The sequence below is a fragment of the Oncorhynchus nerka genome, linkage group LG14 (assembly GCF_034236695.1).
Source record: "Oncorhynchus nerka isolate Pitt River linkage group LG14, Oner_Uvic_2.0, whole genome shotgun sequence".
Taxonomy (NCBI): domain Eukaryota; kingdom Metazoa; phylum Chordata; class Actinopteri; order Salmoniformes; family Salmonidae; genus Oncorhynchus; species Oncorhynchus nerka.
Window position 1 is genome coordinate 55,115,872 of NC_088409.1, and position 144,179 is coordinate 55,260,050.

Here is a 144,179-nt window from a genome sequence, read left to right on the forward strand (position 1 = left end):
AGTTTTAGTGCCTTTGCATGATATACAGTATAGACCTTCTCAAATACCATACAAAGCTATTTTCTGTAATATTATTTTTCTGTTTAGATGCTAAGAAATTCAGAGTTGGGTATTTATTAATACTATACCATGACTTTGAGATAGGATCTGGGTCTCCTGTTCCTTGGGGCTTGGGAGGCCGAGGTAAGAAGCATAAGTCTAATCAAGCTCTTGTATGTCAGCAAACACATTTTCCTGGCATGGAATAGGTCCACTGAAGCAGAGGACAAGGGAAACACCAATAAATACACAGCCATTCTGAGTGATCACCTTCAACCTACACTGTATTGTGAATCATTTATATCCCGATGAGAGTGGTCTCCTCCAGGATGATAATGCCCCCATTCACAGGGCACGAGTGGTCACTGAATGGTTTGATGAGCATGAAGAGGATGTAAATCATATGCCCGGGTCGTCAGACCCCAACCCAATTGAACACTTAGTAGGAGATTCCGGAGCGGAGCCTGAGACAGTATTTCCACCACCATCAACAGAACACCAAATGATGGAACTTCTTGTCGAAGAATGGTGTCGCTTCCCTCCAATAGAGTTCCAGACACGTGTAGAATCTATGCCAAGGCGCATTGAAGCGGCTCGTGGCGGCCCAACGCCCTATTAAGACACTCTGTGTTGGTGTTTCCTTTATTGTGGTAGTTACCTGTACATACAGTATTGTCTGCTCTCCAGAGCACTCTTACCGTGTTGATGTGAAGCTCTCGTTGTTGCAGGTCTATTGGCAGGTCTCTGAGCAGTAGAAAAAGGCATGCAAGTAGATTCTATGACGGAACATCACTCCTCACAGACAACTCTGAAGCAATATACTGATAGAAGTTTTAGAAGCAAGCCACATAATCATACAAGCCTTATCCGGTTCCAGTTGGAATTCCGAAACTACACTGAACAAAAATATAAACGCAACATGCAACAATTTCAAAGTTACAGTTTCAATGAAACTTGAAAGTTTCAAGGAAATCACTCAATCACTCAGAAATACATTCACTAAGCCTTAATCTATGGATTTCACTTGACTGGGAATATAGATATGCATCTGTTGGTCAAAGATAGCTTTTTTTTTAAGGTAGGCGCGTGGATCAGAAAACCAGTCAGTATCTGCTGTGACCACCATTTGCCTCATGCAGCGCCACACATCGCCTTCGCATAGAGTTGATCAGGCTGTTAATTGTGGCCTGTGGAATGTTGTCCCACTCCTCCTCAATGGCTGTGCAAAGTTGCTGGATATTGGCGGGAACTGGAACGAGCAGTCGTACACGTCAATCCAGAGCATCCCGAACATGCTCAATGGGTGACATGTCTGGTGAGTATGCAGGCCATTAAATAACTGGGGCATATAAACTCAGCAAAAAAAGAAACATCCTCTCACTGTCAACTGTGTTTATTTTCAGCAAACTTAAAATGTGTAAATATTTGTATGAACATAACAAGATTCAACAACTGATGGGATTGAGATCCGGGCTCTCCGATGGCCATGACAGAACACTGACATTCCTGTCTTGCAGGAAATCATGCAACAGAACGAGCAGTATGGCTGGTTGCATTGTCATGCTGGAGGGTCATGTCAGGATGAGCCTTCAGGAAGGGTACCACATGAGGGAAGAGGATGTCTTCCCTGTAATGCACAGCGTTGCGATTGCCTGCAATGACAACAAGCTCAGTCCGATGATGCTGTGACACACCGCCCCAGACCATGACGGACCCTCCACCTCCAAATTGATCCCGCTCCAGGCCTCGGTGTAACGCTCATTCCTTCAATGATAAACGGAAATCCAACCATCACACCTGGTGAGATAAATCTCTTCAGTGAAGAGCACTTTTTGCCAGTCCTGTCTGGTCCAGCGACAGTGTGTTTGTGCACATAGGCGACGTTGTTGCCGGTGATGTCTGTAAAGGACCTGCCTACAACAGGCCTACAAGCCCTCAGTCCAGCCTCTCTCAGCCTATTGAGGACAGTCTGAGCACTGATGGAGGGATTGTGCGTTCCTGGTGTAACTTGGGCAGTTGTTGCCATCCTGTACCTGTCCCGCAGGTGTGATTTTTGGATGTACAGATCCTCCTGTGCAGGTGTTGGTACACGTGGTCTGCCACTGCGAGGATGATCAGCTGTCCATCCTGTCTCCCTGAAGCGCTGTCTTAGGCAATTTATTGCCCTGGGCACATCTGCAGCCCTCATGCCTTCTTGCAGCATGCCTATGTTCACGCAGATTAGCAGGGACCCTGGGCATCTTTCCTTTGGTGTTTTTCAGAGTCAGTAGAAAGGCCTCTTTAGTGTCCTAAGTTTTCATAACTGTGACATTAATTGCCTACCGTCTGTAAGCTGTTAGTGTCTTAACGACCGTTCCACAGGTGCATGTTCATTAATTGTTTATGGTTCATTGAACCAGCATGGGAAACAGTGTTTAAACCCTTTACAATGAAGATCTGTGTTATTTGGAGCTTAACGAATTATCTTTGAAAGAAATGGACCTGAAAAAGGGATGTTTCTTTTTTTGCTGAGTTTACGAGTCAGCATCAACAACTATTGAAGTCACTGAAACCCCTAACAAAGAGTTGGCACAGTTGAAACTGGGATTATTCAGTGAAGAGCGTGGCAATCGAAGGTGAGCATTTGCCCAATAAATTTGGTTACAAAGCCGAACAGCAGTTAAATCAAGACCCTGGTGAGGACGATGAGCATCTGACAGTTTTTGAAGAAATTCTTTGGTTGTAGAAACACACAGTTTTATCAGCTGGCTTGGTTACATGTGGTCTGTTCAATTCATTAAATTCTCTGGCAACAGCTCTGGTGGACATTCCTGCAGTCAGCGTGCAAATTGCAGGCTCCCTCAACTTGAGACATCTGTGGCATTGTGTTGTGTGACAAAACTGCACATTTTAGAGTGGCCTTTTAGAGTGGTCCTCAGCACAAGGTGCACCTGTGTAATGATCAGTCTGTAAACGTTCATGGTTGGTGAGTACTGACAGCTGCTTTCAAATATCCACAGTACCTGCACACAAGGACGGATTGTTAGACTAGTGCAACCACACCGAAAGTTGTGTTTGTGATCTAAAATACATTACTGATAAACTACTTTACATTCTTTAGAGATTCATTATTTCCAGTTCTGAGGATTGTTCCTCATCTATCAGACACGGACCTTTATTCAGCCACAGCAGTCAACTTCCTGGGCACGGAGCAGGTGTTCCAACCTCACTCTTCCCCGGCTATCAGGACTGAATACAGATAGTCCTGGCTTAAGACTAAGCTCTACCGCCTCAGTGAACTCTGTATCAACAACAAAATACGATGACAATGTGTCCAAACGTGAGAAACAAAAAGAGAGCCGCACATTCTAAGAGCTCATATGCAGAAATGTAATAATGGTTTGGCCAAGCTGTCTTCATGTGTGTCCAAACATGTCTTAGGCCGGTCTTCACGAACACGGGAACGTTACCTTTAAAAGGCACATTGTCGACAATACCCGATCGGATTGAATCCTGCCCTGAAGGTTTAGCTAAGCAGACACCTGAAGATGGACATTCAACAGAGAGATATTGCAGTTTTGAATTGACCTGTTTTCCTTATTCATATGCCTTAAATAATGAAACGCTAGTAGCCTAATTTCTGTGTTTTTCAATCTCATTGAGGAAACAGGACTGTGTCTTATTTCAGAACCCGCCTTCGGTACACTAGGACGTTGTCCCCGAGAGCATTAATGTGAGGGACAATGAAGTCTATATTCTTTAGTGACGAGGCCATGTAGTTTGACCTGCCAAATCAGCTCCACTACTCCTTTAACAGTACATACCAGTAGAAGTGCTATACTGTCAATTCTGTAAAAACATTACGAGAGATCCCGTGGAGTGATCAAATATGTTTTGAGGATTGTAAAGGCCACATTGGACCAGTGTTCAGTGCCGCTGACGTTGGGCCAAGTCTTTGAGGTTAGGTATTTGACTCCAGTGACAATCACTAAGTAGACACCGTCACGTCACCAAAGGAAACATACACATTCTACTGTTCCTTGACAGAGGGATGTGCATAGATGTCAGCAAAGGCATATCTGAGAACAGGATTTTTGTCGGTCAGAATGGCAAACAAATCGTGGTTCGCATCAACGGGATGGTGCTATTTGGCGATGACATACAATGTCCAGGGTTCAGTGACAGACTAAGTGGTAAAGAACATAAAGGGGGGTGCACACAATTTTATGGTCTAAACATATCCGAGAGAAAATAGAAATAGTTCCCTACTCATTCCCGTTTCTGAGTGGACGTGACCTGTCCTAGAGGTCATCTTATTCACACTGGAGACAGGCGTACGCACTTGGCCCAGGGCCTAGCTCTAAAAGGAAGTGTGAGTGTAGGCCTCTCTCTGCTTCAGTTTATCTTACCGTTATGCAGTACACACATTCCATAGTTCCTGAGCCAATGGGAACGATTGAAAAAGCTCTCTCAATGCCCACGCCGACACAGTAGGGCCATGGACTGCTCCAAACTCCAGTAGAAATCTTCACTTTGTGATGGATTAAAAGTAGAACCAGAAACAAGGAGAGGACACGTTGAATAAACATTTAATGAGAGGAGAGTTTATGGGCTGGAGCTGGGCCGGATGAGGGAAATGGTAGTGGACCATAAGTTGATATCTGTTTTATTAATTTAAACGTTTAGCTACTGTTGTGATAACCAGCAGGGCACTTTAACCCATAAAGACTGTTTGTACAGTTGTTATCTGTTATTATATTCTACCAAGATAAATTGGCTCACAAATTACATGTGAATTCTTATATTTGAGGCACTTGGTAACAGATGTTCCCTCCAGCGACCAAGGAATGGGCAAACATCGGTTTGAATGAGGCACTGGTGTGTTGTGGTGATACAACACTGCCATCTTGTGGACAAAGTGGCTCTCTTTCTCACCATATATATTTTTTTCTCACCCTTTTTAATGCGTTACTCTTACCACTCTCTATCATTAACCCCAGGCAGGCAATAGATTTAGCTTCATAAAGTTTAAGACACAAGATCTGAATGTGTTGTGATACAGTATCTTTGTATTTGAAATGCTCTTAAGACAGGGAGGAAACTCAGGCAAAGAGTTTCAAAGTCTGTTCCTTTGCTCATCATGTTCTCTGACTTCCCTCCTCTAGACACTCACCCATGCTTGCTATGTCAATGTCAATGAATGACATCACTGTCTCCTTCATCCCTGTTTGGCAGTCTTTCCGTCAGGGAGAGAGGGGGAGAGATTTACAGGGCCTGAACGAATAGAAAAGAGGGATGTGAATAGTGAGGGGAAGATTGATTAACTCTCCATCCCCTCATCTCTTCAGGGCAAAAACCATTCAAGTGTATTTTGGGAACATCATTTTGTCCAAGAGTTTGAGGCGAAGGGGAGAATGTGAGTTCCTTGTCTCAGAGTGAGAATGTTTAACAGTCAGAGAAGCACTTTGCTGGTTCTGTCAGTGCAAAGGTCAACTGTCTGTCTGTAGCTAAGAGTCTGTCAATGTACTTTGAAGTTTAGATCCCCAATGGTGAAACAGCCTCCTCCATTTACCATATAACAACAACAAAGAAGTTACTGAAATCAAAAGCACACTGTTTTTCCCCCCCGGACATCATTGCACCCCCCCCCCCCACCATTCTGCGCGACATCTCCTCGCCTTAAACAATGCTGGTGGGGTGGCTGTGGCACTAGTTCTGCCTACTGTGAGTTCTGCTTTAAGAGAGGAGCCCATGTTTGGTGATGTCATTAGACTGAATTCAACAAGGACCCCAGTGGAAAATACTCCACGCTTGATACTCTTTTCACTTTTGGGTGGTCTTCTTGGATAGTAAAAAATTAATCTTAGAAAGAGAAAAGAATATAGCTGTCAGCTTGTCATTAAATAATTAATCTAGCTATATCTAACGTGGAACCAGGCATATTGTCCTTGTTGAGCACCTAGTAACTGATGTCATCTCAGTTGTTGGTCCTTGTTTTTTTGTGTTGTCATAAATGTACTTACCTGGTCAGAGTATTAGGTATTAAAGCCAGTCATGAAAGTTAACATTTTTATTTGTGACATAAGTGAAGGTTGCACAGACATAAATTAAAAGATTGTGAAAAGTATTTTAGGGCTTCAGTTTGAATTCTTTTCAATTCATTTTTTTGCACAAAGTACTGGCTAAGTTTCATGACATCAAGTCAGTGATGTCGCGGTTGGAAGCCCTAAATAGCTCACAAACATGTTTGATGCCTTATTGAATCCTCGTTACACCTCCACCACAACGGAACATATAACCTTCTTATTTTCACAATTCCTGCCAACTGACGGCCACCGTCAGAAAGTCTGTAAAAACGATTCACCATTGCACAGCAGCAGTCAAATGGCTAACCTGAAGCACAACTGAAAGCACTACAGTTCACCTGATTCATCGTCACAACTCATCAGTATGGTATGTGCCATAGCCTACTGCTATTTCTGTAACCTTGCTTAATGTGTTTATGCAATAACCAGAGTTTTCTAATAACCTTCTAGAGAGGCCATGAATCATGTAGAAGGACAGTAAATTAGTTTAAAGTTTTCAAATATTTTCTGGGGGAGGATCCCCTCCAGCCACAACACCAGACTTGGTCCCAGCAATGTCTATACCACTTCGCCCTTGGCGAAGACAGCAGAGTTTTTCCAGTCCGAGTACACCAGGAAGCCAGTGAAAGTGCTGTCAGTCTTAGAGCTGGAGTAGAAACCACTGTACTCTCCCAATGCCATCTGCACCCACACCTGGTCGCCCGGGATGAGGTGCAGCAGCGAGCCTCCGGACAAAGATGCTGGCTTGGGCCAGTTCCCATAGAACTGGAAGTAGGACGCCATTGTGAGACCGTTCTTCATCAGGTCAAACTGCAGGCTGGCCCGGTAGACGGTGGCGTGGACCGCAAAGTAGTAGACGCCGGGCACTTTGCAGGTGAAGCGTCCTGTTTCCGCGTTGAAGTCGCCCTGCTCGTTTAGCGTTATCTTGTCAAAGCGCACAGCGTCTTCCGCCGCCACGGGCATGGTGCGGCCCTCGGACAACTTGGCGCTGAAGGCTGATTTGGGAGCAACGGCGCACTCCCCCGACTGCCCCCTGTCTCCTTTATCTCCAGGGTTCCCCTGATCTCCAGTGAGGCCTCTAAAGCCTGACTCGCCTTTAGGGAGAAGAGGGTAAAATCACAATGCTGTTACTACTGTTCATACAATAACAATTGAACCAATTGAACCAGGGGAAGACTCATGGATCTATATAGTAGAAAGTATGGTGCACTGTACCTGTCTCTCCCCTGCCTCCCTTCTCTCCCTTCTCCCCAGGGACAGAATCACGCCCATCCCTCCCATCTCTTCCTGGTTGGCCAGCACTACCGTGCACCCCAGGAGTACCTGGGATACCTGGTTGTCCCGTACACAGACTGGGCGGGATCTTGTTGTCGTCTAGTTGGCTGGAGAAGTTGACCAGTAGAACAGGGAGGAGGAGGAGGAGGAGGGGCCACAGCTGGAGTGATGTCATTTCAATGCTACTATGTAGAGGAGGGAAACATTCTCTGTCAACATGAAGGAATGAAAAATATATTTTCTGCTTGATATTCTATTCTCCAGAACTGACTTCTCCAGGGGATCCTCAGTGTTTCATCTGTGAGATTATAAATAGCTATGGTGTTCATTGATTTGTTCTGCAGATGTTATGAGATGCACAACAGTGCAAGGGTTACATAATCACAAGGAAACCTAATTACACAAACTATTGAACCCATAAATGCTATGTGCTGAAATCAATGGAAATATCCTTCAAAGAATTATGACATGAAATGATAGCAGAAAAATAACCTGTAATGTAGTGTAACGGCTGTCATATATTAAAGACTGAATCAGCTTTTCTTATTGACATACATTATTGACTACACTGACTTGTGTAGTGTGAATACAGACGTTCAACTCCTTTCCCATTGGTCACATGTGTAGAGAAAGGTCTTGGACTCTCACTCAACTGGACACAGCTAAGAGGAGGGGTCAGATGACCAGGGGAAATCATGCAACTGGAGAGAGGGAGTGACGGAACTGGAATAACCATCTAAAAAGAACATAAGACGCCTCATACCACGGCCACAAACCTTTGAGAGTATAGGCCCCCGGTACAGTTAACAAGAGCATACACAGTACCTACAGTGCATTCGGAAAGTATTCAGACCCCTTGACTTTCCACATTTTGTTACATTCCATCCGTATTTTAAAATGTATTAAATCTGTTTTTTTTTGTATCAGTCTACCTACACACAATACCCCATAATGCAAAAACAGGTTTTTAGAAATCTGGGCAACATCATTCAAAATAAACTGAAATATCACATTAGCATTGGTATTCAGACCCTTTACTCAGTACTTTGTTGAAGCACCTTTGGCAGCGATTACAGCCTCGAGTCTTCTTGTGTGACACTACAAGCTTGGCACATCTGTATTTGGGGAGTTTCTTACATTCTTCTCTGCAGATCCTCTCAAGCATTGTCAGGTTGGATGGGGAGTATTGCTGCACAGCTATTCTCAGGTCTCTCCGGAGATCAGGTTCAAGTCAGGGCTCTGGCTGAGCCACAAGGTCATTCAGAGACTTGTCATTCAGAGACTTGGCTGTGTGCTTAGGGTCATTGTGTGCTTAGAGTGAACCTTCACCCCAGTCTGAGCTCATGAGCGCTCTGGAGCATGTTTTCATCAAGTATCTCTCTATACTTTCCTCTGTTCACCTTTTCTTCTATCCTGACTAGTCTCCAAGTCCCTGCCACTGAAAAACATCCCCACAGCATGATGCGTCACCGTAGGGATGGTGCCAGTTTTCCTCCAGATGTGAGGCTTGGCATTCAGGCCAAAGAGTTCAAGCTTGGTTTCATCAGACAATCTTGTTTCTCATGGTCTGAGAGTCTTTAGATGCCTTTTGGCACACTCCAAGCGGGCTGTCGTGCAGTTTAATGAATAGCTTCCGTCTGGCCACTCTTCCATAAAGGCCTGATTGGTGGAGTGCTACAGAGATGGTTGTCCTTCTGGCAGGTTCTCCCATCTCCACAGAGGAACTCTGGAACTCTGTCAGAGTGACCATCAGGTTCTTGGTCACCTCCCTGACCAAGGCCTTTTTCCCTTGATTGCTCATCGATTGCTCGCTCGGGCGGCTAGCTCTAGGAAGTCTTGGTGGTTCCAAACTTCTTCCATTTAAAAATGATGGACGCCACTGTGTTCTTGGGGACCTTCAATGAAGCAGACATTTTTTGGTACCCTTCCCCAGATCTGTCCCTCGACACAATGCTGTCTCTGAGCTCTACGGACAATTCCTTCAACTTCATGGCTTGGTTTTTGCTCTGACTTGTACTGTCAACTGTGGGACCTTATATAGACCGGTGTGTGCCTTTCATGTGCAATCAATTGAATTTACAAAATTGCTCAATTTCAAAGTCTCATTTCAAAGGGTCTAAATTACTTATGTAAATAAGTTTTTTTATTTATTATTAGCAAATAATTCAAACATATGTTTCACTTTGTCATTACGGGGTATTGTGTGTAGATTGAGGATGTATTTTTATTTAATTCATTTTAGAAAAAGGCTGTAACGGAACAAAATGTTGAAAAAAGTGAAGGGGTCTGAATTTCTTCCGAATGCACTGCATGGCCGACAGGCATCATACTTTTAAAAGGCTATAAGGGCAATAAGATTATGACCATACCCTATATAAGTCCCGTGTGGCTCAGTTGGTAGTTGGTAGAGCATGGTGCTTGCATTGCCAGGGTTGTGGGTTTGATTCCCACGTGGGACCAGTATGGAAAAACAATAGGAAAATGTATTCACGCACTACTGGTCTGGATGAGAGCGTATGCTAAATTACTGAAATGTGATGCTGTTAAATATCTGTTGGCGTCAGTAGACTTCTTTTTAAAACAGCTGTTTCACATTAAATGTTAACGAGAGCAGCAGTGCCAGAATGGAAGCAATCATTATTTACACTGTTCAAAACAAAAGCTCAGTGTTAATCCCTGCTTTCCTTTGGTGTGAGTTCGGGATCGTGTCTGTGTCTCTCTGTGTCGTCTGTGTGTGAGTAAGCCTGAGGGTTTTGAAGTGAGGGACAGAGTGTCTCCGCCCCCTCTTTTAGCAGTGCTGGGAAAGAGAGGAGCCAGATGTGAGCAACTGACAGCATGTCTACAGACGGACACTGTTGGTTACCATGGGACTGCATCACAGGACGGGTCTCACAAGGCCTGAGAAAACAGACACGGGGAACGGCAGGGCATGTCTCCAGAGCACTTCACAATCCATTTCCTGATAGCAAGAGTGAACCATGTAGCAGAGAACTGTGCAACTTGATCACACAAAAGAATGCTCACGTTGAAAATGTAAAATTACTACCACAGAATATACCCATATTCAAACGTCCGTTTTAGACATCTAATAAAACTATCTTCGCGTAAGGACTTCCAGCCTGTAATGTGCTCACTACAAGCAAGTATTACTTTAAGGCCAGATAATATGAAATCCTGTCTTCCAGGTTATTTTCAGCTCAGTGCAGCCGTCGTGAGTCAGTGGTATATTTCAGCCACAGCTGCTGTATTCTTTATGACAGCATTTAAAGACCTGTTCCGAGCACAGAGGTCTGGCCTGTGGAGAAACTAGCCGAAAGACGTGTCAGCATTCTGAGGAAGAACAGACAGACAGGATAAACACTGGAATCTGAGAAGCTGCAGACCACTGTATCCCTATATTGACCACAAAGTCCCTTTATTTCGTGGGAATACAATATGCAAAATACAATAATACCTCAGTATGTATTGTTGCAACTTTCTGAGCTACTAATCATCCAATAACAGAGGGGATGTTGGCAGTATCACAAAGAATCACAGTATAGCACGTTTCTGATGAGGATAGCAGCAGCTCTACGACCGGTTAGAAAAAATGTATACTATTTGAATAGGATACTATGTTACTTCAATAAAACATGTACAGTGGGGAGAACAAGTATTTGATACACTGACGATTTTACAGTTTGTCCTACTTACAAAGCATGTAGAGGTCTGTAATGTTTTATCATAGGTACACTTCAACTGTGAGAGCCGGAATCTAAAACAAAAATCCAGAAAATCACATTGTATGATTTTTAAGTCATTCATTTGCATTTTATTGCATGACATAAGTATTTGATACATCAGAAAAGCAGAACTTAATATTTGGTACTGAAACCTTTGTTTGCAATGACAGAGATCATATGTTTCCTGTAGTTCTTGCACACACTGCAGCAGGGATTTTGGCCCACTCCTCCATACAGACCTTCTCCAGATCCTTCAGGTTTCGAGGCTGTCACTGGGCAATACGGACTTTCAGCTCCCTCCAAAGATTTTCTATTGTGTTCAGGTCTGGAGACTGGCTAGGCCACTCCAGGACGTTGAGATGCTTCTTGTGGAGCCACTCCTTAGTTGCCCTGGCTGTGTGTTTCGGGTTGTTGTCATGCTGGAAGACCCAGCCACGACCCATCTTCAATGCTCTTACTGAGGGAAGTAGGTTGTTGGCCAAGATCTCGTGATACATGGCCCCATCCATCTTTCCCTCAATTACGGTGCAGTCGTCCTGTCTCCTTTGCATAAAAGCATCCCCAAAGAATGATGTTTCCACCTCTATGCTTCACGGTTGGGATGGTGTTCTTGGGGTTGTACTCATCCTTCTTCTTCCTCCAAACACGGCAGGTGGAGTTTAGACCAAAAAGCTCTATTTTTGTCTCATCAGACCACATGACCTTCTCCCATTCCTCCTCTGGACAATCCAGATGGTCATTGGCAAACTTCAGACGGGCCTGGACATGCGCTGGCTTGAGCAGGGGGACCTTGCGTGCACTGCAGGATTTTAATTAATGACGGCGTAGTGTGTTACTAATGGTTTTCTTTGAGAGTGTGGTCCCAGCTCTCTTCAGGTCATTGACCAGGTCCTGTCGTGTAGTTCTGGGCTGATCCCTCACCTTTCTGATGATCATTTGATGCCCCACGAGGTGAGATCTTGCATGGAACCCCAGACCGAGGGTGATTGACCGTCATCTTGAACTTCTTCCATTTTCTAATAATTGCGCCAACAGTTGTTGCCTTCTCACCAAGCTGCTTGCCTATTGTCCTGTTGCCCATCCCAGCCTTGTGCAGGTCTACAATTCTATCCCTGATGTCCTTACACAGCTCTCTGGTCTTGGCCATTGTGGAGAGGTTGGAGTCTGTTTGAGTGAGTCTGTGGACAGGTGTCTTTTATACAGTTAACGAGTTCAAACAGGTGCAGTTAATAGAGGTAATGGGTGAAGAACAGGAGGGCTTCTTAAAGAAAAATTAACAGATCTATGAGAGACGGAATTATTACTGATTGGTAGGTGATCAAATACTTGTGTCATGCAATAAAATGCAAATTAATTACTTAAAAATCATACAATGTGATTTTCTGGATTTTTGTTTTAGATTCCGTCTCTCACAGTTGAAGTGTACCTATGATAAAAATGACAGACCTCTACATGCTTTGTAAGTAGGAAAACCTGCAAAATCAGCAGTGTATCAAATACTTGTTCTCCCCACTGTATATTCCAATTACACAGGAATTCATCAATGCATTTGCAAAACAAAATGAGTTGCCTGTGAAACATAAATTCCTCCATTCCTTTACTGACTGTTTGAGTAGCAGCAAAAGATTGTCAATGGAAAATAGATATTTTTCCTTATTGTAGAAAATGTGGAACCACACCTACTCACAGCAGACAGTGAATATATAAAACTATTTTCAATCAGGAATCATGTGAAAATAAAGTTTACCAGTTAACGTCCAAAAGTCCTCAGGAGCTGCAGTCTTTGCCTTGTGCTGAAGTGAAAACAGTCAAAGTTATGCTTTAGCCAAAGAGTCTGGGGGAAAAAAAGGAGAACTCTGACTTGAAAGGAAACGGTAATAAAAGCAAATTAGAAAGGGAGGGTGGGAGAGAGAGAGAGAGAGAGAGAGAGAGAAAGGAAAAGACAGTTCGAGTATGAGGGAAATATTTGAAGTCTCGCCAGCGCAAATAATAAAGGGGAAAATAAGTCTTCAATAAAAAAGTTCAGGATCAAACAAGAGTGAGGGAGAGGTTGAGAAATGAGGAACGAGAGTGAGTGGGGGAAAAGTAGGTGTAGCGAGGATAACAAAGGTTGGCAGATTACATCAGATTTTAAGATTCGACACTGGAGGAATTTCTTTCCCCAACATAAACAGTGGGAGAGATCAGACTGTTGTGGTTACTGGTCAGGGATATGTAGCCACGAAACACTGAGGCATAGTCCTGGAAAACTCGAGCAATGCCGTTAACTGCTGTTACAGCCTAAGCGTCATATTGTGAACTCCTCAAAAAGCAGTAAGGCCTTAGGATCAGAGAATTCTTCTTTATTAGCTTTAACGCGGAGATATTTGATCGGTTTCATGAGCGTAAAGATACAGGGAGATACTTGAAATGATGTTGTCTTAGAGTGGAAGCAATGTTGTTCTTTCCTCCGATTTTCTTCAGAAATTGAAGCAAAAGAGACTTTGGCTGGAATCCTCTCCTCGTGTCAGTTTTGAGCTGATTGAGGAATGTGAAAACATCCCACATTTCACTTAACCATTTGCAGCCCCTCTTAAAGAGGACGTGACTTATTTGACTGAACTATCACTCACTTTGATCGCTTTCTCTCCACGCAAAACAGCATGCGTGTGTCCCTAAAGTCTGCTACAGCATTTACAAAGACACCACCTTGAGTTAGTAGTACGTCACTGATGACACCGCTTCCAGGTACAGACTACGTTGATGGGACTGCTGAGGCTTGGTCACATGTCGGTGGGAACCTCCATGTTTCTACACATGGGTTTGGTTTGGTCTGTACACTTACTTCACTGTTTTATGGGACAAGGAGAGGTTGGCAATTGCTCTTTAAAATCCCAGACCTAGACTTTTCCCTTTTCACTCGAGGCAATTGAACTGTTTCACAGAGGACTTCACAAGCCTTGCGTTGAGGCCAGTAGCCATAACTGCACTGAGGTGGTGCAGATTTATATATGGTTTCAACTACCATTAGACAACCAGTCAATTTTTCCCCCTGCTCGTTTGGACACAAAAGACTGTAAAAACATTAGAAAAGTGATTTTTATTTTGGGAATCTGTTCCAAAGTATTCTCAAGCATAATAGAAAGATGTACAGTATGTGATCGTGTACAAATGTAAGCAAGGTTTGAAATGATTATGTTTTCGACAAATATTATATCTGTTTTGGGCTTCTTACGGTCAATTTTCAGTCCACAAATGATTTGTAATTCTCTTCAGGCCCCCTTACCATCTGCTCAAGAAGAAATCTTCCCCTGCCGAGTATACAGTAGCTGATGATCCCTGCCCTAGATGATCCTTTCATTTCTACAGCAAAAGTCATTATTAAAATAACCATGACAGACTGAACCAGTGTCCCCAGCCATTTGGAGGACCTGAGCGAGTGGCATGAATGACTCACAAATGTCACGGAACTATAACATTTCAAATTCTGCACTGAATATATTGTGCAGGTTGTCAATAGTGTAACTTATGCTGTCGTTATTTCACAAGACCACCTGGGTAGAATACACGTCAAATGAAGGTATAACATGTGTTGACGTACCATTGAGCAAGGCAGTAGATGCACTAGGTAAGAATGTCTGCTAAACGACAAAAATACATTAAAAAAGGCTTTTGAAAGCTAGCCGCAATTATGCCATACAACTTCCCCTCTGTTGAATTAGTGATAAAATATGACTTTGTCATGTTTATTTTAACTGGCTAGACCAGACGAGTCTGGACTAGACTGAATAGATCTTTGACATTGTTCATAGGAGAACAAAAAGCCCTTTACCAGTACCTAATCCAGCCCACACCATACACAGAGTGAGTCAGTGCCAGAGCAGCGTTGGTACTTAGTACTCCAAGGCACAACGACATGTGTCATTTGGATATATTCCTGACGGCAGCCCTCTGAGCACATCACATTTCACTAGATATTCTTCTCCCAGAACTGGGATTCCTCAAATCAACTAACCAGATCACCCCCGCCCCCCTGATACTAGCGTGCCTCTACCTTCAAAACTTCAGTCACATACTCATTCCTCAGATGGAGCGAGAGAGCCAGAGGAAAGAAAGGAGATGTACAGTTAAGAGTGTGGATGGATGGAGAGATGAAAGAAGACACGGAAGGTTCTCTGTGGACAGTTGGAGATGATCCAGAAGGAGTGAGAGAAGATTGAAATAAAAAAGGTATTAGAAAAAAAGGGATTGGAGAGCACAAAAGAGGAAATGGAGGAGGAGGCTGAGAGGAAGGAGAAGGAGGTGGCAATGCTGAGAGATGTCGTGGAGAAGGACAAAGAGAGAGTGAGGGAGTAGGACAATGAAGTGGAGATTAAGGAGGGGGAGGCCAGATGGGCAGAAAGAGAAACTGGAAATATTGGAAAGTTGGAGTTGGAAGAGGAGGAAGAGAAGTTTGAGAACAGGAATAAGGTCGTGGGAAAGGTTGAAGAGAAGAAAATGTACAAGAACAGGATAAATATTTCAAAAGAAAGAAAATAGATGAACAGAATGAAAGCAGATGTGGAAGAGAAGGCAAAGTAGGAGCTGAAGAAAGTGAAGTTTGAGAAAGGGAATGAGGTGGGTGGGGGGGGTGAAGTTGGATGTGGAGGAGAAGATGGAAGTAAAGAGGGGGAGGACAAGAAAGAGCTGGAGCTTGTGAAGGTGGAGACGTGAGAAGTGGAAGACCAAGGTGAAGAGAGTGAGAGAATTGATTGAAGTTGGGGGAAGAGAAGATAAATGTAAAAACAAAGAGAGAGTAGGGGATGTGGACAGACTTGTGGAAGGAGTGATGGAGAAGATGTGATGAGAAGATAAGAGCGGTGGAGAAAGTGAAGCTGGAGAATGAGGTCCAGAGAGAAGGGGGAAATGAAGGAGAAGAAAGAGTAGGAGGTGAAGCGGATTAAAAGGTGGAGTTGGAAGAGAAGTGGAAGACAGAGATGAAGAGTCAGAGAGTGGATTGAGAGAATGTAGGAGAAGACAACAGGGAGAAAGGAAATTGAGAGAAAAGGGGAGGGGTGAATGAGAAGACAGAGAGAATAGAAAAGGAAGAGAAGGACCGGGAGAGAGAGAGGGAGTCCATGGAGAAGAGGGCCAATGATGAAATGGAGCAGGTGAGAGATTATGGAAGGAGGAGATAAGGAAAGAATTACAAGGAGGCATTGATCGAGCTGGAAAGAAAAACCTGAAGAATGCAAGACAGAATCGGGATGATGTGAGAGTGTGTGGAGAGGACAAGAGATGTTCAAAGACAGAGCAGAGAGAGACAGAGCAGAGAGAGAGACAGAGCAGAGAGAGAGAGAGAGAGAGAGACTACGCGATGAAGATTAGCGAGTTGCAGGATGAGGAAGGACTTGGTCTGCAGACTTAAAGAAAAAGAAAAACAGACCGGATGGTATAGATACTTGACATAACCAGATAGTTCACTCAAATTACCAGATAGTTCACTCAAATTACCAGATAGTTCACTCAAATTACCTTCTGTAAGTATTCTGGTTTGTATAATCCACAGAGCCAGAGCTATAGGAATAGAATAATACTACTATAGAGACCCCTTGACTTTTTCTACATTTTGTTATGTTACAGCCTTATTCTAAAATTGAATAAATTGTTTTTTTCTCCCCAATCTACACAGACAATACCACACAATAACACAGAAAAACTGAAATAACACATTTACATAAGTATTCAGAACCTTTACTCAGTAATTTGTTGAAGCAACTTTGGCAGCAATTGCAGCCTCGAGTCTTCTTGGGTATGACGCTACAAGCTTGGCACACCTGCATTTGAGGGGTTTCCCTCCATTCTTCTCTGCAGATCCTCTCAAGCTCTGTCAGGTTGGATGGGGAGTGTGGCGGCACAGCTATTTTCAGTTTTCTCCAGAGATGTTCGATCGGGTTCAAGTGCAGGCTCTGGCTGGGCCACTCAAGGACATTCAGAGGCTTGTCACGAAGCCAGTCCTGCATTGTGTTGGCTGTGTGCTTAGGGTTGTTGTCCTGTTGGAAGGTGAACCTTGGCCCCAGTCTGATGTCCTGAGCTGGTTTTCATCAAGGATCTCTCTGTACTTTGCTCTTTTCATCTTTCCCGCAATCGTGACTAGTCTCCCAGTTTTTGCCGTTGAAAAACATCCCCACAGCGTGATACTGCCACCACCATGAGTCACCGTAGGGATGGTGCCAGGTTTCCTCTAGACATTACGCTTGGCATTCAGGCCAGAGAATCTTGTTTCTCATGGTCTGAGAGTCCTTTAGGTGCCTTTTGGCAAACTCCAAGCAGGCTGTCATGTGCCTTTTACTGAGGAGTAGCTTTCAGCTGGCCACTCTACCATAAAGGCCTGATTCGTGGAGTGCTGCAGAGATGGTTATCCTTCTGGAAGGTTCTTGCATCTCAACAGAGGAACTCTGGAGCTCTGTCAGTGACCATCGGGTTCTTAGTCATCTCCCTGACCAAGGCCCTTCTCCCCTGATGGCTCAGTTTTGCTGGGTGGCTAGCTCTAGGAAGAGTCTTGGTGGTTCCAAACTTCTTCCATTTAAGAATGATGGAGGCCACTGTGTTCTTGGGGACCTTCAACGCTGCAGACATTTTTTTGTACCCTTCACCAGATCTGTGCCTCGACACAATACTTTCTCTGAGCTCAACAGACAATTGCTTCGACCTCATGGCTTGGTTTTTGCTCTGACATGCACTGTCAACAGTGGGACCTTATATAGACAGGTGTGTGCCTTTCCAAATCATGTCCAATCAACTGGATTGACCACAGGTGGACTCCAATCAAGCTGTAGACACATCAAGGATGATGAATGGAAACAGGATGCACCTGAGCTCAATTTCAAGTCTCATTGCAAAGGGTCTGAATACTTATAAGGTATTTCTGTTTTTCTAAAATATTAAAAACCTGTATTTGCTTTGTCATTATGGGGTATTGTGTGTAGATTTATATATATTTTTTATTTAATCCATTTTAGAAGGCTGTAATGTGAAACATGTTTGGAAAAAGGGGTCTGAATACTTTCCGAATGCACTGCATGCCACAACACCAAATATTCTTATGAATAAAAATATACTGAACAAAAATATCAATGCAACATGTAAAGTGTTGGTCCCATGTTTCATACGCTGAAATAAAAGATCCCAGAAATTTTCCATATGCACAAAGTGAGCATTGCTCCTTTTCAGAAAAAAAATCTATCCCACCTGACATATCAAGAAGCTGATTAAACAGCATGATCATTACACAGGTGCATCTTGTGCTGGGGACAATAAAAGGCCACTCTAAAATGTGCAGTTGTGTCACAATGCCACAGATGTTTCAAGTTGAGGGAGTGTGCAATTGGCATACTGACTGCAGGAATGTCCACCAGAGCAGTTGCCAGAGAATATGTTAATTTATTTACCAACGTTGCTTTTGAGAATTTGGCAGTACATCCAACCAGCCACAGAACCGCAGACCACGTGTAAAAACACCAGCCCAGGACCTCCACATCTGGCTTCTTCACCTTCGCCAGATGTCTGAGACCAGCCACCCGGACAGCTGATGAAACTGTGGGTTTGCACAACAAAAGAATTTCTGCACTGTCAGAAAGCATCTCAGGGAAGCTCATATGCATGCTCGTCATCCTGACCAGGGGCTTGACCTGACTATAGTTTGGCTTCGTAACTGACTTCAGTGGGCAAATGCTCACCTTCAATGGTCACTTGCACACTGGAGAAGTGTGATCTTCACAGATGAATCCCTGTTTCAACTGTACTGTGCAGATAGCAGACAGTGTGTGCGGCAAACTGTTTGCTGATGTCAATGTTGTGAACAGAGTGCCCCATGGTGGCGGTGGAGTAGTGGTATCAGCAGGCATGAGCTACAGACAACACACACACAATGACTTTTTATCAATGGCATTTTAATGCAAAGAGATACTGTGACGAGATCCTGAAGCACATTGTTGTGCCATTCATCTTATGCCATCACATTTCGGCATGATAGTGCATGGCCCAATGTCCCAAGTATCTGTACGCAATTCCTGGAAGATGAAAATGTCCCAGTTCTTCCATGGCCTGTGTACTCACCCGACAGTTCCCGCCAATTTCCAGCAACTTCGCACAGGTATTGAAGAGGAGTGGGACAACATTCCACAATCAACAGCCTGATCAACTCTATGCAAAAGAAAACGTGTCAAGCTGCATGAGGCAAATGGTGGTCACACCAGCTACTGACTGGTTTTCTGATCCACACCCCCTACCTTAAGGTATCTGTGACCAACAGATGCATATCTGTTTTCCCAGTCATGTGAAATCCGTAGATTAGGGCCTAATGAATTTATTTCAATTGACTGATTTCCTTATATGAACTGTAACTCAGTAACATCTTTGAAATTCTTTGCATGTTGCGTTTATATTTTTGTTCAGTGTATAAAATAATTGGTGTCTACACTGCCTGAACCAGATTCGGCTATTACACAACCCACTTTCTCAATTTACCAAATATGGTTATCTGCTAGTACACATTTGTTCGGTATCGTTATAAACCATTCTAATTGTTTTTTCCAGGAGCGGGTGTCATCGTCACCACAACATTGAACATGTTTAGTATGCTTGTTTCATCAATACTATGACCACACTGATTGATACCTTACACAAATGTTAGCGGTTTCAACTTTAAAAAAGATGAGCTACCCAGCTGCCATAAAATGGTAAATTAAAGGAACTTGCATTTGACCTAGATTTCTATTCGGAGTTGACAACTTAATCTAGGCTTTGTTATACTTTGGCGTTACCCTGCTGCTTTAAAAAGAAGTCAATTGAGGAAATTAAGTTGTCTAAAAACTAGATTAAAAAAGTGCTAAGTTTGATCAAGTTTACGTCGGTGGGATACACTTATGGGGTTCATAAACATAGAAATGGAGACTTGAACAAGGAGAGTGACAGATCTGGGCCCGGTTTCCCAAAAGCATTGTAAGGCTAAGTTCATCATTAGAACCTTCTTAAGAGCATTGTTAAATCTCCGAGCTGTTTCCCAAAAGCATCATTACTAAAGTTGCACTTGAAAACAGTCGTTATTTTAACGACTGCCTCAGACAGCTAAGTGCGTCAGATGTTTTTTCCCCCCTTAACCGTGTCACTTTATACACATCCACTACACACAGAATCAAGCTGTTCATCTGCCTCTGTGACCACCAATAACTTCGGAGCGAAGTTACCTGCAAATTATCAAGCGAAAGTTAAGATGCTTCAAATTAAAACGGAGATGACTGCATTAAAAAGTATACAAAACATTTTGAACAGACGCTCTTTCCTTGACTGACCAGGTTGAAAGCTGTGATCCCTTATTGAGGTCACTCGTAAAATCCACTTCAGTGTAGATGAAGGGAGGAGACAGATTAAAAAGGAGGAATTTTAAATTTGAGACATGGACAAGACAAAATATTTATGCCTTTGAACAGGATATGTTAGGTGCCAGACGCACCGGTTTGTGTCAAGAACTGCAACGCTGCTGGGTTTTTCACTCAAGTTTCCCATGTATCAGTAACGGTCTATCACACAAAGGACATCCAGCCAACATGACAACTGTGGGAACCATTGGAGGCTTTTGAGGGCAAAAGGGGGTGGTGCAACCCAATATTAGGAAGATATTGAAATCAAATTCCATGTTCAGTCAATTGTTTTATTTGGTAGGCTACGCTGTGCAAATATTTTTTATATTGTGTAACGGGCGCAATAAGGTGCCAAATCAATGCAATTTAGTGCATCATTATAGGGCAAGTAATAGAATAAGCCACCTCAATTAATTGCAGTCATAAGCTGATCCGTCAGTGTTGTAGAATAATTATGTTAAAAGGTTAAGATTTGAATGTAGAAATCTGATCAGAGCAGCAGCTCAGTCTTTCTTTCGAACTCCGAGTATCGACACATGCGCACGGAACACACTTTTTGCGTGGTGTTTTGGGAAACGCGTGTTACATCTTCGGCGGTTGTAGGAACAATGCATATATATATATATATATATATATTTTTTTTTAGATACTCGTAAGCCTACGTTGTATCGCCATCAGGATACCGGGCCCCGCATGTTATCACTAACTAATATCAATATAAAAATGACTATTTTCTAGGTTGACAGAACAAGAAATGGAGAGCCTGAAGAGTCAACGAGACATGTTTATTATTTAAACTATCACTTAAATAAAAAAAGTGCATAGAAAATAAACATGATTAGAAACTTTTCTTTTTACAGTTATGTACAATTGTGTTTCCTAATTATACATTCAACCTTAAGTAGTTTGTGGTTTACTCATGTGGTTCAACTTTCCTTCATTTCTGTGACACATGAGAAAACACTGATGTACAACTAACAGGGGAAAAAAACAATTATTCTCATGAGGAAGTGTTAACAAGACAAAGGTATATTCAAGGCAGAGGAAGAGAGCCGTTTAACCATTTCCAAGTCCTACCGCCAACTCCCCTTGATGCCACTTCTCATCTCAGGCTGATAAGTTCTATACACAAGGAACAATTATAAAATTACAAATACAGTTCAGTATTTTTACCCCCCCCAACTTCTTTCAAGCAGGTTCCAGCAACTACCTTGACCTGTAAATAAATTCATGGGCGTTCCAATACAAAATAAATAAATAAAACTTATTTTCATCATCACTTTCTATAAAATAGTACATAAGTACAACCAAAGCTTCCGAAGAGGGGTGGTGAGGGAGACATGGAAGAAGGGTAAAATAACATTTGGGTGGGATTTGTTTTTTCCTGGTCTCCACAAACTCAAATCATACCACAATCAAGTAGGTAGTCTAAAATCCCTGTAAAAAAAATGTACAAAGAATAAAAACATTCACTACAACAATCAAAACACAAAATAAAATGGCTGACCTCAAGAAGTTCAGAACCACTTTATGCATCATTACATAAATACTGTTTATTTTTGAGAAGAAAAAAAGAAAACTGCAAAGCTCCTGCCAAAAGGAACATACACAGGCGCAGGACACCTGGTACTGGATATCAATATACAAAACCGTACATTAGTTATTCTAAACTGATACTGTAACACAAAACCATTAGAGTACATTGAACACTGCTATTAACCATTATAAACCTGCTGTTTGCTACTGTAACTAAGTTTGTCCATTCTGTATATTGTATAGATACTGAAGTACGTGTTAATATTTTGATATAGATCTATCATAATTACAAGTGAAGGACAAAGGGCCACTGGTGTGGCGCGGTATTATGAAGTCCAAGAAACAACAAGAGTCTTGCCATTTAAAAACACTTGACTAATGGGTTGTTGTAAAAACAATCAGACACGTCACTGCTGTGGATCTGTAGGAGTCAGAAGCCTTTGGGATTAAGTAAAAGGATTACCAAAGCCATCTTTGAAGTCTGAGTTTATTCAGTGTGACCTTTCGATGTTAATTTAGAAAGCTGTCCCTCAAATCATTTCCCCTCTGAAATGAAACAAACTCATGTGAGATCATCTTTCAGTCCGGTCTGTGTTTTGTTTTTTTAAACTAAAGAAAACAAGTGGTTGATATCAGAAATCACCACAATTCCGTTTTTTGTATATACATTCATTAAAAAGACAGCCCCAGAATTCAGCATGACCCTGTGCCTTACCCTAAGGCTAGCCAGGATAGGACAGCGAGAGCTGAACCAAAACTGTATCCCTGAATTAGCTGGCAAAACACAGGATGCAAGGAGGTGGAGGAGAGTGTTGGCCTCCAGAGTGGTCCCTGCACTCTGAACGTCCCTAAACACACTTTGGGGGAAGGTCGAGCAGAAGTGCACTTTGCTGGGGGGGGGGCCACAATTCCTAAGGGAGCTTAAACAGTATCTGTGCTTGTGGTTTTTACACATAGGAACCCATTGGGTTTACAAGGAGTAGAAAGTCGTTTCCCCATGTTAAGTCAGTGCCTCTATCACAGTTGAAGTGCAATGTGTTGGCAAAGTTATTGTTTCACTTCACAGCCCGGGCAGGGTAAGGGTTGGCGAGATTCTGCGACGGCCTTACAAGATAAAGTCAGAGTACGAGGAAAAATGGATTACAAACCAAAAACATAACAAATAAAGTTACTGGCCTGAAGTGGCTCACTATAGGACAACTCGAGCCAGAGTTGCACAAAGCAGCAATTTGGTGAGCTTTGTTCGAGGTATGCAAGGAAATACACGCCTGTCAACCTAGCCACTTTTTGTACACCGATGTCCCACCAAAACTGGGACTACTACTGTCAATTCACGAGTCAGAGTTCTCTAAACGAAGCATGCTCAGTTACAACAAAGGCAAAGCGAGAGATCAAGCGAGCGGACGAACTCCTACATAATAGGTTGCATTGTGGTCAATGGAAAAGCTTAGCCTCTAACCTTTCCTAACTTAATCAGCTTCTGCCCAGCTTCTAAAAAGCTTTCCATGTGTAGCCGGTCTCCTGTAAATGCCATAAAACATTGACAGTATTAATATGAAGGCAACACTGACAGAAAGACAATGGAGGTACAATGTGGCTACAGGCGTTAACTGTGTTTTATGTCCTTACAGTTAACAGATTTTGGAGCGCGTTTGATCCCGAAAGGGAGACGTTGAAATTTGTAGAGAAATTGATGTATTTTTTTAAAGCTGAAAGTGAACGAATTACACACAGCGAGCAGCCCCAAGTCTGAATGGACTGGCTGGAGCCTCCACGTAGTGTGGAATTAAGGCTGGGAAAAGGAGTTCAGACAGGTATTATAATAAACCAGCACTCAAATGGACTCCCTCAAGTGCATATAATAATGCAATGCTGCTAACAGGCAGTCATTAGAAATGTCCTTGATTAACAGATTGGCAAATAGAGCTACTGGTGGACTGGGCTCAGCAGGGAGCGACAGCTTCAGTCTTTGGAATCCAAAAAGAAACATTCAGGCTACAAAATACAATTAAAACGCCAACGAAAAAAACAGCTTGGAAAAAAAGGCAGCTCAACAAAAATAGAGCACAAGCGTTAGTGTTTGAAAAACCTCTATTTCCTACAAAAAAATGGCAATAAAATAAATACGATTTCTTAAAAATATAAATACAATTTCATAACATTAGGTGCTATTCACTATTGAGTGCTTTTTAGTCGTTTGTATAGAAAAATATACATATTATTTACATTCTCAAAGCAAGCGTGATATTTTTCTGGCCATAAAAAAAAGGGACAGAGACAAGACTTCAAACAAATTGGTTCGACACAAATAAAAAGACAATTCCTTTGCTAAAGTAATTCATGAAATAGGCCATAATAAGAATCATTTCGATCTTAAAATGGGATTAAAGGGAAATCAGATTGGGGGGGGTGACATTTGGTTCTCATTGCTGTAATTCCGGACTCTGTCCTAACCTAATTTCAAAAGACAATGTGTGCATACCTGCGATACAAAATCGACGGCTCTGCCTTTATCATTTTCCTATACAAAACCAACAATAACATTTACTAAAGCAAAAAAAAACTAAATATAAGTTCACCCCTCAGCTGTCAGTCCACCAGAATCTCAGCGTAGCTTGCTAGTCACGGTCACGACTTTATCCAATTACCACCGACCGACTTCGACAACGTCTCTACAAGTACACTCGCGGTTATCATTAATGAACAACAACGTAACACTTGAAAATAAATAACCTACAGGCTTCTTTCTATCGCTGTGACTACAGCTCCCTCTAGTGTTTCTCTTCCTAACACATCTTGCGACTTGTTGCTCTGGACGGGCATAGGAACTATTTACAGTGGCTGAACACACAGTGAAGCAGCCCCAAGCAATTCTTTATGATACTCGCAAGATACTCAGAAGGCTGCACAGGATGCACATTCCGACAGGCAGATGTGTACAAACAGATGAGGCCAAGAGAAAAGCGTTGTCTGATCAGTTATAATACGTCCTGGTTCTTTTTCTAAAATGCAGAGAAAATTCCCTTCCACAAATTGCACTTTGGTGTTTAAAATGGAACGAACAAGGTGGCAATTATTGTCGTGTGAAACATAATCAATGGATTCTATGCTCACACAGAATTGAGATATAATCTAGAAAATAATGTGAGGTAATGTTAAAATTCAGAATGAAAGGGCAATTTGTGTATCATTCAGAGACAGAAAACATCGCTAACCTCAGTTACCATTTCCTTGGACTTCCCAGAGTCTGAAACCATCCGATCCAAAAGTAAAACCAAAGGAGGCACAACAATAAGGTTGTTCTCTTTCAAAAATGTCCCATCCCAAAACAGAGACCTGCTCGTATCAAACTTAACCGGGTCCTTAGCACACCTTTCCTCCCAAGCCTTACAGCAACAAGGGAGCGCAGTACTGGAAGCATCATTCTGCACTAAGACCTGGCAGTGCATGGATGGCTTCGTGCTCGTCGAGGGGACCGCTATGGCAGAGTGGGAGAATGACCGCTAACACCACTCCCATCACACATCAGAGTGGGGGGCTAGTTGAGGAACTTCCGGCACTTCTTGGTTCCGCAGTTGCATGGAAGCTTATTGCCCGGCTCCTCGATGGGAAACTTGTAGTCGTAGGTGAGCTCCTCGCCGCGGTAGATTTTGCGTGTTGCGAAGATGACGATGTGCTTCTGCCCGTCCACGTTGATGACACGCGAGTAGCAATTGGGCTCGCACGAGTGGTTGATGAAGCGGGCAGCGTTGCCGTGCACGGTGGCGTCCACCACTTCATAGTCGTCGATGCGGAACATGTAACAGCCAACACCCTGTAGAGGAAGGGACAGGAAGAGAAAAGGGTGAGAAGCTATTGGCCGAGGATTGCAGTCAACAAAACCCATTATCAAATGACTGAAGATCCTGACAGGTTAATAGGGTGGTGTTGACACCTTACGTAGAACAAACATGCCTCTGACAAGTAGAATAAGGACCCACGCAAGATCTAGTCATGACATTTCTATGTGCAACATTTGCCTATTGACCGTGGCCCTGTAAAGACTCAAAGCGTATGAGCAGAGGACTGTGTTCCATTGAGGCCTCTCTTCTCACCTTGCCGTCGTAGTACTTCTCCCGTTTGTCGGTGAGGACAGAGCGGATGACGTTGCCCGAGTACTCGATCACCATCTCCCCCACGTCGATGCTCCTCTTGCAGAACAGACCTCGGCCATGTATGGCTGACCTGTGAGGGGAGGACACAGGGGCTCGGTGACCGCTGGTTCACCAAAGGGTTTCACCTTCTAACCCCACTCTCTGGAACAAGCTATAGCAAAGCTACAGTAGTAGTTCATTTTCTTGTTAAAACCAATCCACTGAATTTGGAATTCGTGCTCCTGAGTGGCGCAGCGGTCTGTGGCACTACATCTCAATGAAAGAGGCGTCACCACAGTCCCTGGTTCGATTTCAGGCTGCATCACATTCGGCCGTGATTGGGAGTACCATAGAGCGGCGCATAATTGACCCAGCGTCATCCGGGTTTGTCCATCATTGTAAATAAGAATTTGTTCTTTACAGACTTGCCTAGTTAAAAATGTAACCCCCCCCTCTTAAACGTTACGTAGCCAGCGTTTTCCTAACCTGTAGACCCCCACCGCCTCCTTGGAAGTTCTCTTCAGGTGTCGGAACCTCATGGGCATGGGGAGGTCCATGCTGGTGGCCCGGCTGAAAAACAACAGTAGCACAGTGTGTTAAGAGTTCCAATGAAGGAAGGATGGTCTACTAACAGCGTGAAGCTCCGACCGGTGGATACAGGGATGTTGATCAGAAAACCCAGAGGAAAGACTACAAGTCCACTGTAATGAGGAGATGGAGGATAGAGAGATAGTCCTCCTGATTTACAGAAGTTAAAAATAAACAGGAATTGTGTAGCAGGGCGGAGTGACTCACCGAGCAGACTTGAGCTGCACCTCCTCGTCCTCCTCGTGGGGGTTGTACTCGGGAGGCTGGCGGTGCTTGGAGGCCAGGAAGTTGAACATGTCAAACACAGACCTCCTGTGGCGAGGAACAACAGACGGAGCAGACAGGTCAGATGACGCAGGTAAATACAACTCAATGATGCAGACTCTCTAAACCCTAGGAAGGACCTCTCCCAAATAGTGAGTTGAGATTTGGTAACGGGTATACACAGTTACCAGCTCCAAAACATCAGTTAAGAGAGCCAGTGTACAAACGGCTCACAAGATTTGCGTTGCTGAAGTAGAATGCATAGATCACGTATAGACCTGGATTTCTTCAACAATCAAAGGAAAGCTAAGAGGCAGGGGCCCAGTTCAAAAACTGTAGAAATGCATCCTTCCTGAAGTAATCATTAGACATGATTCATCAGGTGAACGTAAGGTCTCCGCCACATGGTATTCACCTGTTCAGTCATGACTCAGTGATTACTTTAAGGACGGGATGAAGGAAGGATGCACATGGAGGCTGGTCCAGGCAGCCTATTGTTATAATAAAGATAAAGAGTAACTGTACATTTGTCTGGATACCAATCCAACACCTTGCACTTTTTAAGCATTGGAAGAGGGCTGTGTGTGACTTAGCCATCCATCTTCTGGGAGTGTCCGTACCTGTGGTTGAGCTCGGCGCGGGCCGAGCCATGGGGGTTGATCGGGGGCTCGTCGGCCTCCTCGGGCTTGTGGAAGCGAAAGTGGTAGTTGCGACAGTGCCTGGAACCATACAGCTGCTCCAGCAGGAACATCACAGCGTCGTGGAGGACCCCCAGCATCCGCAGACCGTTCACTCCTGAGAGAGAACAAACAAACAAAAAGAAAAGAGATAAGATTGAGAGAAAGATAAAAAAAGGAAGGAGTGGAGGAATAAAGGAAAAAAAAAGTTAGTGATGAGTCACCATTTCATTCCTCAAAAGTTGTTGAACCTGCATAAACAAAATACAATCTGATAAAAAAGGCACTTTACCTTCAAAGGAGAGCTCTTTGAGTCTGGCGTTGGAGCGGGCCTCCTGGACTTTATCTGTCAGGGACTTCCAGGCCTCTGTGGGACGGAGGGAGAAGACAACACATGTCAGCTTAGTGTCTCATCTCTGTGTAAGTATTAAATACAGTTTTCAGCTGTATGAGGATTTTGAAATAAGAGATCTTTCCTGTTACACATTCACTTCAATAACTTTAGCGCCATTTTCTGCCATCGAGTGTCATAACTACGCTACATGGAAACAGAACAAGAAGATTAGAACTGCGTGGACCTTCGATACTCTCGCAGCGGATCTGGAAGCCGTCATCGCTGCAGATCTCAAAGATGAGCCCCTTCTTGGGCTTGCTGTCCATAGAAGAGTCCCTGCGGCTACCCTCCTGGTCAGGGCTGGCCACCAGTAGAGAACCAGCAGTGGTCTCGCTTTTCTCCTCAGGGAACTCACTGGTTTTACTGGTTAAAGCAGGAGATTCAGCAGACTTGGCAGAATAAACACTGCAAATAAAATACATTTTGAAATTAATCTCATTATCCATTGACATTAATAGTACGGAATGGAAGGGGTGACAAGCTTGCGTTACTCACTTTTTGCTGGTGCCCCTCTCTCTGGGCTTTCCTGTGTCCATGGGCTCGGGAGAGACTGTCTCTCTAGACCTGTAGTGGTAGAGGGAATTCAAATATGGATAAGCAGCAGGTGGCAACTGTAGTATGTTAAAGTATAGTCCTAGTTAATTATTTCATGAGTTATCGGTTATGTGAGAATATTACCCAGGAACGGAGGTGGGCCGGTCTCCCTGCATCTCCCGAGGAGGCTCTGCCAGCCAGCCCTTGTGTTTCTTCCCGCTGGCCTTGTCTGGACTCTGCCTCGTCCGCTTGGCTTTCTGCTTGCCTTTCCCCGAGCACGTGGATGCCGTTACGGCAGCGCTACACTTCAGCTCTTGTTTCTGCTCTGAGGAGGACCTGGATTTAGGCATGGTGTGTGAGCTGGAACTCTGGGAGAGCACGCCGACCAGGTGTCCCTTGTCGGAATCCTGTTGGACCGGGTTGGGGGCCGGAGCCACAGGTTGTCCACTGGCATTTGGTGGGTGCTGCTGCCGCTGGAAGGCGCCGCTCTCCGGGTCCATCTGCTGTCTGACAGACATGCTGATGGTCTGATGAGAGGGAAGCACGCAGATGCTGCTGGCAATGGAGGTCTGGGCGGGGCTGCACAGCTGGGACATCAGAGGAGCTCCAGACTGGAGCAGGTTGTGTGGTCTGGCTTTGAAGAGGAGGCTGCTAATGGGTCCTGTGATTTCGGTGGAGCTGAGCACCGGGGTGCTGAGAGAGACAGAGCCTGGCGTGATGAGGCCTCCGGGCCCGCTGGGCTGAGCCATGGACACCATGTTCAGCACTGCTGATTGGTTGGGGTTGAGCCCTGAGACGGTGCAGGGAAGCAGGTGGGTGGAGGCGGCGTGGCCCAGGATGCCAGACTGCCCACTGGGAAGAGGCATCCTCTGCTGGATGGGCTCAAAGTACATGACTCCTGATTTGGGTCTCTTGATAATGTTGGGGACTTTGCGGTGAGAAGTGGTGGCGGCCGTGGTCAGGGTGCCCAGCTCGGACTGGGCCATCTGTGGCGAGGACAGGTTGATCAGAGTCATGTTGGGTCTCACTTCAGACGGGCCCAGGGTGGGCTGGCTCCTAGAGCGGGCCAGTTTTTTGGTCTTCCGTGGCTGGAGACGGGAGATGGGTCGCTTCTTGCCGTGTCCAGATGCGGGCACAGCAGAGGACGTGGAGATGGAGGCACTGGACACAATGGTCACGTTGGGGGCCAGATCATGCCTCCGTCCGGCCTCGGTCACCAGAATCTGGGGCTCGTGGGAGGGCAACCCAATCAGGAGGCCGGAGGTGGTGCTGGGAATGCCAGGCTGGAAGCCCGCCTGGGTGGTGCCGGTGAAAGTATGGATCTGAGGGTGATGGGGCATGGTGCCCAACACTTTACCCCCAGCAGGAAAGATCGGCTGGGAGGTGGTTATCCCGGTGGTGAGCCCTGTGGTTAGAGTCATGGTATCCATCACTCCTGTTGCGCTGGACGATGGGGTGATCTGGATCTTCTGAGTGACACCATTGGGGAGCGTCTGTAGGACGTAGAGGGGCTGCAGATGCTGGTTGACCACAATGAGTTTTTCCGGGCCTGGTTTTAAATGGGAGGTGGTCTGGACGGCCGTGCTGGCCACATGGGAAGGTCCGGGGCTGACTGAAGATGGAGCAGGGATGTACTTCTGTCCCTGGAGAGGCAAGGTGGGTGAGCTGGGTAGGACTGGGGTCCCAGAACTCCTGGTCAGATCCTGGTTACCTGCTTCTACAACTTCTCCCAGGGAGGGACTGGTGATGTGCTCAAACTGCACCGGGGTCATGTGACCTTCTCTTACCTGAGATTCTCGGCTACCTCCAATTCCTTCCTGCTGGCTCTCAGGGGACACGCCGGCCCCTCCTTTCTGCAGCTTGTCCTCGCCTCCTTTCTCAGTGATTGTCTCGTCCGAGGCTGCCAGGGACAGCATGGTGCACTCTGAGCCCTCTGAGATGAGGCCACCGTGGTTCAGGTTGTTGACCGTGGGGCTGCGAGTGGTCAGGACAGAGAGGTCAGAAGGCAGCTCCAGAGGTAGACCATACGGCTCTTCCACCGAGATGGATGTGTTCACCCTGCTCTCCACGGGCTCAGTGCTGGCCAGCGGCTGGGGGAAGTCCTCAAAGAGGATGTCTTTGCGGCGGTTGACACCCACCCCGTAGCCCCCGTCCAGGGAAAGGAGCTCAGAGGAGGCGGCCTCAGGCTGCTGCCCCAGGGCCTGCATGGAGGGCGTGTTGAGGACAAACTCCATGATGTCCGAGGGCAGGATGTTGCCGCAGTCGTCGCTGTTGTTGTTGTCCGAGTCCGACTTAAGGTCAGTGTTAAGTGAGAGCTGGGCCTCCAGGGGGTCCGGTCCCTGTGACGACTTCACCCCGCCCAGAGGGAGGGAGTTGTCCTTCTGGCTCTTCCTCCCTTCTCGGATGTTGTTGCTGCTGCTACCGCTGCTCCCACCCCCTCCACTGCCATGGTCTGCCTCCTTCCCGGAGTCATGCTCCAGCTTCTCCGTGTGCCTCTCTCTGCCCTTCCTCTTACCCGTGCTCTTGTGGGAAGAAGTTGCCGCGGTGGCCGTGGTGGTGGTGTTTGCGTTGGCGTCGCTCTCTGAGCTGTCGTCAACGCCGTCCAGCTGGCCGATCTGCTGGTGGCCCAGGAGGCTCTGGGTGGGAACACCCTCATCCACAGCGGCAACCACCCTCTCCTCCTCCTTCAGGAAGCTCTGCAACTGAGAGCCCCTCCCCAGGCACTGGCCCATCCCCTCGATTGAGGGCATCACGGGGCCGGGGTTGATGATGGTGCGGGTGAAGTTGTAATAGTACGGATCCTTGTTGGAACACTGGTTGAATCTCCCTTCCTCTTCTTCTCCGCTGTCCCCCGAAGAAGAGGTACTCCTATCGTCTGCACCGTCCACCTGGCCTTCGGCCGAGCGCCTGCTGCCTCCGGCCTTCCTCTTCCCGGGCCCATCCCCGCTGCTGCTGTAGAAGGGGATATCCTGCTCTCCATAGGAGCGCACTCCGTAGAAAGGAGTCAGGCCGAAGAACATGTTGGAGCGGGCTCTGGCGCTGCGCCTCGGGTAACGCCGCTTGGTCGAACCAGAGCAGTCGCTGTCATCTTCGTGATGTTTATCCCTGTCGCCACCTTCCTCCTCCAGCAGGGCATGGTCGTCCCGGTCGCTGGTCCCCTCGTCCTCGGTGCAGTGAGCTAGGAGGCGCTTCTCCATGCAGTCCTCAGGGTGCAGTGGCAGGCTGTTCGACTCTGAGCGTGTCGGCGGTGAGAAGAGCATGGAGCATGAAGACTTACGGTGGGGGGGTCCCTCCTGGCCCGTGGGACAGATGGAAGCAGTGATGCAAGAGTCAGAGGAAGAACTCACGGTGTTGGTCCCGTTAGGGTCGGTCTTCAGCGGCGTCAGGGACGCCTTGACTATAGCCCGCTTCTTGTCTCTAGCAGCGGCGATGACGTTGGCTGTTAGTCTTGCTTGAACCTGCGAAGCCCTCATGCTTCTCTCGGAGGCTAACCTGGGCTGCTTTATGGCCTCTAGGCTGGCGCGGTTCTTCTCAGGGCTCGAAAACCTCTCCCTGCTCTTTGCAGATCGCTCTCTTCCTTGATTCTCCAGCTTTTCCACCTCCTGCTTGCCAGTGGCTCTGGTGTTGTTGCTGAGGGTCGCAGCCTTGCTGTTGCTGTTCTGAGAAGTTGGGGTTGGAGCGTTAGTGGTTCCACCAGTCTCTTTAGCATTGTTGAGGTTCTTGTTGCTGTTCTGAGGAGTCTTCTCCCACTCTTTAGATGCCTCTCTGCTGTCAATGTTTTGGACTTTGGAGTGCTCGTCTTTGGTAGTGGGGGCCGCATGGCTGGAGGGGACAGCCGGGGTGGCTTGGGAGCTCCGTTTGACGGCGTCCTCCTCGGCCATAGCCTCTGAAGACCACAGGGGTTTCATGGCAGCGGCAGGTGCTTTTCCCGAAAGATAATCCTGGGACTTCTTCCCGACGCTTTTGTGGAACGGAGGCTGGGGAGACCCCAATTTTCCAGCATCTTTAGAAGCTGGCGCCAAGGTAACACCTCCCTCCTTGGCCAGGTTACTACTACCACCACCTTTGTCCTTGGACAGGGTCGTGGTGGCGCGGTGGCGGGAGAGGAGCGTGACGCCAGCCGACAGGTCTGGGTCCTTCCCGTCCTGCTTCCCCTTCTCTGCTTGAGAGTTGCTGCTGCTCGCCCTTTGGTGCCCTGTCAGGACACCTGTACCTGGTGGTGGGGAGGCCTGGCTCGCTCCTGTCATCTCTGGGGCCATTGGGGAAAGTTTAGGGTTCTCACACATAGCCTGCTTGCCAGGCACGCTTTCTTTCCCACCGTCTGTCTTCATCTCAGAGATGCTGTGGCGGCGTCTGCTGTGTTGACCTCCAGGGCTGAGTGAACTAGTGTCGCGGCCCTGCGTTCGGACGCCACTGGCAGGTGGCTTCCCCTTCTCCCTCAGACCCAGGTCTCTGGAGGAGGAGAGGGGAATGGGTGGGGCGGAAGAGAAGAGCCGGGCCAATTGGTTCATAGCGGCCTGTGAAGAGGAGACTACCTTCTGTCTGGGCTGGGGGGAGAGGGAGGAGGTGCTGTGGCGACGGGAGCCGATGCTCCTCAGGCTGGAACTCAGAAGGGGGTCCCCCACCGTCACAATCTCATGGGCAGACTGGGAGGTACCATCTGCAAAACAACATGGACACAAACATTTGACCATACTGCATGTCTCCACGTGTGAATGGTAGTTTACAATGACAGTTTGAGGCAAATTGGGGTAAAGAGTTTGAAGATACCTGGGGATGGAAGTGGTCTGGAGCCAGGGGATCGCTGGCACGGGGGGTAGCTGGGGTGCCTGTTCCGTTTGTAAACTTCAGGAGGATTTGGGCTGGAGGGCAGCAGGGACAGGCGGTCGGAGGGCTTCAAGGAGTCAAACGGCTCGGGCACTGGAGAGGGGACTTTCTCTGTCAATGAAAAGTTGAATGCAACAAATTCTTCAGAATACTGCATTGTTGAAGAAGAGCTTCCAAGTAAGCATTTACCATTTATACCTGCTGTACCCGTAACAAATAAAATGTAATCAATGCGTTTACATGCCGGCTACATACTAGACCAAATGTAGTGCAGTTTAAATTTGAATAATTAATAATGCAGTGATTCTACATTCTGGCTCACACCTGAGATGGGAGTTAAAGGGCTGTGGGAGATGGTGCGGTTCTCCTCTGGAAGAGCACTCTTCAGGTCAGGCTCCACCACAGTGGGACGACACACCAGGATCCTGCAAGTGTAGACACAGCGCTTCCGGGCATCTAGAGTGCTCCAGTACACCCTGGAACACCTGCGGTGACAGAAACAAACCAATGAAAATCAGTCATGTTGCATTGACTCCTTCACATAAGCCGTGCGCACTGTGTGGTACTTACTGGTAGCCGACGGGGAAGAGTTTGCGCTCGCAATCCGAGAGCTCAGTCAGCATTCCAAGGCAATCGATTGTCATGGAGCCTGCAATGGAAGAAAGGAAGAGTTATTCAGAAACATGCTTGTTGGGCCAGCTAGTGTCTCAAAAAACTCCACTGAGACTCCTGGTCATTTCACTACTAGCAGCTGATTTACCAAATTCAAGGGCTTGATGATCAGTGTAACATTTGAATCCGGTGTGCTGCCTAGCTCTGGAATAGATCAAATATGATCAGATAACGGTGGGGGGGGTGCGTTTGGGACTCGACCATAGAGATCTCTATACATGGCTGTGAGGGGTTTATATGAACATACACACACACACCTATCATCATGTGGATGTTCTCCGGCTGAATGCCGGTCAGGAACTTCCGCCGCAAGCTGATCCCCTCCAGGTCTACCAGGATCCTCCGCGTGACCTCGAAGCCAGACTCGGACACCACCTGGGCAAGGAAGTCATGCATTTCAAACAAAGTGCCCACAAGAAGACCCTTCTCACTGTGACCTCATTTTGACCCAAGCAGGAATATGGTTTATATAGATAATGGTTGGGCTAAATGCATGCATGTTGTTTTTACCTTTTACGAGTAAGCCAGAGCATAAAATAAAAAAAACTGACATAATGTATGTCGTATCTTATGTTCTAGATGTTTGTTTGTGTGTGATTCTGCAGGTGGGTAAGGGAGGTGGGCTGGAGAAGATAAGGGAGGAGTTCAGCTTTGCATCTCACCTCTCCTTTGATGAGGTCCCGGTGGCGCTGGCAGTAGACCTTCTTGTCCTCCAGGAAGACACAGTGGCGCTGCCGGGCACACATGAAGTGGTAGTTTCTAGTGCAGGAGGTCAGGCAGCAGCCCACTGTTGCGCCGGGACGCTGGCAGTTCTCGCAGCGCTGCCGAGAGGAAAACAAACGTCACAAGACAGATAAACAACAGCGACAAGGTCATTTTAGTAATAATAAATATACCATCAGTCTATTTTTTTAGCAAGAGGGCATGCATAATAGAATGTGATGCATTAGGATCCCCATTAGTGACAGCTAGTCTTACTGGGGTCCGACATAACGAAGACAGAGACAAAATACTTCACAATTTACATACATTTAAAATCATTAACATGTAGTGTGTGTGCGCGCGCATCTATCAGTTCCACATACAAGTCAGAACATACAGATAACAAGTAGGCCACATGGGGGAGAGGCGTTGTGCCGGGAGGTGTTGCTTTATTTGTTTTTTGAAACCAGGTTTGCTGTTCACTTGCACTATATAAGATGGTACGTTTCCTTGAATTTGTTCTGGACCTGGGGACTGTGAAAAGACCCCTGGTGGCATGTCTAGTGGGGTAAGTGGGTGTGTGTCAGCGCTGTGAGTAAGTGGACTACGCAATTTCAAACAATGTTTCTTATATAAAAAAACAAACAAGTAAAGCAGTCAGTCTTTCCTCAACTCTTAGCCAAGAAACTGGCTTGCATAGAAGACACGTGTGAGTGCAAATGTACAAGTACAATAGCAACATATTTTCAAGGGAAACATACACTACATGACCAAAAGTATGTAGATACCCATTTGTCGAACATCTCAGTTTAAAATCATGGGCATTAATATAGAGTTGGTCCCCTCTTTGCGGCTTTAACAGCCCACACTTCTGTGAAGGCTTTCCAATAGATGTTGGAACGCTGCTGAGGGTACTTACTTCCATTCAGCCACAAGAGCATTAGTGACGTCGGGTGATTAGACCTGGCTCGCAGTCAGCGTTCCAATTCGTCATGCTTTAACAGTAAAGGGCTTTCCCCAAACTTGCCACAAAGTTGGTAGCACAGAATATTCTACAATGTCATTGTATGCTGAAGCATTAAGATTCCCCTTCACCGGAACTAAAGGGCCTAGCCCAAACCATGAAAAACAGGCCCAGACCCTTAATCCTCCTCTTCCAAACTAGACAGTATACAGGTAGTGTTCTCCTCACATCTGTCAAACACAGATTTGTCCGTCGGGCTGCCAGATAGTGAAGCGTGGTTCATTACTCCAGAGAACGCCTTTCCTCTGCTCCAAAGTCCAATGGCGGCGAGCTTCACACCACTCCAGCTGACTCTTGGCATTGCGCATGGTGATCTTAGGCTTGTGTGAGGCTGCTCGGCCATGGAAACCCCTTTCATGACACTCCCAACAAACAGTTATTGTGCTGACGTTGCTTCCAGAGGCAGTTTGGAACTTAATAGTGAGTGTTGCAACTGACAGGATTTTTACACGCTATCCGCTTCAGCGGTCCAGTTTTGTGAGCTTGTTATGGCCTACCACTTCACGGCTGAGCTGTTGTTGCTCCTAGACATTATCACAATAGCATCACTTACAGTTGACCGGGGCAGCTCTAGCAGGGCTGAAATTTGACTAATTGACTTGCTGGAAAGGTGGCATCCTACAACGGTGCCATGTTAAAAGTCACTGAGCACTTCAGTAAGGCCATTCTACTGCCAATGTTTGTCTATGGAGATTGCATGGCTGCATGCTCGATTTTATACACCTGTCAGCAACGGGTGTGGCTGAAATTGCCGAATCCACTCATTTGAATGCGTTTCCACATACTAAATTAATATACACTATATAAAAAAAATGTATCCATGCTTTTGTCACTTCTAGTTTAGACTACTGCAATGCTCTACTTTCCGGCTACCTGGATATAGCACTAAATAAACTTCAGTTAGTGCTAAATACGGCTGCTAGAATCCTGACTAGAACCAAACAATTTGATCATATTACTCCAGTGCTAGCCTCCCTACACTGGCTTCCTGTCAAGGCAAGGGCTGATTTCAAGGTTTTACTGCTAACCTACAAAGCATTACATGGGCTTGCTCCTACCTATCTCTCTGATTTGGTCCTGCCGTACATACCTACACGTACGCTACGGTCACAAGACGCAGGCCTCCTAATTGGCCCTAGAATTTCTAAGCAAACAGCTGGAGGCAGGGCTTTCTCCTATAGAGCTCCAATTTTATGGAATGGTCTGCATACCCATGTAAGAGACGCAAACTCGGTCTCAACCTTTAAGTCTTTACATTTACATTTAAGTCATTTAGCACTTTACTGAAGGCTCATCTCTTCAGTGGGTCATATGATTGAGTGTAGTCTGGCCCAGGAGTGGGAAGGTGAACGGAAAGGCTCTGGATCAACGAATCGCCCTTGCCGTCTCTGCCTGGCCGGTTCCCCTCTTTCCACTGGGATTCTCTGCCTCTAACCCTATTACAGGGGCTGAGTCACTGGCTTTACTGGGGCTCTTTCATACCGTCCCTAGGAGGGGTGCATCACTTGAGTGGGTTGAGTCACTGATGTGATCTTCCTGTCTGGGTTGGCCCCCCCCCCCCCTTGGTTTGTGCCGTGGCGGAGATCTTTGTGGGCTATACTCGACTGTCTCAGGATGGTAGTTGGTGGTTGAAGATATCCCTCTAGTGGTGTGGGGGCTGTGCTTTGGCAACGTGGGTGGGGTTACATCCTTCCTGTTTGGCCCTGTCCGGGGGTTTTCTCAGATGGGGCCACAGTGTCTCTTGACCCCTCCTGTCTCAGCCTCCAGTATTTATGCTGCAGTAGTTTATGTGTCGGGGGGCTAGGGTCAGTTTGTTATATCTGGAGTTAAGTGTGCTCTCTCTAATTCTCTTTCTTTCTCTCTTGGAGGACCTGAGCCCTAGGACCGTGCCTCAGGACTACCTGACATGATGACTCCTTGCTGTCCCCAGTCCACCTGGCCGTGCTGCTGCTCCAGTTTCAACTGTTCTGCCTTATTATTATTTGACCATGCTGGTCATTTATGAACATTTGAACATCTTCGCCATTTTCTGTTATAAGGACTGGAAGCATAGCCTGGTTCCTCTAGGTTTCTTCCTAGGTTTTGGCCTTTCTAGGGAGTTTTTCCTAGCCACCGTGCTTCTACACCTGCATTGCTTGCTGTTTGGGGTTTTAGGCTGGGTTTCTGTACAGTACTTTGAGATATCAGCTGATGTACGAAGGGCTATATAAATAAATTTGATATACATCTAGTATGAATATGTATTTAGGATCATAAGTCTTACCAACTGTTTCCCTCGGATTACGGCCATGTGTACGTTTTTCAGAGAGCCATCGTCATCCTCAAACACCTCGGCTGACCACAGGGCACAGTTCACATGGGTCCACTCGTTCTGCCCGATGTACAGCAGCCTGCCACCCTCCTGCAACCAGACGCACAAAGTACTTAGAAAACACTAAGATATATTTCAGTAACAGGGAATACGACCAAGAGCTGTACCACAACTAATAGCGACTGTTTAGCACAACTTTTACTTACGTTGATGTGATCATCTCCGTACTTGAGACACAGCACACACTGGCGGTTGTCGCTGACGCCAGGGGGTGGGAGCAGCTCAGGACTGTCTTCACGGCTCAGGTCTGAGAGAGAGATACAAGAATGTCTAACACATCAGCGTCATTTCCTGCAACTGAAATGGTATCAGAAAGTGTATCAATTGCATACTTAGTGTAGGAGTGTATCCCAAATGGCACCATATGAATAGTGCACTACTATGGTCCCGGGGCGTTGCCCTTTACTTGTGTTGAGTAGACCTTCCAAGATGGCGTAGCAGTCAGACGTCGTGCCGTGTCCCTTGTATAAATCTTTTTTTTTTAAACATATTTTTCTTCGCATATCTTTTAAAACATTTTGCTAAACCTCAACTTCTAAATACTCTCCTGCAACCCGCCTCACCCAATGTAGCTATTGTTTCTAAAGTATTTATATTTACTTCGGATCCGGAACCCCTGAACTGAAGCTAGCCAGCTAACTACCAGCTATCAGTCAGCAAACCATTGCTAGCGGTCTTCAGCTAACCGGTCATCAGCTAACCTTTAGCTCGGAAAGCTCTCGCCAGTTCGAACAACGTGACTAACCAGAGCATAACGGACCTATTATTTTTTTATCCCCGGATTCCCACCGGATTTCCACCGCAAACGGAACATTTTCAGCTGGATCTTCACAACTAGCTAACCGCAACCCCGGATGATTACTCCTGGCTAGCGTTTCCACCCACTTAGCTTGAAGCTAGCCCGGCCAGAGCTCCTGTGCTACCACCGAAGCATAGTCCTGGGCCACAATATCCGGACCCACGACCGGTCTATCGATGTCACCGCATGAAGAGGAATAAACAGACTCACCCCATCGCGACGTCCCCCAAAGGCTAACTTTCTAGCCCTTGCTATCTCCTTGCTTGCTAATTCGGCCTGCTAACTGCTACCTTGTTTAGCCCCGGTCCGCTAACTGCTACCTTGTTTAGCCCCGGTCAGCTAACTGCTACCTTGTTTAGCCCCGGTCCGCTAACTGCTACCTTGTTTAGCCCCGGTCCGCTAACTGCTACCTTGTTTAGCCCCGGACCGCTAACTGCTACCTTGTTTAGCCCCGGACCGCTAACTGCTACCTTGTTTAGCCCCGGACCGCTAACTGCTACCTTGTTTAGCCCCGGCCTACTAACAGTCTGAATCGCCGCATCCCAAACACTCACTGGACCCATATTTACTCTTTTCGATTTTTTATTTGTTTATACCTTCCGGTAACCTGCCTCACCCAATGTGATACGGAATCGCTTTTATTTTTAATTTTTAGAACACACTCAAGAACCTCCAGAAGCTAACCAGCTAACTAGCTACAAGCTATTTAGTCATTGTTGGTCACTGCTAGCGGCTTTTACCTTTTGCACAGCCAGACAGTTTTTTAAAAACCTGGATAACACTCGCCAGTCCAGCTTCCCTGCCCCATCCACCGCTGCCCCCTGGACACTGATCACTTGGCTACATAGCTGATGCATGCTGGACTGTCCATTAATCACGGTATTCCATTCTGCTTGTTTATGTTTTATCTGTCGTTTAGCTACCGTTTTAGCTAGCGCTCCCAATTCAACACCTGTGATTACTGTATGCCTCGCTGTATGTCTCTCTCAAATGTCAATATGCCTTGTATTCTGTTCAGGTTAGTTATCATCGTTTTAGTTTACAATGGAGCCCCTAGTTCCACTCTTCATACCCCTGATACCTCCTTTGTCGCACCTCCCACACATGCGGTGACCTCACCCATTACAACCAGCATGTCCAGAGATACAACCTCTCTCATCACCCAGTGCCTGGGCTTATCTCCGCTGTACCCGCACCCCACCATACCCGTCTGCGCATTATGCCCTGAATATATTCTACCATGCCCAGAAATCTGCTCCTTTTATTCTCTGTCCCCAACGCTCTAGGCGACCAGTTTTGATAGCCTTTAGCCGCACCCTCATACTACTCCTCCTCTGTTCCGCGGGTGATGTGGAGGTAAACCCAGGCCCTGCATGTCCCCAGGCACCCTCATTTGTTGACTTCTGTGATCGAAAAAGCCTTGGATTCATGCATGTCATCATCAGAAGCCTCCTCCCTAAGTTTGTTTTACTCACTGCTTTAGCACACTCTGCTAACCCTGATGTCCTTGCCGTGTCTGAATCCTGGCTCAGAAAATTCTGAGATTTCCATACCCAACTATAACATCTTCCGTCAAGATAGAAGCTGCATAGCCGTCTTTGTATCAAAGATAATTGTGTAGTCTAGAGCGATTTTCTAGGTTAGCTAGTCAGCTATTGTCGTTCTTTTAACGCAACGTAACGTAATCAACACTGCTAGCTAGCCAGCTAGCCCCCGAATAGCAGCACTGTAAAAACTATTACACTCAACGGAACGACTTGATTAGTGTAGTGTCAACAACGCAGCCACTGCCAGCTAGCCTACTTCAGCAGTACTGTATAATTTTAGTCAATAAGATTCTTGCTACGTTAACTTTCTGAACATTCGAGACGTGTAGTCCACTTGTCATTCCAATCTCCTTTGCATTAGCGTAGCCTCTTCTGTAGCCTGTCAACTATGTGTCTGTCTATCCCTGTTCTCTCCTCTCTGCACAGACCATACAAACGCTCCACACCGCGTGGCCGCGGCCACCCTAATCTGGTGGTCCCAGCGCGCACGACCCACGTGGAGTTCCAGGTCTCCGGTAGCCTCTGGAACTGCCGATCTGCGGCCAACAAGGCAGAGTTCATCTCAGCCTATGCCTCCCTCCAGTCCCTCGACTTCTTGGCACTGACGGAAACATGGATCACCACAGATAACACTGCTACTCCTACTGCTCTCTCTTCGTCCGCCCACATGTTCTCGCACACCCCGAGAGCTTCTGGTCAGCGGGGTGGTGGCACCGGGATCCTCATCTCTCCCAAGTGGTCATTCTCTCTTTCTCCCCTTACCCATCTGTCTATCGCCTCCTTTGAATTCCATGCTATCACAGTTACCAGCCCTTTCAAGCTTAACATCCTTATCATTTATCGCCCTCCAGGTTCCCTCGGAGAGTTCATCAATGAGCTTGATGCCTTGATAAGCTCCTTTCCTGAGGACGGCTCACCTCTCACAGTTCTGGGCGACTTTAACATCCCCACGTCTACCTTTGACTCATTCCTCTCTGCCTCCTTCTTTCCACTCCTCTCCTCTTTTGACCTCACCCTCTCACCTCCCCCCCCTACTCACAAGGCAGGCAATACGCTCGACCTCATCTTTACTAGATGCTGTTCTTCCACTAACCTCATTGCAACTCCCCTCCAAGTCTCCGACCACTACCTTGTATCCTTTTCCCTCTCGCTCTCATCCAACACTTCCCACACTGCCCCTACTCGGATGGTATCGCGCCGTCCCAACCTTCGCTCTCTCTCCCCCGCTACTCTCTCCTCTTCCATCCTATCATCTCTTCCCTCTGCTCAAACCTTCTCCAACCTATCTCATGATTCTGCCTCCTCAACCCTCCTCTCCTCCCTTTCTGCATCCTTTGACTCTCTATGTCCCCTATCCTCCAGGCCGGCTCGGTCCTCCCCTCCCGCTCCGTGGCTCGACGACTCATTGCGAGCTCACAGAACAGGGCTCCGGGCAGCCGAGCGGAAATGGAGGAAAACTCGCCTCCCTGCGGACCTGGCATCCTTTCACTCCCTCCTCTCTACATTTTCCTCCTCTGTCTCTGCTGCTAAAGCCACTTTCTACCACTCTAAATTCCAAGCATCTGCCTCTAACCCTAGGAAGCTCTTTGCCACCTTCTCCTCCCTCCTGAATCCTCCTCCCCCTCCCCCTCTCTGCAGATGACTTCGTCAACCATTTTGAAAAAGGTCGACGACATCCGATCCTCGTTTGCTAAGTCAAACGACACCGCTGGTTCTGCTCACACAGCCCTACCCTGTGCTCTGACCTCTTTCTCCCCTCTCTCTCCAGATGAAATCTCGCGTCTGGTGACGGCCGGCCGCCCAACAACCTGCCCGCTTGACCCTATCCCCTCCTCTCTTCTCCAGACCATTTCCGGAGACCTTCTCCCTTACCTCACCTCGCTCATCAACTCATCCCTGACCGCTGGCTACGTCCCTTCCGTCTTCAAGAGAGCGAGAGTTGCACCCCTTCTGAAAAAACCTACACTCGATCCCTCCGATGTCAACAACTACAGACCAGTATCCCTTCTTTCTTTTCTCTCCAAAACTCTTGAACGTGCCGTCCTTGGCCAGCTCTCCCGCTATCTCTCTCAGAATGACCTTCTTGATCCAAATCAGTCAGGTTTCAAGACTAGTCATTCAACTGAGACTGCTCTTCTCTGTATCACGGAGGCCCTCCGCACTGCTAAAGCTAACTCTCTCTCCTCTGCTCTCATCCTTCTAGACCTATCGGCTGCCTTCGATACTGTGAACCATCAGATCCTCCTCTCCACCCTCTCCGAGTTGGGCATCTCCGGCGCGGCCCACGCTTGGATTGCGTCCTACCTGACAGGTCGCTCCTACCAGGTGGCGTGGCGAGAATCTGTCTCCTCACCACGCGCTCTCACCACTGGCATCCCCCAGGGCTCTGTTCTAGGCCCTCTCCTATTCTCGCTATACACCAAGTCACTTGGCTCTGTCATAACCTCACATGGTCTCTCCTATCATTGCTATGCAGACGACACACAATTAATCTTCTCCTTTCCCTCTTCTGATGACCAGGTGGCGAATCGCATCTCTGCATGTCTGGCAGACATATCAGTGTGGATGACGGATCACCACCTCAAGCTGAACCTCGGCAAGACGGAGCTGCTCTTCCTCCCGGGAAGGACTGCCCGTTCCATGATCTCGCCATCACGGTTGACAACTCCATCGTGTCCTCCTCCCAGAGCGCTAAGAACCTTGGCGTGATCCTGGACAACACCCTGTCGTTCTCAACTAACATCAAGGCGGTGGCCCGTTCCTGTAGGTTCATGCTCTACAACATCCGCAGAGTACGACCCTGCCTCACACAGGAAGCAGCGCAGGTCCTAATCCAGGCACTTGTCATCTCCCGTCTGGATTACTGCAACTCGCTGTTGGCTGGGCTCCCTGCCTGTGCCATTAAACCCCTACAACTCATCCAGAACGCCGCAGCCCGTCTGGTGTTCAACCTTCCCAAGTTCTCTCACGTCACCCCGCTCCCTCCACTGGCTTCCAGTTGAAGCTCGCATCCGCTACAAGACCATGGTGCTTGCCTACGGAGCTGTGAGGGGAACGGCACCTCAGTACCTCCAGGCTCTGATCAGGCCCTACACCCAAACAAGGGCACTGCGTTCATCCACCTCTGGCCTGCTCGCCTCCCTACCACTGAGGAAGTACAGTTCCCGCTCAGCCCAGTCAAAACTGTTCGCTGCTCTGGCCCCCCAATGGTGGAACAAACTCCCTCACGACGCCAGGACAGCGGAGTCAATCACCACCTTCCGGAGACACCTGAAACCCCACCTCTTTCAGGAATACCTAGGATAGGATAAAGTAATCCTTCTCACCCCCCCCCCTTAAAAGATTTAGATGCACTATTGTAAAGTGCCCGTTCCACTGGATGTCACAAGGTGAATGCACCAATTTGTAAGTCGCTCTGGATAAGAGCGTCTGCTAAATGACTTAAATGTAAATGTAAATGTAGAACTGCCAAAGGGGGAGGTGTTGCAGTCTACTGCAGAGATAGCCTGCAAAGTAATGTCATACTTTCCAGGTCCATACCCAAACAGTTCGAACTACTAATTTAGAAAATTACTCTCTCCAGAAATAAGTCTCTCACTGTTGCCACCTGCTACCGACCCCCCTCAGCTCCCAGCTGTGCCCTGGACACCATTTGTGAATTGATCACCCCCATCTAGCTTCAGAGTTTGTTCTGTTTGGTGACCTAAACTGGGATATGCTTAACACCCCAGCAGTCCTACAATCTAAGCTAGATGCCCTCAATCTCACACAAATCATCAAGGAACCCACCAGGTACAACCCTAAATCTGTAAAGAAGGGCACCCTCATAGACGTCATCCTGACCAACTGGCCCTCCAAATACACCTCCGCTGTCTTCAACCAGGATCTCAGCGATCACTGCCTCATTGCCTGTATCCGCTACGGAGCCGCAGTCAAACAACCACCCCTCATCACTGTCAAACGCTCCCTAAAACACGTCTGTGAGCAGGCCTTTCTAATCGACCTGGCCCGGGTATCCTGGAAGGACATTGACCTCATCCGGTCAGTTGAGGATGCCTGGTCATTCTTTAAAAGTAACTTCCTCACCATTTTAGATAAGCATGCTCCATTCAAAAAATGCAGAACTAAGAACAGATATAGCCCTTGGTTCACTCCAGACCTGACTGCCCTCGACCAGCACAAAAACATCCTGTGGCGGACTGCAATAGCATCGAATAGTCCCCGCGATATGCAACTGTTCAGGGAAGTCAGGAACCAATACACGCAGTCAGGAAAGCTAAGGCCAGCTTCTTCAGGCAGAAGTTTGCATCCTGTAGCTCCAACTCCAAAAAGTTCTGGGACACTGAAGTCCATGGAGAACAAGAGCACCTCCTCCCAGCTGCCCACTGCACTGAGGCTAGGTAACACGGTCACCACCGATAAATCCATGATTATCGAAAACTTCAACAAGCATTTCTCAACGGCTGGCCATGCCTTCCGCCTGGCTACTCCAACCTCGGCCAACAGCTCCGCTCCGCCCCCCCCACCCCCGCAGCTACTCGCCCAAGCCTCTCCAGGTTCTCCTTTACCCAAATCCAGATAGCAGATGTTCTGAAAGAGCTGCAAAACCTGGACCCGTACAAATCAGCTGGGCTTGACAATCTGGACCCTCTATTTCTGAAACTATCCGCCGCCATTGTCGCAACCCCTATTACCAGCCTGTTCAACCTCTTTCATATCGTCTGAGATCCCCAAGGATTGGAAAGCTTCCGCAGTCATCCCCCTCTTCAAAGGGGGAGACACCCTGGACCCAAACTGTTACAGACATATATCCATCCTGCCCTGCCTATCTAAGGTCTTCGAAAGCCAAGTCAACAAAACAGGTCACTGACCATCTCGAATCCCACCGTACCTTCTCCGCTATGCAATCTGGTTTCCGAGCCGGTCACGGGTGCACCTCAGCCACGCTCAAGGTACTAAACGATATCATAACCGCCATCGATAAAAGACAGTACTGTGCAGCAGTCTTCATTGACCTTGCCAAGGCTTTCGACTCTGTCAATCACCATATTCTTATCGGCAGACTCAGTAGCCTCGGTTTTTCGGTTGACTGCCTTGCCTGGTTCACCAATTACTTTGCAGACAGAGTTCAGTGTGTCAAATCGGAGGGCATGCTGTCCAGTCCTCTGGCAGTCTCTATGGGGGTGCCACAGGGTGTCGCAGACGACACCATTCTATATACTTCCGGCCCGTCCTTGGACACTGTGCTATCTAACCTCCAAACGAGCTTCAATGCCATACAACACTCCTTCCGTGGCCTCCAACTGCTCTTAAAACGCTAGAAAAACCAAATGCATGCTTTTCAACCGTTCGCTGCCTACACCTGGATGATTCCGACCTTGAATATGTGGACATCTATAAGTACCTAGGTGTCTGGCTAGACTGTAAACTCTCCTTCCAGACTCATATCAAACATCTCCAATCGAAAATCAAATCAAGAGTCAGCTTTCTATTCCGCAACAAAGCCTCCTTCACTCACGCCGCCAAACTTACTCTAGTAAAACTGACTATCCTACCGATCCTCGACTTCGGCGATGTTATCTACAAAATTGCTTCCAACACTCTACTCAGCAAACTGGATGCAGTTTATCACAGTGCCATCCGTTTTGTCACTAAAGCACCTTATACCACTCACCACTGCGACTTGTATGCTCTAGTCGGCTGGCCCTCGCTACATATTCGTCGCCAGACCCACTGGCTCCAGGTCATCTACAAGTCCATGCTAGGTAAAGCTCCGCCTTATCCCAGTTCACTGGTCACGATGGCAACACCCATCCGTAGCATGTGCTCCAGCAGGTGTATCTCACTGATCATCCCTAAAGCCAACACCTCATTTGGCCGCCTTTCGTTCCAGTTCTCTGCTGCCTGTGACTGGAACGAATTGCCAAAATCGCTGAAGTTGGAGACTTTTATCTCCCTCACCAACTTCAAACATCTGCTATCTGCGCAGCTAACCGATCGCTGCAGCTGTACATAGTCTATCGGTAAATAGCCCACCCATTTTTACCTACCTCATCCCCATACTGTTTTTATTTACTTTTCTGCTCTTTTGCACACCAATATCTCTACCTGTACATGACCATCTGATCATTTATCACTCCAGTGTTAATCTGCAAAATTGTAATTATTCGCCTACCTCCTCATGCCTTTTGCACACAATGTATATAGACTCCCCTTTTTTTCTCCTACTGTGTTATTGACTTGTTAATGGTTTACTCCATGTGTAACTCTGTGTTGTCTGTTCACACTGCTATGCTTTATCTTGGCCAGGTCGCAGTTGCAAATGAGAACTTGTTCTCAACTAGCCTACCTGGTTAAATAAAGGTGAAAAAATAAATTTAAAAATAGACTCACCGTGGAGCATAGGGAGAGGTGGAGGAAGTAGAGGTCTGAGCGGAGGGGGGGATGGGGGAAAGTCTGGCTCTACGTGGGTCTTGGAGCAAGGGGCCGGGATGATCTTCTTCCTGAGGGGCTGCTCGGCACGGGCGATCTCCTCCCGCTCCTGCCACTGGGCATAGTTGTGGTCCAGAGAGGGGGGCAGCACGGCATTGGGGAGGAGGCCACTGCTGCAAGACAAGTATAGACTCAGACCCTGTTTGAATTCATCCTTCCTGCCGTGTTAACATTGGATTGGGGAAAGCAGGTTTTCTACTGCATTGATTTCACCATTTATGTCAATTTAGATCAGTGAACACAGTAAGAATATTTGAACAGGGTGTAACACATTGAGTGAAATAATTGCACAGGTCACACACACAACCTGTTTTACCCCAAGTAACTCTACCCCAAAGCAGTGAATTCGGTCGATATTCAAGAGCATAAACGATCCTAAATGTAAACCCATTTCCAAACCGCACCGTTTATCATCTACTGAACGACTGACTACTTGAGTTAACTTTAATGAGCCAAAATACCAAAAAGTCCAGGTAGCACATAACAGAGCCCATCAGATATTTATGTAGTAGGTCCCGTTTAACTAATATACATGGACTGTAATTGAACAATTACTTGTTAGTTTACAACTGTACAATTTATGCTCCCCACATATAAAAACCACAAGACTGTCAGAAAGGTCTGAACCCAAGATGGTAATTTTGATGACTCACATGGTGAGCCTACTGTAGTCTATTGTACCATGTAAGCTGGTGCGCACAAGTTGTACTTCATGTTTTAGTGTGGAAAACAATATTCACAATAGACATAATTACAATCAAAGAATATATTTTTTTTTAAATCACATTTTATTAATTACATATGGAAAAACGTATTTGAGTCAGGCCAGCAGCAGATGAAACAGAAAGTGAATTGTCACATGGCCAAAGCATTGCATTCCGGTTTAGCCCACCATCCGCACACCGACACAGTTTCGGCCCCAGCTACTGGGCCCAATACAGAAACTACTCGTTTCCTATAGGCTTGTACCATCTATATGACAGCACCAGCAGTTAGCTACCAACAGCTGGCAGACGTGTTAAATTGGTTATTTTAGTGTTAAGTGATATTTAGATGGAAGACACGAGCTAAATGCGGTAGCTTTACAGCTAGCATAGAGGTTGTAAACTAGCGCTTTCACTTACCCGGTGAAACCTTGAACAATTCTCTGTCTCTGCTGGCTGTTTGTAACACTTTATAAACCACGTTGTTGGTAGCGACAGCATCCACTTTGAAAAAGCAATGTTTCGCTGAAGCCCCCCCTTCCATTGTTGAAAGCCGTTGAGGTTCTCAATGATGAAATGTGCCCCGCAGATTGACGAGTAGACGCCCAATTAGCCCGCCTCATTCTTACAAATGTATACCACTTTTTAAGAAGTGTCTCATTTGCGTGGCCATAGAGGCAGATACTCACATTTGCATAGCAAGTGTTGCTACACCCTGCTACCACACAAAGCTTGGCCATCTTGAATACAAAAGCAATTGCTAGCTAAGCCCCATACTACTAGGCAACAACTTTTTTTTAAACCCACAAGTATATGAAGGGTAAGCATGGATTTGTATTTCCTCACTGTGTAACGCTGACCGCGGTACGTTGTGTGAATATTTCTGAAGTTGAAGCAGATTTGGAAAAAACAAACCCAACTTTTAGAACAATATTACAGTATTATAGAAAATAAAAAGTATTTAAGAGCTTTCCATTTGGGAATGTTTTCCAAGTTACTATATACGTTTCTGGCATTGAGAAAGACGCTACATGCGCTTTAAATATTTCAATTAACAATTGGCGGTTGAACAGGGGGACTAAAATGGCGCGTCGAAAACAGTTGGTCGACCGCAGAGGAGTGTGCAAAGCTCATATATCAAAAAGGGACACGGGGTGGCCCCTTTCTCACAATGGAAATGAGAGCATGCACAATGCATGAGCTATGGAAAGATGATATCCAGGCACTGGGGAGCAAGAGGAGAACATAGATGGACTGGGCTCCTCAGGTCAGTCAGTGTCATTTGTTTGCACAGATGCTCCCGTGCCTTGTAGGCCCCTATGTATCAGAGAGTACTTGAAAAGTTCACTTAAAATGGGATTAAAACCTTATGTATGGGGCAAATAAGAAGCCATCTCTTGATTCGTCAAATCTACTGTTATACATGAATTGAGTTAGTCAATATGAATCATCAATGCGACAGGCAGCATGTGTACCGATCTATTGGTCTTGTGTAATCTCATTGATATGTTGCTGTTCACACTCACTTGGTGGAGAATTTGTGCGTTTCCCAGAATCGGGACTCCTTGACTTTGAACCAAGGGAACACGCGCTCCATTTGCTGCAACAGAGACAGGGGGAAAATAGATGTTAAAGGCCCAGTGCAGTCAAACAGATTATTCTGTGTTTTATACACATTTCCACACTATGACGTTGGAATAATACCATGAAAGTTAAGCTAATGTCCTTTTAGTGTAAGAGCTATTTGGAAAGACCACCTTAAATGTAAGCCTGTTTTGGTGGGATGGGAGTTTTGGCCTTCCATTGTGACGTCACCATGCAGTAAATTAGTTAGACCAATAAGAAAGAGTTCCAAACCTCTGCCAATAACAGCTCATTTCCCCTTCCTCACTCAGACCACTCTGACAGTCATAGCAAAATGTATGCTTGAGAAATTGCTCTTTGCTAATAACCTATTGTTGACCATTTTAATTGAAAACATAGTAAGGTACTTTATTGTTACACAGAAAAGATTTGATATTGACATAAAAACAGCTGTATTGGTCCTTTAAAAAGGTTCAGTCTGAGACCTGGGCATTTGTTCAATAGTTGAAGAATGAATAACTTATGGGTCAAGAGCTTAGCACCACTGTCTTACCATACCCCCAAAATCACTCAAATGGCAACAAAACAAAGTATAGCTTCAAAATATGTTTATAACCATCATGCAAATCTTGTGTAATGTCAGTGCATCCATAGCAATGTCTATTAACTGGAGAATTACATCTCACCTGCCGTTGGGCTGAAATAGACTGAGGACTCTGGCTTTAACAGCTATAGCTGCATCCCAAATTGCACCTTGCACAGAGCCGTATGGCTCCTGGTCAAAAGTATAACCCTACTATTTGGGAAGCAGCCTGTGTCTACCAGTGGATTCAATCAGGGTGAATACTACTACTACTGAAGCTGAGCAAGTTCTCCATAGGCTAATTCCTGTAGGCTATCCTCACCCGGATAAAGAAGGACTTGACCATGCTATTGGCTTTCCTGTTCTCTGGCTGCCCGCCGTCTGAGTTGATGGCCGTCTGGATGATCTTCACTATGTCGTCACTGAACTCAAGCTGAAATAGAGAAAACACCACACCGAGTGACACACTGCCTTCTATCTCATACCCCCCCCTTCTCTGAGAGTGAACTGAGTTTGAACTGAGCGAAGAGAGTTCCCCAGGGCTGAGCAACCATGCCCCTACTCGGGTGTCTGGATGATGTGGCGGTGTATTCATACACACATAGCTAGTGTTATCACGCAATGCTGGGCGGATGCTGATAGGATGAAATAATTGAAATGGACTGAGACGACACAGTCTGAAAATATCAAAGCTTTCGCAGCGGGAAGTTGATTGAATGTGTTTCGAAGGCGTGAGGTTGTGAGAGTACACGAGTGGGATGTGATTTTAGACTCACCACAGACTTGTAGCGCCCCGCGTCCAACTTCTTCAGCACCGACTCCAGGTCGAGGGGGGAGTCATTGGGGGGCGCGACCTCAGTCAGGACTGGGGGGTCTGGCCCCTCGGGGGAGCGTCGGGTGGGTAAACTCTCCGTCTCAGGGTTCAACTCAGGCGGCTTCATCACAGCCTAACGAGAGATTGAGATTGGGGGGAGGGGGGGGGGTGGTTACATCTGTTCATGTGCTCTCTCCTTACACTTCACAGACAAACAAACAAAAAAACAAACAAAGGTATAATCTGTAGGGCCAGGTGTTTTTCATGTGACCAAAAAGAACAAACTCTAGGCACTAGTTATAGCTGACATTCCAGGGCCAAGAGGTTTTCCTGACCCTGTCACAAAACTTGACCAGGTTCTACCAAACAGCCAGAGCTTTAAGTCTTTCCCAACTTGGTCAGGAAACCCCCCCGGCCCTAAACACGCAACACAATATCCCCTTCTCACAGATATCCTTCTCCTCACCTGTCTGTAGCGGAGCAGGTGTGTGGAGGTGCGGGAATTGAGCAGCGCGGTGAGGACCCGGCGCACCAAGCCCTGCAGCTCCTTCTCCAAGGCAGTCCTCCACTCGGCCGGCTGACGCTTCGTACAGCTGGTGCAGGTGTAGGCCACGCTCTCTGGCAGATTGGACAGCAACTCGTACATCTCGTCTAGTAGTGGGAGACAAGGGAGTAGAAGGGGAGGTTGACGTTTTACACTCATTTATCGGTTGGTTATCGGTCGATTCACCGTATCAAAAGTGTTGATTTACTTCCATGCGAAGTAAATGACTATGGAAAGACATTTTACAAGTGTTTTTGGGTATATCAACAGAAGTTGAAATTGGTGAACATACAGCAGCCAAAAGAAAGAATGGTGCAGAGTTCAAATCTGTATCGCTTCATAACAGGAGAGGTGTTGAGAAACAGACAGACTGAAAGAGGACATTGTTTCCAGTGAGTCGAGTTGTGAAAAAAGAGCGCCCGCTAACCTGTGAGGTTCTCACACTTGGAGTGGACCCAGTGGTCGCATCTCCCACACTGCATCATCTTGCTGTCGTAGTCGTCGTCATCATAGCACTTATCGCAAAGGGGGCAGAAGTTACCTGGAAAACACAAGTCATTGTGTCATAGAAAGCTACTACTACACACACACTCTTCCCTCCAAAACCTAACTCTTTTCATAGTACTGAGACAGATGCCAGGGTCGTGTTCATTAGGGACCAAACAAAACTAGACTGACCGAACGGGCTACCTGGACTTTGCCAACAAGAAACATTAACTTATTTTTTTTATATAAAATCTTAATTTATAGTCCTGCTTGTGAGTTACCTTTAGCAAAGAGTTTGGCACAGTCATGACATCGGGAGAAGTCATGTGACCACTGGGCGTCCCAGGCCTTCCCAGGTTTCGTGGCTCCACAACTCTTACAGCGCACACACTTGGTGCAGATCTGGACACAACAAGGGCACAGAGGGGAGACAATTCATGACAAATGAATATGGTTAAACAAAAGGCAGTCGATATGAAATAAACGTTAAAGGTCTCCAGGGTGCAGTTACTGTCTAAACCTTACCCTAAAAACATATCCATTTTTCATCCCTACACCTAGCCTTAACGTTTGGGTCTACTTGCCCGAATATACACAAACAAAAAAAATACATTTTAGTGCTTGGATGAGGAAGGATGACGTGATGCATACCCAGACCCGTTTCTTCTTGGTGGGTCTGGTGGGATGGTTGGGTCCCAGGCACTCAGGGTGGTAGCTGTTTCGGCACTTCTCACACTCCAGAAGTTGCTGCTTGGGGAAGAAGAGGTGGAGACAAGCAAGTTAGCAACCTAATTACCCTGGCCTAAAACGTAAATCTCTACCTCTTGGTGGAAGACATTGAATAGAGCCAGACAAAACAGGGATAGTGATAAACCAAATAAAGTATTCTCAAACTCCAAAACCCCTAATAGCCTTTGTTACTCAGAATCAAATCGTTCGAAAGGGAGAGCCTTACTTTAGTCTTCTGGTGCTGGAGGCCACAGGTATGGCAGAAGCGACAGCGGCGACAACACCAGTTCTCCCACTGCTCCTCCAGAGGGCGCTCAGTCTCCCCCAAGCAGAAGAGATGGAAGGGCTCACAGCACACCTGGCAGAAGACAAACTGGAGGAGGATAAGAGGGAGGAGAGTCAGTGCAGCAGTCAGTACGGTTGAAATTAATAAAATGGGTACTAAAGTAGGATGTGGTTATAAAACAGGTATTGGACATACCGACAGTATGGGGGGGCTGCAGGGGTGCGTGCTACACCACCGGTTAAAACTATAAACTATCTTAAGATGTGCCAAATAAATTATATCCAGCTCAGGGCTCTAGCTATGCATTTAGTTTGCTAACTTGCTAGTTAAGTGGCTAGATCAAGCTTCTTGGTTACAGCGGAGACAATCAATCCACTCCTAGATTAAGATCCATGTTGCTTAAATTGCTTTGGTAATACAGTATACCCCGGTATGAAAAATCGGTATACCGTCCAACCGTAGTCGTAGCCTTTGATGTCATATGTTGAATGCTTGAAGTGGGCCCGCTGGTGCTGTCCGGTACAACCCCATGATAGACCAGTGGCATGTCCAGGGGGGTGTTCCACCATGTTGTTAGACGAGTAGCTCACTTTATTCAATTCTTATTTTGAAATACAAAGAAGTGCTCCTTTTCCCTCATTTTGAGAGCAAGGCCAGCCTGTTCGCACCTTTGTTGTTATGTGTGAGTGAGAGGGTGTGCACAGGAGTAGAGAGAAAGAGGCTCTCGTGACTCACCTCGACGTTGCCACTGCTGGCACAGAGGAAGCAGACGACCCGTGGAGTGATTGGCACAGAGGTGAGGAGGCTGAGGCCACCCGTGGCCCACACGTTTTCCACATCATGGTCCTTCTTAAAATCTACTCTGATTCTGTGCACTCCGTCGCTGGGCACTTTCTGCTTGGCGGTGCCCCCAGTCGAGGGAGTGCTCAGCAAGTTTAAAGTACTGCTCTCAGGTTTGGTGGCTAACGGCTTCTGCTGCTAGGGAGAGGGAAGTGGATGAGAGGGGTCAGGGATGAAGGCCAAGGGAGCATGCATGGGACTTATGGAATATAAATTCTATATCATTTTATTGTCCATCCAAAGATAGACATTTGCCTTTGGCATCGCCTTACAACAAGGGAACTGCAGAACATACCTTCTCTTTTGGTTTGGTGGGTTTAGGTTGTGGCGGGACAGAGCGAGGAGTCTGTTTCTTCATTTGCTTCCCTTCGGGTGCTGAGGGGACACAGGTTATAACAGTACCAACAATAGCTACTATGCCATTTAGAGCAAATCAGTGCTTTTCAACAGAGAAATGAAATTATATTATTTCATAGTGTTAACAGCAGGATATACTAGTGTGCAAGGGAAAATACAATGGAAAACTATTTTCTAGCTATTTCACAAAGGGGTAATCCTAACCATTACAATATGGCTCCCCCTACCTGTGTCTGTGATGGGTGTGGTCAAGCACTGCTGCTGGGGCTTCCCCTTGGCTTCTGTGGGTGGAGACTTGGGAGCCCCTCCTCCCTCCTTTTTTAGAGGCCCCTGTGTGGGCTGGGGCCTCTGCTGCGGGGTTGGTGGGGAGGGGGAGCTCTGGGGTGAGGAAGAGAAAGGGGAGGATGGAGGGGTGGGCTGCTGAGGCTTGCGTTCCTTCCTACTAGCAGCACCCGTGGGTGCCGTTGCAAGATGTTTCTGGTCTTGCCCAAGAGCGGTGGCGCAGCTGGGGGTCTGGTCGTTTGGGGGGGTAGGATTCTCGGCTGGGGGGGACTGCAACTGTGGCAGCGGCTGTTTATGCTTCTCCTCACCTGGCTTCGGGGGAGGGGTTTCACTCTTTTTGTGAGGGGGCTCCTCCTTCAAAGGGGGTGGGGCCGGTTTGAGACTAGGCTCAGCGCTTGTTGGGTCCTTGACGGGGTGTAGCGCCTCCTTTTTTTCTGACAGTTTGTTCTTCTTGTCTTTTTTGCCTAAAAATACAAAATGATGCAATCCCGTCAATTACACTGAGAACTGAAGACATTGTGGATTTATGGAAAAAGGCTTTATTAAAGACACTGACCTTTCCCTTGCTTCTGGAGAAAAATCTTGGAAGGCATCCACTGCAAGTTCTGACACTTTCGGACCCTGTGACGTACACGCATACAGTCAGTCACATATTCAACATTGTGGCGTTAAATGAGTGAGACTGCGAAATCGCTCAACTCAACATAACAGGATTCTCATACTTACTTGCAACACTGCTTCTTGATATTGCGGCCCCCGAACTTGGGCTTGTCCAGGCAGTTGGTGCAGACTCCGCAGTCCTCAGGGACCTGGCAGCCAGGACACTGCCCGCAGCGCCGCGACCGCCGTCCCTTCCTGGGCACCGCCCCTCCCTCCTGGATAGTCTTGGTGTGCCTCATCACAGGCTTGATGGGAGGGGACTGGGGCTCCGCCTCTTCCGAACCCGCCACTGAAGATTTGTCTATGGTGGGGGTGGGGAGACATTTGCAGCACACTATGGTGACACTCAAAATGTCCCAATTGGAAATAGGAAAATCACTCTTGAAACGGCGTACCAGGCCAGAAACATATGAAACAGAATAAGGTATGGCCCTTACCCTGAAACGCCATGACGTCATTGAGGTGTTCGGGGAGCATTTTAGTATGCGAGTGGGTCATACTTCATTACAAATATTCAAAAAGGGGACATGCCCGTTTAACGCGGATCTTACCATCATTCCCCATGGAAGACAGGATCTTTTCTCTCTCCTCCCACGGCAAGGCACTGAGGGTGGGCATGTCGTCGGGGAACACGGCCCGGTTGCGGCCCAGGGCCACAGCGGCACGCCGACACACGTGCTTGATGCGCGGCCCTCGCACCGACGTCTCCGAAGAGTCGCTCTCTTGGCTCTGGCAGAGCAAAACCAACGATATCAACACAGTATAACTTAACTTGATCGAGTTGAAGTGCCCAAATTCTGGGACTGTGTATTCCCAAGTACTTTTTAATTAAACATTTTTTTAAAGACATCTTATTAACTCTTATAAGTCTCTGAAGGGGCAACTCTAATAGGGTTGTATCATGGGAACGGAAACAAAATATGAAGCAGACTTAGTTGATGCAAAAAAGACAGCCTTCTGTCATCACCCAGTGACACGTTAATTTTCCAAGCCATTGCCCATCTATACAATATTTTACATACAGCAGGTTATTAAAGGACTGTAGAGTTCAGTCCGCTTCAAATTTATTTTTGTGTGGTGGAAAATCAGGTATCACCATACTGGTATCGTGACAGCTCTAATCTGTAAGCCATCTTTCTCTAGGCCCTCTTCCCTTGACAGATACACATCTTTGTTTTCTGAAGGAGAGTACTTCAACAGAATTTGTGCACGGCTGTCTGCATAATGTACAAGGTGGCTTGGCAGAATTCCCCTTCTATAACCCCCTTTCAGGGAGATTCCACCTATCAAGTTTCAGTCTGTGTTCAAAACACTCACAATGCTATTTATGGCAGCAAAGATTCTCAGAATCATGTCAAATGATTTTATCGTGGTTATGTTGAGACAAAATAAACCAACAGAAATAGCTTAGTCAGTGAAGGGGAGAGGAACAGGGGGAGAAAGAGGGGAACTAACCTGAACTTTAGGATGGTCTGGAGACTTCAGCGACTTGCTCTTCTCGATCTTGAACAACTGCGCTTTGGCCTTCTTCAGCAGGCCCGCCACCCGCTTGTCGGCCACAGGCAGCTTCTCGGCGTGCGCCAGCATGGAACCCAGTGACGGGGCAGCCAGGGGCTTCTTGCTGCCGGTCTGCCCCAGGGGAAGGCCTGTCTGCTGGGCAGGGGCACTTGTTTTCTCCTTCTCCCCAGGCTCAGCCTCTGGCCCCCTCTCCAAGGGCCGGGTCTTTTTGGAGGCGCGGCCCTTGGTTAAGATAAGGGGAATAGAGGAGTGGACTGCAGCCCTTTCTACAGGTGCTGCCTCTGTACCAGAGTCCACGGACACAGACTTCTTCCTCCCAGGTGTTTTTTTAGGAGCAACGGAGGTCAGAGACTCCTCCCCGTCCCTCCCCTCCACGGCAAAAAGGCTGGGGGTCGTATTAAGAGAGGCGTCTGGAGTGGACGCCTTCCCTCTCCTCTCCCAATCTATTCTACCTTCCCTTTTGTTCTCTTTCTCACGCTCTCTGCTTTTCTCAGTCTCCCTTTCCAGCTCCTTGACTGGAGCCGAGTCCCGGGAAGCAGAGGTGCCCCTCTCTCTCCCCCCTTTCCCGGCACCGCGGCCCGTCTCCTGGGGGCTGGAAGTGAAGAGGGGGAAGAGTTGGGAAGTGGAGGAAGAGGCGGAGTTGCCGCCTGTACCGCCACCAAGGCTCCCGGCTGCTCTGTGTCCATCGGAGGAGGAAGGCCCATGTGAGGAGAGGCCCAGGGAGCCCGGTGAGAAGGTAGTGAAAGGAGCAGGCGTTAAGGCACTAGTGGGCAGAGAGCTGGAGGAGCTACAGGTGCTGCTGGCACCAGTGGAGACAGAGCCTGTCAGCAGACACAGTTCAGAGGGGGCCTTTCCTGGCGGGGCCCCTGGCTGGCTGCTCCGCGTGGTCATGGAGTGTGAAGGAGACCGGGGCTGACAACGCAGGAGTCCCAGGGTCTTCCTCCTCCTGCGTCTCACCGACCGGCCCGACTTGGGGGAGGACTGGAGGGGAGACAGCGATCCCGGGCTGCTCCCCGATGACGACTGCAAGGTGACCGATTCAAAGATGCGAGAGTGCGCCTCGCTGGGAGTAAAGCGTGGGGCGCGCAGCAGCGGGCTGCGCTTCTGGAGCGGTGACTCGAAGCGGGACGAGGGGTGCTGCTGGTGGTGGTGGTGGTGCAGTGGGGAGAACAGGCGGGTGCCCGCTCCAGACCCACCGCCTGGTGCGGGGTAACCCGCTGGAGCAACCCCTCCGGCACCATGGGGCATTAGACCTACGTCTTGGGCCGTGAGAGGGGGAGGGCGGAAATTGTCAAAGATGGGCTTGCGGATAAGGCCCTCCTTTGCGTACTTAGCGGAGGAGAAGTACTGCTGCTCGGTGCGAGACCGTGATGTCCAGCGGAAGGTGGGCTCTCTCAAGATGGACCTTCGCTTGTCCTGCAGGCTGGAGAGCACCAATGACGGGCCTTGGCGAAACGGGTGGGGCAGGATCCAAGGGGATTGGGGGTGATGCTCCGCCGTAATGGAGCCTGACTGGGCCTGCAGCGAGGGACTAAGGAGAGGGGGAGGTGGGGGGGGAAGAGGAGGCGGTGGAGGCAGCCTGTTGAGAGTTGGACATCAACACTCCTGTGGCCGGACTGATGATGGCCTTCTTCCCTCCGGTGGCCAGGCTGCCTCTTCCCCTTGCCCCAAGGCTGCCCCTGCCCACACCCTGGCCTCTGCGGCCCCGCCGACCCCTCTCAATCAGCACCCGCTGCTCCGGCTCGGGCTGCGACAGCGGCCTGGAGGTGTGCAGCAAGTCCCCCTCCCTCTCTCCCTGGGAGGACGGGGAGTGGTCTCGCTCGGACAGGGCCTGAGTGCCCTCCGAAGCCTGGGAGTCGCACGACGAGTCGTCCAGGCTGGGGCTGCTGGAGCGGGACGACTCACCCGACGAGAGCTGGGAGGAGTGCTGGGACATGGCACTGGAGCCACACGAGGCGGCGCTGCTGCTGAAGCGCCCATTGCTGGTGCCGTTGTTGCAGCGGTTGTTGAGCAGACTGGCCGCCACGGCCGTAGCACTGCTGGCTGCGATGGTGGCGGGGGGAGGGATGGTGTCGACCGGAGCTGCGGTCACGGCGGTAGTAACTGCAGCTGTAGACGCCCGCATGGGGGAGGAGGCCGAGGCAGGCTGGGGGGCAGCGACAGGGTGCGGGACAGCATCAAACCGTGCCATCTTCATGTGGGGGTGAGGGGCCCCGAAGCTGCCCTCGTCCTCGATGAAGCGCTTTGGGGTTTTGATGATGCGCAGTGAGACGGTGCTCACCACGGGCATGATGAACTGCCTGATGTTCTTCAGCTGCGTTCTCCTCTTCCGGATGCCTGCCTCCATGCCTGCCCCCCCCTGGCTTCCTATGGCCACTGCCTCCTTCTCTAACAGTTTCTTTTTCTGTGCACCTTTCTTAGCGCGCTGCAGCAGCTGCTTGGCGATTGCGGCGTCAGTGCGTTTGGAAGGGGGAACGATCCGCACGGGGTTGACGTGGCGAGGGCTGGTTCTCAGGTTCAGCGGCCTGCCCAGCTTGGAAGGAGAGGATTCGGCGAGCGGGCTGGAGGGCGGGGAGGAGCTGTGGACGCCGGGGCTGTCGTCGTCCTCAGCAATGTGGGACGCCCTGAGCTTAGACTGCTGTTGAGGAGTGTGGGGGTCCCTATATCTGTCCCGGTGGACCCTGAAGGCCTTTTGTTTGGTTTCATCTGAACCAGAGGCTTTGCGGCGCTCAGCAGAGGGAGGCCGTCCTCGTCTGCGCCGAGGCACGCTGGACACCGGCAAACATTTCCTGGCGATGGCCTTGAGCCGCGACTTGAGCGGGCTCAGTTTGACCTCGCGCAGCCGCTTCAGTTTGGTCACCTTGGACACGTGGCTCGCTTTGAGAGGCTTGGCCTCTGTGTCGTGCTGCACGAAGCCCAGAGGCGTTCTCTTTGTGGCCTTCCTCTCCTTCCCGTCCTCAGCCCTGTCCTTGCAGTGTGCAGCTGTGGAAGCGTGCTCCTGCCCCACCTGCCTGCTGTCATTGTTGTTGGCTGCATGGCTGCGGGCCTCCCAACTCCTCTGTGTGACAGAGGCAGGAGGACGGCCTCTCCTTTTCTCTCCGGAGCCAGGCGGCCTCCCGGGCAGCCGCTTGGCCTTCTCCGCAAGCCGTTCCTGGCCCTCATGTTTCCCCAAGACAGACGAAGGGGAAGGGCTGGCGCCTGCGCCCCCTTTCTGTGCAGTCAGGGCTCGTGGGGGTCGGCCTCTGGGCTTCTTCTCCTGCGTGGGAGTAACTGGTATAAAACAGAAACAGAATGGGTTTCAAATAAGTGGGGCTGAACTACAAAACACTACTTCTAAGAGAACGAGATATTGATTGTGTGTGTACACACACACACACAAAACTATGTAAACACCTACTAGATATTGGAACATTGTTGCAGGGACTTGCTTCCATTCAGCCACAAGAGCATTAGTGAGGCCGGGCACGGATGTTGGGCGATTAGGCCTGGCTAGCATTCGGCGTTCCAATTAATCCCAAAGGCGGTCGATGGGGTTGAGGTCATGGCTCTTTGCAGGCCAGTCAAGTTCTTCCACACCAATCTCGACAAACCAGGCCTAATCACCCAGCAGTGCCCTTCACTAATGCTCGTGGCTGAATGAGAGCAAGTCCCTGCAGCAATGTTCCAACATCTAGTGGAAAGCCTTCCCAGAAGAGTGGAGGCTGTTATAGCAGCAAATGGGAAACCGACTCCATATTAATGGCCATTATTTTGGAATGAGATGGACGAGCAGGTGTCCCCATACTTTTGGTCATGTAGTGTACATAAATAGAATAATCTCACCTGCCAACGTCCTTGGCGGACTCTGTTTTCGTCGGTGTTCACTGACTGTACCAAACCCTCCAAATGATCCTTCCTATGGAGGCAAAATACAAGAAACACATGAAATATGGCCAAAATGTTTTCTGAAATACTTCAACCGAATAAGATAATTTTATTTTTTTACAGGTCAAAGTGATGAGTGAATAACAGATTCAGAATTCAAAAGGCTCCACCCAAACCACAATGTTCAGGCCTAGCTCTACACTTCAGTCATCCCATACTGAAACTACTCAAAACAAGGACAGAGTTTAGTCCCCTTGACAATAACGGCAGTCCAATCTCACATTCGCCTGGCTGCTGACTCATTCCAGTTGGGTTCCAGTCATTTTGTTTCCCTATGCTTTCCAGATTTGCTGCCTAAAGCGGATGGAGAAGGCTCAGTCAGACTGCTAGACATTCTCAATTTGAAACTGTCCAACTCAGAGCTGAGTAACAGACAGTGCCGCCAAAACCACAAGTCAGCAAAGTGTGTTTAAATCATTTCTGCTAGTTAGTTTGGACAGATCGGACCACGTGGGTTTTAGCTTGCTTGAGCCTGCTAACTGAGAGGAGTGTTAATTTACCTGTTTCCATACATTTTATTTTAAAACATTTATTTTACAAAGGAGTTGTTAATTCGAACTGCTTAACGATTTATCTGTGCATGGAATTTTGTTTGTTTTTTTACAACAAAAAAAATTTTTATTTTATTTTGATTTATTTCACCTTTATTTAACCAGGTAGGCTAGTTGAGGCTAATTAGCAAGTCAACAACACAGTAGAGAAAAAAAGGGGAGTCTATATACAATGTGTGCAAAAGGCATGAGGTAGGCGAATAATTACAATATTGCAGATTAACACTGGAGTGATAAATGATCAGATGATCATGTACAGGTAGAGATATTTGTGTGCAAAAGAGCAGAAAGGTAAATAAATAAAAACTGTGGGGATGAGGTAGGTGAAAATGGGTGGGCTATATACCAATAGATTATGTACAGCTGCAGCGATCGGTTAGCTGCTCAGATAGCTGATGTTTGAAGTTGGTGAGGGAGATAAGTCTCCAACTTCAGCGATTTTTGCAAATCGTTCCAGTCACAGGCAGCAGAGTACTGGAACGAAAGGCGGCCGAATGAGGTGTTGGCTTTGGGGATGCTCAATGAGATACACCTGCTGGAGCGCGTGCTACGGATGGGTGTTGCCATCGTGACCAGTGAGCTGAGATAAGGCGGAGCTTTGCCTAGCATGGCCTTGTAGATGACCTGGAGCCAGTGGGTCTGGCGACGAATATGTAGCGAGGGCCAGCCGACTAGAGCATACAAGTCGCAGTGGTGGGTAGTATAAGGTGCTTTAGTGACAAAACGGATGGCACTGTGATAAACTGCATCCAGTTTGCTGAGTAGAGTGTTGGAAGCCATTTTGTAGATGACATCGCCGAAGTCGAGGATCGGTAGGATAGTCAGTTTTACTAGGGTAAGCTTGGCGGCGTGAGTGAAGGAGGCTTTGTTGCGGAATAGAAAGCCGATTCTTGATTTGATTTTCGATTGGAGATGTTTGATATGGGTCTGGAAGGAGAGTTTGCAGTCTAGCCAGACACCTAGGTACTTATAGGTGTCCACATATTCAAGGTCGGAACCATCCAGTGTGGTGATGCTAGTCGGGCAAGCGGGTGCAGGCAGCGATCGGTTGAAAAGCATGCATTTGGTTTTACTAGCGTTTAAGAGCAGTTGGAGGCCACAGAAGGAGTGTTGTATGGAATTGAAGCTCGATTGGAGGTTAGATAGCACAGTGTCCAATGACGGGCCGAAAGTGTATAGAATGGTGTCGTCTGCGTAGAGGTGGATCAGGGAATCGCCCGCAGCAAGAGCAACATCATTGATATACACAGAGAAAAGAGTTGGTCCGAGAATTGAACCCTGTGGCACCCCCATAGAGACTGCCAGAGGACCGGACAACATGCCCTCCGATTTGACACACTGAACTCTGTCTGCAAAGTAATTGGTGAACCAGGCAAGGCAGTCATCCGAAAAGCCGAGGCTACTGAGTCTGCCGATAAGAATATGGTGATTGACAGAGTCGAAAGCCTTGGCAAGGTCGATGAAGACGGCTGCACAGTACTGTCTTTTATCGATGGCGGTTATGATGTCGTTTAGTACCTTGAGTGTGGCTGAGGTGCACCCGTGACAGGCTCGGAAACCAGATTGCATAGCGGAGAAGGTACGGTGGGATTCGAGATGGTCAGTGACCTGTTTGTTGACTTGGCTTTCGAAGACCTTAGATAGGCAGGGCAGAATATCCTTACAGGAAAATGCCATGGGCACTGTCAGATGTGTGGAGACATTTTACTGCAGTTAATGTAGAAGGAAAAGCTGTGCACATTTGCAAATACTGTGACAAATCACATGTGAAGAATGCAAAGATGCATAATCTGGCCAAGTGCATAAAGTTCCCTCAGCGCTCACAACAAGCAACCTCTGACAAATGAAATCAGCCACCTTATCGATAGCAACAGCTCATGATCCTCCTGGAATCCAAAGTTTTTTGACTCAATGGAGGAACGCAGTCAAAGAAATGCTAATGAATGTCTTGCTCGCACTGTCCATGCAACTGGTTCACCTCTGATGCTACAGGCAATGTGTATTGGAAGCGATTTCTGAATGTTCTTTGCCCAGCATACACCCCTCCAACCAGACATGCTTTATCTACTCATTTTCTGGATGTAGGGTTCTAGTGAAGGTCAAGCAAATCAGAGAAACCAGGCTGTATTGCAATCATCTGATGGGTGGTCAAATGTTCATGAGCAAGGAATAATTAACTAGATCATCTTCACCCCTGAACCGTTATTCTACAAGAACACAGACACAAGGGACAGACACACCGGTCTCTATATTGAGGATGAGCAGAAGGCAGTCCATGACTTTGGACCACAGAAAGTATTTGCACTGGTGACAGACAATGCTGCGAACATGAATGCCTCTTGGTCAAATGTGAAAAGGCCTACCCTCACATCACACCCATTGGCTGTGCTGCTCATGCATTGAATCTGCGCCTTAAGGACATCATGGAGATGAAAACAATGGATACACTCTACAAGAGAGCCAAGAAAATGGTTAGGTATGTGAACAGTCATCAAGTTATAGCAGCAATCTACCTCACCAAGCAAAGTGAAAAGAGCACCACATTGAAGCTGCCCAGCAACACCCGTTGGGGTGGTGTTGTCATCATGCTTGACAGTCTCCTGGAGGGAAAGGAGTCGCTCCAAGAAATGGCCATATCACAGTCTGCCGATATGGACAGCCCCATCAAGAGGATCCTCCTGGATGATGTATTTTGGGAGAGAGTGGTAAGCAGCCTGAAACCTATAGCAGTAGCCATTGCACTGATTTAGGGAGACAATGCCATCCGGTCTGAAGAAATCCATACTGCCCTGCCCACTTCCCTGTTGCTCCAAGTAGACGAAACCACAGTTCTGAAATACATCAAAAAACATGAAGACTTCTGCCTGAAGCTCATTCACACCGCAGCATACATGTTGCACCCCAAGTATGCTGGCAAGAGCATCCTGTCTGGTGCAGAGATCAACAAGGCCTATAGTGTCATCACTAGCATGTCTCACCACCTTGGCCTGGATGAGGGCAAGGTTCTTGGCAGTCTGGCGAAGTACACTTCCAAGCAAGGGCTTTGGGATGGAGATGCCTTGAGTTCTTGCATCAGAGAGGGGAAAATTCTCTTTAAATAGTGAGGAGTATTGTTTGGTAACTACAATTCTTTGGTAGGTACATTTTTCTGAACATAACTTAACTGGAAGATGTTCTAGCCAAGAGGTGTTTTGCAAACATATAGGCATTAATTCACTTGTTCCAATTTATTCTGTATCCCGAGAAGGTACCAAACAAATTAATCACATCAAGAATAGCTGGGATACTAGGTTGGGGTTCTTTTACATAGAGGAGAATGTCACCTGCGTATAGTGAAATCTTATTTAGACTATCTTTAGTATTATAGTCGTGGATTGCTGCATGAGATCTGATCACCTGAGCAAGATGTTCAATAATTAGAGCAAAGAGCATAGGCAACAGCGCACAACCCTGCCTTGTCCCTCTGAAAAGGTTCAATCGGGGCGACAATGATTGGTTAGTGAGTATTCACGCACAGGGGTTCCTATATAAAAGCTGGATCCAATTTATGAACCCATCTCCAATATTACATTTCTGTAGGACCTTGAATAGATAGGACCCCTCAACTTGTTCAAAGGCCTTTTCGGCATCAAGAGATATAACGGCAAGGTCCACGTTAAGTAACCCCAACTAATAAATCAAATCAAATTTTATTTGTCACATACACATGGTTAGCAGATGTTAATGCGAGTGTAGCGAAATGCTTGTGCTTCTAGTTCCGACAATGCAGTAGTAACCAACAAGTAATCTAACTAACAATTCCAAAACGACTGTCTTATACACAGTATAAGGGGATAAAGAATATGTACATAAGGATATATGAATGAGTGATGGTACAGAGCAGCATAGGCAAGATACAGTAGACGGTATCGAGTACAGTATATACATATGAGATGAGTATGTAAACAAAGTGGCATAGTTAAAGTGGCTGGTGATACATGTATTACATAAGGATGCAGTCGATGATATAGAGTACAGTATATACGTATGCATATGAGATGAATAATGTAGGGTAAGTAACATTATATAAGGTAGCATTGTTTAAAGTGGCTAGTGATATATTTACATAATTTCCCATCAATTCCCATTATTAAAGTGGCTGGAGTTGAGTCGGTGTCAGTGTGTTGGCAGCAGCCACTCAATGTTAGTGGTGGCTGTTTAACAGTCTGATGGCCTTGAGATAGAAGCTGTTTTTCAGTCTCTCGGTCCCAGCTTTGATGCACCTGTACTGACCTCGCCTTCTGGATGATAGCGGGGTGAACAGGCAGTGGCTCGGGTGGTTGATGTCCTTGATGATCTTTATGGCCTTCCTGTAACATGGGATGGTGTAGGTGTCCTGGAGGGCAGGTAGTTTGCCCCCGGTGATGCGTTGTGCAGACCTCACTACCCTCTGGAGAGCCTTACGGTTGAGGGCGGAGCAGTTGCCGTACCAGGCGGTGATACAGCCCGCCAGGATGCTCTCGATTGTGCATCTGTAGAAGTTTGTGAGTGCTTTTGGTGACAAGCCGAATTTCTTCAGCCTCCTGAGGTTGAAGAGGCGCTGCTGCGCCTTCTTCACGATGCTGTCTGTGTGAGTGGACCAATTCAGTTTGTCTGTGATGTGTATGCCGAGGAACTTAAAACTTGTTACCCTCTCCACTACTGTTCCATCGATGTGGATAGGGGGGTGTTCCCTCTGCTGTTTCCTGAAGTCCACAATCATCTCCTTAGTTTTGTTGACGTTGAGTGTGAGGTTATTTTCCTGACACCACACTCCGAGGGCCCTCACCTCCTCCCTGTAGGCCGTCTCGTCGTTGTTGGTAATCAAGCCTACCACTGTTGTGTCGTCCGCAAACTTGATGATTGAGTTGGAGGCGTGCGTGGCCACGCAGTCGTGGGTGAACAGGGAGTACAGGAGAGGGCTCAGAACGCACCCTTGTGGGGCCCCAGTGTTGAGGATCAGCGGGGAGGAGATGTTGTTGCCTACCCTCACCACCTGGGGGCGGCCCGTCAGGAAGTCCAGTACCCAGTTGCACAGGGCGGGGTCGAGACCCAGGGTCTCGAGCTTGATGACGAGCTTGGAGGGTACTATGGTGTTGAATGCCGAGCTGTAGTCGATGAACAGCATTCTCATAGGTATTCCTCTTGTCCAGATGGGTTAGGGCAGTGTGCAGTGTGGTTGAGATAGCATCGTCTGTGGACCTATTTGGGCGGTAAGCAAATTGGAGTGGGTCTAGGGTGTCAGGTAGGGTGGAGGTGATATGGTCCTTGACTAGTCTCTCAAAGCACTTCATGATGACGGAAGTAGTAGTAGTCGTTTAGCTCAGTTACCTTAGCTTTCTTGGGAACAGGAACAATGGTGGCCCTCTTGAAGCATGTGGGAACAGCAGACTGGTATAGGGATTGATTGAATATGTCCGTAAACACACCGGCCAGCTGGTCTGCGCATGCTCTGAGGGCAATGTTGAAGAGGCGCCTGAGATTAACAGAAACGTATTTTTCAGAGATAAAGCCGATCTAGTCCGAATGGACCAATTTGCCCATTAAAATGCTAAGCCTGTTAGCCAGAGTTTTTGTGCAAATATTTTGGCCTGTATTAAGGAGAGATATTAGTCTATATGACCCTACCTCTTCCGGATCTTTACCCTTCTTATGTATAACTGTAATGAACGCCTCATCCAAAGTATGTGGGAGAGTTCCATCCTCACTGGCCTGAAACAACATTTTGTGCAGGTAGGGAGAGAGCATGTTGCTGAATGTTTTATAGACTTCACCAAGGTATCCATCTGGGCCCGGGGTCTTGCCACTCTGTAGAGATTTAATTGTTTCGCAAATTTCTCCAAGATATATTTCCTTATTCAGGAAGTTGGAATCTTCCTGGTTCAGGGCAGGGAGATTACAGTCCTCCAAAAAGTTTTGCATAATTAAGGGGTTAGGATCCGCTTTAGATGTGTATATAGAGTCTCGTAAAACTGACGGAATCTGTCATTGATGTCTTTGGGGGAAGAGAGTAATTCCCCAGATACAGATTTAACATTGTGAATCAGTCGGTGACTCACATGTTTTCTAAGTTGTCTGGCGAGTAATTTGTGTGGTTTGTCACCAAACTCAAAACATTTTTGCTTGGCATAGAGAAAAGATTTAGCAATTTTAGCTGTGAGAACCTGATAAATTACCTCTTTGAAATTGGAATATTATGTTTCTCCATAGATGGATGGCTAGCTAAGCACTTTCACTATCCAGTAAGTGAATTTGTTGTTCCAATTTCTCTGTTTTGCCTACTCCTGGCAGCCTGAAAGGAGATGATACAGTCTCTCAGATAAGACTTCAGTGTTTCTCACAATAATGCTGGGGAAGTCTGTTGTCATTGGTATCAAGGAAATATTTAACTTGGTCTAAGATGTTCACAGAATGTTGGTTCTGTGAGGAGCTGAGGATTCAACCTCCAGACCCTCTCGTTTGGTACGATGTCACCCAATCTCAGGGAGAAGGTGAGTGGACTGTGGTCAGAGATTATAATGTCATGATTCCTCACATTACAGGTAGAGGGGAGTAATTTCACGTCAACCAAACAGTAGTCAATTCGAGTGTAAACATTGTGAACGAGAGTAAAAGGAGTATTCCCTACCCGTAGGGTTAGAGATCCTCCATATATCAAATAGGTTAGATTTTTTTTAATGTAGGTATTCAAGAAATCACTTGAATAGGAGGTAGGGGTACCCCAGGTAGAGGATCTATCCAAATATTGGTCTAGCACAGTTAAGGTCCCCTCCAATGACCAAGTTAGTATGGGAGATATCTGGAATCAGGGTAAGGACTCTTTTGAAAAAAAGATGGGTTATCAATGTTTGGCCCATATATTTAGTAGTTAAAGAAGTAGAGTGGATCTCTCCTATTACGATCACATAACGACCCTCTTTATAAGCAATAGTAGTTAAGTAGAAAGGGAATTCCTTTCCATACCAGAATCGCTGTGCCTCTCGTTTTGGCGGAGAAGTTAGTGATACACTTGCCCCACCCACCTACATTTAAGTCTGCTATGAGAATAGTTTTTCAGATGAGTTTCTTGCAAATATATAATATCAGACTGCTTTCAAGTGGGCTAGGACCGTACCTCTCATAATTGGTTAATTTAAACCCTTGACATTCCCGGAAGTAAATGTAAGCCCCGCCATCCTCTCGTTTGTAGTTCCAATGGTGGCCTGCATAACATGTAACTCAAAATAGGTAAGTGAGGGGCCTCCCGGGTGGCGCAGTGGTCTAGGGCACTGCAGTGCCACGAGACTCTGGGTTCGCGCCCAGGCTCTGTCGCAGCCGGCCGCGACCGGGAGGTTCGTGGGGGCGACGCACAATTGTCCGGGGTAGCCAGGTAGCCAACCAACGGTGTTTCCGCCGACACATTGGTCGGGTTGGAGGCGCGCTGTGTTAAGAAGCTTGGTTGGGTTGTGTTTCGGAGGAGGACGCATGGCTTTAGACCTTCGTCTCTCCCGAGCCCGTACGGGAGTTGTAGCGATGAGACAAGATAGTAATTACTAACAACTGGATACCACAAAATTGGAGAAAACCATCACGATCAGTTTATCAGTTGATCACCTACACCCGAGCAGTATCCAACTGACCCCCACTCAACAAATGGGAGAGAAAATTTAAAATAAACTGGCCGATGGCCGATGCCAGTTTAAAAATAAACTGGCTGATGCCAGAACTGCACGGTGCGATCTCAAACAAGAGGTAAAACAAAAATAAAATCCCAACTGTACGTAGAATCTCACGATTCTAGAAATTCTAACATATGAACTGAGGAGTATCCCACGAATAAAGTGTTCACCAAGGGTCCCACCTTGGTGTTAGAGGACATTGACTGTCTGCCTAAACCTAAACAGAATAAGTTACAACTTAATACTTAAAAATGACTTAAGTGTCATTTTAGGTAAATCCCTGAGATAAGCATAGCAAGATTATATTGCTAAGCAATGCCGGTCTAAACATAAACCATCAGCAACCGACAGTTTCTGTCTCTTCTGTACATTTACATATTGTGGGTTATGTACCCCACCCCCCAATCAAAAAATAAGTAGTATAAAAGTATAAAAGGTTTAGGTTTGTCTCCATATGATATGGTAAATATATCAAATGCAAAAAACATCTACATTTAAATTTAATTAATATGCATATATTATCGTTAATTTCCATGGAAAGCTTCCACCTCTGATTATTCCCCAAAATGTGCAACCCAAAATGTGCAGGAGTCACATTAGTGTTCAGAAATCTACATTTCCAAACGCAGGTCATACATTAAAAGCATGTTTTTATCTGCATTTTAAACCATTTCACCTGCGTTTTATATTTTATTAAACCATTTCACCTGCTTTTTATATCGTTTTTTGTTGTTGCTTCGATAGTGATTAGGGACGTGCAACTATACTTTTCCCTTCACAGAAAATACATTAGTGGAAAACATTCGGCAGAAAATAGCTTCGTTTTCATAAGGGGCGGCAGGTAGCCTAGTGGTTAGAGTATTGGACTAGTAACTGAAATATTGCAAGATCAAATCCCCGAATCAAATCTGTCGTTCTGCCCAATGTTCTTAGGCAGTCATTGAAAATAAGAATTTGTTCTTAAAAAAAACATGAGAATAGAAGTGCAAAGCTATTTGGCCATCAGCCACATAAGTAAATTAGTTTACAATGAAAAAGCAAATCCGATGAATGGCCAGGACATTTCTAATGTTACCAAATTTTATTTGTCACATGCGCCGAATAGACCTTAGTCAAATTCTTACTTAAAAGCCCTTTTAACCAACAATACAGTTAAATAAAAACAAGAGTTGAGAGAATGTTTCCGGTGCCAAACAGAAGTTACAATAAGCATTTAAGATCTGTGTTTACAAAACGCATCAAGATATTTCTTAGCCATTCTCTTTTTTTTCCTGGGTGAAAAACTAAATTCTGCATTAACAGGACCCCTGTCAATTAAGGGCTCTTTAGTAGCCAAAAGGAAAATTGCCTATATGCCTAACTCAATGTTGCATGTAGCATATGATGATCACAGACAGTTATTAGGCTACACAGATGTATTTAATGATGTCCATGGCACCGTTGAGCATGATATTTGTTTTTCATCACTTCCAGGAAGTCCCATCAGGTCACACAGGTAGCCTTAGCAGTAGCAGTTGCTAGGCTGCCTGACATCAGCTGTGATGTCACCCACTCAGTCATGTAATCTTTGAGAGGGCCTGATGGGACTCATCTCCTGACATAACACACACACACTTAGTAGGATACTTATTTTCATTTCCTCAAATGTTTCACTCTTGCCTAATGTTGAGGTAAGGCACAGTGAACGAGGCCATCTCTAGCGATAAGAGTTACCTGAAGGCAATAATTCCAAAGCTACGCAGACAGCATGTTAACCATGACTCATAGTGAGGTCAACAAAATCCAATGGAGCTCTCAGTTGACTAGGCAGCACCTCAAATGGAACCATATTGCCTGTTTAGTGCACTACTTTTGACCAGGGCCCATAGGGCTCTGGTCAAAAGTAGCACACTAGATAGGGAATAGGGTGCCATATGGTTCCCTTGTCTACAAGTATACATGATGATGGTGGACCTAATCAGTGCAGTCTCCACAGTGGGGTGGGGATGTTTTATATCAGGATATAAAACGAGTCACTCATAGGACCAGGAAGTGTGTCCTTGGATTGATTCAATTAAAGATCTGCTCAATTGGAATTGGACAGAAATGGAATATTATTCGGTCTCCAGGACCCTCCATTTGTAATTACATCTGGGCCACAGGATGAGTGTGTAACAGTAATTATAGATAAAACAGGAGGCAGACAGAGTCAATGTCCTCCAACACCAAGGTGGGACCCCGCTCATCAACCGCAAAATGACTAAGTTTAAACAGCAAACTTCCATTTATATAGCACAAGTATTGTTGTTTAGGACTGTCAGTACTACTGACCATTAGACTTGGGCAACTGGGCAAGTTGAGAGGCCAAAGATATCTCATACATGCAGGTCAGACACATAGGCCTTAGATGCCCACCTTTGCATGCCACCGTAGCGATGCCTTAACCCAACTAGCCACAGTCCATAAAGCATCCCCAGCATCCCCGCAGGGCTGGTGAGATGATTAATATCTCAGAGTTCCTCTGGAAGTCTTTAGTGTCACTTCTCGTGCCAGAGGGGTAGGGGTGTGTCATTTCATAATCTTTATTTATAGCAGAATATGGGGCTGCAGTTTAAGTCCCTTCGGCCCCATTTGTAGAGCAGCTGCTGTCGAGGAGTCCACACTAGTCTTAACTCCAACCTGAATAGCACAGCCAACTTGTTAATGTCCCATATACTATTAATATTGTGATCAGGCAACATTCAGTCAGCGGCAATTTCATTTGGAATACAGCCTAGATTTTTGGTGATGACGACAAGTGTCGATAATTTGCAATATAGTAGCAGCCGCTAATTTTTTAAAATCATGTTGCCCTCTGATACCAGAATCTTTCAATCTAGCCATCTCTTACTTCAACTCTGACAGACTGTGCTACAGTTCATACAGGCAGCATTTCTCAGAATCTTCTCAGGCAAGTTGCTATAGGTGTTGGTTGGTTGGAGAGTGCTAAGGGGGCGGAACGTGGAACGGAACGCGAGTAGCTCGATGACATCACACACACTCCTCCCTCCGCATGAACCACACCGCAAGATGTAAACAGAGCCAAAACAGGAGAGGGAAGGAGGATGGGCAGAAAAGCATGGTGTGTGTAAGGGGAGCAGCATCTTGACCACCTGGTACAGCAACTGAGCCTGTGCATGTTTCCAGGGGGACTGCGAGCAAGAAAAGGGGATGAACACTCTCGCACAGACGCAATCAAAATCCCAATCTAAACAAGCCTCCCACACACGCCTCTCACTCCCCAATGCAGCCAGACATGCGCACAAACTCGCTCCATGCCCACGGGCAGGCCGGGGAGAGCAGTGTGCTGTAAAACCAAAAGGGCCTATGGGCTCGCTAGGACAGGGGTGGCAGGTAGCCTAGCGGTTAAGAACATTGGGCCAGTAACCAAAAGGTAGCCGGTTCGACTCCCCAAGCCGACTAGGTGAAAAATCTGTCTATGTGCTCTTGAGCAAGGCCTTAATTGCTCCTGTAAGTTGCTCTGGAGCATCTACTAAATTAATCAAATGTAAAGTGTAGTAAACAAAGAAGCAGGCCAGGGAGAGAAAGGTGATGAAAGGTAGCATGCATAACCTAGTCATAAGAAAAGCTTGTGTAGTGTACTCAGACTGTCCATATTTTTTTAGCCCCTGCTTCCTTTTGTTTCCCCATCCACAACATGCTAATTTTAACCTACACTACCACATCATGCATGACAAGTTTTCCCTCATAGATTAGTTGAGACAGAGCAACAGGTCCGACTCATAGCGGAGATGTTCATGTTTCGGTCTGCTAGTTGGGCCTGTCCCCTGCAAGCGCAGAACCATCAGACCGGATGTAAAAGCGGTTTGAGGTATTCTGTTATGCATCACTAGTACGTGGGTGTATATTTGGCGAGGTGAGAAGGCCAATTATGATTGTTCCATAAAATCAGATGATAACCTGAAAAAATAAAACCCCAGTTAGTAGTGATGTTCAGCTAAATGTATTTGCCTAGTTTCAACAATTTAATTTCAACGATAATTTTAAAGACCAGGCAAAGAAGAAAGGTCCCTGTAGTAGCTCCCTTTAAAAAGCAAGGTAAATAAGAGTCACAGACAGCTGCTCTGCTCATCAGGGCTGCTGATCCACACACACACACTCCCTGTAACCTCCACATCAAGTAGAAAAACCGATCATTAACTCTCAGCCCTGGGATATTTAAAAGTGGTAGAAATCAGCTCCAAACATCCAGGGAATCTAAATGTCTAGAGAACCTCAAGTCCCCTTTAAATACAAGCACTGTTATGTTAGTTTTAACTTTGATGCTTTCCTCATAATTCTAAACAATTCCATGCGGTATAATCTTGTGAGACATCTGCCTTTTGCCTGTCCTTGTATATCAAGTGATGTACATCAGACTGTCCTTGTACATCACTGCACTAACCTGGGACTGTGATGTTTAAACCCAAGTCAGTGGCGAGAGACGTCAGAAAAGAATATGTATGCCGAGATAAAATGTGCAAAGAAAGTCTCGAAATTGTGAATGTGGTCAGGGAATAAGATCACGATCACAGGGAGAACTCAATCTGTTTATTTAACAATTGAGATTGATGCAATGAATGTCGGGCAGGATAAAAATGGCATGATATTTTGTACTTCACAACTGTATTATTTAATGTGGGCTATAAGACTAAATCCAACCAAAAACCAATAAATAAAAAAATGGCCTGGAGCTGGGTATGGACAAATTGGCCTAATGATCATATTCTCATGATAGTAATTTGGAACAGCCAAATTAAGGGCTAGAGGCTTCACTCCGATTTAGTATCGATACTCCATCCCTCCTTTGAACTTCAATTGGGGAGATCATACTGTATATGCCCTTCTGGTGACACATTCCTACTAAAAGGCGACTGGGGAATTCCTCTCAGGTGGCTCTGGCCAATGACTCACAATGGTGGGCCTCTGAAGAATTCGACGAACTCAAGAAAGAGGAATTCTGAGTGTCCCACAAAAAACTTGATATTAGTCTCTCTCGGGTGCCAAAACACTAGATTAAAAAAACAACATTGGTTCACATTTGCCCACACACACCGACAAGGAGATGGATCGATGGCTCATGTTCCCAACACCTCACTCCCACGGGGCAGGGAGAGGCAGCTCCAACCGGCACCCTAATAAAAACAAAGATGAGGACACACCTCCTGCGAGGTGGAATAAGGGACATAAAGTCTGGGGGACCAGCCCCAAACAGACACACAATTGACGGCTTTCTCACAGCTCTGAAAGCAGAGGCAAAAATCCTTTGGTCGCCTGCTAGAGCAGAATAAAGCTGTGGATGGGAGGGCCTGTGACTAATTCTCCTCCCAGCATAGTCCCTGGGGGAGGAAGCTTCGCTCTTCCCCTTTGATATCCGTGCCTGTGCTCTTTCAGCCGTCTGCACTTCATGAAAGCTGGAATAAAAGCAGACAAAGATCTGCCACATAAATAGGGCAAACACCTGCTGGACCCCTTCCTCCAAACACAAAATTGAGCAAAAACCAGTGGGGCAAAGTATTCCCTCTGATAACATCTACTCAGCTGCACTTGTGTGAGGGATTGACATCGGTCTTAATCTGAGCCAAGAGAGAGACAGGTTCAATTCCAAGACAAAATAACAGCGAGACAGATTTTTTTTGGGGGGGGGGGACAAATGTACCCAAAAATACAACTATGACAAATGGGCGCTTAAATAAACAATCATGATTTGACTGGATCAATAAAATAAATTGGTTTTTTTTAACACTAAATTCAATAGCCTACAAACGCTGCCATTTGAACAACAATGGTCTACAAGCCCTCTTTTGAGGGATTCCAAAAGGCTTGGCTAATTAATATTCCAAAGTGGCAGCTGTCAGAAGAAAAGTTGAGCTCAGACAGCCACTGTGTGGCTGAAGTGGATATGGGTCTGCCTGGAAGGAGGGGCTCAGCGTCCGGCTGCTCTGTGAGCTCAGCAGGCTGTGATGAGCAAGAACAATCCTGCCCAGGCGCAACATCCACTCTGAATGAAATCACAACTCTGTGTCTACAACTTCCACGAGTGGCAAATTCCACTGGGATTTTGGCCCTGTCCCACCGCATCCCAGATAGTGCGCGCCCCCCCCCTTTGTGTGTCTTGGGATAGAGGGAGAGGGACATGTTGATCCCCCTTCCTAAAGTGTTAGCCCAGGCAGGGGGACTCATTTCTATAGCACTGGCCAACATCAAAGTAGATTATATTAACATTTCTGGTAATCTACTAGTGATGGTACGAGGTGTACACACACAGGACAGAATAGGCGTTTCCAATTTCACAATAGGTCTTATAAATGGCTCATTGAAATCACACACATGAGTAATGGACTGGAGAACACTCAGAATATGATCTAAACATAAAATCTGAATAACACCAATAAGTACTCTAATATAACAGTATATCTTACAACGTTAATAAAGTGGTGAGTTAACCTCCGTGTCCCGATCTACAACACTAGGGTCTACATTTACACTGCACTGAACGCGTGCTCTTCATGAAAAAAGAAAGATGGTAGTGCGCTAAACCGAACGCACCCCCACAATCACAAGGTCCGTCAAAAAGGCTTACTGTAGCTTGCGAGCTCATAGTACTAGAAAGATTCAATTTGGAGTAACACGCATCAAACATACATGATACTGGCGAATCCTTCTCAGGCCACCAACAATTATAGTTCGCCAGCACGTAATCATATGTCCACAATTCCGACATTATTTTGGTACTACGCACTGTGTGTAGAGGGGGGGAAAACATGTCCACCTCCCATTTTCTTATGTATCAGCGATAGCTAGTTACGCGTAGTAAGTGCGTAGCGTGGTAGAGGTTCATGAGCTAAACACTTAGCCAAAATGTGCGAGTAATACTACAACCTAAATCCATCACCTAGCGAGCTAAACAGACCATTAGTCAAACCCAAATCGCTAATAACGTCGTTTCCAAATAGCGCCTAGCAACTTTAGATTCGTGGATCAAGGCAGAAAGATGAATACATGCTAGCTAGCTGATCATTTAGGCAAGGTAAATAGCCTCGTTCTAAGGGTTAGCCAACATTAGCATTATGCACTGAAGGTGTCAGCAAGCTAGTGACAACCGTAGCTTCTTGAACGCGTCAATATCGGCGTTTAATGCTAAGCTAACTAACGCGTGTAACGTTACCACGCTAGGGCAATTCAAACGAGGTGAGTATAAATTACGTTAGCTAGCCAGGTGCCTTAGCAAGTATCAAAAACATTAAGTTCAGGTACCTTGTCCTCCCGAAGTTGACATGTTTTGTTTTCAAACAGGAGCCTCGCTCGCTAACCGGGAGGTCCCATGCGACTGTAAGTCAATGTAACACTAACATCACAAACAGTTAAAAAACGGAGATAACGTTAGCTAAATAACGATGAAGTTAGAAAGCTGTTAAACTAGTTATACTGTAGCAAACTGGCACGTAAGACCTCATTCTGAAATCTGAAGAGTTGATTGTGATATATGATGCTCTCTCTCTACAAGTCACCACCCCACAATTAAGCCAACGAACGATGGCTTAGCTTTGGATCCCATCCTTCAATTTTCGCCTCTGTGGCAATATTGGACAACCAGAGTCAATTTATTCACTTTGGCCAAATTGTGGCTAGAAAGAGAGCAGGCTACTTTTAACTCTTTGCAACATCAGCACCGTTAGGTGCTACTCGGCTAACTAACGTTACTAATCCTACACGGGCATCCTTGTTGTGACTTGTGTGGTTCATCACTGTAAAATGGGTAGTAATAGCAGCACATGGATTGAAGCATGTCGATGGGCTTGATACCCAGTGAGGGGATGAAGGCCAAACAAAAAGTTGGCTTATTGGCGTTGACAAGTTAGGTCACACTCCTAACACCGCATACAGAGGCAGCATCATCCAACTCCTTGGTACTAACGTTACTGTTTAACATTGCTAGCGAGTGTGGGCACTTAATGTTACCTTCCTCCTTGAAACTATTAAACGTTAACAAGTTAGCTAACAACCAACCACAATCAAGTTGGTGTTTCGCTTACCTCCCCGCTACTTGAACCACTCGACTCCCCCAAAACATCCCGAAATGTCTGCAGGTTGCAACCGATAGCAGATGAGACCTGTAACGCTGCATCAAAGCCGGGCCCGAGCCCAGCCGTGTTCGGGTGGGTCCCAGTGCCACTTCGGAGGGAGGCCGTGACCCGGACTCGGCCCGCTCTCCTCCCGGTGCCTAAGTTGCTGCTCCCTCCGGGCCGAGCGGGGAACCGCCACCGACAGCTGTGCGCCATTTTACACTATGCCTGTCTGCCCTAAGATCAGAGAACTCAGTGGGTGTGGCCCTGAACCAGCATTTCGCATAATCCCCAGCCACTCACCAACGTGAAAAACATCCGTAACCATGTTGCGGGGTGGGCATAAAGTGGCCCCGAATACGCATTTCTTCAATGTTCCTAGTCAATCAGTTTATAGCCAAAGCTTAACTAAACACGTTCCAGGGCCGTGCCGAAAAAACACATAACAGTTCTAAATTGACGCTTGATCCATCTCAAAAATCGGATTAAATTATTGAATACTTATTGACTCAAGACATTTCGACTCATTAATTTGTAAAAAAAAAAAATTAAAAAAAAAATTAAATGCCACTTTGACATTATGGGGTATTGTGTGTAGACCAGTGCCACAAAAACATGTTTTTGATTAATTTTAAATTGAGGCTGTAACACAAGAAAATATGGAAAAATGCAAGGGGTGTGAATACTTTCTGAAGGCAAAGTTTAACTAAACAAGTTCCTTGGCCGTGCCGGAAAAACACATAACAGATCTAAACTACTGACGCTTGATCCATCTCAAAAATCGGATTAAATTATTGAATACTTATTGACTCAAGACATTTCGGCTCATTAATTTGTAAAAAAAAAAAAAAAAAAACACTAAAGAGAACAGTCGATGTCAAATATAATATAATATATAATAATATATTCAGTAGGGGTTTCATCATAACCAATACAATGAATAATCAATCCAGTCAATGTATTTGTTCATAATAGACAAGTCCACAATATTTTCACAAAGAGGTGCCATACCTACCATACCTGGCAAATAACTAGAAACAAAGGGGCAATTGCAACGAACAACAAATTATATGGTTTAAAATCATATCCAACAAATCAACAGGGTTCAATTAATCTCGCCTGGGCGCCCGTGTAGGCTGTTTTGACCAGCTAAAAGTTTATTGCATTCGATTTGGAACCGGCCTGCCTCCTGGGCGTGAGCCAGATGCCCCTGGCAGACCTGTACCTTAAACATGGTTGCTTTTGACCAATAAACATTCTGGGCATACAGTGGCAAGAAAAGTATGTGAACCCTTTGGAAATACATGGATTTCTGCACAAATTGGTCATACATTTTGAACTGATCATCTAGGTCACAACAATATACAAACAGTCTGCTTAAACTAATAACACTCAAACAATTATACGTGTTCATGTCTTTATTGAACACACAGTGTAAACATTCACAGTTTAGGGTGGAAAAAGTGTGAACCCTTGGATTTAATAACTGGTTGACCCTCCTTTGGCAGCAATAACTTCAACCAAATGTTTTCCGTAGTTGCGGATCAGACATGCACAATGGTCAGGAGGAAATTTGGGCCTATTCTATTTACAAAACTGTTTCAGTTCAGCAATATTCTTGGGCTGTCTGGTGTGAACTGTTCTCTTGGTCATGCCACAGCATCTCAATCAGGTTGAGGTCAGGACTCTGGCTGGGCAACTCCAGAAGGCTTATTTTCTCCTGTTGAAGACATTCTGTTGTTGATATACCTCTGTTTCGGGTCGTTGTCCTGTTGCATCACCCAACTTCTGTTGAACTTCAATTGGCAGACAGATAGCCTAACATTCTCCATCAAAATGTCTTGATAAACTTGGGAATGCTGTGCTCTTGCAGTCATCTTTGCAGGACAACCACTTCTAGGGAGAGTAGCAACAGTGCTGAACTTTCTCCATTTATAGACCATTTGTCTTACTGTGGACTGATGAACATCAATGCTTTTAGAGATACTTTTGTAACCCTTTCCAGCTTTATGCAAGTCAACAATTCTAAATCTTAGGTCTTCTGCGAGCTCTTTTGTTTGAGGTATGGTTCACAATGCTTCTTGTGAATAGCAAGCTCAAATTTTGTGAGTGTTTTTTATAGGGCAAGGCAGTTCTAACCAACATCCCGAATCTTGTCTCATTGATTGGACTCCAGGTTAGCTGACTCCTGACTCCAATTAGCTCATTAGCCTAGGGATTCACATACTTTTTCCAAACTACATTGTGAATGTTTAAATGATGTATTCAATATCGACAAGAAAAACTAATAACACAAATTATTGTATTTAAGCACACAATGTTTGTCTTTTGTTGTGACTTAGATGATCAGATCAAATTTTATGACCAATTTATGCAGAAATCCAGGTAATTCCAAAGGGTTCACATATTTTTTCTTGCCACTGTAAATGCATATAAATCAGTGAAGGATATTCATATTGCAACACAATTTGGTACACATGATGCTAACACTGTCAGAGCTGACAATTGGCACACATGCTCAGGGATATGTCTAGCTAACCCACGCGATATCTCAGACACCACTGGCCCCATTTTGACGAAACTTGGGTGAATGAAGGGATTTGGCATAGAGATCCGTCATCTACAAAATTACACTGTTTGGCCCAATGGGTGCACTGCATCATTTGTGGGGGGTGACATGTTAACTGTTGCCTTGTAAAGTTTGATATGATCTTACACCACTTAAAATTGAAATCACCCCCTGATACTGTTTGCTAAAACCTGAAAGTGACCCGCACCGTTCAGTGTTGATTTCCCATAGGGCCTCAGAAAATGGTTAAAACCAAGGTAATAGTGATCGTTGTAAAATTACACAAGACTCACGATAAACTGAGTAATTTGGTTGGTCAAGTACACGCTTCAACACAATTTTTTTATTGGTCGACATTTGTTTTCTATTCCAATTTTTGTACAGATACCGTCGAACAATAAAAATGTTCTAGGCCCTCTCCTATTCTCGCTATACACCAAGTCACTTGGCTCTGTCATAACCTCACATGGTCTCTCCTATCATTGCTATGCAGACGACACACAATTAATCTTCTCCTTTCCCCCTTCTGATGACCAGGTGGCGAATCGCATCTCTGCATGTCTGGCAGACATATCAGTGTGGATGATGGATCACCACCTCAAGCTGAACCTCGGCAAGACGGAGCTGCTCTTCCTCCCGGGGAAGGACTGCCCATTCCATGATCTCGCCATCACGGTTGACAACTCCATTGTGTCCTCCTCCCAGAGCGCTAAGAACCTTGGCGTGATCCTGGACAACACCCTGTCGTTCTCAACTAACATCAAGGCGGTGGCCCGTTCTTGTAGGTTCATGCTCTACAACATCCGCAGAGTACGACCCTGCCTCACACAGGAAGCAGCGCAGGTCCTAATCCAGGCACTTGTCATCTCCCGTCTGGATTACTGCAACTCGCTGTTGGCTGGGCTCCCTGCCTGTGCCATTAAACCCCTACAACTCATCCAGAACGCCGCAGCCCGTCTGGTGTTCAACCTTCCCAAGTTCTCTCACGTCACCCCGCTCCTCCGCTCTCTCCACTGGCTTCCAGTTGAAGCTCGCATCCGCTACAAGACCATGGTGCTTGCCTACGGAGCTGTGAGGGGAACGGCACCTCAGTACCTCCAGGCTCTGATCAGGCCCTACACCCAAACAAGGGCACTGCGTTCATCCACCTCTGGCCTGCTCGCCTCCCTACCACTGAGGAAGTACAGTTCCCGCGCAGCCCAGTCAAAACTGTTCGCTGCTCTGGCCCCCAATGGTGGAACAAACTCCCTCACGACGCCAGGACAGCGGAGTCAATCACCTCCTTCCGGAGACACCTGAAACCCCACCTCTTTCAGGAATACCTAGGATAGGATAAAGTAATCCTTCTCACCCCCCTTAAAAGATTTAGATGCACTATTGTAAAGTGGCTGTTCCACTGGATGTCTTAAGGTGAACGCACCAATTTGTAAGTCGCTCTGGATAAGAGCGTCTGCTAAATGACTTAAATGTAATGTAAATGTAATGTAAATGTAAAAAGTGTGTGTAGAAGCGTCTATTAGAACAACCAAATCACTAAATGGATGTCCTTAGCTACCCTGAACAAAAATATAAACGCAACATGCAACAATTTCAAAGATTTGACTACGTTACAGTTCATATAAGAGAATCACTCAATTGAATCAAATTAATTAGGCCCTAATCTATGGATTTCACAAGACTGGGAATACAGATATGCATCTGTTGGTCACAGGTAGGAGCGTGGATCAGAAAACCAGTCAGTATCTAGTGTGACCACCATTTGCTTCATGCAGCGTGGCATATCTCATTTGCATAAGAGTTGATCAGGCTGTCGATTGTGGCCTGTGCAATGTTGCTGTATATTGTCAGGAACTGGAACACTCTGACGTACACGTCAATCCAGAGCATTCCAAACATGCTCAATGGGTGACATTTCTGGTGAGTATGCAGGTCAGGGAAGAAGTGGGACATTTTCAGCTTCCAGGAACTGTGTACAAATCCTTGCGACATGGGGCTGTGCATTATCATGCTAAAACATGTTGATAATGGTGAATTAATGGCACAGCGATGTGCCTTCAAATTGCCATTGATAAAATGCAATTGTGTTTATTGTCCTTAGCTTATGCCTATCCATACCATAACCCCACTGCCACCATGAAGCACTCTGTTTACAACATTGACATAAGCAAACCGCTCGCCTGCACACTGCCATACAAGCTGTCTGCCATCTGCCCGGTAGAGTTGAAACCGGGATTTATCTCTGAAGAGCACACTTCTCCAGCGTGCCAGTGGCCATCGAAGTCGGTTACGACACCGAACTGCAGTCAGGTCAAGACCCTGGTGAGAATGACGAGCACGCAGATGAGTTTCCCTGAGATGGTTTCTGACAGTTTGTGAAGAAATTTTTCAGTTGGTCAAACCCACAGTTTCATCAGCTGTCCGGGTGGCTTATCTCTGATGACTCCCTAGGAGAAGAACCTGGATGTGGAGGTCCTGGGCTGGCATGGTAACACATGGTCTGCGGTTGTGAGACCGGTTGGACGTACTTCCAAATTTTCTAAAACAACGTTTTAGAGAAGTAGTAGAGAAATGAACATTCAAAAGGAGAAATGCTCACTAACAGGGATGTTAACAAATTTGTGCACAACATTTGAGGGAAATACACTTTTTGTGCATAGGGACAATTTATGGGATCTTCAATTTTAGCTCATGAAACATGGGACCAACACTTTACATGTTGCATTTCTATTTTTGTTAAGTGTAACTGGATAGTGTTAATTAGGAAGTACTTTCATGTTCAGTGCCTAATACCATTCATTTATCATTATGTTATGGTAACTTTAGTATGTGAGTATTAGGAATAAATGAGTGACTGTTTGCGTACAAACATCTACCAATTAATAACCATACTTGGTTATTGCCAGTTATTATGGTACTGGAAAAAGTAATGCAAACACTTGTTGAAAGCTTGATACTGTAACACATCAAAGCTTTTTATTTATTAGTCATACTGTACATTCCAAATACATTTTGACATTTAAAATATTGCATTATAATTTCACCCTGGTAATCATTAAGTTGATAGATATGCCATATACAAATGCATGCTATCAAATGGGTATTCTTTCCCAAGTTCTAATCATTTCTTTAGCAAATCACAATTTACTTGAATTAAGTCTCAAATTCCAAACAAGAGCAACTCACACAAGTTTGTAAATAACCAAAGCAAGTGACACCCTGTCTCCTCCACGGTCTATACCATCTCTTGTTTAGGATATAAGACATATCCATTGACGGCGCATTTAATATCATAAATGGAACAAAGACACAAAATAATAACTTGAAAAATGTCTGGTCTCATTTGATGAAATTAAAGCAAGGCTGGTGGTTTTAGGCACCAATTCTTTCAATGAAGATTGGTTTAACCACATTTTATTTTATGGGTATTATATGCTTGCATAACACATTATTTCAATGGTAAATGCTAAATAACATCAGATAATCTTGTTTAGGTTCATAGATGGATGGTGCATATAGACTATGGTTAATATAGAGACAAGGGGAAATGAATAAGACAATATTTTGTTCTGAACTACAAGTTTTCAGTATACTTTACCTACTTTTAAAATATAAAACATTTGGCAGAGCTGATGATCATTTAGGAATTGCTAAACGACTATTTTCCAGTTAGACCAATGGTTCTGACCAGACTGCAACCACTGATAGTAAACAGTATATTCTCTGAAGCAGGGGGCAGAATTCCAAACCACCATAGAGCATATCAATGTAGCAGTGCAACTCAGTTTTCAATTGTACCACTACCTGCTCTCCTGACAGTTTCTGAGACCTGGGATCTTCCATTGACTGGTGAGGGTTTTTAAGTGACATGTGCGCTGCATGAGAGGGAGATAACAGTCTCTCATGTGGTTTGAAGTCCGAAGCTTGAAGGCAAGCACACATGGATGAGTCAAAGTGGAGCATACTACTGTCGGTAAGGAGGTGAGGGAAGGTATGGTACAATCATAGTTTATTTGAGAAGTTCCCAGGGCTAGCCACTAGGGCCCATCTGCAGCCGCTCCTGCTGGGCCAGCCACTGTAAGATCTGTTGCTTCAGCTCCTCGTTGGGCCGGATCTGGTCCATTGTGAGTGGGCTGCGGTTGAATGGGTCTGTCTGGTCGCTGTAGGGAAATGAAAATTGATACCTGATATCGTACAAAAAACGTGATCTCGGGCCATATGTTTTAAGCATCTCAGAGTAAGACTGCTGATTTTGCATTTTAGATCACAATGAATAAGACTACATGGACAAGGGGAGACCTGATCCTAGATCAGCACTCCTACTCTGAAATGCTTGATGCATACAGCCCCTGGAATAAACCAGCAGCACGTAGACATACTACTCCTAAGGGAATCACTCACCTGAGTAAGTGCCGTGCTATAGTCGAGCGATCGACCGTGACATTGGAAGAGGGGAGCAGCACAGGGTCGAGCATCAGCGTGGACATAATGGGGTCCAGGAACTCGTCCGGGGCGTCCGCGTATGTTTCCTCATCCTGCAGCTGTCGGTCTGCATGAGACTAAGACAGGAAGTAGTTATTCATTTAGGGTTATGATATGGAGAGGGCGTAGTGGTACAGTATAATATGATTTTATACTACTACAGATCTAACCTTTATTTTGTCAGCAAGGAGACCGAAACCCACAATAACTTCTCCGGGCTTGTTGATCTTCTTCAGGACTCGGACAGTCTGAGAGAAGAGCGTGGGAGAGTAGGAGCGCCCGTCTTTTGGGACAGTGGCACAGAAATTCTCTTCATCACTGCCAAAGAGAAAACGGACATTGTTAGAATCACTAAAAACCAAACAGCCACCTTATATGCCACACATGGATTCAAATGGTACTTAACAAAGTGTACAAACTAATTTAGCTTTGCCTGGCTGTGCTTGCCTGGCACAATAGTACCGATGGAACCATGCAAAACATGCAAACCCGTCCCACCTGGCACTTCAGGCAGACGCTCAAAGTATTTGAAGGATTTCAAAAACTATCAGAATACAGGTCTGAAGTACAGATTGAAAAAACAAGCGAATTTCAACCCAAATTACTTGAGCCTTGTCTTAGCCTTGAAATATTGCAGTTTTGAAACGTACCCCAGGTTAAGGTAGATGTTGCAGATATCGGAAACTAGTTGTTGGGGCTTGAAGTCAAACTCGCTGAAGTCTTTCACCTTCAGGGCACCCATCTTGGGTCCGACCAGGTGCTGCAGGAAGTGGTTGAGCATGGAGATGATCCTCTCGGCCATGAAAGGGTGAACAAAAATACCCTTGATCTCTGGGATATCATGGAGAGGGAGAAGCGAGTATGAGTTTCAATATATTCATATACACTGAGTGTACAAAACATTAGGAACACCTGCTTTTTCCATGACAGACTAACCAGGTGAAAGCTATAATCCCACTTGTTAAATCCACTTCTATCAGTGTAGATGAAGGGGAGGAGACAGGGTAAAGAAATATCTTTAAACCTTGAGACATGGATTGTGTGTGTGCCATTCAAAGGGTGAATGGGCAAGACAAAATTTTTAAGTGCCTTTGAACGGGGTATGGTAGAAGGTGCCAGGCGCACAAGTTTGAGTGTGTCAAGAACTGCAATGCAGCTGGGTTTGTCATGCTCAACAGTTTCCCATGTGTATCAAGAATGGTCCACCACCCAAAGGACATCCAGCCAACTTGACAACTGCGGGAAGCATTGGAGTCAACATGGGCCAGCATCCCTATGGAACGCTTTCGACACCTTGTAGAGTCCATGCCCTGATGAATTGAAGCTGTTCCCGAGGACAAAAGGGGATGCAACTCAATATGAGAAAGGTGTTCCTAATGTCTGTATCGTCAGTTGTTCAACACAATGCCATCAAATATAAATGATTGCCATTCACCTTTAACAGGGCAATCTCTTAATTCTGCTTATGGTTTCACTAACAATGAATTGGACAACAATATCAACAAAAATACACAAACACCCATAGCGTGTGTAGCTCTAGGTAGAGACGTATGTCCAAGACGTTATCCAATCATTGCTATCCATTCATCCTCCTTCTCCAACTAACCTGATGTGAGGAAAGCCAGTGTGCCGATGGTCTCGTTGGACATGATATTATGGAAGCGTGCCAGCTGTCCCAACATCTGCAGACTGGACTCCTTCTCTCTGAGGGCATCAGGAGCCAGGCCCTCCCACTCGCCATGGTCCTTCTCCAGCTGTAGTAGCTTGATCTTGCTCAGGTACTACCACCGACAAGGACCAGGCCAGACAGAAGTAGTGACAACATCTGACACAGTTGAAATGTAGGATCTTCTTGTAAACTAGAGGACATCAACTAGATTCAATCGCGGGCCAATTTCTTCTTGAGCGGATGGCAAATTGCAGATGGCAAATTGACCACAAGAAGCCCAAACATATATAATATTTGACTAAAACATAAGCATTTCAAAACTTTGCGTACGAGTATCTCTTTAGTATGCGTGGGAATACTTTGGAGCAGATTTCCAAAATGAAAACAAATTGGAGCTGATTTGCTGGTGTTTTTACAGTGTTTTATTTGCCTCCGCCCCCCACAAAAAAAGATGGATTAGTAGAGGATGGTAAGGTGAGGACGACTTATAGCAATGGTCGGAATGGAATGAATAGAATGGTATCAAACACATAGAAATGTGTTTAATACCGTTTGTTGGCTCCATTCCAGCCGTTAAAATAAAACCGACCTCCAATTTAAAGTGGCACCAGCCGCCACTGAGATGGCTATAAGTCAATACCAGGAATGTTCTTTTCATAAAACGAGAGCTAAACGCTGACAGTTTCTCACCTGTATAGCTTCGTCGAGTAGGAAGATGGCGTCGTTCATCAGGAGATTCAGATACCGCAGGAAGAGTGGAGGATTCATGGCTTCGAGGTTCTCGGAAGCATAAACAGCAAGACTCTGAAGTAAACAACATTCCACATAAGCATTTTGGTACATAATGGTGCAGAACTGAAGAACAATACCGTGTGTCTTCAATAAGGACGACTCCACATGTGGTACCATCTAAGTAACTAAGAAAGAAAAAGGGAAATGAGCTTGCCTTAATGCTCTCTCTGTAGCTCTCCTTCCCCCACATGTACTTGAGGATGGGATACATAGGTCTCCTGTAGTTGAACTTCTGTTCAAACTGGTGAGGATCACCTGAGGACAAAAGTCAATAACATAAAAGTGACATCACGCATGCACTTGAAGCTTCATCACAAAGGTTTAGATGCTAGCACGCACAAACGCATGTGTGCAAGACACAAACACACACATATGCCACACACACACACTAAACCCACCAGTGAACTCAATGTCCACAAACACAGCGATGAGCGCCTCGGCCAGGTGAGGGGCGTGGCGGTAGGAGCAGAAGACCCTTTGGCGCTGGAACATGACTGGCTGGGCCGAGCCGGCCGATGCCGGCTCCATGTGGGGCATCACTGCCTCCAGCACCTCTGCCAGCTTTGCCCGCAAATGAGGGTTCTTCATCCTGGGTACATGGATAAAGGGTAACACAATAGGAACATAGATGAGTCCAAATGGTAGACACATAAAACCCCTTAGGAATATCACATCCAGAAGAGTGACTGTGGTAACAACCGACGGGGATCCACAATTGAGATAAACAGACCTCAAGGCATTGTGTGTACCAGGACACATGGATGTTATGCACAGAGGTGTAAACAGTTGGCCGGGTACTGTGCATGTGTGCGTGGATGAACTCAAGGCATCTCCCTCTCTTTCCCCTACCTCTCCACGTTTCCCATGAACACAGTGATGAAGTTGAGGACCTGCTCCAAGCTCTCGGCAGAAGACTCCAGGACCTCGTCGGCGAAGCGGCGGAGGAAGACAAAGAAATCTCCCAAGTTCTCCGCAAAGAACTCTGCAGACGTACAAGAATCCTTGTGATAACCAACCCCTCCTACTAGTCATCCTTTTAATACACTCTCCACCAGAGGAGGCTGGTGGGAGAGGCTATAGGAGGACAGGCTCGTTTTAAATGGCTGGAATGGAATCAAACATTTCCATGTAATTGATGTGTTAGATGTTTCCATTCATTCCATTCCAGCAATTACAATGAGTCCAACCTCCTATAGGTACTACCACCAGCCTCCTCTGCTCTCGACATATGTGTTATTCTCTCACAACTCTTTTATAGCACTGTCAACAGCCGCTACAGACGAGCGGTTTTCTCCATTGTACTTGTGCAACCACCACCACAAAGCCATGTTCCGTTTGTTTCTATGGCAGCGGCTGTTGTACAGCTAAGCCTAATCAGACTTGTCTGTGCTAATGGTTCTCACAGGTAAAGTAAAATGATACAAATGACTTTGCTCGTGATGCGTGCCCCTCAAATGATACAAATGTAACAACAGCCTGAGCTAACTGGACTTGAAACAACGATACAGATGTAACCATGTGCCATTCAATGTATTATCTGAGCGGCACTGGTGCGCCCACTCCACAGGTCATGTTTATAAGTGAGTGTTCAAAACAATTATCAAGATTAGGAAAACATTTGCGGCACACCTGAGAGTCCCTGCAGTGGCACACTGGTTGAAAACCACTGATTTAGCACCTCTATTGTACGCACTGACTGCAAGCCAGCATAAGAGCATCTTTCAAATGACTGAAGATATGGTGTCAACATTGAAATGACTGCCAAAAGAGTTCTTGACGGCCTGTGCTCCTCATGGGGCGATTGGTCTAAGTAAGTAAGGTTGACGTAAAGTTTTACCTGCAATGACTGTGATACTTGGTTGTCTTTCCTACCTTAGTTAAATGCCTTGACTATAAGTCGCCCAGCTAAAATAAAATCAAAAAAGTAAAATGACAGAGGGAGGGAGGGGTAGCTACCTGGCATGTGACAGAGCAGGCTGTTGTGTAGCGGCGGCAGGGGGAAGGAGAGCTGGGCGTGCTCGGGCCCCTGGTTGCTGAGGCCCAGTTGAACCAGGAGTGTGGCGCTGGACGCCTGCAGGTTGAGGCAGCACTGCAGCATGCCCGGCTGGGTGGCTGCTGCCTTGGTCGACAGGTAGACCGTCATGAGACGCTCGAACTGCTCGCGGAGCTGCTCGGCCGCCGGTCCGCCCGTGAGCTGGGCCTCCCGCCACGTACCCTGCAGCCGGTGGAGCGACTGGTTCATCTTCACCATCTGCTCGTGGAGTCTAGGGAGAGGCAAGGAGAAGACACAATACAACTTTAATAACCATATGTTAGAGCGAACAACGGAAATTTGTCAAGGTCCAGTTCACAACATTAGATACAGTACACATGGCTCAGCTGTTATGAAGGATTACACTATGAGAATGGACCTGACATGATTCCCTATTCTACTTGAAAGACAATAATTTCTATCCTATAATTTGCATTATATCTGAATGTTCTGTAACGTTGCACCCATCTGAACAGGGCCAGTTAGTTACCTGTGGAAGCCTAGGTGCAGGGTCATCTGTGTGAGGATGAGGTTCTCAGTGAGGAGGCTGTATGACTGGGCGTACTCCACCGACTGCTGGGGGGGAAGGGGGACGAGACACGTCTCTTTGTCCAGACCTAATAAAATAGAGATTTTATTATGTAAAAAGGATATCCAATGACCCAGACACGCATGCACGCATATACACGTGCACACACACCTCTGCCATGCACGTTGCGGTTGCGCCGCTCCTCCTCGCTGAGCTCCTTGAGGGCGCAGTAGGTGGGGTTGAAGGTGAGCAGCTTGGGCGAGCGCGGCCGGCAGAAGGGCTGGCACAGCTTGAGCAGCGCGCGCCCAGGTTGAGGAAGAAGGCATCTGAGGCGTACATCTGGAAGAAGATCTCGGGCATCTGGTTGGCCCAGATCTTGGCGCGCCCGGCATTGGCCTGCAGGCAGCCGCCCAGCCAGGAGAGCAGCAGATGGCGCGTCTCACCTGACTGCTGCAGCAGGTTCTTCAGGAGCTGGTGCAGCTTGTCATGAAACTGGTCCATGAACTGGGAGGAAAGGAGAGCAGAGTATGTGAGTGAAGTTGAGTGGTCGGAAATCCCGCTCATTACTCATGGAGCGGTGCGCAAGCTCCGGCTCTCCATGTCATTTTCAACCACTTCGCTAAAAACCGCTCCGCGCTCGCTGCTGCTCCAAATTCGCTCCATTCATTAAAATCACAATTTAACCAACACCCATCTAATTTCGTGACTATCTGGATCTACCATTTGGTTTTGATGCATTGAAACCAAACCATGATTTGAATGAGAAGTCATTTAGAAGCGCTCACCATTTCAAATAGGCTACCTGTCATATTAAACAGCATATACAACTCTAAATAGATCAGGATCTAGACAGGGAGCTTAAGAAGGAACGAAAATGAATTATTTAGGCTATATTATTTCAAGGCTATAGCCTACAAAGAAATATATTGTGAAGCATTTGCGAGTACGACACCATAGGCTGGTAGGGACATGAAGCTCTCAACATTTAAACATTTGTTGTATTAAATCATTATAGTCTATAAATTGTGCATATCGGCTCTGACTTCCTTCGAATTAAATACAAATTAGATGAAAAATGCCTTATTAGGCTCAGTGTAATTAATTAACAAACATGAGTTTGGCCAGTCTGTGGCTTCAGGCTCATGCGATGGTGCCTGGAGAGCAGACCAGCAGCAGAGAATACCCTCTCCACACCTGCAGAGCCACTGGGGATGCTAAACACCCTTTTGGCCACTCTTGCCAGGCTGTGAATGAGATGCAGTTGTTTTTTTCCTCTTCTATTAGGTAGGCCTAAAAGGTTTTTAGGCAAAATAACCCTATCAAAATGGAAAGCTCATTGAAAGTGTGAATATGCCAGGCTTATTGAGCCAAAATAAATGATGGATATAGATAGATATAACAAAAATTAACTAAACTTTTAAGAGATCGAATTGGCGTCATGAACTGTATGATTGATTCTGCCTGCGGAGCTTTCCAGTGGGGGGTGTGCGAGGAAAACAGGTGGAGCATAGGTCGGCGCACAATTGGCCCAGCATCATCCTCGTTAGTAGAGGGTTTAGCCGGGGGGTGGCATTACTTGGCTCATCGCACTCTAGTGACTCATGGCGGGTCGGGCGCCTGCAGGCTGACTTCAGGTTGTCAGTTGAATGGTGTTTCCTCCGGCACATTGGTGCAGCTGGCTTCTGAGTTAAATGGACGGGTGTTAAGACGCATGTTTCAGAGGACTTATGACTCAACCTTCGCCTCTTGCGAGCCCGTTGGGGAGTTGCAGCAATGAGACAAGATCATAACTGGATCGCAATTGGATATCGCAAAAATTGGGAAGAAAAAGGGGGCAACATTATTTTTTGCAAAAAAACTCAAATGAAGGAGGAGAGGGTACCACTAATCCTAAGTCAAGTAATAGCATGTAGTGGATGTGAAAGTGGTGTGAGTGTGGAGTTACTGAGTGTGTTATTCTGTTTATGCGGCAAGACTATAGAGTCTATAGAGACCATAGCATTTATGATTATATAAACTATTGATACTACGGATGCTGAGGGACTATAGATGCTGTAGGGACTATGATGCTATAGGGACCATAGATACTATGGATGCTATTGGGACTGTGATGCTATAGGGACTATGGATGCTCAGGGACTATAGATATTTAAGAGACTATGGGGACTGCAGAAACTATAGAGGAACCGTGGCAATGATACATGAGACAGAAGACTAGAGTGAGGGCAAGTAACGGTACCATGCCCCGCTGACAGCTGTCTGTAGGCATTAATAAGATAAGTGTCTACGTGGTCTACAGCCACTGATAATAGCACAAGGTGCTATTCTATATGTATAGTGTAGATACATATGGTGCATAGGAAGTAACGACAGAGAATCGTTGTGCGATATGAGAAATTACATATTAAGCTGATTGAAATTTGGATAATAAATTGATTGAAATTACTACTATTAAGATTTAAATTTGGATAATAAGCTGATTGAGTCTGGGAATACTAATAATAGCACAAGTGTTATTAAGCACGGGGTGTTGTTTTATATGTATAGATACATATGGTGCATAGGATGCACATGGAGTGGTGTTGATGTGAATACCTAACTATAGTTAAATAACGAAAATAATGAATACCCCAACCAGTTGTGTGAGCTGAGTTTTTAGATCCATAACGTTATCTAGGGGTTCTGTCCACCACCGGCCCATTGATCTAAAAAAAATTGAGAGGATAACAGCCCCCGGACACTGATATCCTCGATATGAAAGAGATGTGTACCTCTCGGGCTGCTGTGCTGTGATAGTTGCTGTGGATGTGAATAACCAAAGATTTATAACTTTATATAGAGATTCTGTATGGAAATATGAAAGAGTACTATTCCAATTTGCTGTCAAATAGTACACTAGAGTGAATATTTAAACCTCTGTATGTATAGAACACTGGTGTAGAAGAGTAATGTGTGTCCCTAAAGCCAACACCTCATTTGGCCGCCTCTCGTTCCAGTACTCTGCTGCCTGTGACTGGAATGAACTGCAAAAATCGCTGAAGTTGGAGACTTTTATCTCCCTCACCAACTTCAAACATCAGCTATCCGAGCAGCTAACCGAAAGCAGCTGTACATAGTCTATTGGTAAATAGCCCACCCATTTTCACCTACCTCATCCCCATACTGTTTTTATACTGTTTTTTTATTTTATTTATTTATTTACCTTTCTGCTCTTTTGCACACCAATATCTCTACCTGTACATGACCATCTGATCATTTATCACCCCAGTGTTAATCTGCAAAATTGTATTATTCGCCTACCTCATGCCTTTTGCACACATTGTATATAGACTGCCCATTTTTTTTTCTACTGTGTTATTGACTTGTTAATTGCTTACTCCATGTGTAACTCTGTGTTGTCTGTTCACACTGCTATGCTTTATCTTGGCCAGGTCGCAGTTGCAAATGAGAACTTGTTCTCAACTAGCCTACCTGGTTAAATAAAGGTGAAATAAAAAAATAATCTGTGATGTAACACAAATGTATAATGGGTTACTAGAGATAAAGTAACATAATATTGAGTATAATGGGTTACAAGATATCTGATGAACAGGAAAAAATATATATATATACAACTTGCACACCCACACGTACATGTACGTACAGTGGGGCAAAAAAGTATTTAGTCAGCCACCAATTGTGCATGTTCTCCCACTTAAAAAGATGAGAGAGGCCTGTAATTTTCATCATAGGTACACTTCAACTATGACAGAGAAAATGAGAAAAAAAATCCTGAAAATCACATTGTAGGACTTCTAATGAATTTATTTGCAAATTATGGTGGAAAATAAGTATTTGGTCAATAACTCAAGTTTATCTCAATACTTTGTTATATACCCTTTGTTGGCAATGACAGAGGTTTTCTGTAAGTCTTCACAAGGTTTTCACACACTGTTGCTGGTATTTTGGCCCATTCCTCCATGCAGATCTCCTCTAGAGCAGTGATGTTTTGGGGCTGTTGCTGGGCAACATGGACTTTCAACTCCCTCCAAAGATTTTCTATGGGGTTGAGATCTGGAGACTGGCTAGGCCACTCCAGGACCTTGAAATGCTTCTTACGAAGCCACTCCTTCGTTGCCCGGGTGGTGTGTTTGGGATCATTGTCATGCTGAAAGACCCAGCCACGTTTCATCTTCAATGCCCTTACTGATGGAAGGAGGTTTTCACTCAAAATCTCACGATACATTGCCCCATTCATTTTTTCCTTTATACGGATCAGTCGTCCTGGTCCCTTTGCAGAAAAACAGCCCCAAAGCATGATGTTTCCACCCCCATGCTTCACAGTAGGTATGGTGTTCTTTGGATGCAACTCAGCATTCTTTGTCCTCCAAACACGATGAGTTGAGTTTTTACCAAAAAGTTATATTTTGGTTTCATCTGACCATATTTTTTTTTTTTTTTTTTTTAATTTTACCTTTATTTAACTAGGCAAGTCAGTTAAGAACAAATTCTTATTTTCAATGACGGCCTAGGAACAGTGGGTTAACTGCCTGTTCAGGGGCAGAACGACAGATTTGTACCTTGTCAGCTCGGGGGTTTGAACTTGCAACCTTCCGGTTACTAGTCCAACGCTCTAACCACTAGGCTACACTGCCGCCCCATATGACATTCTCCCAATCTTCTTCTGGATCAGACGGGCCTGGACATGTACTGGCTTAAGCAGGGGGACATGTCTGGCACTGCAGGATTTGAGTCCCTGGTGGCGTAGTGTGTTACTGATGGTAGGCTTTGTTACTTTGGTCCCAGCTCTCTGCAGGTCATTCACTAGGTCCCCCCGTGTGGTTCTGGGATTTTTGCTCACCGCTCTTGTGATCATTTTGACCCCACGGGGTGAGATCTTGCGTGGAGCCCCTTGTATGTCTTCCATTTCCTAATAATTGCTTCCACAGTTGATTTCTTCAAACCAAGCTGCTTACCTATTGTGGATTCAGTCTTCCCAGCCTGGTGCAGGTCTACAATTTTGTTTCTGGTGTCCTTTGACAGCTCTTTGGCCATAGTGGAGATTGGAGTGTGACTGTTTGAGGTTGTGGACAGGTGTCTTTTATACTGATAACAAGTTCAAACAGGTGCCATTAATACAGGTAACGAGTGGAGGACAGAGGAGCCTCTTAAAGAAGAAGTTACAGGTCTGTGAGAGACAGAAATCTTGCTTGTTTGTAGGTGACCAAATACTTATTTTCCACCATAATTTGCAAATAAATTCATTAAAAATCCTACAATGTGATTTTCTGGATTTTTTCTATCTCATTTTATCTGTCATAGTTGAAGTGTACCTATGATGAAAATTACAGGCCTCTCATCTTTTTAGGTGGGAGAACTTGCACAATTGGTGGCTGACTAAATACTTTTTTGCCCCACTGTAAGTGGTGTAAAAAGTATTCTGACAAATGTCCAGAGTGGTCTCTTTATGGATCATTAGATAAAGATAATGTTAAGGCATTGTATGACTATCTAAGGAGTCTGGGAAATAGAGTCTCAGACAAAGATTGACTTACCCCTAACCATTTCAACTATAAATAGAACCAATGTATGTTGAACAACTAAACTTAAGGCTACAGTTTACTTTACAATGGAGTTTAAGTTGATATCCCAAATGATGATGTTCAAAAACCAATTTGTGAGTAAGCAAAATGGAAACTGCATCTGCTTCCCTGTCTATGCTGTCTAAGGTGCTAGACTTATTATGGACAGGGCATGCCATCTACAGGGGACTGATAGACAGTGCTAGACCAGTTAACACACATTGATCCCTCCAAAGCATTACATACAGTTGAAGTCGGAAGTTTACATACACTTAGGTTGGATTCATTAAAACTCTTTTTTTTTCAACCACTCCACAAATTTCTTGTTAACAAACTAGAGTTTTGGCAAGTCGGTTAGGACATCTAGTATGTGCATGATACAAGTAATTTTTCAATAATTGTTTACAGACAGATAATTTCACGTACATAACTCACTTGTATTACAATTCCAGTGGGTCAGAAGTTTACATACACTAAGTTGACTGTGCCTTTAAACAGCTTGGAAAAGTACAGAAAATGATGTCATGGAAGCTTCTGATAGGTCAATTGGAGGTGTACCTGTGGATGTATTTCAACACCTACCTTCAAACTCAGAGTCTCTTTTATTGACATCATAGGGAAATTAAAATAAGACCTCAGAAAACAAATTGTAGACCTCCACAAGTCTGGTTCATCCTTGGGAGCAATTTCCAAATGCCTAAAGGAACCACGTACATCTGTACAAACAATAGTACGTAAGTATAAACACCATGGGACCACGCAGCCATCATACCCCTCAGGAAGGAGACGTGTTCTGTCTCCTAGAGATGAACGTACTTTGATGCGAAAAGTGCAAATCAATCCCAGAACAACAACAAAAGACCTTGTGAAGATGCCGGAGGAAACAGGTACAAAAGCATCTATATCAACAGTAAAACGAGTCCTATATTGACATAACCTAAATAAATAAATAAATAAATAAATAATAAATAAAGGTGAAATTTAAAAAAACTGAAAGGCCACTCAGCAAGGAAGAAGCTCCAAAACCACCATAAAAAAAGCCAGACTACAGTTTGCAACTGCACATGGGGACAAGATCGTACTTTTTGGAGAAATGTCCTCTGGTCTGATGAAACAAAAATAGAACTGTTTGGACATAATGACCATCGTTATGTTTGGAGGAAAAAGGGGGAGGCTTGCAAGCAGAAGAACACCATCCCAACCGTGAAGCACTGGGGTGGCAGTGTCATGTTGTGGGGGAGCTTTGCTGCAGGAGGGACTGGTGCACTTCACAAAATAGGTGGCACCATGAGGATGGAAAATGATGTGGATCTATTGAAGCAACATCTCAAGACATCAAGTCAGGAAGTTAAAGCTTGGTCGCAAAGGGTTCTTCCAAATGGATAATGACCCCAATCATACTTCCAAAGTTGTGGCAAAATTGCTTAAGGACAACAAAGTCAAGGTATTGGAGTGGCCATCACAAAGCCCTGACCTCAATCCTATAGAACATTTGTGGGCAGAACTGAAAAAGTATGAAGTAGAAAGTGAATATCCAACAGAGATTGGTAATACAAATAGAGTAACATCGTTAGGGTAGACAAATTAAAACAATGCCTTCCAATATGGAGAAATATATCATGTTTGTTTTGTTTTGTTTAAAACCTTGCAATAGGGGGAAAAGCAGAACTTGGTTTGAGAGTGATCCATGTGTATTAGTAGTAATATACTGAGAAGGTCTTCCAATTGGGAAGAAGGGAGTCCTATTTGAAGGAAATAGATATGGAGACTAGTGAAAGTAACAAAGTGAATGGTAATTGGATTTCAGATAGCACTCTGATAATGCAATATCTTAGTAATTTGAAGTAAATGTTTCAATACAAGGTCACATGACAAACGGAGGGATTGAGCATTGGGACTGATATTAATTTAGCGGCCGCTATCTGGTGTTTGGGCTAGAGATAAGCATCCTGTGGAACAATAGATAGCCGCCAGTACACACTGAACTCAAACAGGCTGTAAGAGACACAGTGTGGACATTTGGGACAGAGGTATGAATAATTGAATAAGATTTTTTTTTTACAATTTCTAAATTCTATAGTTTGGGTAGCACCAGTGTTTTAAAAAAGAAGGTAATGTCCTCTTAAACAAATATCTGTTTCCATTACGTGGAACTGTGTTCAGACTGAAGTAAATCAAGGTAAATGTTTTTAGTACCGAATATTGAGCTCATAAGCCAGCACCAACTTTTTGAAGGTACTAGCAGATTTGTTAAACAACAGGTTTCATCTTTTGACTAGTTTATGTCCCAGGGACAGTTCGTACAGAACTGTATGTCAATGCACCAGGTCAAAATAACATTGATTACAAGAGAGGGGTTCTAGGATTGCTTACCTTAGAAGGTACCTATTCAGCTTGATGGGTAAGGTCTGGCCATTTTGTTTGTTTTTACCCTACAATTTTTACCACACATACGCCAGCACCCACACACAGCCCACCTGTTAATGAATATTTGTTAGTGGTTAATACAATTGTTTGATTTATTGTGTGGGGTCTTTTTATTTCGGTTTTCGTAGATTTTTCACGGGTTAGAAATGATGCAATTTAAAGGGTACACAAATGAACATTTCTGAAGTTTCGAATGTCAGAGTTTTGGTTGCACACATATAAATGATCTTGATAACAAATGCACTGAAAACCCCAATGTAAACCTGATACACAAAATGTTTGATATATCTTTAAATAATGTCTGATTTACAGGGAAACAAACACTCACTTAATAGGGCTGCCTGACCTCTGATCTGACTTTCTGGTGAGGCCTGATCACCCTCACTAGAAAGACTTGAGACATTGGGTGAGATTTAAATTGGCTATGTAAACACTAGATAATTAGGAAGAAGGGTATAATTTATTAACAGTCCTACGTGTGATTTGGAACAAGAGACCGAGAGAGAGCTGCCCCTGAATGAGGGACACCTGTCTCTAGTCTATTTTACCATTACCTTATGGGATACAATTAAGTTAAGATGGAGTCATCAAGGGTCGTAATTCTAATTTGATTTGTTATTTTGATTTATCAGGCAGTGTTTTTTTTGTGATGTATGAATCACGGTTAGTCATGTGTTTCAAAGGGGGAATTACCAGTCCCCCGGGGCCCTTTGGTAAAATATGCAAATGTATTTTGTTCACATGCCTGCCTATAAAAGGAAAAATATAATGTTGGTAATGGTGACAGTTACTTCAAATGGATTGAAGTTTTCCCCACCTCTAGTTTTATATGAAGAAATGGATTGCTGTTTTGTTGTTTTCTTTGTTTTTGTCTTGCTTCAATAACAAATCTCACCAGACTGGGTCTGATGGATGGGCGGGATTTCTCCCTAAGGATACGCCCTCTGACTCCCTGACCCTGTAACTCTGCGGTGAGATCGCCAAGATGATAGGGGTGTATAAAAAATGGTTTCAACTGGGCGTTGGTATTCTCTTTGGCATTTGTCTTGGAAATCAGTGAATAATTTGACATTTGTCATACAGTAAATCATTTGTATGGATTTCCTGAATCAGAAATGCCCTAAACTAAACTGTTGTTCTGGTCTGTCTTCTCTCGAAGAATTTAGGCTCTTCCAAAATTGTTTATTTGGGGTATCAGACTGACTGTGGAGGTCTGCACACTGCGAAATGTATAGTACTTTATACTAGAAATGCATTGAGATACAGATCTGTAATTAACATGTCACTCGCAACAAAAGCTCCAGCTGAAATGTCATTGCCAGAATCAATCAATTAAATTGTGTAATGAAGCATTTGTGTAACTGTATGAAGCGAAGGTCTTAAGTAAAAACATTCTAGAGCAATGGTTTTACAAGTATAACCCAGAATGACTGTATAACCCCAGGATGAAGCGTTTGAAATGATGAAGTGTCTGGTTTTATGTGTTGATTTCCCTTACTTTAATAGAAATATGATATAGAAGCTAAACTCTAATGCTTACCTTAAAATGGAATGACTTATCACACAAGTGATAAGCGGATGGAATGTGATGGACATGTTTATGTTTGTGCTTTTCTAATAACCAATTTCTGTGTTCATGCAAGTGACTGATTGAACAAATCTTCACTATCAGTATCTGCAATTCGGCAGTACACCCAGAACCTTGTTTTGAGAAAGGGATATCTCAGTTTCAAGGTCTCAGCTTAGAGAGAAGTAGCCTTGTGAGGTCGGTCACATGATTGACGCAAACGTTAATGATGAATAAGCTAAATCATGAAAATAGAACTATAAGAGAACTAAATGGGACTTCCCCGGGTAGAGCTCCTGATCGACATGTGTAATTGGTGAATTGAGTTGGTTGGAACCTCTCCACTCACATACTCTGGACAGGAGGTAATCACTTAACAACGCTGTAACCTACACTTGTTGTTCTACTGGTGTGTTTATAAGATCTTGTGGTGAACTCTCTGGACAAAGCCCATGTTATGTTGTCAGTGGATCATTTCAGCATGCCATTTCTTGTTCAATTCAGATTATTTATTTTTTAAATACCCCTGAATACTATGATTCCCTGTTTTTGTCTGAAACTGATCACAATGCTGTTTAAAACAGGAGTGCTCAAACTTTTGGGCTTGGTGGGCCAAAACATAATCTGAGTAGTGGGCTGCGGGCCGAAGAAATAGACATTATTTAGAAATATAAAAAAGATAAACAATAGTTTTTTGGGGGTCTTTAAACAACATCTTCGTAGTAAGCAATCATAAAATCAAACTTAAAAATTACTATGAGGGAAAAAATTATGTATTCACCTTATTTGTTGACTATGTAACAATTATTTACTTCACGAACAGTAAGATATTTCTGTCTTGCAAATGCTGTGTTTTATGGTCTCCACTCTAGCACCCTGCAGCTAGTCTGGGTGTTGAGGACATGGGTTCTACTAGAGATAGCTTGAAGCAAACAATTGACTTGTGTTGTAGTAAGCAATCATAAAATCACACTTAAAAAATTACTCAAATTGTAGCCATATAACTTGACACCAAACAACACATTCTCATTACCAGTATTAAATTATTGAAGCGTGGTGGCACAGAAACTGCAACCAAGTTTATATGTTCACAAGGCTAATAACTTGAATATGTTTCAAATTACTTAAATATGCACTACGCAGAAATCGCTACGCCATTTACTGGTTGCTAAAATTGCTATGAAAACGCTATGAATGCTATGAAATACATTTAGCATAATCCAAAATATTGAATTTTCAGCTGGTGCACAAAACCGAAATTAAAAGACGCAAAAATGAAATTTAAGACTGGGAAGCATAAAAATAGTGCACATAGAACATATATACCGCTTCTTAGACTTGCTTTCAATGAGAATGACAGATCTATAACTTACATTTCTATGTTAATTTGGTTGGGTAGCCCAAAAATATTTAAATATGGGAAAGGTGTTGGAAAGTTCCGGTAAATTTTGGGGAAGCTCATCAGGCAGAAGCGCCTCTAGCCTTTCGGGGGGAAACAAAACATTTTAGTGCCCGCCCTCTTGGCAGTGGATAATTGTTTATGCATTGTTAAAGTAAAACTTTCAGCAATTCTCCACATTTTGGCTTGGGGTGGAGAGAACATTTTGCAGTTTTAAAAGTAATTTCATGCAATTCTACTCATTTTGCCATGGGGTGGAGAGAAAATATTGCCGTTTCGAATGTAATATCCTCAAATTCTGCACATTTTGCTATGAGGTGATTTTGTATTTATTTTTTCAGTTTAAAGCTAATTTCCTGCAATTCTACACATTTTGCCAGGACTTATGTCATGTTCACATGATATCTGAGTGAGAGTGACTCAATCATAAGCTTAGACTAAGCTAGTGTCTGACCCTTAGAATCTGTCTGACTCTTGGCAGTACGCTGGATGTAGGCCTAAGTGGAGTTTTGGAGACACAGAAGATGATAAGGTTAGGGGTCCATCCCAAATAGTACCCTATTCTCTATATAGGGCAATACTTTTGACCAAAGCCTCTATTTCTAGAGCCCTTACCTGGTGTATGTTGGATTCCTGGACCTTCATTTCCTGTGGACTGGAGCGTGACGGGTTGAGGAAGAAGCCGTGACCCTCCACCACCCCCGGGGTCTTCAGCAGGCAAGAGATACTCAACACAGTGCCAAGGAGGGTCTTCTGATACTGAAGCCCATTGTTGGGATCTTTGGGTTGGATGTGCTCCACCAATACCTGGAGGAAGACAATTTGAAGTATATTATATTAGCAAAGAGTAAACTACTTTTGAGATCAAGGCTGTCCATCGTAGATATATGAATGCAGTTGTTAAAATAATAATAATCTTGCTATAAATAGAACAGCATAGAATATAATCAGGGTTATAGAAAACAGTCCAGAGGAGTGATGACAATGCATTACGGCCCCTGACCGTAGCGATATCTTTTTGCCGGCTGAAGTAGAGGAGCAGGTCCAGGTAGGAGAAGAGTAGCAGCTGGCAGAGATCCAAGTCTTTCACACGGCCTTGGAAGATATCGAGCACAGGCCCGATCACCTCGCTGAAGGTGCGCACCTCCTGGTCAGCCAACAGGCCAGCGATCACCTCCTCCACGAACTCCACCACCTCCTCCAGCTCTGCAACGCACAACAGAAACCACACTTAATGTCAGGGTACTTCTTGGCTCAAAAAGGGGCATAGGTATAGAAAAGTAAAAACCCTGTATAATAGGCCTGTTTAATGCAGAGAATATACTGTACTTTACAGAACCATACATGTACAGGGATTTTCCTGGCTCATAAAAGGGTTTAGGTATACAGTACCAGTCAAATGTTTGGACAGCCCTACTCATTATAGGGTTTTTCTTAATTTTTTACTATTTTCTACATTGTAGAATAATAGTGAAGACATCGAAACTATGAAATAACCCCCAAAAAAGTTAAACAAATCTAAATCTATTTTAAATTTGAGATTCTTCAAAGTAGCCACCCTTTGCCTTGATTACAGCTTTGCACACTCTTGGCATTCTCTCAACCAGCTTCACCTGGAATGCTTTTCCAACTCTTGAAGGAGTTCCCACATATGCTGAGCACTTGTTGACTGCTTTTCCTTCATTCTGCGGTCCAACTCATCCCAAACCATCTCAATTGGGTTGAGGTCGGGTGATTGTGAAGGCCAGGTCATCTGACGCAGCACTCCATCATTCTCCCTCTTGGTCTAATAGCCCTTACACAGCCTGAGGTGTGTTGAAAGACAAATTATATTCCCACTAAGCATAAACCAGACGGGATGGCTTATCGCTGCAGAATGCTATGGTAGCCATGCTGGTTAAGTGTGCCTTGAATAAAATAAAAATCACAGAGTGTCACCAGCAAAGCACCGCCACACCTCCTCATCCATGCCTCACGGTGGGAATCACACATGCAGAGATCATCCGTTCACTTACTCTGCGTCTCACAAAGATACGGCAGTTGGAACCAAAAATCTCAAATTTGGACTCATCAGACCAAAGGACAGATTTCCACTGGTCTAATGTCCATTGTTCATGTTTCTTGGCCCAAGCAAGTCTCTTATTATTATTATTGGTGTCCTTTAGTAATGGTTTTGTTGCAGCAATTCGACCATGAAGGCCTGATTCACACAGTCTCCTCTAAACAGTTGATGTTGAGATGCGTCTGTTACTTGAACTCTGTTAAGCATTTATTTGGGCTGCAATTTCTGAGGCTGGTAACTAATGAACTTATCCTCTACAACAGAGATAACTCTGGGACTTCCATTCCTGTGGCGGTCCTCATGAGAGCCAGTTTCATCATGGCATTTGCGGGTTTTTGCAACTACGCTTGAATAAACTTTCAAAGTTCTTGAAATGTTCCATATTGACTGACCTTCATGTCTTAAAGTAATGATGGACTGTCGTTTGTTTTTGCTTGTTTGAGCTGTTCTTGCCATAATATAGGGCTATCTTCTGTATACCCCTACCTTGTCACAACACAACAGATTGGCTCAAACGCATTAAAGAAAGAAATCCCACAAGTAAACTTTTAAGAAGGCACACCAGTTAATTGAAATGCATTCCAGGTGACTACCTCATGAAGCTGGTTGAAAGAATGCCAAGTGTGTGCAAAGCTGTCATCAAGGCAAAGGGTGGCTACTTTGAAGAATCTCAAATTTAAAATAGATTTAGATTTGTTTAACTTTTTGGGGAGTTACTACATGATTCCATATGTGTTATTTCATCGTTTCGATGTCTTCACTATTATTCTACAATGTAGAAAGTAGTAAAAACAAAGAAAATCCCTGGAATGAGTAGCTGTCCGAACTTTTGACTGGTACTGTATATTAGGAAAAATAACTTAACAGATCAGTAAAGTATATTCTCTGAATTGTACAGGCCTCTTTCCCACCATTTTCTGGACACAAACCACACAACAACAACACATAGCAAAGTGAGGATATTGTACTCTCATAAATGCAGATCGACAAGTTCAAAGCAGTAAAAAACAGTTATTTCATCAGCAGGGGCAAACTAGCCTAAGTTACAGCACATCCTGTCTTGGGAGGCCTCAACAGTCGATACCTGAGCAGCAGACAACACCATTTTCTTTGGCTACTGAGATAGAACAGAAGAGGGATCCTCAGACAGTCGGGCTGCTTTAATAATTGAATGGACTCACGGGCTCCGCCGACTCCCTCCAGCAGCAAATCCAGTAGCTGCTCATACACGTTCTGGCTGATGTAGATCTCGGGGGTGAGCAGGACTGTGCGAGTGTTGGACACCGTCAGGTTCTTACAGCGCACCGCATACGACAACAGCTTCTCCGGTACTTTGGTGACCTGGGGGTGTGTAATGTCAGGAGGGAGCAGGGAGGTTAGGAATTTGTCACATCATTGTCAGCGATGGAGCACAAACTAAACATGCTTTATTTTGCCTATATGCAGACTGAAATGATCTAGAAATAAACAGCAGATTTATCCTTAGACAGGTCATTCATTATGTTCAGTAAAACGATTGACCTTTTCACACTATTGTGGCGGCCCAAACCGAACTGTGCAGGCTCTGATATTTTCCTTTTACATTGTCCTATACACCATGGTTTATGCACTGAGTGTAGAAAACATTAAGGGCACTTACTACCATATCCCGTTCAAAAGCACTTAAATCTTGTCTTGCCCATTCACCCTCTGAATGCCACATGTCCATGTCTCAATTGTATCAAGGCTTAAAAATCCTTCTTTAACCTGTCTTCTCCGCTTCATCTACACTGATTTTTTTATTTTACCCATTTTTTTCTCCCCAATTTCATGGTATCCAATTGGTAGTAGTTACAGTCTTGTCTCATCACTGCAACTCCCATACGGACTCAGGAGAGGCGAAGGTCGAGAGCCATGCGTCCTCCGAAACACAACCCAACCAAGCCCCACTGCTTCTTGACACAATGCACATCCAACCCGGAAGCCAGCCGCACCAATGTGTCGGAGGAAACACCGTACACCTGGCGACCTGTTCAGGGTGCACTGTGCCCGGCCCGCCACAGGAGTCGCTAGTGCGAGATGAGACAAGGATATCCCTGCCGGCCAAACCCTCCCTAACCCGGACGACACTGACCCGGACGACAATTGTGTGCCGCCCCATGGGCCTCCCGGTCGAGGCCGGCTACGACAGAGCCTGGGCTTGAACCCAGAATCTCTGGTGGCACAGCATACAAAACATTAGGAACACCTGCTCTTTCCATGACGGACTTGCCAGGGGAATCCAGGTGAAAGGTATGATCCCTTAGACCACTGATGATGATTCCTTAGACCACCGCGCCACCCGGGAGACCCCATCTACACTGATTGAAGTGGATTTAACAAGTGACATCAATAAGGGGATCATACCTTCTTTCACCTGGATTCCCCTGGCAAGTCTGTCATGGAAAGATCAGGTGTTCCTAATGATTTGTACACTGTGTATGCCTGTTACAGCACACTTTTCCTGACTGAATTCTGGCTGGCAATTCGTGGAGGAAGAAATTGGGAATGAGAGTGAGTGCTGTGTATGTGACCCCACCTCTTCCTTGGCTCTCTGGTAGCAGGCGTAGAGGAACGGTATAGCGCACTTGTCCCCAGCGTCTCGGTCAGCAGAGAGATTCACAGCATTACACGAGGTCATGTAGATGAGATGGTTCCCTGGCTCCAGCATCAGTAATCTGTTGAAGAGTGCCTAATACAGGATAAAAATAAATAAAAAATAGTCAAACTTAACCAACATTCTGTGCTATGAACATTATGTACTTATTTACTGATCTCTGCTCCCTGTGGATCATAACGTTCCTATGAACATTGTACGCTATGTATTTTTCACTATACCATCTTCTTAGAGTAGACGATGAACTGTGTATATATAATAAACCTAGTCCCCTGAAAATACAAGCCAGCGAGGAAATCGTCATGAGAAGAGGACACAGTACCCGTATACGAATCTCATGGCAGAGAGGTCAACTGAGCTGACCAGCGAACAGTTCGCTACCACCATTCCCAAAGTCCAATCCTATTGTACCTGCTCGATGTTGTCCATGTCCAGCCAGTCTTGCCCGTCCATCTCTGCGGCCATCTCCTCCAGGAACACACAGCGTGGCGGAATCCCATTGCCTCCTCTCAGACTGGGGTCACCTGAGGTCAAACAACAGACATGTTGAAGAGCAGACTCCAAACACTTAAGACCATTTTACTTTTCACTTACAGCAGAAACGGTCATTCATGACTCATTCCAGTATCCAGTATATGAGTATTAAGTTGGGGTGAGTCATTTATTCTTTACTGGACGGCCCTGAAATGGAATACTAAGAGGCCAGCGGTCCAGCAGCACCAAAGAGCACGAGCCGATTAGATTTAGACTAGACATTGACAGAAAGGGGCTCCATCATCGGGGCACTTTCATGCCAGTCAGTGAGGGATGATGAGCAGAGGAGGATGACAGTAATCGGGGACCTGTAGACTCCCTTGATGACACAGCCTCTGAGTCAGTCAGTTGGCTGATGCTCTCCATATAATCTAGTACAGCCACAGAGAGATGTCATGAAGAAAAGACTGCCAGGAAGGATGGTTATACTGAATTCCCTTACAAAGGAGTTTAAGAAAGCTGTAATCACACATTAACCATGTTTCAAATCAACAGAAAACACAAGGGAATAAAGGAGACAGTCAGAATGGGGATGTTGATGGGTGATGAATCGGGACGTTGCTTGTGTATGGGCACATAAATGGTTGCCTGGGAAACAGACTGATTTGCTTTACTTCATATCACTACGCTACATCAGATAAAGCCAGCCAGGAAACAGTAAGGGTTGTTTACATGACAACAAGATTCAGTAAACTAGAAGAAGGGACAAGTGGCATCACGCTGCTACTCTAATGGGGGGGAAGTGCCCTAAACAAAGTAGAAATAATGTAAAAACCCTAATACGCTCCAATCTAACTTCCCGCACTTACTGTTGTCCAAGGTGATGAGGAAGATCCTCTGGATCATGTGGTTGATGTTGAGCTGTTCGCACAGTTCCTGCCGCGACAGAAAGGAGCGGCTGATTTCGGCCACCGAGTCGTCATTGTCCTCGATGCTGTCCGAGTTCTCCGACTCTGACTGACTCCCCTCAGAGTCCTCCGCTGCAACACATGACATAAGCCAGCAGATATATGAAACCGTATGAGGTCATTGTCGAGCATCAAGCCAGTGAGCGAGCCTCATCATATCAGTAATGTTTAAGTTAGACACAGACCAAAATGAGTAACACAGTGGAACTATTAGAGCTGGAGTAGCCAACCTTGGGGAGCTATAAGGTTTGCAGGCCTTTATTCCAGCCCAGCACTAAAACGCCACCGATTGAGATAATCAAGGTCATGTCATGCAGCCGATTAGTCAGGTCACGTGTGTTAGAGCTGGGCTGGAGCAAAAGCGTGCACGCTTTGTAACTCCTCCTTAGGAGGGTTAACTCACAGGGTGGTTCGCCATGGTGCGAAGGTGGTTTCTGGCCCGATGCAAACTGCTTGGCGTCGGCGAGGGAGCTGAAAAGGGCAGCGAATGGGTTGCGGGAGATGTGTTGGTTGTTGTTGCCCTGGTCAGTCATCTCACTGGAGCATAGACTCCATCCACAGGTGCTGGCACCAGCCTGGACAGAAAGTTACACTGTGGTAACGCACTGGATTAGATTAGTTCAAACAAATCTACAGAAGTTGTTTCAAGTGTTAAACGTGTGTCAGTCTGTGAAGGCAATCAGGGGATGCAGGGGAACCCAGATTCTAAAATCCAGAACCTATTTTTCTAACTATCCACTCCTTATATTATACTCTGTGGCAAGAAGTGGAACGATAACTCAAACAGAGCGGTACCCCTAGGCCAAACCCATACAGTATGAATTTTCATTCAGACCTGAGGAATAACAAGAACCCAATGATTACATTTATTTAATAACACTTTCTATTGAAAACTGAATCACAGACTGACTGATTAGCTTATTGATAGGGCTCTACAGTGCTACCATTTTGGAGGCATATGATCTTAAATATTTTGCTGTGCTACATGGAATTTGAATTTGGTAGAAACAATAGCAAAAGAAAAACTAGAAAAAATAAATCACCCAGGTAATAATTGTTGTAATGATTTCTTCCCTGTCCCGCTGCCCGCAGCCTTAGTAGTATGCAGACATGTGGAGGCACAGAATTTAAGGAAAATTGGAGAGCTACAGATGAGCTTCAAGAGTAGGAATCATACAGGCCCAATGTAGGCTATAATGTAGGCTATATCCCAACCTTTAAAAAAAAAACTTCTGGTTCTCCTAAACCCTGTATTTTGTGGCAATTTGTATAATTAAAGGTGCAATCTGCATATACTACATCAATTTTGTTTTACTTATAAATGTATTATATAAACCCATTGATTCTTGAAAAGTATAACAAATGACCCATGAGCCCCATTAGAAGCCAAAATATAAACCTGTTTTTCCACATTGTTTGTAAACAAGGTACATGTAAACAAACACCTTATAACTTCAAACCATAGTTAAAACAATAATTTGTTTATCATGGGAGGTAAGTCGAGTGTGGTTACATTTCTCCAGCAGCATCTCTCAAACTTTGACGGAAACTGTGGCGGGGCATCTTCTTTGTTATTGTTTCTACTACGGATTGTCCCTTTAATACCTGAAATGTTTCTTTGCGCTCCTATCATTTTTCAATTTAGGCTCACGTGTGCACCCTGTAAAACATTTCACAGTAGAGTCCTGAATGAATGAGGATGTTTACGGTTTGACTGAAATAAGGCAGCATAGACAGACTGTCAACAGATGGACGTCTTCCATCTTACACTCTCATTTGGCGTAATGTAACATTATTACCATCATCTTGCATAGGAAAGGTTCTGTCAACTTCAAGTGTCGGTGAACTAACATTGACACCTGTCAAACGCGCTCGTTAGTAAACATAGCTAGTTAGATTGCTGACTAGCTAGCTATAGCCTGGTTGGCTAATTAACGAGTTCTCAAGTGATGGTGACTTGATGAAGCTTTATCACAACAAACGAATAAAGGGTGTTCCGTGATGTTTTATTTGAAGGGAGGGCACATAGCTAGCTACTGTTACGCATCTTTAAATACCTAGAATCAATTACAGAAACGATTCAATAAGCAAGATGATGATGATGTAGCTAGTTGTCAGTGAATCACCGGTTCCGCTTAAGTAGCTAGCTAGCAGTCGTATTTAGCTGGCTATCTTGCTAGCTAACGTTAGGCTAGCAGCTGGACTATATTACATTAGCCAGGTAAATTGTTAAGACCGCTGTACTTTTTCAGTTAAGGGGCAAAACCCGACTCTTTTGACAAATGTCAAACACAAAAATATCGGAGTATTGTCATACCTGAAACAACAGCAGATACGTGTATTTCAATTAGCTAGAAATGCTTTATTTCCTCTACTGTGATTCTGGCACCGCTCTGAAAGCAGGCAGGATAACTAAGTACTTCCGGGTCACGTATTTTTTAAATCTTTCAGAATGAAAGTTCCACCCTTGTATACTTTGTAAATAAATAATTCGTGCGAAAATGATGGATCATTTGAACAATTATCGATACATTTTATACTAGTATCATACAAATAATAATTAAAACGTTTATATAAGATATTAGGTCATTTATTTGTAAAAAATAAAATAAAAATGTCAAGCTTAAATGGTCAACAATGTTTTTTTGTGTGTGCAGGGCCGGCGTTATGGATTTAGGGGGCCTGGCCCGCCCTAGCGTACCTCCTTGTCGGTCCAAATCAAATATTGAAATATGTATCATTTATTTGACCAAGAAGCGCGCCGACAGAAAGAAGAATCATATTATTTATTGGACGCATACACATATTTTATTGGTCGCGAAACAGCGCCCCTTTGTACCAGAATGTGTAGACCATGTATCTGATTCTGTCTGGACCAAAAGAGTATGACATGTCATACTGGCCAAACAGCATCAGATACATGAACTACGTATAGTAAGATTTGAGAGGGGCGCTGTTTTGGACAGAAGGAGCATCGGAGGTGGTAGGTGCGGTGAAGTTATCAGAGACCGAGGTTATGCACCGAGGATCAGAAAAAAAGAAGAGTCTGTGACAGTAGGAGTGAAGTTTATGGAAAAAGTGGACTCTTGCCTTTTGGCTGATCCATTTGTGGTTTCACGGTGGGTGAAAAAAATAGTTGGGTCATGTGGAATCGGTGAGGGTAACCAGAAGTGGTCTAGTAATAATTGTTTGGGTTTCTGTCGGGCAGAGGGAGAAGGCGTTCGGCGTTAGACGAATGGGGGAAGAAAAGTGAATTGTTTCGCTTTCAAGAAAAGGGCACCAATGAAAGGAGTGATAACTGGGGTAGCAGTGAATATAAAAGTTGACCAGTAGAGGGGAAAGATTCCTGGTGTTTGTGATGCTCGTCGTTTGATGCGAAGCAGACAGGGTGGGGAGACAGAAGTGTGCTTGTCCTCTTTAGAGTTTTGAAGTTGTCTTTCCCCTACAAAGTGAAGTTAGGATATATAAGTTATCCTGTATGAGCGCATGTGCCGAATACATTACGATGTTACAGGTGTCAAGCTTATGGTCATGTGGCAGCAGTGTGTAGGAGGGAGGGTGCAATGTGTGAGAAATGTGCAGAAGGGCACGAGACAAAGGAATGTGTAGTATTGGGGAAAGTAGTGGAATGTGTTAATTGTAGGGGTGCACATGAAGCTGGGGATCAGAAATGTCCTGTGCAAGAGAGGCAGGTTGAGTTAGAGTAGAACAGAGGTTGTCATATGCTGAGGCAGTGAAGAATGTACAGGATGGGTTAAAGGGGAGAAGTGGTGAGAGTAGTAGAGACATACCAGTACAGAGGGAGGAGTGGTGAGAGTAGTAGAGACATACCAGTACAGAGGGAGGAGTGGTGAGAGTAGTAGAGACATACCAGTACAGAGGGAGGAGTGGTGAGAGTAGTAGAGACATACCAGTACAGAGGGAGGAGTGGTGAGAGTAGTAGAGACATACCAGTACAGAGGCCAAAAAGTGATATATGTTTCAGTAAGATTGGATTTTTAGCATTTATAACAATGGTTATCAATTGTACTGCAGGGATGGATCAGAAGTCTCCGAAAATGGAGGTTGTGGTGGCAGCTGCAGAGAGGTATTTGGGTGTACGACACTTGACATCAGAAGAGTTACAGGGTGTGTTTAAAAAAAATGAAGTGTTTATGTCCCATCCTTTCAGGATGATGGCATGAGGTAGGAATAAATACATTTAATTCGTGGAGCAGGGTGGTGCTAATTCGATTTTATATACTTTTGAAATTAGTGACTGTAGTGTTAGATGGTAGGGTATTTTATTTAGTACTTTTTTATTTTTCAAGCAAAGAATAAAGGAGTTGTACTCCAGTCTAGAGGGTGGCGGTAATGCAACAAATTGAATGCCAACCACCGTTAAACCTCTTAAGAAGAAGAAGGGCGCTGGTTCGCTCATCGGATGCTTCCTACGGTAAGAGAGTTTTAGCAACGAGGAAGAGGCGAAGCGAGAGAGCTCATTTGGCGTGTCCAGAATACGCCCAATGCATTTGTATGGGCATAATATACAGACCTAAACTTGTCGCCTGCCTTCCCACCTTTGGGACAACTACAGCTATTGTTAGGATGGAGACATAAGCATCTTGTCATTACAGATCTCTGGTTTCAGCCTCTTGCGAATTGGAATGGAAAGTTAGCGAGTGCACTGATAAGGATGCGGTCTTCCCTTAAAGTAAATTGATGTTTTGCCAAAATTATATAATTACTCCTGTCTAAATAAAAACATTCAAAGTACTTCACCAGAAAGCATGACTTAGTCACAGAGGATCAGTAGCTTTAAAAAAATATATAAAAAAATAGTGTAGGCCGATGCCTATTTGGGCAGCGTGCATTGCAATATGTCGGGCTGATTGGGTTGCAGCTGTCAGTGAAAAGCGTCTAAAATATGTGTGAAGGTAGTGTGTCTTGAGTATAATTTGAAATGTTGCAACAAAAAGACGGGGAGGGGTGTGTGGCGAAGATATGGAATGGCTCAGGAGTCTCCCGCCATTTTTTTGCCCTTTGATCGTAAAAATGTCACATTACATATAGTATGTATACCAGTAGGCCTAGTAAATGTACCGTTAATCACCCATCATTTGGTTACATTAATTTCTATTAATGCATGTATTAATTAGCCATTTACCATTTTCATTCTCAGTGAAAAGTTGTTTGCGGAGTTCACAACCTGCTACACTTGCGAGAAACAAGTTTTGGTGTATTTCATAACCATTGAGTTTTTGTTCCGATTTGTTAATTGTCTTTTGTTTGGAAGCTCCATATGAGCATGTGTCTGGTTCCTCTGCCCTGATAACTTTGAGAGAGCTCCTGTGCCTGAGCATACATAGAAGTAGGCCTTCCTGGCCTGCTGTATGCAAACATCAGAAAGTGCCAAAATAACAATGTCTGATTGTCTTAACTCGCCATAAGCTGAGCTTCAAGTAATGTTTCTTCACCTCACTGAAAGTCAAGTCTGTTTTTTTAAACAGCCATTGAAAAATGACAGTTCCTCAGTATTTAAAAAATATTTTCAACACTCCCAGCCTTGATAATCACCAAGCCTTGGTGTGAAAGAGCCTTGGTGTGAAAGATATCATGATCTGATGATTCCATATATCCAGTGGAAACATTTAAAACAGCTGTCTGTCCTGTGCTCACTGGTGTGGGAAATGCGCAGTGCCTGAAATAGGCTTGTTGATGCAGTGTTGCAAGTTCGCTAGGGACAGATTCAGGCTGGATCCAGTTGACGATTTGATACAATGTTTCATTATAGCAATAGCTCAAGTCAAGATGGATAGAAAGGGAGGCAGAGTAGAGAGATGAATGGGATTGAAAGAACCGGAATTTGCATCAGGATGTTTTTATTTGTCAGCTTTAGCCCTATGCATTTTACTTACCGGTAGTTGACATGGAAGTTATAGGCCTACTGATGCATTGGCCTATAGGCAGGTTCTCTGGGAGTTCTATTCACTCACTCCTTTAGCTCCACAGCGTGTACATTTTTATTTAAGTAGTCAGTTAAGAACAAATTCTTATTTACAATGATGGCCTACCAAAAGGCCTCCTGCGGGGACGGGGATTAAAAATAAGAGCTAACACAACAATAAAAGAGACCTAAGACAACATAGCATGGCAATGTGTTCATATGGCTGAGGCTGGTGCTCTAGCCTTGGTTGAATTTTAACTTTGTATTATTTTAGTTCAGATTTTTTTTGCTGATTAAATACATGACAATGATTGAGATACCAAACGGATGTCGGCGATGGAAACCCGGATGATGTTGGGATCAGGAACCACCAGGAAACATGGAAAGGAGGGTGAGATCCGGTAGTTGGTGGGGAGTTCTAAAGGATAGGTTACTTCATTGACCCTCAAGGTTCCCACAAACCGAGGGCTCAGCTTCTGGCAGGGCAGGAAGAGCGGGAGGTTCCTGGTGGAGAGCCAGACGTGATCACCAGAATGGAACACGGAAGCCTCACTGCGGTGGCGGTCCGCTGATCCTTCAGAGGGCGGTCTCCTTCGGAACCTCCCCAGCTCCTGGTTGGTCCTCTCCACCTGCCTGTTAGACTGAGGCCGGCACCCAGATGTGAGGCTGACCGTGCCCTCCCCAGCTTCTCCATAAAGGCTTTCCAGACCCGCAACGTGAATTGGGTACCACGGTCAGAAACAATGTCCTTAGGAAAGCCATAGGGCCAGAAGACTTGCTGGAATAGTGCCTCAATGACCTGGAGAGCGGTAGGTAGACCAGAGCGAGAGATAAAACCCCAGGCTTTAGAGAATCAGTCAACAACCAGAATAGTGGTAAAACCATCAGAAGGGGGGAAGAGACATTAAAGTCAATGAACAGATGTGACCAAGGCTGCTGAGGCACAGGAAGTAGTTTCCCTGCTGGGGCGTGTCGGGGAGATTTGGATTGAGTACATACCAAACATGAGTTGACATAGTGTGCGTAATTGTGCCGGATCCCAATGGTCGCATATCCAGGGCTTGGACAGGAAAAGGAGAGGAGAGCAGGTATGAAGTTGTGTTAAGGGAGTAGGTGAGGACCTGGTCGAAAAAGTTCCTGCGGCACCGGAGTCCACTAGAACTGTAGAGAACACTTGCCAGCGAAATGGGAACCAAAAAGAGTTTGTCGGAAAACGATGATAATGGAATACTTACGCCTACCCTGGGAGACGGAAGGTCACAGGACCATCCCTCTGCTCTAGTGGACCCCGAGTTGGGACACCATTGAAGCTGGTTCCCCTTCCGGCCGCAATAGGGACAGCTGTTATCCAGACAGATGGCCATCGCGATGAGAGCATCCAAGGATATATTGTCATCCCAACTCCGTCTGGACCTCCTCACGCAGTCCACCGTGGAATAGAGTGCGGAGCACCAGCTCATTCCATCCACTGGAGGAGGAAACCACGGCATTGCGATTCAGTGCCATCATACTTTTCCGCTGCTTCCATAATTTCTGAGGCAGTATTATGTCATGTAAACACAGAGTCAGGAAGCAGAAAGTTTAATAATAATTAACATGACGAAAATACAAAACCGGAGATTCTTACTGAATGTAATCAAAACCAATACTGCCTGATGACTGAGGCTACAGAGGGCTATATGAAGGTGCTGAAGTTCAAGTGTGCTTAACGATGAGGGGCAGGTGTGCGCAATGATGGTTGCCAGGTGAGCGCAATGTGGGTTGCCAGGACCTCTGGTTAGTAGACCGCCAACGTCGAGAGCCAGAGCAGGAGTGACAATAACATACACTTTAGAATTTAACGCGCATGTGCGGGCACACATAGGGGGTCCCGTGAAAAAGTATGCATGCCTATGGTGGAAATCAAAGGGCCTTCAACTGATTCGTTCTAGCGCCGGCTTTGTGCGTACTCCTATCATTTATTGCACGATACAAAATTATCTGCACGTTGTGTCACAGTAAAAGAGCGGTGCATTCTACTCAGGAGCACTTCTAGTTTCCAAATCCACAGAATTTACACCCAGAGGAGCGTTGCTGCTCATTTGGCGGCCCTTCTAGAGAGTCCCATCAGCAATAATTGTTTTGTACTGAAAGACTCATCTTTTTATGGGTGTTTCCCAGCAGTTTGTGATTTGTTAGTATTTTGTATCAGGGGTGAGTTCTTGTTGCCTCCCAAGTGGCGCAGTGGTCTAAGGCAGTGCTAGCTGTGCCACTAGAGATTTGGGGTTAGAGTCCAGGCCCTGTTGCAGCCGGCCACGCCCGAGAGACCCATGGGGCGGCGTACAATTGGCCCAGCGTCGTCCGGGTTAAGGGAGGGTTTGGCCGGCAGGGATGTCCTTGTCCCATCGCGCACTAGCGACTCCTGTGGTGGGCCGGGTGCAGTGCACGCTGACAAGGTTGCCAGGTGTAGGGTGTTTCCTCCGACAAATTGGTGCAGTTGGCTACCGGGTTAAGTGAGCATTGTGTCAAGAAGCAGTGCTGCTTGGTTGGGTTGTGTTTCGGAGGATCACGGCTCTCGACCTTCGCTTCTCCCGAGTCCGTACGGGAGTTACAGCGATGAGACGAGACTGTAACTACCAATTGGATACCTCGAAATTGGGGAGAAAAAAAGGGGTAAAAAATAAACACAAAAAAAAAGGTGTGAGTTCTTGTTCAAGCTGCGTTCTACCACACCTGATTCTACTAATTATCTTATTAGTAGAAAAGTGTATGCTAGAACAAAGGCTTGCACACCCTGTGGGTCCTTAAGCGCAGGTTGGACCAGCCCTGATTTTAATAAGTACTAGATCATAAGTCTGATTATTGTAGGTTTGTCTTTAAATCGTTTTTTAAATACATTTCAGTGTAACTAGTTGAGTTATTGTTAGTGATATATGTATTTCCAGGAGCTTGCCCGATTGTTTTAAACACGATCAGGGAAGTTCCTTTTTCAGTTTCTCCAACATCGGCTTAAATTAGTTTCTGTGTTGTTTTTTTTCCCTTCCCTCTGGAAAATAGGTATTTCAAAGTAGCTTCAAATAAAAACTAGCATTGACATTATTTCTGTTTCCGTGTGTCATTATTTTGCCTTTACTACATTACAACTGACCTTCATTTATGTTCATCAACAACTCACTTAAAGAGCATGGCCAGCTCTATGCATTGAATAGCAGTTTTATGCAACTTTTCCACAGACTAAGGGCCAGTATAATAGCAGAAGTTGTATACAGTGCAATATGTACAGTATGTTCAATGAACGCTACAAAAAAGGCACATTTCCATTGTTAGTCAGACTTCTAAAAGGTCACTAGATGGTGTAGTTGTTCAAAGTGAAATGTTTTCATGAATATGTTTCTCTTAATCATGTTAATTTTCTTATATACGCTACATGACTAAAAGTATATGGACACCTGCTCATCAAACATCTCATTCCAAAATCATGGGCATTAATATGGAGTTGGTCCCCCCCCTTTGCTGCTATAAAAGCCTCCACTCTTCTGGGAAGGCTTTTCACTAGATGTGACATTGCAGGGCAGAAATGTTACGAACTGACTTCTTGGAAAGGTGGCATCCTATGACAGTGCCACATTAAAAGTCACTGAACTCTTCAGTATGGGCCATTCTACTGCCAATGTTTGTCTATGGCGATTGCATGGCGGTGTGCTCGATTGTATACACCTGTCAGCACCGGGTGTGGCTGAAATATACGAATCCACTCATTTGAAGTGGTGTCCACATACTTCTGGTCATGTTGTGTTGAGCTAGTATTATGCAATTGTATGGCTTATCAAGTACTTAATAATAGATCTTTACACTTTGTACACCTTGAATCATCACATACAATAATGATCATAGATTCTCAACTGAGCCCCACTATTGTTTTTCCCATCTTATTTAGTTTATCTTGATTTCACCTTAGAATAAACCTAAACTTCATTATCCCTTTCTCACACACAAGTGATATCAATCATTTAAACGGTGTGCAATCTACTCTGCAAATCCTATTTCGCAAGAAGCAGGTCCTTAGCATAGCTCTGTCGGTAATAGTCCACAAAAAGAAGACGTGAGATTGGGAGATATGTAGAGAAGGGATTAAATCCTCTGACATGTTTCAGATGGAAGCAGACTCACCATGGCTATTCCCCAAATGGCACCCTTTCCCCTACGTAGTGCAATACTTTTGACCAGAGCCCTATGGGTCTGGTCAAAATATTGGCATCTAATTCAGCCCTTCTCTTTCAGGTTGCATTCAGAAGTAGAGGGAACCGCTTCATTTATTTCATCCTGCATTGTTTTGCAGTGTTATCACTGGCACGTGAATTAATGATTGCAGCTATGTTGTTGTTGATGCTGTGCTAGTGCCAGGTCCTCCTCTGTTAGGTGAGATGTTGTCTTCATAATGACTTTGGTCACTTCTCAGCATTCCTTCACAAGAAAGCATAATTATTTTTCTCTAAAACCTGCAACGCATTCGATTATTAAGTATTATTGATCTGTAGGATCTGTATTAACATTTGTATCTTTCTGTGTGTGTGTGTCTGTGTGCGTGAGTACATGTGAGTGTTCCTCTCCTGTGGAGTATGACCCCAGGAGTGATTGGAAGCCCACTCTGTTTGAGTCTCTCATACTCTGACCTCTCCGCAACCAGTCATTTCAAAGACGTCGCGCTCTTCTTTATCAGCGTCACAACGTCCTCAAGGTACTCATTCTCCACATTCTGGCCATTCACCTCCACAACGACATCCCCTTCCCACAGTCCAGCCCTATGTCCTAAGCCCTTTACCACCACCTGCAGGACAAAAGAAAACTGCAGTCATAACCGTGTGTAACGGATGTGAAACGGCTAGCTTAGTTAGCGGTGGTGCGCTCTAAATAGCATTTCAATCGGTGACGTCACTTGCTCTTAGACCTTGAAGTAGTGGTTCCCCTTGCTCTGCAAGGGCCGCGGCTTTTGTGGAGCGATGGGTAACGATGCTTCGTGGTTGATGTGTGCAGATGGTCCCTGGTTCGCGCCCGGGTACGGGCGAGGGGACGGTCTAAAGTTATACTGTTACACGTGCCACTCATTTCTCATAGGAAACATCTTAACGCCTACCCTCGGTCATTATAACAATGCTTGTGGAAAACACAGCAGATCAATATCGGGAACTTTTGATTGATGAAAGCTGTTTACTCATTACTACAACTTTGATTGGGAATTTTTCAAAAGGCCTATTTATGTCAGGAAACATAATGATAGAGATGACAACAAATAGATGAGAGAGAGCTAGATGACCATGGTGTTATGTTTTTGATGTTCAAAGGAATCCCTGCCCTATGAAAGTCCCTGGCTCATGTTGAACGCAACCCAGATTAAACCCAAAGCCTGATTCTTCTCTCTCTCTCTCTCTCTCGAGGACACAGAGTCTTGGACAGGGAAGTGAACCGTGCTCATTTTTACTCAGCCCATCCTGAATCTCAGTGCAAGGGGACTGTGTCTTCCTCATCCCCTCTCCTTTTGGCAGACTGTCCTCATGGAATAGCAGGGGAGATAGACCCAACTGCAGTAGGAAACAGAATAGACAGTGTTTTTTGACCGGGAAGGTATTTTTAGTTGACACAATTCCTAAAAAATCAATATTCTAACACCAGAACTCGCTTAACTCCTATTGTGTAGAAGTCTGTTCCATGTATGGGTATGGTGGTGAGGCTAACCCGCTTGCCACTCTTCCTCACTTTCCTGACAATATTCTCACGCTCCATGGACTCCGAAGGATGCCCATTGACCGCCAGCAGCAAGTCTCCATCCTGCATACCAGCCTCTTCTGCTGGACTCCCCACATCCACCTCACGGAGTAGGTGAGCTGGAATCGACAGCAACAAAATGTAGCTCAGCCAGCAGGTATAATGCTTATTATTTGTTCTAGGCATGTATGAGTCTTTCTAATGTCCTATTACAAGGTTTGTAGCGTGTCGAGTATGTCTGTCTATGCAGCACATTTTCCACGGACTTAGTCAGGATCATTAAGATATGACAATAAGAAATGATACGGTGGTCATAGCAGGTGCTTGTAACATGGTCATGCCTGCAACAAATGGAAGTTTCTAGCAAAAGAGAAAACATTATCACCTGATGTGTGCATCATTCTCACCATTACGACCCCCCGATGACAACCTCCCTTGTCGTAAGAGGAAGCCGTATCCATCTGACCCCTGGACCAGATGCATCGTTTTGGGCCTGTGTGGCAGATTGTGAGAGCCAGCCATGATAGGCAAGATGGGCAATTTCCGCCGGATATAGCTCGCTTCACTCTCTCTGTTGATGACTAGGACGGTAACATGGACGCTACATTTCTTCACCTGAGCAGTACAAATCGCTAAACGTGAGGGGGAAGTGAGGAACATGCTTGGACGTGCACACACACAGACTTACTAAGACACATACAGAGACACACACATCTGCCAAGAGCATTTCTGAGAAGGAGGGCCTGTATGCCTACCATTTTACTGATTGCTGAATGGGTGAGCGTTGATACCATGGCACTACCAACAATGCTTTGAAGAATCCTTTTTGATTCCAGGTAGAACACTTTTGGTTCATGGTAGAACCCTTGACACAGAGGGTTCTACATGGAACCCAAAAGGATTCTACCTGGAACCAAAAAGGGTTCTCCTATGGGGATAGTCGAAGAACCCTTTTGGAACCCTGTTTTCTAAAATTTAAGTCAAGATGCTCTCAACAGTGCATCTGGGGCCCATGACAAATCTTTTCAGCCTCATAATCGTACTATGCAGGCCTAAACATTTACATGAACTCTGCACAAGATTTTGATATTTAAAAGATGAGATGCCAGCGTTTGATTGAGTGGCAAACCTCACCATCTCTCGACCGACCGTCTCTCGACTAACCCTATATCTATAGTCCGCCGTTTCTCAAATTGGACTCCACGCTTTATCGGCCTCACCATCTCCCCCTCTCTCCTTCCGACTGTCTAGCAAATGATCTGCCAAAAAGATTACGGAATTAATAACTTGTTTCTACCTTCAATGGGGATGATGCTGATCCCCAGACCTAAGACAGAGTCTTTGGTGATGTGACACAGCCTGGGTCGGGAACACGTCTCCCCTCGGTAAGCCCTGATCAGAGCCTGGAGGTCCAGTCCCTGGGCCAGCGCCTCCTTATACTCCTCCCCCTTCAGAACCAGCAGCAACAGCTGCAGCCCACATGCCTGGATCCTCTGCACCACATGTCAATCAGAGCAGAACATGCTGCAGCTAAGAAACAAAGACTCTGTTTAGACCAAGTAGGTCAGCCGAGCCAGAACAGCCCATAGGGAATTAGCCTGTTTATGTAGCGCGGGGCAGCTTGATGAGCATGTACACCACCTGGACAGGACGCTAGTCTTTCACATTGAAACCACATATTGTACATTTTGAACAATGTGGCTCATTTTCAAACGAAAGCGAGGCAGAGGACACCGTTGGAGACCTTGTAAGATAAGAGGTTCTCTCCGGTCTCTTAAAGTCTGGTTCTGCTCCACGTGATGAATTAGACCCACATTACATACAGCTCTCAAATCTGTGTGCCAAAGCTTTAAGAAGCGTGTGCACAACGATTCCACTTTCATAACGGGACATCTGGTTCACACCCTGGGGAGAAGTCCTCATTGAGTCCTCATTGACCTCCAGCACACGGTCCCTGTCCTTGAGCCCACTGAGCTCTGCAGGACTCCACGGATCCACCTTGCGGACAACATAGCCCTGGCAGCTCCTCTCCATACACAGATGGAAGCCAAAACTCTGGCCCTCCTTGCACTTTAGCAAGGAGGGCCGGACTCGGGTCTGGCTCTGGAGGGCAAGACAAAACACTGTCATTGACATAGGATGGGCATTGTGCGGGGACACCTAAAGAAGTCAGGCTTATCTTGATTATATGATTGATGAACTAATTTTAATCAGACCATCTTCCATGCATTGGAAAATGACGGATCATTTTAGATCTGTTCGTTCTCAAACCTTACCAGGGTTCTCCGAGATGACTAAAGCTGGATTGCCGATCCCCTCTTTCCGATTGAAGGTGAATATTGGAGTGAGGAAAATGGAAAAAGTCAAAGTTGAAACATGAAGTGGCATTAAGGATGCCCAAAATGTGTAATCATGACAAATTCGCTAATGTCCTATTTTGTATTATGCACGTTGTCTCTAGTCCAATTTGTAGCCATCAAAACATAAAAAACTATGATCACTCCTCTTACCGTGGAAATTCCACTGCATCCTCAAAAAAGATCATGACAAAAATCACTCAAGTTTATTTTCTCTGCAGTAATGATTCCACGAATGACCCGTATGTCCTTGATCCAAAAATCCAGGTTACTCATCTCCAACTGAGATACAGTGCCTTCAGAAAGTACTCACACCCCTTGACTTTTTCCACATTTTGTTGTGTTACAGCCTAAATTTAAAATGGATTAAATTAATAAAAATGTCACTGGCCTACTTACATTACCCCATACAGTCGTGGCCAAAAGTTTTGAGAATAACAGAAATATTAATTTTCACAAAGTCTGCTGCCTCAGTTTGTATGATGGCAATTTGCATATACTCCAGAATGTTATGAAGAGTGATCAGATGAATTGCATTAATTGCAAAGTCCCTCTTTGCCATGCAAATTAACTGAATCCCCCAAAAATATTTCCACTGCATTTCAGCCCTGCCACAAAAGGAGGACAAGGCTGGAGATCACTCTGTCATGCTGATTGAGTTTGAATAACAGAATGGAAGCTTCAAAAGGAGGGTGGTGCTTGGAATCATTGTTCTTCCTTTGTCAACCATGATTACTTGCAAGGAAACACGTGCCGTCATCATTGTCATCAAATACCTGGTTGTCTGGTTAGACTGTAAACTCTCCTTCCAGACTCACATTAAGCATCTCCAATCCAAAATTAAATCTAGAATCGGCTTCCTATATCGCAACAAAGCATCCTTCACTCATGCTGCCAAACATACCCTCGTAAAACTGACCATCCTACCGATCCTCGACTTCGGTGATGTCATCTATAAAATAGCCCCCAACACTCTACTCAACAAACTGGATGCAGTCTATCACAGTGCCATCCGTTTTGTCACCAAAGCCCCATACACTACCCACCATTGCGACCTGTACGCTCTCGTTGGTTGGCCCTCGCTTCATACTCATTGCCAAACCCACTGGCTACAAGTTATCTACAAGTCTCTGCTAGATAAAGCCCCGCCTTATCTCAGCTCACTGGTCACCATAGCAGCACCCACTCGTAGCACGAGCTCCAGCAGGTATATCTCACTGGTCACCCCCAAAGCCAATTCCTCCTTTGGTCGTCTTTCCTTCCAGTTCTCTGCTGCCCATGACTGGAACGAATTGCAAAAATCTCTGAAGCTAGAGACTCACATCTCCCTCACTAGCTTTAAACACCAGCTGTCAGAGTAGTTTACAGATCACTGCACCTGTACTTGGCCTATCTGTAAACAGCCCATCTACAGTATCTACCTACCTCATCCCCATACTGGTATTTATTTATTTTGCTCCTTTGCACCCCAGTATCTCTACCTGCACATTCATCTTCTGCCGCTCTACCATTCCAGTGTTTAATTGCTATATTGTAATTACTTCGCCACCATGGCCTATTTATTTCCTTAACTTACCTCATTTGCACTCACTGTATATAGACTTTTTGTTTTCTTTTGTTCTACTGTATTATTGACTGTATGTTTTGTTTATTCCATGTGTAACTCTGTGTTGTTGTATGTGTCGAATTGCTATGCTTTATCTTGGCCAGATCGCAGTTGCAAATGAGAACTTGTTCTCAACTAGCCTACCTGGTTAAATCAAGGTGAAATAAAAAATATAAAAATTGCTTTACACAAAAAGGGCTTCACAGGCAAGGATATTGCTGCCACCTAAATCAACCATTTATCGGATCATCAAGAACTTCAAGGAGAGCAGTTAAATTTTTGTGAAAAAGGCTTCAAGGCGCCCAAGAATGTCCAGCAAGCGCCAGGACCGTCTCCTAAAGTTGATTCAGATGCGGGATCGGGGCACCACCAGTACAGAGCTTGCTCAGGAATGGCAGCAGGCAGGTATGAGTGCATCTGCACGCACAGTGAGGCGAAGACAGTTGGAGGATGGCCTGGTGTCAAGAAGGGCAGCAACGAAGCCACTTCTCTCCCGGGAAACATCAGGGACAGACTGATATTCTGCAAAAGGTACAGGGATTGGACTGCTGAGGACTGGGGTAAAGTCATTTTCTCTGATGAATCCCCTTTCCGATTGTTTGGGGCATCTGGAAAAAAACGTGTCCAGAGAAGACAAGGTGAGCGCTACCATCAGTCCTGTGTCATGCCAACAGTAAAGCATCCTGAGACCATTCATGTGTGGGGTTGCTACTCAGCCAAGGGAGTGGGCTCTCTCACAATTTTGCCTAAGAACACAGCCATGAATAAAGAATGGTACCAACACATCCTCAGAGAGCAACTTCTCCCAGCCATCCAGGAACAGTTTTGTGACGAACAATGCCTTTTACAGCATGATGGAGCACCTTGCCATAAGGCCAACGTGATAACTAAGTGGTCGTGGGAACAAAACATCAATATTTTGGGTCCATGGCCAGGAAACTCCCCAGACCTTAATCCCATTGAGAATTTGTGATCAATCCTCAAGAAGCGGGTGGACAAACAAAACCACACAAACTCTGACCAACTCCAAGCATTGATTATGCAAGAATGGGCTGCCATTAGTCAGGATGTGGCCCAGAAGTTAATTGACAGCATGCCAGGGCGGATTGCAGAGGTCTTGAAAACGAAGAGTCAAGACCTCTGCAAATATTGACTCCTTGCATCAACTTCATGTAATTGTTAATAAAAGCCTTTGACACTTATGAAATGCTTGTAATTATACTTCATCTTCCATAGTAACATCTGACAGAAATATCTAAAGACACTGAAGCAGGAAACGTTGTGGAAATTAATATTTGTGTCATTCTCAAAACTTTTGGCCACGACTGTAATGTCAATGTGGAATTATGTTTTTTTTAAAACATTTTTACAAATTAACAAAAGGTGAAAGCTGAAATGTCTTAAGTCAATACGTATTCACCCCTTTGATATGGCTAACCTAAATAGGTTTAGGAGTGAATAGTTACTTACTCTGGTTGCAATAATAGTGTTTAACATGATTTTTGAATGATTACCTCATCTCTGTACCTCACACATACAATTATTTGTAAGGTCAGAAAGTTTCCGATTTTTTGCAGTGCCCGTAGATGGGAAAAAAAGCTATCCTTGAAATAGTCTTGATATGTTCGTCAAAAGAGAGATCAGGGTCCAGAGTGATGCCGAGGTCCTTCAGTTTAATTTGTTATGACTGTACAAACATCAAGCAAAATCCTAGAGGAAAAGCTGATTAACTCAGCTGGGAGATGTATTCACCTTTCAGCAGGACAATAACCTAAAACACAAGGCCAAATCTACACTGGAGTTGCTTACCAATAAGACGGTGAATGTTTTGAGTGGCCGAGTTAGATTATCAAGTAGATTTAAGTCAAAAACCTATGGCAAGACCTGAAAATGGTTGTCTAGCAATGATCAACAACCAATTTGACAGAGCTTGAAGAATTTTGAAAATAATCATGTGCAAATGTTGCACAATCCAGGTGTGGAAAGCTCTTTTAGACTTACCCAGAACGACTCACAGGTGTAATTACAAAGTTTTGACTTAGGGGTGTAAATGAGATATTTCTCTATTTTATTTTTAAAAATTGTGAAAATAATTTAAAAAACATGTTTTAACTATGTCATTATCAGGTATTGTGTGTAGATGGGTGATAATTAAAAAATATATATATATTATGAATTCAGGCAAAATGTGGAAAAAGTCACGGGGTATGAATGCTTGCTGGAGGCATTGTATTTTTCCCCGGCCCTGTCCGGATGCATGAGCATCACTGGGCACAGTCACAGGTGATCATTAGCTTTCATGTGAGGACCTGTGTCCCAATATAGCATTTGATAGGCACAGTCAAGTCCATTCATTACTTATTAATGTAGTGTCATTCTAAGGTTTGGCTCCATCTTTCACCATGAATATCCTAACCTGACTATTATTATGAGAAGGAGGATACTCACACACACACGCCACAGCATGCCAGCCCTTATACGAGCATTTCTCATTTGTATGCAGAATTCATCCTTTCCCTTCCTGCTCGACTGTTGCACACACCATACACACACACACACACACTGACAACACATACCTACATTCAATCTCTTGGCAAGGAGAGGTCTGTGCAGTCTGTCAGGTTGTTAGTGGTGATATCTGCAGTGTCATGTTCCCAGCTATCTGCTGACTGTCATTATTCTAGCTGTGGAGGGACCGGACAGCTTTTATCAGAGGGCCTTTTATTACAGGATTGCTTCCTTTTTTCATTCTCTATTTTCGGTAGACGTAGCAAGGACTGCCCATGTTGTATGTTGACTATCAACATGTTTATTTTGGATACAGCAGTCAATGTATGCTGATGGGGTAGCGGTTCAGAATTCATTATTCATCCCCCCAAAAAATGCTCAAATGTATAATCCAGTCATTTTCATTTTAAAATCAAACTTGTTACTTCGTAAAAGGTAGTGACATTCATTTCCAGCACTGTCACATAACACAGAAGGCTACCTTTTTAATCACCAATGATTAAACACACTTTAGAACACACTCACACTGACTCAAAGAGAGAATGCCTGTCAGAATATACCTATAGGCTATTGTAACGTAAAATGCTATTTGAATATACAAATCCCATATACTCATTCGAATTCTGAAGCAAGACCAGCCTAGTGAAGCGGAGAAGCACGTCGGTGTCTTAACAATGGAGACTGGTCTTGAGAAAAGGCTTTGTGCCAAAACGTATACATTAAACACTATACTCTCTTGGACGTTAAGATTCCTCTGTTTTGTCAGCATTCGAGATGGTAACGCCTTCTTCCTCCACCATAACACTAGGCCTCCTAGGCTTAATGTTTAGCTAACCTGTGACCAGACCTGGTAACCCATCACAGAACTAAACACTCCCCAGGTTTCTTAGATAAGTGTTATCATACAATGGTTTGCGAGCTTGAACAACTCTGAGTTGATACCAACAAGTTGAATGTATTGGCTATACTGTCAATGTAAGGCCATCGAGGTCATGAGTGCTACACTGCAGGTGAAATAATGGTTGATTATGGGCACAATGAGACTAAAACAGCAATGAGCCTATCTGGAAATACTATGAGGATCTAGGTTAGGGCTATGATTTAAATGTGTTGTTGTGGGGACCTCGAGTACATCATTGTCCATTCTAAACTTGATGTAATGAATTTCAAAATAGACTTAACGTAATGGCATTGATTTTGACTTTTTAATTGAAATGAATTTAATCAAAGCGCACATACAGATTCACATTGCTCCTCTATCCTGTGCTAGAGCAAAACAGTCAAAGTCTATAATTTCCAATACAAGCACTGAATAACATATTCAATTATATCACACAAAATAGTATCCAGTACAAATGAATTAAGGACAACCTTCAAGTACATCAATAGGTAAACTGCTATGAATTTTTTTTTTTTTTTTTGAGTGAGCAAATTGTTTGATGCAGCACAGCACACAGCCTGCTATTTAAAAAATTGAATAATGTTTAAGTCCCATGAGGACATCGAAGCCATGGCTTGGAGCATTTCATCTAGTAAAGGTCATAGAAAAGTGTTGCAACCAATGGCTTTCGCAGTACATGCAACACTAGATGTATTTTCAAGTATCGATCCACGTTGACTTTATCAACTGATTGTTCCTATTAAAACAGCAAAACACTTAATAATAAACACAAACAGAACACATTTCCTTTTAAACCTGCCTGAATATATTTATTAAACACAAGCAGACATCCTCAAGCAGAAAACAAGGAGAAAATACAAGATACTACACATTTTGCACACAGGTACATAAGGAGGCCCAAAACAAATATGGCTATGTGCATAATTCTGCATAACTGATCACATGCAACACATTCCTACGTAGTCTTGAAAAGGACACTTTCAGTTTCATACCATTTCATATGTTTTATTCTGTTCATTTTGCATAGATTTGGCTGTCCCACATCTCACTTGCTACATTTCTTCAAGGCGATGGATACATGGGTTAATGCTCTGGTTGGAAGACTGGAACATACTCATGAATGGCTCATGATAAAAATAAAAAACGCAGACATGGCTTGAACATTACTTGGTACTCCCACCGGTCCTCGTCGGGATGTCCTTCTGAAGCATCTGCAGCGTCTGCCTGACGCCCTTCTCCACCCTGCGGAAGTGCATCTTTTTCCAGAAGCTTGGTGCCTGCTTCCTACCCCACTCCAGGTCTCGGAGGAAGATCTGCAGCTGTTCCCTGACGCGTTCGCGCTCCCAGGACGAGGCGTTCTTACTGATGACGCTCAGAATGGGGTGCCAGTCCTCCGAGATGTTCGAGCCCTCGGTGACTGAGGCCAGCACCTTCACGCGCCGCCCCGTGCCGCCCTGATCCGGCGGGACTCCTCGCACGTACAAGGACTGCTTCCCCACATTGCTGAGAGGATTCAGGTACAAGCTGTGGAACACAATGGAATAGATTTATACACAACCTACATATAGACACATTCAAATGCCACTTCATACAAAGACAATGCATAATAAGTGCATGATGAAAAGAAAATAGCCTAAATAAAAGTATTAAAGAAACCATAGTGGTCGAGTCATGCAAGTTCATTTTTTGTGTGTATATAGGAGTCTGCAACTGTTGGCCCACGAGCTAAATCTGGCCCCCACAGAACAATTTATTTCCCCGCCTAACCCCATATACTGTAATTCCAGGACATGTGGGTACGGTGCTGCATAGCTTACTGCACAGTGTGGATGCTGGGGTGCTCTCTGCAGGCGTCCACCAGGGTCAGAGCAGCGTTGTCCCCGATGTTGTTGTAGGCCACGTTGAGCTCCTGCAGGCCCGTGTGATGGTTGAGCCTCTCGGCCAGCTCGCAGGCCCCCTTGTCGCCCATGCCCGTGTGCATCAGGGACAGCTGTCTGAGAGACTGGTTCCCTTGCAGGGCGTCCAGCAGACAGCGAGCCCCGGACTCTAACAGCGGATTATCACACAGGCTACAGAGGGACAGTCACAGGGCACTGTATCAGCATTCAGACTGGACAAGTGAAGGCTGGTTGAAGCAGCATATCCGTTAGTTCGACATTAGACCAACCCTCATTTGGATCTCTTATTTGAAGTGTAAAGTGAGCAAATTCTCAAATGAGAGAATTGTCCCTTTCTGACCAAAGCAAATAAATATGGCAATATTTACTGATAAAGTATTAGTTATCATACTTAAGGTAAGTGGTAAATTCCTTTGAGTTAAGTTTTATTATTACCAATACCTACCTTTTGAGCCATAGAAAAGGCAATAAGGTCATAAGCTTGGTAAAGAGTCAGCGTCTTACTGTAGAGATCTAATAGTACTGTTGGGGTCAAGTAGTAGATCTCGCAGGAGAATGCAGGACTCAGGACCCAGGCTATTAAACTGGAGACTGAAGACAACGGAGAAAGAAAAAAAGCATACACAGCTATCACAAACACACGCCCACACACATGCGTTAGCCTGCAATCCACGAACCTCAGGTAGTCAATAGAACGACTATTAAATACAAAGAAACAAACATTGAACACAGATTACACTCCTTTAAAACTTGTGAACTCCAGATTAAAAAGACATTGAACACAGATTAAACTCCATGTTGCAGTTCTTAATGAAGTAACACCATGCTTTTTAATTTTTTTACAACCACAACCAAAAAGCCGGCCAGACTGAATAACCTGATAACACTAAAATAGATAAAGGATATATATTATGGGTAATAAAGTCTCCCTTTACTACCAATGCGCCTTCCTTTACTAGCATGAGAATACCCTGTTCTCAATGCCCAAGTCAAACAAGCAAGTCAAACATATTTAGGCTATAATGTCAAACCTACCATGAATAAACCCATGAATGTCACTCGATGGATCAAGTTAGGGACCTGATATGTCACTTGGCAGTTAATGATTTTAAGGCCTCCCTCGCAAACACTAACTAGCAATAAAAGCCAAAAGGGCGAATATTTCTGCATGTTTGGACATCTCTCAGTAAATAGAGAATTTGGAGTGTTAAGGCTTTGTGGTCCACTTAGATTTACCACCTGTATTCTGAAAATGATAACAATTCAATGAGGTGAACAGAGGGTATATGTAACGTAATAGGTAAAAATACACTCGTAATATGACCTTTTTACTGTGGTAAGTAGTGACTGTTACCATGGAAAGATACAAGAGGTCAATCTTGTGAGAACTTTGTAAAAAAATTATAAATACATCCTAACACAAAAAAGTTTACTTGACTAAAGGCCCAGAATTCAAACCTTCTCTCACTTGAGGTTGTGCGTGTGGCGGAAGGCGGGCCACAGCATGGTCAGCAGGTCGTTGGTCAGGTGACAGGAAGAAAGGTCCAGCTCCTCCAGGTGGTACCTCGTGGGTGCGCAGGCCAGCACAGAGCTCAGGACAAAGCATTTGAGGGGCGTCATACGCACGGTGGACAGCTTGATGCTGCGGATGGAGAGCAGGACCTCTGCCGTGAGCCGGGGATTCTGGAACTCGTAGAGGAGCACCAGCAGGTCCATGAGCTCCTCGGGGGGCTGCCACTTCACGATCTCCGCCGCCAAGTGCCTCTTGAGGGTCCGTGTGATCTGAGCCACCGTGGTGCTCTTGATGCTGCAGCCCAGCTGCTCCAGCAGAACCCGGTTCTCGTAGTGAAGCAGGCCGCCCATGAAGATGGGGTAGAGCTCGAAGGCCCGGCTGTCCAGGCGCTCCTGGGGCTGGGGGCCGTGAACTCCCAGCAGGCTCTGCTCCACTTGGTCCAGCACGTCCTCGTTGAAGCTGTCCTCGCTGCGGAACATCTCTGCCGCCATGGTGCGGGCGATGCGGCCCTTGCTGCGGCTGCTGATCTTTTCAAACAGGCTGGGAAAGAGCTTGAGCAGGTTGAAAACAGCAAAGACCCTGAGGGGGATGAACTTGGAGATGATGCTGATGAGCGTGTTGACATCTTCGCCCACTTGACCGATGACCACGGTCACCTCTTTGCTCAGTTTCTCCAGAGCCGTCTTGTTCTCGCCGAGGACGACGTACAGGGCAGCCAGGTATTCTTGCATGGCGGGAATGGCAAAGACGTAGCGCTTCTCCTTTTCATCAAGCTCTGACCTTTTGGTCTCGACGCAGGGCACCAGGAAGAAGTCGAGGACGTCAGTGCGGAACACGGCCAGCTGACGCAGTTCCTCATCTGTTTTGGTCTTACCCCCCACAAACTGTTCCAGTTCCTCCTCGGAGAAGGAAGTGCGCTTTTTGGAGACTCCGTCAAAGGCCAGTTTGCCCACAGTGCGGACTACATAGAGCATCAATGAGTTCTGGTCATCTGGAGAAGATACAGCACCACCCATGTCCAGCACCTCCCCTCCAAAGTTGAGTCTCAGAAAGCTGGTATAGATACCAGTTAGCGTACGTATGGGTGCCTGGGCGTCGGTGAAATGTAAAAAGTGGAGTATGGCACAAGTCAGCCAGCAATAGGAAGGTAAAAAGCAGGCGGCCGCCAACTGGCTCTCCCTCTGTAGGTTGAGGTAAAGCAGCTCGATGAGGGACTGGGCCTCCTGGTTTCTCGGCTTCTCTCCAATCTGTTGCAGCAGTCGGCTTGTGAAGTATGCTCGCTGGCGATCTGGGTCATTAAAGCCATATATCTGTGCGTAGCGTTTCACATACTTTGTAGGGATGTGGTCAAGGGCAGACAACCTTGTGGTGACCAAAATACTGGCCTAAAAAAATTGAGTTAAATTATCAATACATGTACATTACTAAAAATGTTTCATCACAACTTGCTGGGGTTGGAAATAGACATACTGAACCTGATTGAAGTTGATAACCTTGAATGGTAACATACTGTATTTTTCTGTTTGATTTAAAGCAGCATCTGCATTGCTTAAACAGCACTTTCCTTAGCACACAGCACATTTTACTGTATGCAACTGACTAAATGTAGGTTGTGGGCCAATACCTCAGGCAGCAGGTACTTCCTGAGCAGGTTCACCACCACTGCCCCGGAGGGGAGGGCCTCGTCTGGGTTGCTGCACAGCTCTGTGGAGCTAATGCGGAAGTCCAGTTTCAGCTTCTCCATGCCGTTAAACAGAAACAGCACATCCTTGGCCTGGTCGTTCTCTCCACTCAGCATAGGGATCTTTTTCAGGTGCAGGTATTTCCTGCTGACGAGGTCTCTCAGAGATGTGGACTTGGATAACTGGGAGAGGTCCTCGCAGGAGAAGGGCACCAGTAGTTTGAACTGGGTCAAAGTGAGCCCGGCACACCAGTCTAGAACCAGCTTCCGCACCACTGTGCTCTTCCCTGTCCCGACCGCCCCGTACAGCAGCACATTAAGGCCCCGCTCCCTGCCTCCTTGCTGAGTGGGCTCAAAGAGCTGCTCCATGGTGACCGAGGCACTCTGGGGGACCTGGGATGGCTTGAGGAGAGGGGTGATTAAGGGCCCTTTCCTATCTTCTGGCTTCCTCTCCAGGATGAGCGGCTCCACGTGCATGGTCTCGGGGGTGAAGTAGCCCCCGAACTGCTTCTCTTCCTGAGGTAGGTGGCTGAACCATAAGGTCAACTTCTTCTTGTGGATCTCAATGGGATCTGTGAAGGAAAGGACCCGTATTTAAACACAGCAATGAACGAACACATTCTCTTGAATTATCAAGAGCACCAAGATCACTGAAATACCTATGGCAAAACCTCTCGTTGAAGGATTAGTATGGCCACACATTACCTACAGTAGGATTAACTATCTTCTTATAATCTACGTAAACACCCTATAACAGACCAGTAAGTACAGAACAGTAAGGAACATGCAGTTATGGAACACTTACCACTTTGCCCTTGCTTTTTGTTGCTTTTTAATACTTGTCTGTTTATTGCATACTTATTTTCCTTATAGTTCCTAATACATAGCGGGGACCTACACAACAGATGGTGTGAATTACGAGGACAAGGCATCAACCTTACGCGATGGGACATATGTACAAACTCGGTTTACCTGTTTGATTATGGACTAGACTGGAGCAAAAAAATCTTGAATGAAATCCACTGGCTGAATAGGAGGAGGATTTCAACCTCCTCCATAGTCCTCCTGGAAGCCTCAGCTGTCTGTGGGGGTGGACACAGAGAGGCTCACTCAACAACTGTCCTGGACTAAAAAGCAAGCTCAACGGAGAATTGCCATTAAAAAAAATGCTTTTTAGTCCAGTATTAGGCTTAATCTGTGTCTGGGAAACTGCCCCTATGTGTTGTCTGTCTACACTGTATGTAGGGGTGGAACTGTAAAATGTCAATGTCTGGGTAATGAGCAGTTGGTTTGGTGTTTCTGTGAAATGTGCAAGTCTGTGGAAGAGAATGTTGACTCACCTGTGACATGAGCTCATCTTCCTATAAGTGAGGACTCTGCTTGCGAGTCTGCTGAGACTCACATCTAAAGACAAACACAGTCACTACGCCATATAATTCTCAGTGGTTATAAGGAATACATAATACATACAGTATGCTGTAACTATTCCCTCCCTCAATTTATTACAATTGTTATACAGAGATAACAATACTGTTATGCTACACAGACAGTTTTTCTTACCTCTTTGTAAAATAGAGATGTTAGATTTGGAGAGGACATCATTGAGAGTGCCTCGCCATCTCCTCCTGAGGACCCCTGAGCCGATCCAACACTGCCACATCCTCCTAGTAGGCTTTCAACACTGTCAAAGGAAAGAAATCAGTAAATGAGCCAATAACTGTCTCTAATTTCATTGATTAATTTGGTTGTGCATAAAAGGAAACAAAGTAATTTATTCAGAAGAAAGCTTGAATGCATGACTCACTTGTTCCAACTAGTTTACATCTTGAGGAAACTTAAACAGTGCTTCCACTTCCTGATCCTAAGTCTTTGTTTCCCGTGGGTCTTGGTTTACTGTACTTTAACGTGAACCTGCAATGCAACATGACACTCAACTTAGTGCAGTATATCATATCAATGACCTCAAAAGCACAAAGTCACCTACTAAGTCAATTACACAGTAAGTGTTTTTGACATTGTCAACACTCTCTTAGTTACATCGAAGCTAAGTAAGTGTTAGTTCCCACTGGACACAGACGTCAATTCAACGTCCATTCCATGTTGGTTCAACGTAATTTCATCGAAATTATGTGGAAACTGTTGATTCAACCAATGTGTGCCCAGTAGGTTATCACTCGGATATTAGCATATTCACACAAATCTAATTTCACTAAAAAGCATTCATACACACGCATGAATGCATTCATACACACATGCAGGAAGGGAAACACTATACCCTATGAAAAGTTTGTCCCAGTCCCAATGCGTTTCCTCTGTGTTCTCTCAGGATCAGACATGTAGCTAATAGGCTAGACTGTGCTGCTCCACTTTCCAGCTGCTTGCTCTTGACTGGCCAAACAAGCTGAGTCATGACAGCAATAAGAGATATGCACTCCTAGAGGCAATGTGAGAGAGAGGCCCGGAACATAGTCTTCTCCCAAACCACCACACCATTATCCCTGTCCAATCCCTACTCAGCACAGCTAATTTACACTGTGTAAGGCCCTCCCCTTTTTCAGTTATGCACCTATCCCTCTCCCACTCTCTTTGGTCCTCCCTCAATGCATGGAATCTCGGCCACTCCTAAATTCAACAGTTTTGGAACTATTTTGGAACATATGGGCAGTCTATCAGAGGAGGCTTGTGGGAGGAGCTGACGGCTCATTGTAATGGCTGCAATGGAATTAATGGAACGGAATCAAACAAATGGAAATCACATGTTTGACTCAGTTCCATTTATTCATTTCCAGCCATTACAATGAGCCCGTCTTCTTATAGCTCCTACCACCAGCCTCTTCTGCAGTCTGAGTCTATTAATGCACTGGTGTGCCCCATAAGACGTTTACATTATCTGTGTTAAAGGACAAGGTCACAGGGTTGTCATTTCAGCTAAAGCTAGGGTATGGAAAAGTGTCAAGTCAAGTCAAACAGCAGTGACCTAGCCAAAGCCATCTACTACAGCCATCTTTACCTCTGCAATGTGCAGTGGCGTGTATTCATGGATGCAAGTGTCAAGGGGAGCCCGTTTGGATTTGGCTTCACACCAATCACATCAGAAGCCAAACGTCAATGCATCTCGTTGTGTTGTTGCGATCCGGTGGGTAGCTAGCTAAAATTGGCCCATTCCTAAATTAGCCATGGATGGAGAAAGGGATTTGGACTTAATTCTCCGCACTGGCTAATGATTATAATGTCGATTGTGATCCAACCACAAACGTATACATTGTGCCCCTGGCCTGCGATGATGGAAGTTCAACATGGAGCTAAATGTAATAGGCCTAGCACATTGTTGCCCATGAAAGGAAGTTAGGCTAGCGAGCAAGCATTTTAGCCTGGTAGCCTAGAACAGAAACTAAAAGCATGTACTGTATGACAGAGTCATAGACCATTTAGGCAACATGAAAAGAGGAGGATGGCATTGCTGATTTATCTCAACAAGTGGGGTGATTCAAGATGGTTTTTTCTACTTGCAAACACACACAGAAATCAGTACAATGGACAGCCACATCATATTTAGTTTACGTTGATTGGACTAAATAGTTTTTGGTATCTTTTAGTTGTCACTGTATTAATCGAATCACCTATGCTTAGTCTGTTAAAGTTGAAATGGTGCTGGATTAATGGAGGCGGCGCCTGGTTTCTTTGCGGCAACTCTCCATGGTTAGTAGTCTGAAAATAACAGGAAAATGTAACTGTTTGTTACATGCAATATGTTTTGTGGACTTAACCAGACAGATGTTTCTCTACGATTTGGCGATGAAACAAAAGATATGGTTGAATTTATTCTGCCACTGTGTCTTCTTATTTTCTCAGCCTTAGGCCTATATGAACTAACAAGTTATAGAGCAAACAACGCAATTATCACAACACATAGGTTGCCATAATTATGGCTTTTTTCCCCCCTGGCTTGCCTACTTTGGTCTTGGCACCTGCCCTCTAGCCAACAGCTCGCAGATACAGCACGGGTAGGCTGTGCGGGTATAGTCTGAGATTATTATGGATAAGGGTAAGAATATTTGTATTTGTCAAACGGATGTCAAGCATCGATAATCATGTCACCAGAATAAGACCCTCGATATTTATTGGAAAGGAGCATCAAGATCACAGTGCACTTTCACCACCCTGTGATGTTCATTAGGGATGCACGATATATCGGTAGCTAAAAATGCCAACATCGGCCTGATGTCTAGTTTAACGCCGATGTGCAAAACCAATGTCAAAGCTGACGTGAATACCTATTTAACGTAAGTAGATGACGTAATGATGCCACGAAAAATACAGCGCTACACAGAACAAAAGCAGAAAAATACTAAGCGCATACTTCTAACAACTAAACAAGTTCAAGTCGAGCAGTCATTTGAAAGAGTAAGATCATTTCAGCGAGACAACTCAAAGGCGAAATCCATTAACGCCAAGACAATGGAATTCATTGCCCTTGACAATCAACAGTCCTCTGTCGTGGATGATGTCGACTTTCGTCGGCTGGTCGAGCCCTGGTACACACTATTTTTCAGATGTTGCCCTACCGGAGTTACACAGTACTGTTGAAACGTACATCCATGAGCTATTTGCTATGGGCGTCAATGCTATTATCTTCACGACTGACATTTGGACCAGCGATGTCAGACCCATGAGCATGCTGACTCTGACAGCACAGTGGGTCGACGAGGATTTCGTACTGAGGAAAGCCATATTACATGCTCAAAAATGTGCTGGTTCTCAAACAACTGCTGCCATTTCAATGACATTTGAGAACATGTTTGAAACTTGGAAACATGAACACACCCCTAGTGTCATTCGAACAACTGACTTGATAAAAAAGCTCATCAGCCTAGTGGTTAGAGCGTTGGACTAGTAACCGAAAGGTTGCAAGTTCAAATCCCTGAGATGACAAGGTACAAATATGTCGTTCTGCCCCTGAACAAGGCAGTTAACCCACTGTTCCTAGGCCGTCATTGAAACTAAGAATTTGTTCTTAACTGACTTGCCTAGTTAAATAAAGGTAAAATACATTAAAAAAAAATAAACTGCGTCTGCAGCAGACATGACACCCTCTGTTATGGCATTGAAATGCCTGCTCAACCCCACGTCCGACAGACCGTGGGGTTAAACCTTACAAAAGCTCTTGAGGCTGTGAACAAGTGATTCGGTGGCATTCTCTCTGAGCCTCTTTACTGTGTCGCCACCATGCTCGATGCTAGGTACAAGGACCGCTTCTTCGATGTAGACAAGAAACAGGGTTTACGTGAAATGTTACATACACAGCTGGACAAGATGGAAAAGGACACAGTGACAGTGTGCACCGAGGAAGAGTGTCCATGGACAGACATAGCTGAAACTTCACGGCTTGACATGTATGATGAAATCCTGGTTGAGAATGAAACGACTGAACAATTGAACAACGAAACAGCTCAGCAAATAAGTGAAAGAAATGGGCTTTTATTGTGTTTTCTGGTAATGGGGACATACGTAACTACAAACAAAATAACTTTTGGTGTGGTGTGTGTAACCTTTATTTAACTAGGCAAGTCAGTTAAGAACAAATTCTTATTTACAATGACGGCCTACCCCGGCCAAACCAGAACGATGCTGGGCCAATTGTGCACCGCCCTATGAGACTCCCAATCACGGCCGGATGTGATACAGCCTGGATTCAAACCAGGGACTGTAGTGACGCCTCTGAATGGATATTCAGTGACTTAGACCGCTGCGTCCATGTGTGTGTTAACTATTGAACTGTACTAGAATGCTTAAAAGGGTGCAAACAATTTAAATATCGGTACTGTTTTATTGCAAGGAAAATATTGAATATCGGTATCTGCCAAAAATGTCATATCAGTGCATCCCTAATGTTCATCATAAGTTATGTCATCTGTAGCCTAATAAACTGCATGGTTTTCAGAGTCATAGTGAGAGGAGGACCACACACCATATCAACACATTAATCCAAGTGAACTTTGATATGATGGTTATTATATCAATATTTGCACATAAAAGCGTTTCCACTTGAATTTCTCGCATAATTAATTTTACAGACACAAAATGATCCCACCAAGCTGAAAGAACAAATTCTGTAGTATCGAAACTAACTGTTTCCATCACAGCTGCCATGTTTTTAAAAAATCCTGTATGATTTACTCGCATAAAAACTGTGGATGGAAACGTGGTTACTGTTTCTTCTTGTCTCGCACTTAGGCTTATGTAACACGGTGGCAAGGCATATGAACTAACAGGTTATAGTGGAAACAACACAATTATCACAACACATCGGTTGTAATATGGATTATTATTTTATGGTTTGGCTTCTGTATTTGCCTTTGAAATCAGGATTGGAATGGTGTGGCCATACCCAATTCGCCCAAGACTGGCTCACGTGAACTATAATTTCGACGCTGCGTTAGAACGTTTAAAAACGTAAATAATCATGCTTGCAATACCACTTTCGACACATAATGGCCTTTATCTTTCATCAGCGAGAAAGAATCCTTTATATGAAAAAGAAACTGCTACAGTACGTGTTGCACAGATCCATACATGGGTGCCTCCATCCAACTACACTTCTGCACAGTGTTGTTAGATTCTCCTAACACCGAGATATCCTGCAATAATTGGGTGTTCTATACTTTCTGTGTTCATGTTCAGACCGAGGGTCGAGCTCTTAACAAACTCCCCGGTATAGAAGACGCCTTCGTCCAATGACTCTTACATGCAATGTAATGGAACTGAGAGTCATGAACAAGGGCATAATATTTTTCTGGACACACACCTAATTTGATTGGCATAGTTCAATGGCTCTTTGCATAGTCATTAAAATGTAAACTGGGTGATTCCTCATTTCTTTACAAGAACAATTGGAGAGACACTAAGTACAGTAGATAGAACTGCTTCAACGAGCAAAAACGTTAGGCTAAAATTCAGAATCGTAGGCTACTCCTCAGTTACGCAACAAAACTGTGCCATGCGCACTCCCAGCAATTCTGATTTGATACATTGTAGCAATGTGGGCAAGCGAAACAGGCTACGTTGTTGCTCAATGAAAGATATGTGTAATGGCGAAATACACATATTCCGTTGCATAAAAAGAGCTCAGTCGACTGGTGATAGTGACAGACAGACCCAAAAATAAAAATAATACAAAAATAATAAAAGACAGTGACAGACAGCCCTGACGACGGTGTCCTTGGAGAGAAAATGTTCCTAGTTAACATACATGCGTACAAAAATAAGTCACGAATTGAAGCGTAGCCATAGCCAAGTTTGAGGCATATAATGTTATTTTTAAAACTGTTACCAAAACTTTCATGACTGAGTCGACGACGTTTAATATTTGATTTATTTGAGCCATTAGATAGCCTAACGTATCCAGAGTTGCTAATGCTATCGCTTACCTCTCTTTTCAGAAGAAGTCAGTCATCATAACATACAATATATATTTTGTTGACTCGGTCTAGTATCCGGAATGATTTGCGCGTTCTAAAATGCTCGTGCAGAAGAAGAAAATATGACCGCAATCATTTTCATGTGGCGCAAAGTAGACTAGACCGCTTCCTCAACTGAGCTGACTGTGTACAAATGGTGCTGTCAGTATGTAGCGCCTGATGCCCATTACCCTTGTGCGAGAAAGCATGGTGAAGCCTACTTTGGGTGACTGGCAGTTCTTTAACCCGAGGCTATAGTCAAGTCAAGGGTATTGCATCTAGGGGTGAAAAATGTATTCTACTATAAATCTCATTTCAACTTTATAGTTAAACATAATACGTTTCATCTTTCTTATTAAAACTGTGAGTCTTGTAAACGAGTTAATGCCAACAAATCCAATAGGCCTACATGCAGTGGCGATTTTACTATGTAAATCTTGGTGAGGCAAACAAACAACATGTTTTTTAGATGCATGGCAGCAAAGCCACAACACTAAACAATACATGAATTGCACTATAACGGTAACAAACGGTGCAAACAAACTGTTAGGGCCTACATAAAGCTGTCCCAACATCTTACCACTGCTGCACCTGGCTATCAGCAGAGCCTTGCCTGGCAGTGAAACAATTAATTCAGTCTCATATCTCTGACTTTGAAAAAAATATAGCTAATATGGCTGACTTGCTTAAACAAATGTGGTTTCTTCTGACAATTGAGGTTAACACACTATGGCATAAGGGTAGACAAGCGGATTCGAGGCAATCCGTAATTTTGATTAAGACAGTAATGAGCGAGCTAGGACGGACGCAGCCAATATACAGTTGAAGTCAGAAGTTTACATACACCTTAGCCAAATACATTTAAACTCCGTTTTTCACAATTCCTGACATTTAATCCTAGTAAAAAATCCCTGTCTTAAGTCAGTTAGGATCACCACCTTATTTTAAGAATGTGAAATGTCAGAATAATAGTAGAGAGAATGATTAATTTCAGCTTTTATTTCTTTCACATTCCCAGTGGGTCAGAAGTTTACATACCCTCAATTAGTATTTGGTAGCATAGCCTTTAAATTGTTTTACTTGGGTCAAACGTTTTGGGTAGCCTTCCACAAGCTTCCCACAATAAGTTGGGTGAATTTTGCCCCATTCCTCCTGACACCGCTGGTGTAACTGAGTCAGGTTTGTAGGCCTTTCAGGTTATGTCGATATAGGACCCGTTTTACTGTGGATATAGATACTTTTGTACCTGTTTCCTCCAGCATCTTCACAAGGTGCTTTGCTGTTGTTCTGGGATTGATTTGCACTTTTCGAACCAAAGTACGTTCATCTCAAGGAGACAGAACTTTTCGCCTCCCTGAGCGGCATGACGGCTGCGTGGTCCCATGGTGTTTATACTTGCGTACTATTGTTTGTACAGATGTACGTGGTACCTTCAGGCGTTTGGAAATTGCTCCCAAGGATGAACCAGACTTGTGGAGGTCTACAATTTTTTTTCTGAGGTCTTGGCTGATTTCTTTTGATTTTCCAATTATGTCAAGCAAAGGGGCACTGAGAAGAACTGAAGAGATTGATAGAGGAGTTGGAAGGATTGAAGGAGAAGATGAAGGAGAGTGAGAAAGAGGTAGAGGGTTAAGGACATGGAGAGCAGGGTCAAGAAGGAAATGGAGTTGGTGAGAGAGAAGGTGGAGGGAGAAAATGAGAGAGTGAGAGAGATTATGGAAGGAGAGGAGAGACTGAATGAGGAGAAAAAGAAAGACAAGGAACCATACATGGACGCAGTGCTGGAGCTGAAAAAAAGGACTGGAGAATGTAAGACAAAACCTTGAGGGGGGGGTGCGTGATTGTGTGAAGAGGGCCTGAGATGTTCAAATACATAGCAGAAAGAGAGAGCAGATGAAGATTAGCGTTTAGCTATGAGTTAGAAGCGAGTTGCAGGATGAGAGGAGGGAATTGATTTACAGACTAATCAAGAAAAATAAACCGACTGGACAGGTACAGGCACTCCACATAACAGGTAGTTCACTCAAATGACCTTCTATATATGTACTGTGTTTCCTTAACTTAATAGTATTCTATGAGAGATTTAGATCCATATACCCAACACTGCACATAGCCAGAGCCATATGAACAGAATAATGATACTATACAGCAGAGGAGGCTCCTCAGAAGAGGAAGGGGAGGACCATCCTTCTCAGTGAATTTCATAAAATAAAAACAGTGAAACATTTAAAAAGTTATTATTTTTAGATAAAACTACAATAAATATATTCACATTTCACCAAATAGATTAAAACACACTGTTTTGCAATGAAGATCTACAGTAGCCTCAGCAGCACTCTGTAGGGTAGCACCATGGTGTAGCTGGAGGACAGCTAGTTTCCATCCTCCTCTTGGTGCATTGACTTCAATACAAAAGCGAGGACGCTCGTGGTTGACACCCCCTTCCATAGACTTACACAGTAGTTACATGTATGACCACTTATGCTGCAAATACTACATCCAAAATAACACTTTTTTACTGCAGTAATTTTGCAGTGTAACTGCAGTTACAGTGCAGTATAAATGCAGTTCACCTGCAGTACACTGCAGTTATTCTGCAATCACTGCACCCAAAACATCAACTGCAGATACTGCAGCTTCAAAACTTTTTGTAAGGGCATGATTGTAGTGGTTTACTAACATGTTCGTTCTAGTAGCTATGTTGACTTGTAGTTAGCTTGTATGTTTACAATGATGTAGGCTGTGTGCAACAGTTAGCGATCATGATATGAAGGTTTGGCTTGGAATGTTTTTTTCGGGCTTGTCACAGACAGCTGATGTGTTTTGCACTGAAGTACACAAACAAAGGGAAAAGGTGAGAGGAGAGCGCCTTGGTGCGAAAAGGAATTACCGAAAAATCAACGGGGCTCATGCTGTTTGTATGTGGCTGCTATGAAAGCGTTTTAATATGCCACAATAGATGTTGGCAAAATACCTACCTGCACTTCCAAACTGCAAAAGCTGCAGGAGCAGCACTCGGAGGGGATCAACATACAGCCCACACTTCTCTTTACAGACAAGCAAACTAGACAGTTGAGTTATTGAGACCGCACATCAACGACTCAAAGAGTACAGCATGATTTAGAAACTCTGTGACTGACTGGCATGACAAAGTTGCTTCCTGGCACCCGAAAATAGGTTCTTCCGATCAACAAAATACTCGGTTCATCATTGTATCCAGAAAATTGCCCATATCCGTTACAATACTCGTTTTGTCCGACTACTCGGCACACCCCTATATGAAAGTGAACTGTATTTGCGTGTGATCAGGGGTGTATTCATTCAGCCAATTCTGTTGAAAAATATTTATTAGAAGGAAGCAAAAAGAATGGGGATAAACATATTTTATTTATTTAACTAGGCACGTCAGTTAAGAACAAATTCTAATTTACAATGGCGGCTTACCCCGGCAAAACCTTAACCTGGAAGACGCTGGGCCAATTGTGCACTGCCCTATGGGACTCCCAATCACCGACAGTTGTGATACAGTCTGGAATCAAACCAGGGTCTATAGTGACACTTCTAGCACAGAGATGCAGTGCCTTAGACCTCTGAGCCACTCAGGAGCCCAAAAACATACCTGAATTTGTCTAATAGAAACTCTCGTTTGCAACTGGTGGACTAATGATTACACCCTAGATCAGCTAGATGTATGTAATATTGTGAAATGCGGTATTCACTGTGTCAATGTCTGTCAACTTGATTATTCAAATTTCTCTACACCTTTGCACCTGCGTTGTAAACTTTCATTCATAGGCTAGGTTGCGGGAACCTCATGGTGGGTATAGGGAAAAGTCGAGGATCGTGTAGTAGCCTAAACCTGTCAATGTTACATTGAGCTGGGTGAATGGGATATGAATGACAGTCATCCATTAGGCCAATAAGGCCAATAAGGCCATACTCCTAAAAAAATATTGTCCTCCCTCAGCGCGACGCCCGCTGAAGGCCCATTATGCTAACCAGCTAGGCCTGCTAGCTACCTAGAGCTACTTGGAACCCTACTAATTCCACGACTGGTCTATCGACATCACCGCACGAAGAGGCAAAAACAGACTTACCCCCATCGCAACGTCCCCTAAAGGCTAACTTTCTAGCCCCTGCTATCTGCTTGCTTGCTTACTAACCCGGTCTGCTAACTGCTAGCTTACCTGCCCGGTCTGTAACTGCTAGCCCATGCTAATTGCTTGTTTGCTAACCCGGCCTGCTAACTGCTAGCTTGCCCCGGTCTACTAGCCTACTAACTGTTAGCTTGTTAGCATCGGCCTGCTAACTGTCTGAATCGCTGTGTCCCCAGCCAGCCCAACCACTCACTGGACCCATATGTTCACTTGGCTACGCATGCCTCTCTCTAATATCAATATGCCTTGTCCATTACTGTCCTGGTTAGTGATTACTGTCTTATTTCACTGTAGAGACTCTAGCCCTGCTCAATATGCCTTAATCAACCATGTTGTTCCACCTCCTACATATGCGATGACATCACCTGGTTTAAACATCTCTAGTGACTATATCTCTCTCTTCATTACTCAATGCCTAGGTTTACCTCCAATGTACTCACACCCTACCTTAATAACTTTGTCTGTACACTATGCCTTGAATCTATGCTATCGTGCCCAGAAACCTGCTCCTTTTACTCTCTGTTCTGAACGTGCTAGACGGCCAGTTCGTATAGTCTTTAGCCGTACCCTTATCCTACTTCTCCTCTGTTCCTCTGGTGATGTGGAGGTTAATCCAGGGCCTGCAGTGCCTAGCTCCACTCCCACCCCACAGGTGCTCTCATTTGTTGACTTCTGTAAACGTAAAAGCATTGGTTTCATGCATGTTAACATTAGAAGCCTACCTAAGTTTGTTTTACTCACTGCTTTAGCACACTCTGCCAACCCAGATGTCTTAGCCGTGTCTGAATCCTGGTTTAGGAAAACCACCAAAAACCCTGAAATCTCCATTGCTAACTATAATGTTTTCCGCCAAGATAGAACTGCCAAAGGGGGCGGTGTTGCAATCTATTGCAAAGATAGCCTGCAGAGTTCTGTATTACTATCTAAGTCTGTACCCAAACAATTTGAGCTTCTACTTCTAAAAATTCACCTTTCCAGAAACAAGTCTCTCACTGTTGCCGCTTGCTATAGACCTACCTCTGCCCCCAGCTGTGCCCTCGATACCATATCTGAATTGATTGCCCCCCATCTATCTTCGGAGCTCGTGCTACTAGGTGATCTAAACTGGGACTTGCTTAACACCCCGGCCATCCTACAAACTAAGCTTGATGCCCTCAATCTCACATCAATGAACCTACCAGGTACAACCCCAAATCAGTAAACAAGAGCACCCTCATAGATGTCATCCTAAATAATTCGCCCTCCAAATACACCTCTGCTGTTTTCAATCAAGATCTCACCGATCACTGCCTCATTTGCCTGCATCCGTAATTGGTCTGCGACCAAACAACCACCCCTCATCACTGTCAAACGCTCCCTGAAACACTTCTGCGAGCAGGCCTTACTAATCGACCTGGCCAGGGTATCCTGGAAGGACAGTGACCTCATCCCGTCAGTAGATGATGCTTGGCTATTCTTTAAAAGTGCCTTCCTCATCTTAAATAAGCATGCCCCTCTCAAAAAATGTAGAACTAGGAATAGATATAGTCCTTGGTTCACTCCAGACCTGTCTTGCCTGTCTTGCTAGACAATCTGGACCCTCTAATTCTAAAATGATCTGCCGAAATTGTTGCAACCCCTATTACTAGCCTGTTCAACCTCTCTTTCGTATCATCTGAGATTCCCAAAGATTGGAAAGCTGCCACGGTCATCCCCCTCTTCAAAGGGGGTGACACTCTAGACCCAAACTGCTACAGACCTATATCTATCCTACCCTGTCTTTCTAAGGTGGTCAAAAGCCAAGTTAACAAACAGATTATTGACCATTTCGAATCTCACCATACCTTCTCCGCTATGCAATCTGGTTTCAGAGCTGGTCATGGGTGCATCTCAGCCACGCTCAAGGTTCTAAACGACACCATAACCGCCATCGATAAGAGACATTACTGTGCAGCCGTATTCATCGACCTGGCCAAGGCTTTCGACTCTGTCAATCACAACATTCTTATTGGCAGACTCGACAGCCTTGGTTTCTCAAATGATTGCCTCGCCTGGTTTACCAACTACTTCTCTGATAGAGTTCAGTGTGTCAAATCGGAGGGCCTGTTGTCCGGACCTCTGACAGTCTCTATCCGTGTGCCACAGGGTTCAATTCTCGGGCTGACTCTCTTTTCTGTATACATCAATGATGCTGCTCTTGCTGCTGGTGATCCACCTCTACGCAGACGACACCATTCTGTATACTTCTGGCCCCTCCTTGGACACTGTGTTAACTAACCTCCAGATGAGCTTCAATGCCATACAACTCTCCTTCCGTGGCCTCCAACTGCTCCTAAACGCAAGTAAAACTAAATGCATGCTATTCAATCGATCACTGCCTGCACCTGCTCGCCCGTCCAGCATCACTACTCTGGACGGCTCTGACTTAGAATACGTGGACAACTACAAATACCTGGGTGTCTGGTTAGACTGTAAACTCTCCTTCCAGACTCACATTAAGCATCTCCAATCCAAAATTAAATCTACAATCGGCTTCCTATATCGCAACAAAGCATCCTTCACTCATGCTGCCAAACATACCCTCGTAAAACTGACCATCCTACCGATCCTCAACTTCGGTGATGTCAT

At 45.0% G+C, this 144,179-nt stretch overlaps 4 protein-coding genes and 1 pseudogene across 7 annotated transcripts; all 5 read right to left on the bottom strand.

The window, feature by feature from the left end:
* Positions 1 to 6,073: 6,073 nt before the first annotated feature.
* Positions 6,074 to 13,574, bottom strand: LOC115141497 (complement C1q tumor necrosis factor-related protein 5-like). 2 transcript variants are annotated; one of them, XM_029680409.2, is made up of 3 exons: positions 12,849 to 13,574; positions 7,320 to 7,561; positions 6,074 to 7,198 (listed from the first exon to the last, which is right to left on the bottom strand). In XM_029680409.2, exons 2-3 carry the CDS (start codon positions 7,552 to 7,554, stop codon positions 6,663 to 6,665), a joined length of 771 nt encoding a protein of 256 aa, XP_029536269.1. In that variant the 5' UTR covers positions 7,555 to 7,561; positions 12,849 to 13,574; the 3' UTR covers positions 6,074 to 6,662. The 2 variants fall into 2 exon arrangements, with proteins under 2 accessions (XP_029536269.1, XP_029536268.1); XM_029680408.2 differs by having other exon boundaries at positions 7,320 to 7,564.
* A 7,673-nt stretch (positions 13,575 to 21,247) lies between these two features.
* Positions 21,248 to 76,879, bottom strand: LOC115141498 (histone-lysine N-methyltransferase 2A-like). Its single transcript, XM_029680412.2, is given in 35 exon segments — positions 21,248 to 25,831; positions 26,112 to 26,241; positions 26,637 to 26,720; positions 26,946 to 27,050; positions 27,623 to 27,797; positions 27,972 to 28,046; positions 28,258 to 28,478; positions 28,569 to 28,637; positions 28,752 to 33,267; positions 33,378 to 33,545; positions 33,759 to 33,919; positions 34,005 to 34,083; positions 34,364 to 34,481; positions 34,769 to 34,927; positions 38,096 to 38,233; positions 38,350 to 38,450; positions 46,943 to 47,154; positions 49,272 to 49,345; positions 50,235 to 50,345; positions 50,689 to 50,859; positions 51,193 to 51,377; positions 51,698 to 51,811; positions 52,038 to 52,158; positions 52,408 to 52,503; positions 52,712 to 52,858; positions 53,507 to 53,749; positions 53,907 to 53,986; positions 54,196 to 54,714; positions 54,807 to 54,871; positions 54,977 to 55,211; positions 55,462 to 55,639; positions 56,366 to 57,983; positions 57,985 to 59,698; positions 60,251 to 60,323; positions 76,634 to 76,879. Coding segments are annotated over 35 exon segments (12,777 nt in total). The 3' UTR covers positions 21,248 to 25,555.
* A 5,287-nt stretch (positions 76,880 to 82,166) lies between these two features.
* On the bottom strand, positions 82,167 to 108,246 carry LOC115141499 (ubiquitin conjugation factor E4 A-like). The gene is given in 21 exon segments (XM_029680414.2): positions 82,167 to 83,389; positions 83,631 to 83,788; positions 83,882 to 84,029; positions 84,362 to 84,542; positions 85,318 to 85,492; positions 86,071 to 86,184; positions 86,327 to 86,427; positions 86,571 to 86,761; positions 87,022 to 87,154; positions 88,129 to 88,436; positions 88,695 to 88,821; positions 88,905 to 89,033; positions 89,036 to 89,237; positions 100,303 to 100,494; positions 100,691 to 100,893; positions 102,931 to 103,090; positions 104,307 to 104,459; positions 104,796 to 104,908; positions 105,728 to 105,898; positions 106,230 to 106,418; positions 108,144 to 108,246. Coding segments are annotated over 20 exon segments (3,219 nt in total). The 5' UTR covers positions 106,360 to 106,418; positions 108,144 to 108,246; the 3' UTR covers positions 82,167 to 83,259.
* Positions 108,247 to 115,979: 7,733 nt separating this feature from the next.
* Positions 115,980 to 119,882, bottom strand: LOC115142273 (Na(+)/H(+) exchange regulatory cofactor NHE-RF3-like; annotated as a pseudogene).
* A 5,266-nt stretch (positions 119,883 to 125,148) lies between these two features.
* LOC115141500 (NLR family member X1-like) lies at positions 125,149 to 137,590 on the bottom strand. Of its 3 annotated transcripts, none has more exons than XM_029680416.2 (10): positions 137,386 to 137,590; positions 131,763 to 131,869; positions 131,519 to 131,639; positions 131,299 to 131,362; positions 130,931 to 131,040; positions 129,902 to 130,530; positions 128,233 to 129,662; positions 127,269 to 127,355; positions 126,684 to 126,935; positions 125,149 to 126,390 (listed from the first exon to the last, which is right to left on the bottom strand). In XM_029680416.2, the coding sequence occupies exons 3-10, from the start codon at positions 131,616 to 131,618 to the stop codon at positions 126,030 to 126,032; spliced, it is 3,033 nt and encodes a 1,010-aa protein (XP_029536276.1). In that variant the 5' UTR covers positions 131,619 to 131,639; positions 131,763 to 131,869; positions 137,386 to 137,590; the 3' UTR covers positions 125,149 to 126,029. The 3 variants fall into 3 exon arrangements, with proteins under 3 accessions (XP_029536276.1, XP_029536277.1, XP_029536278.1); XM_029680417.2 differs by lacking the exon at positions 137,386 to 137,590 and adding an exon at positions 132,234 to 132,471; XM_029680418.2 differs by lacking the exon at positions 127,269 to 127,355.
* Positions 137,591 to 144,179: the final 6,589 nt, after the last annotated feature.

Coding starts and splice junctions, on each gene's coding strand:
- LOC115141497 (XM_029680409.2), bottom strand. CDS start 7,554: ATGACATCACTCCAGCTGTGGCCCCTCCTCCTCCTCCTCCTCCCTGTT. Junction 7,199..7,319: donor GGGAGGCAGGGGAGAGACAG/GTACAGTGCACC, acceptor TTCTCCCTAAAG/GCGAGTCAGGCTTTAGAGGC.
- LOC115141500 (XM_029680416.2), bottom strand. CDS start 131,618: ATGTGGCAGTGTTGGATCGGCTCAGGGGTCCTCAGGAGGAGATGGCGA. Junction 131,363..131,518: donor CATCTCTATTTTACAAAGAG/GTAAGAAAAACT, acceptor GTTTGTCTTTAG/ATGTGAGTCTCAGCAGACTC. Junction 127,356..128,232: donor CGCCACACGCACAACCTCAA/GTGAGAGAAGGT, acceptor CGTTGTCTTCAG/TCTCCAGTTTAATAGCCTGG.